Source organism: Pteropus medius, unplaced genomic scaffold, assembly GCF_902729225.1.
Source record: "Pteropus medius unplaced genomic scaffold, Ma_sr-lr_union100, whole genome shotgun sequence".
Taxonomy (NCBI): Eukaryota; Metazoa; Chordata; class Mammalia; order Chiroptera; family Pteropodidae; genus Pteropus; species Pteropus medius.
The window spans coordinates 26,523,889-26,668,067 of record NW_024344378.1 but is presented as its reverse complement, the minus strand read 5'-3'; the positions used below and the strand labels follow the sequence as shown (position 1 = coordinate 26,668,067).

Below are 144,179 nucleotides of genomic sequence, written 5' to 3'. Positions count from 1 at the left end.
TGAACAAGTCACTTCCCCTCTCTTTTATAAAGTTAGGCATTGGAGTCACATGGTCTTCAGAGTCCCTGTTGGATCCAAGTTTATTGTTCTCCATTTTGTGGGAAGAGGGTGTTTTTCACACAAACATCAGCATGAATAGAAAGCCAGAGGAAACAAGAGTAACGAACTCCAACAGCTACAGAGGTCACGCAGATAGTCTACAAGAATGATGCAATGAGTGGGAACTGTGACAACACAAGGCAGGACACTCCGTGAAGGGATGCATGCCTCGTCTAAAGGGGCAACTGCTACTCAACTCCAGGTAGATATTACCATGAAGAAAGATCTTGCAATTTTTCTCGAAAAATAAAGTCTGCTGATCGTTTAATCTTGGCAATATATTCTGTTTAAAAAAGGGGAAAAGGAACAAAAAATCCCTGTGTCAAACAAAACACATCTGCAGCCAGATATAGCCTGCAGGCCTGCAGTTTAAGACTTCTGATGAAGAGGATGTTATACGATGACTTACTCTTCATAACTGGGCTTTTCTGGTAGGTCAGTCACTTATTTCCCCTTAAGATTCAGAAGCTCTTTCTGAAATTTAGGTAAGAACTGAAACTACAGCTTAGGTTCAAAGACCTGCTGCCTCTCACCCCAAGGAACTGAGCCTCTCCCTTTGGTCTGGGGCTGATGCCCACCGGCCCCTCCCTCTGCCCTCTGTGCAGCTCCAAGCTTTGCCTCTCCCTTTGGTCTGGGGCTGATGCCCACCGGCCCCTCCCTCTGCCCTCTGTGCAGCTCCAAGCTTTGCCTCTTGTGCAGCTCCAAGCCTGGTGCTCAAGAGGTAGAAGCCATTCCAGCTCTTCCCACACCATTTCTACCCCTATTTTAAAGCTAAGTGCCCCCCTCTCCCCGCAATAACCTTGACCCAGTTGAGTATGTGTGATGAGCAGTCAGCACAGATGGGGACAGTCTGGGGGCCAGTCGCGGCAGCTCAAGTCACTGCTCCTGAACCCCAGCCCCAGTGATCATCGTAGTAGGAAGTCACCCACAAGATTGTGACCATGTAAATGCCCTCAGGTGAGTCTAATTCCAGATCCAAACTAGCCTCGCTCAGTTGTCCTTAAACGAAATGGGAGAATCTCAGTTCATGGTTTCTTATTTAACTATGGCTTTAACAAAGAAAACACACTTAGATCTCATATCAAACACTTTTATTCTTACAGTGAGACATTCACTACAGATAGCTATAGGAGAGTGAAATATTGACAGTAGAAAAATGTGGGTGCTAGCCAAACTTCAAATACTGTCACAGTAGAGTTATTCCAATAGTACTTTTCCGGCCTGGCAGATCACACATGTTAAAATTAACTGCATTCTCTGAACATCTCTCAATGGACATGCACGTGATAGAGGCAAATACTCCTGTCCTTGAGATCTTACAGAATGAATTTATGCATACCTCAAAACAAATATATTACAACACATTCAAAACAATTCACAGTCATTCTAAAAAATGTATATTTTGACGTCAAAGAAATTGGTAGAAAGACTTAAAACAACAAGATAAATAGAGGCAAGAAATAGATTGCTACTTTTATGTGCAAGGTACTGGATTCTTGAATTGAGAATCAGTGTCAGTCCTCACTTCCAACATCACATCGAAAAAGTGTCGTGAAAAAAATAAGTCGCCTTCAATATGAAGGATGCGAGTTGTGTATACTGACAACACTCTCTAAGATACAGTAGTACTGCAGGAGGAATGCCAGCACACAGGGTGGGCCTTCTCATGAGGCCACTCATGAGTTATCAGACGACCCTTCAAATATTTGGGTTAAGCAACTACAATAGTCTGGTTTAATCAAGGCACTTGCAAAGAGCTATCTTTGACATGACTTAGAGTCCCTACAAGTTGTTAGCCATTGATGATGGCATGGCTTTTTGGTTAAGCGGCATTCTCTGGGAACCCAAGCATGATGTTCTGTTCGCAAAGCATTACAACTGCAAAGCCAGATTTGCTTAAACTTTCCCCAAATCACGGTTTTTGATAAATCATGTTTGAACAGAAAGGCTTCACTTAAAATTTTGATTCTCCAGAGTTATAACTCACCTTTCTCCAGGATCACCCAACACCCCTAAAGTTTGTTTGGTTTTTCTCCAGAGGAATATATAGGTCTTTTTCTCCCCTCTACATATTATTTCCCCAGGAGAGAACTGTAAAGCCAACTTAAAAACACAAAATAACCTTACATTTTCTCACCGACAGTTAAGTATCAGACCTCTCGCTCCTACTCTGACTCAAGCTACAGAGCTTTGTGAACACTTTTCAGACATTCCTCATACCATTAATACAGCTTTCCATCACCATCAACTGTCCCTCTTCGACCTTTCTTTGCCCACCATGAAAGCTAGTCAATTGAGAGGGAAGGAGAAATGGCATTTAAGAAGTATTATTACTTTTATAAAAATGAACTTCCAGGCTGTTACTTAATCCTCCACAGCAAAGTTGGGCAGCATCATTGATATAGGTCCCAACACTAAATTCTCAAGTGGCTACTTTTTTTTCTTTTTTGTAGCCAGGTCCCAAAAGCTCAAACCTAAACCTACTGAAGGAAAGTAGCTAAGACTTCCTAATATTGAGCAATATAGACCTGGGGGATTACATGGGGAATATGACAGGTCAAGACCAGTCACTAGGTTGCTTAATTCATCGATAGGAGGCCAAGTTCTCCATTCTTCCCCAACTCTGCCATTCTGGGAAGAGCCCACTGGCCAGCCTTGGACTGCCAAAGATTGTTGACTCTAACTCAGCCTTGGGGGACCCCCGGTGGAATGCACAGTCCTGGGGTGCCATCTGTGTCTGTACTCCATCAGGTTTCCATTGCACATGGACAATTCTATAATTCTGACCATCGTTGTTGTCCCAGAAGACCTGCCCATTAGCATGGTAAGAAATGCAGAACTCAATTTTTTCCTCAGTTGGAATAACAGAGGGTAAGTCAATGGCAAATGAGAAGGTATCACTATCTGAGCCACCATACACATTTTTCATGTAGACACAGTCCACATTGGTGTAGCTTTTCCAGGTATCGAAAGTAATACGGACCTGAACCTTCTTCTCAAAGCTCACGTTTTTCACTTTCACAGTCCCAGTCACTGTTCGCTCTTGCAGAGAGCAGTTCTCCAGACACACAAAGTTCTTCTGAAAGTGGTTCCGAAAACTTAAGTAATCACTTGAAGGCTGAGGGAAATCTAAAATCAAGTTTTTCTCCTCATGGAGTTTTAAGCCAGAGGACAGATCATTAAGGTCCAAGAGATCAAACTGCAGATCCCACGCTGGTTCTTCTGGGACGTCAGAGAAGACATGGATGGCGGTGAGAGAGAGACCCTTGGAGTCAGCAAACACGACTCGTTTCTTGCCTTGGTTGTGTGAATGCTTCCAGTCGTTCTGTGATTTGGCTTCCTGTTTTATATGGAGACAAGGTTTCAGAGGCTTTAATTTGTTGACAAAATTTCTCCGTTGAAAGTCATCGTAAGGGCCCAGGAAACTCTTCAGAGGTGGCGAATGAGCCAAGCAGAGCCTCATGGCGACATCCACTGGCATGACTGAACTTGTCAAAGGCCGTGGATCTAAAACCTGGATCATTCTGGAATGTAAGAATAGGAGGGGTTGTTATCACCTGCATCTGGAATGCTCTTCCCCTGGTCCCAAGTATATACATACTGTTTTTGTATTGGCTAAATTATAGTTGGCACAGTATCAGGGAGGTGCTATCAAATGCAGTAAAGAAAACAGTATTAGATGATCAGATATGTTTGGTTCTACTCTTTAATAGTCACAAAGCCATGGGTTAACTGCTTAACTGCTTAAAACAGCTAGGAGTCTCAGTTTCTTCGTCTGAGAAATAAAAGGGTTGGATCAGATCATCTTTAATATAGCTTTAAAAACCACTGGTTCTGTTTTGGACCAGTGCTTCTCAAACCTGTCTGGTCACAATAACTTAGGGAGTTGGTTTTCTTTCTCTTTCAAGCAGATTCCTGGGACTTAGAGCCACTGAGGCAAAACTTCTGAGGGTGGGGACAAAGAGGTACATATATTCTTAAAGCTTCCCAGGTGATGGTAATGACCAGATAGGTTCTGGAAGCACAGTTCCAGACCTGGTGCTCCTTCTGGCTACTTCGCTGGTTTTGCTGGTGAACTGATTACACGTCTCTGAAAAGGTAACCCACTTGAAAAAAATAGCAATAAAAATTTTCATGACACAATTTTGAGAGAAGGCTGGAAAGAGTGAAGTCTGGGGTTCTCTTTGCACTTTGACTATCATGCTCTTCCTCATTTTTCACACATAACCAACCGAAATGCAATGCATGCACTTAAAGAAAAACTTTGCATAGCATGTTTCCTATGGAAAGACATCCATGACAAGTCCACGTTTAAGTGGAAAAGTTGATTACCTGAAAATTATATATATGAACTTAGAAATATCGAAAAACTTAACAGGAAATAAACCGAAAAGTTAATTATCTCTGAGTGACAGAATTATAGGTGATCTATTTTTATCTTTGTACTTTTTTGGTATTTTCTAATGTTTTGGCAATGAATATTTATAACTAGAAAGAATAAAACTATTTTAAAATTTAAACATAACCATGCTCAGTAATATTAAATTAAGACGTGTCCATCAAGGTTTTTTTCCTAGCCCTTAGCCCCCAGTACATATTGCCAAGCTTATGGGCTAATTTTCCCTCTCCTCGCCTTATAGATAAGTCCTGTGTGTATACAGTACATGACATTTCTTAGTAACTCTTCACAGCAGCTCTAAGCACATAGGCAAATGGTCCTTATCACAGAATGAATATAAAAGAACATTCACAGAATTTACTTTATTATTCCTGAGATTTTTCTGGAATACATAAAAACTTAGAACAAAATAAATAAAAGCTAAAGCTATATTTCTGGGTCTAATAATAGTTAACATGCAGGATTTTTAGATAAGTCTTCTGCTGTTACTTCTGAGGAAGCTATTTGAAGTAATTTTCTAGGTCTGTTTTGTTTTGTTTTTTACTTTTTGCACTTATAGACGGGTTTAGAATTTAGCAATTCTTCTGGAATTTTAAGTCCTAGCCAACAGTTCAAAAATCATCTTTTGCTCCAACTCTGAGACTGAGTTTGCAAACCGTGATAAGAAGAGTGGAGGAGGAGGAATCATCATCCTGTAGTTTTCCCCCCATTTTAAACTACCCAACCTGCAATGTCAAAGTACTGTTCCCACAAGCTAAGAATCCTTGGGACATCAGTGAGGGACCAAGAGATTACAGTCGCAATTCATAATAGAATAAGAACTAAAGCTGAATCTCCTTAAAATAGTTTCTGATGTAAGGTGCAGATTACCAAAACCAGCTCCGCCTAAGAAGCACAAAGCAAATCTCCACACCTCCGAGGCCTCCCGGATGCCAGATTCAACTCGGCAGTCAGTCAACTTGCCCTCCCGTGGAGTCTCTATTTGAAGAGATGACCGAAGGGAAACGCAGCCCACCTTCCCGTCGGCTGCGCGCACCCCTCTTGTCCCGGGCCGAGAGTCTGCAGTGAACCTACCTGGTGCAGCTCATTAGGCAGAGCCGGGGCAGCAGGCGGAGAGAGCCGACGCTCGCTGCCTGCGCAAGTTCGCACGCCGCTCCCAGCTGTCCCCGCTGGGCAGTAGCTCGGGCAGATTGCGGGTGCGGCTCGGGAAAGGCCCCTTATCTGTCCGGACCACGTGACCCAATCCCTCGGACCAACCAGAGCCCAGCTGGGGCGCGAGCCCTCGCCGGGAGTACGTGACCGCCGTGGTTCCAGACTTCAGGGCTTGGGGTGGGGTTCTCCGGAACACCCCCGCCCGCGGCACTGAGCAAGCCCGGGGCGAGGAGGCGTGGAGGCAGCGCCATACCGCACGTAGCGGGTGCTGGCCTGGGAAGAAAGCCGCAGACCTTACCCAGGCAGGGCGCCAGCTCTGTCCGCTGCCGAGAAGGAGATGCTTTTTGCATCTTGAGGAGTCTGTGCACAGTTAAATCTGAACACAGAAAGCTGCGGCTCGTTCCAAATGTATATATATTTTTTAAATGTTTATATTGTTCATTGCTTGGTCCATCCGCGCATTTTCTCCCCCACCTTAGTCTGAGCTAGCTGCATATTTTTGGGTTGGGTGAATTCACAAATGCACCAAACAGTAGACGAAGGCTGCCAGGAATTAACCATTCCCTAACAAATATTAATAAAGCATGCTAGCCCGATAAAATAGTGATGTGGCATTTAATTAAAAGGCACTTTGTATTTCGACCTATTCTTCAGTTTTTCTCCCCAGAAGAGAAAAACTAAAGCCAAAAATGAAATGGCCTTTTTCGCTCACGTGGTGGGTCAGCCACAGAGCCTGTGGTCAACCCAAATCCCTCGACTCGGTTCTGACGTCCTTGGGCAGTGATGTGGAAACCAAAATGTTAAAATATCACACTGTAAGTTTTGTGACTCTCCGAGCCAATTACTTTCACTGAGGTTTCGTTATTTTGCTTAGTTTGGGGAGTTTTTAGACCATCAGTTACAACCATACAATTAAATTTCTAAGTCGAGTATGAATTATTTTTATAAAACTCACATCCTAGTCCTGGTCTATTAACTTAGATATCCAGGAGTCAATTAAAATATACAATATTCCCTGTGTCTTTTAAGTAACTGTCAAACAGTGAAATTGTAAAGTAGAGTGATTAGAACGAAGAAATTCACGCTGAAAATCACTGGGGAAGATACTTAATGCTTGGGCTTGAGTTTTGAAATGAAAAATCCAACTATCGTAGGTTCACTAGCCCCTCAACCCAACCAAAACTAGCTGAAAGGACATAGTCTTTGAGTTTGACACTTACTAGCTATTTACCCATCAACAATTAGAATGATCGAGGTGGAAGGTGCTTTAGGTATCATTGGCTTCAAAGTAGTTATGTCACAAGTGAGGAATCTAAAACTCAAAGAAGCTGTGCTGCTTGCCAGAGATTGGTTAGGTCAGAGCCACATTTAGAACATTGGGTAGAGTTTTCTCCTCCACTTATGATCACATCTTGAGCATAAAAAGTGGATATTACCAATTAAAGTTACGGAAACATAAAATATTAAGAATGTATTGTGATCCCATTTTGGGGGAAAGATGTGCATGCGTAGAAAATAGAATATACTCTACCAAATGTTGACAGTGCTTATTTTTGGATGGTGAGCTTATGAGTAATTAAAAAATTATTTGTCATTTTGCTTCTTTTTTTTAATTCTTCTACAATGAGCATGGATTTCTGTAATTAAGAACTCACTTTTAAAGGACTTTAAAACTTTCAGATTGAACTAACGTGGATAGCCTACCTACTAGGTGACAAGAACTGTGTTGGCACCACATATTCATGTTATTTACTAGAGTATGCTCTTGTTTCCACTCATACTGTTTCCTCTCCTGCCCCCTGGTGCTGATGCCATAAAATCCACTTTTTCTGAACTCCTTAAAAGAGAAGATCAGCAAAACAGGGTTCTCTCTTAAGAGGAGTCAACACTCAATAAACCTTTAACTGGGTGATCCAGTCCCTCACTTCTTTTTCCCTCCCAGCTTTATTGAGATCTCATTGACATATAACACTGTGTAAGTTTAAGGTGTATAACGCGTTGATTTGATACACTTATGTACTGTAAAGTGACTACCACCAGAGCATTAACTAACATCTCCATCATGTTACATGATTTCCATTTCTTTTTGTCATGAGAACATTTAAGATCTACTCTCTTAGTAACTTTTGAGATATAATACATTATTAAACATGTTGTATGTTAGAACCCCAGAAAGCATGACCTTTCCCCATTGCCCTTACCCACTACCCCCAGCCACTGGTAACTACTATTTTATTCCCTGTCTCCATGAGTTTGGCCATTGTAGATTCTGCATGTAAGAGATATCACACAGAATCTGTCTTTCTCCATCTGATTTATTTCACTTACACAATCAGACCCCTCATTTGTTTCCTTCCCGTCTTTTACTGCCCTTCCTTATGGGATGAGAGGAATTGGGATGAATCGGTGTTTTTAGTTGGGAGTTGCACCAGTGAAGACGTGGATTAGGAATTGTGGGGAGTTTTATTATTATCTGCAGGTTTTCCCTCACTGTAGTTGGCAATCTCCAAACATTGCTTTGTCCTACCCATCTTAACAATAAATCTACTGGTGAGGGCTTATTGATCTGTGCAGAGTTTCCAGCCATGCCAGGGGTTACGAGGACTCAAAAGTCACAGCGCTTTGACCTTACAGATGTGTTACAATCTTTATTATTTTTTTTTTTTAAGTTTATCTTCATGAAATACCCAGGGAACATTTTAAAGAGCTGCTAAGAAGGGGACTGGTGACTGCATGGCTTACACAAGTAGATCTCTCAAAACATGCATCCAACACGGGACCAGAGGTATGACCTTGTGGGAAAAAACACCCTGTAGGAGTCCAAGGTTGCCAATTCATTTTCTGTAACAGGACAAACCTAATAACTGACCTTCAATCCCCACAGCATGGAGTCGGTGAGGTTGAAAACTGCTCATTTTAATTAAAAGGACTGGGATTTCTGTTTTCGAGAGCAGAGAGGAGTCGATTCACATGTGAATAGTAAGCTCTTACACTAATTCCTTCTTCTTTACCCACGTTGGATGGGAACACAAATATTAGGTGAAGGAGTATAATTTGAAAACACACACACAGTGCTTACTTTGGATCAGGCACTGTTTTAAGCACTTTACGAATATTAACTCATGTAATATTTATTAGGTAGAAACCATAATGATTATTCCTACTTTACAGATGAAGAAACTGAGGAGGCCTTGTGAGTTTAAGTAACTTGCACAAGATCACACAGCTAGCAGATGGTAGGACCAGCTTTCAAACCCCTCTAGAGTCCATGGCCCATGCGTGAGTTGCTCAGGAAAAGACAAGCCCACACAGGTACCTACCAAGACCAAAAGGAAGCTCTGCAGAAACCCAGAGAAATTCAGAAAGGGGAGGGCTCTCTGTGGCATATCTGTGGAAGCTTCAAGAAGGAAATGAGACTTAGGAAGGTCAGGAAAATGAAAAGCATTTAAATATGGTGGAGTATCCTCTTTAGGGGATTTAGATGGTAAGAATCCAGCTGTGGGGCTCAATCAATGAGAGAGTAAATGAGACCACAATTGAAATGGCACCAGTAGTCCGCCATTCTTTTCAAGGACATAATCCCAGAAAGCAAGAAAAGAAAATTAAAAGTGTTGCTGAGTAGACCATGTTATTAGCTATTCGGTTTGCTCTGAAGGAATTTTCAAGTGTAATTTTCATCACCTGAAATTTTTTAGTTTTTACCACATTACCCTACTTTTGAAACATCCTTGTAAGAGAGCAAACTAGGCCCAGATGTGAAGGCACAATTGTTGTTACCAACAGTAAGTGGTTAAAGAAAGTACAAGACACCACCTGAGACTTATGAGGTGTCTCCACTGAGGCGAGGAAGGAGAGGGGCGAGGGAACCAAGGATGATCACGTTGCCTCTCTAATAATCCACTGGAAGGAAAGATGTAGAGGTAAAAAGCCGAGTAACCATACAAAGTTGGCTGAATGGCAAATGGGTTGTGTGAATATTATACACATTTGCTACTTATGGGTCAGGACTTCGGTGACAGGAGAGGCCTCCAGGGGCCAGGACAGCCAAAGAAGATCAGTTACGTAGGGTAACTGCAAGGAGGACGATTTGAGTCAAGGGGAAGCCTAGCTGGAATCCTAGCTGAGTATTGGAGAGAAAGGACAAAGGAGAGAGAATCTTAAATGTTAAAATTTATTTTTTTAAAGTCCCTTGGATTATCTCGAACATTAGAAATCTGAGTGACACAAAATGAATGAACAAAGAATGAAATAATCTAACTGTAGAGGAGAAATCATTCTCAAATGTTGATAATTACATCTCTGAGTTGCTGTAGTTTCTCCATATTCATGGAAGGATTGGGGTGAAGAAAAGTATGTTAAAAAGAACCTATGAAGAAACCTTTAAACCACAACTGAAGGGCTTTTTTAAAGGATTTAATATAAAAATTATGGAAGATGTGAAAAGGAATGGGTTGTGCAGGGGATGGAAAAGGAACTAATCCCAACGTACTAAAGTTCATAGAAAACATCAACATAGGAAAAATCAAAATGAGGAGTAGGAATATTCTGAAAAAGAATAATGAGGACATACTAGCCCTATCAGCTTAAAATTTATAGAGTTTTTTAAAAATTGATATTGGTGCATGAATAAGGAATCAGATTAGTGAGATTAAAGAGTCCATAAGTAGACCTACTTACATATAAAAATTTATTGTATGATACATGTGGGCATGTCTAATAAGGGGAGAGGAAGAATGGATTATTCAATAAATGGGCAGAATGTATACAAGAAATTGTATTTAGTTTATGCCTCTGTGGAGGGGGACTAAAGTGCTTTGACCGAGCAACAATGTGCACAAGAAAAAGGCAACTCCGAAGGGAATACTGCAAGGGGACTGCAGGCTGGTACGACTTGCTCTGGGCACTATAATTTTTGTGACCTGGAGAGTTTTCCTTTTAATTCGGGGCTTATGGGAAAGAAAAAGTATTGGGCAATGACTGAATCTGATATTCAGTAAGAGAGAATTGATGTAATGCATACTCTTTATTTCTGTTCTCCTCTATCTCCAGTTCCTCCTCTCTAAGAAGCTGGAGAAGAGACTTCATGGGCATGGCTCGTTGGGTTCATCTGTGCTGAGTGGGTCTCATGCTCTGCACACGTTGTCATTACTTTCTGTAGGCCACAATGCACATCTCTAGTTTCAGTCCCGTATTTTGTTAAATCTTAGCTTTCTGAACTGTTGTGACTTTGCATTCTATTCTCTGCTTGCAAACACAAAAGCCTCTAAAATGCAGCAGCTCTCTGTCTAACCATTATTCAATTTGTGTAGAGACAAGTATTCTTCTGCTTTGTAATTTGGTTTCTGGACTCAGCTATGAACTGTGGCTATTGGAGGAGTTTTAAAGCAGCTTTAGCAGGAGGAATCCGAGCTGAAACGATACATTTCGTTTATAAGGTACCACACTATTTCTTTTTTATGTGACAAAATTAAACTTGTCCACTCCTCCCACCCCCGCCATATATACACAAACAGATCACATCATCCCACCTCCAACTCTGGACATAACTGTTAATAACCACCTGCTCCAATAAGATGTTCAAATGCTCTATTCCCTTTGTTGAGCTACAATGCTGTATTATCTCCCTTAACCACGGACATTAAAACCGGATCTGGCCTAAGCTAGTGTTTTGTGTCTATCAGAGAACTATTTCTGTTTAGCTATTACATACCTAGGAAGTGGTGAAAAGTTCCATCTGGGGGAATCTGGGAAGGGCAAGCAATTTTCCAGATCCTATCAAGTTAACCGTTTTCACTAGGGTTTTAATATTTTGTTTGAAGTGTAGTAAATCCTCTAGAATGTCAGCCAGCGTTAAAGCCAAATTTAAAATACCTTTCAAAGCTAACTTTCTCCAAGCTTTGTTTACTCTTTATTAGGAGGGTGTTAAATTTTTAAAAGTGAACGATGATTAAACTTTTAAGTTACTTGCTAAAATTGGTAATTATTTGAGACAACCAATAGAAAGACAAAATGTTTCAAATTCCCTCACTTCTCCTGTCAAAAAAAACCACCTCCTGTAGTAGGAAATGATAATGTTGGGCAAAAAAAAATTAGGTCTTGCTTTCCTGTATACATTACTGAGCTTTTGTTGTTACAGAGTTTTGGAGCTCAGACAACTAGTGATTAAAACAGGAGTATTTCTTTCTGAGGAAAAGACAGAAGGAAAAAAATTGACACTATTAAGGACAAACCATGTGTCCAGCACTGTTAGGTCCTTTTAGATATTTTATGACATACTCACTGGCTACAATATTGTTACCATATAATGCTTCTTTTAAATTAAATACTATTATATTAAAAAGAAGAACAGAGGACTATTGTTTAAAACAGGATAAAAAGTGATTAGGTACTACTTTCTCTTATCTTGCTTCCATCATGCCCCACCCTCAAATCCAATGTTTTTTGATGCTACTTATGGAATTAATCTTCTCCATGGTTGATATTAGAAGAGGTTCTTATTTTGCAAACCACAGGCTGAAATGCAAGATTTGATTGGTAAAGATCACAGGGGCAGCAGATGAGCAATAACATTTCACATGTGAAATATTAGTCCTTTCAACTTTACAAATGCCTTCACAGTCTTTATTTCGTTTAAACCTCATTAAAATCTTCTGAAGCCACTCATCATTACTCCATCTTACAGATGGAGAAATTGAGACTCAGTAAGGGAATGACTAAAGGAGGATTCAAAACTATTAAGTGATGGAGTTAGGCTTCAATGCCAAGAGCTAACCTCAGGTGGGAACACCTTAATTTAAGTAATTAGCTGGTTCATTTACAGGTATTAAACTAATAACTGAGCATGAGCCCTTTGTTGGACATCTCTTCCTCACTCTCATATTTAATTGGTTCCTGCCTGCTTTTGCCTTCTCAGTTTGTCTCAAAATCCATGTCCTCTTCTCCAATCCCTTGCCACTCAGCACCTCTCACTTGGACTGTTATGTAGCCTTCTAACTGGCCTTTCCCACCCTATATTGTGTCACTCGAATGCATCTTTCTCACAATCGACAAGATGTCTAAAATGTAGCTCTGATCACAAAACCCTGCAACGGCTGCCCAGAATCTAACTCTACCAAAAATAAGCAAACCACTGATATTCACAGCCCTCCATAATCCCTGTCTGTCTCATCAACTTCATCCCCATTTGTCATTCCCAAGCCCTCCCTGTGTTCATACACTGTCCTTCTGTCTGGAGTGCCATCCCTCTGTTCACTTTTGCTTGGCTAATTATTCCTCTTTCGAAGTTCAGCTCAGATGTCATCTCCCCAAGATACCTTCCATGATCTCCTCCCAGCCTGCCTCAGAGATCTTCCAATGTGTTCCCACAAGACCCTGTGACTATCATTTCACTTATCATCTGCTTTTATTAAAATCCATTTTGTTTTTTGACACTATCACTATGGAAAGAGATCTCTCAGTTGTCTTTATTATTTCGACACTTTTATTTTTAAGTAATTATTATTATCCTTAGAATATTAACAATTGCCCACTGTGTGAAATCAAAAAGAGAAAAGAGATTCCATTCTTTTTAAAAAAGAAGTGAAATAACTAAATTGCTCAATTTCTATTTTATTTATCTAAGCTGATAAATGTTACCTATCACACAGAAGTCTTTAGAAAAATAAGAAAAAATGATCTCATGGGAACTCTGACAATTTTGAGCATGAAAAAAAGTACCAGATCTCAAAATTATTTTTTTAAAAAGGAGCAATATTTGCTTAGGGAAGGACATTATGGGAGATTTTTAGAAGATAAAACATTTTGAACCCTCTAGCAAAATATCTTAAAAGGCTGACATAGTTTTTTTTTCTTTTCTTTTTGTTAGTAATTAATTTTCTTCTTTTTTAATTATTTTATTGTGATATAGTTAACATATAATATTGTATAAGTTTAAGTTATACAGTGTGCTGATTTGATACATTTATATCTTGCAACATGATTAGCACTATAGGGTAAGCTTCACATCTGTATCACATCACGTAATCATCATTTTTTTTTGTAGTGGGAACAATTAAGATTTATCTCTTAGTAACATGAAGATCTGTTTTGCATTTGTCTACTCTGCTAGACAGTAGGCTTCTTGAAGGCAAAGATAATATCTTATTCATCTATGTATCTCTAGCACTTGGCACAGTATCTAGTATAAACGACACATACCCCTTGGGTAAATGGGATACATTAATTAAGAAAAATGGTCACTGGCTTCAGAATTTGGCACAAATAGAGAAAATGAGAAGATGACATTGAAACGATGTGAATTGGTGGATCAGTAGGTGACAAGAACATGAATTGTCTAAAGAGCTTTCAGAAACAATCTAGAGAAGAGTGTTGGCAAAAATCCTAAATGAAGCTAGTGTATCATTAAGTTGGCAATCAAGGGGACAAGTTATTTCAAAAGTATCACAGTGCAATGCTAACCAAACCACCCAATGCCCCACTTAGGAGCCTGAGCAAGAGTACACATTGTCCTGGGACACGGCAGGTTTATTTTCGGATCACAAGTCAGACACCAGGACCAGGTAGACTTCGTTTTTTTTAAAGCAATAACTCATAGACCTGAGTTTGTAGATTTGAGTTTCTTAAAAGCAGTAACTCATCAGGAATTCTTTGAATATCTGTTAAACCATTTGTCATCCCTGATTCTCCCTTGCTACTTCTGGCTGTTGTTCGACTTGCCCTTTTCTTTGCTTCCTTTCTCCTCTGCCTTCTAATGCCTCCTTGTTATTGTCCATCACTGCGTGGTTTGTATAAAATCACCACTGACTTTAAAAGCCCCTGGAAAGTTCTGCTGATTATTTTACACCTCTAACTATGGAAAGTATACAGATCATGTAAGCCCATGACAATGTGTCACGTTGCCTGTTTGTTTCTGCCATTCTCTCTGTGTGGAAGACTTTTACCTGGCCAAACCTTACCCATCCTTCAAGGTCCAGCTCAAATATCCAATGTTAAACTTCCCCAGCCCTAGAGACAGAGACAGAATATCCTATTCTCTACTTTGTGCTCCAGACACAAACTTATTTAGACATCAAGAATAGATTTTGTAGCACTATTTGATATTTATTTGTTTATATTACTGTTTCCCCATTAGACTATGAACTCTTGAGAAATACCAAATGTTATTCATCTCTGAATCCCTTGCAGTGATCAATACCTAAAACATTATAGACACTCAAAAAATATTGGTTGAAATATTCTGTAGTCTTATCAGCTCATTAAAGTGTCAAGGTCACACCTAAAGTTAATAAGACCTAATCAAAGCGGGGTGACATACAAGAAGAAATTTGAAGGCTGGACAATGTGGTTATTAAATATTCAATTATTCAACAAATATGTATTTGGCTTCTACTATGGAGGCCGCTGTACTTAGGAATTGGAGATACCGTAAGAAAAAAAAGACCAGCTAGTTCTCACGATCTCAGTCAATCAGACAGGCTATTTTTAAGCAAATAATTGTATAATTAATGATGCAATTTTAATATGAATATCAAAAGATACCTAGATGGTACAGTGAGAGCATGTGATAAAGAGATGTGACTTAAACTGGAATAAGTCAAGGAAGGTTTCTTCCTTAAGTAAGTGATATTCAAGCTGAGAATAGAGTGAAGAGCAGGTATTGCCTAGGTGAAGGGACAGGCATGAGAAAACAGAAGGAAACAGAATATTTGAGATAAAGGTGACTTAGAAAAACCATACAAGGGCCCTCCAGATATATTTGTCACAATCTTGCAACATATTTTGTGCCTAGAGAAGCTTGTCTGTATGGACTATATCAATGGGCCCCCGTGCCCTCTGGCTTCCGGTTGGTTTTGGCCAAGAAGAGGCACTAGCAGGAAAGCAGAGGGTGGAAGGAGAATGAAGTCAAAGTATTTATTCCCCCAACTTCCACCCTGACATGGGTTGAGGTGGGCTTCAACTATCTGCCCACAGCCCTGACTTCTGTCAGACTTCCTCTCCATGGAGCTATTCTATCAGCTCTGAGATCACTCCCCCCACTTGTCCTTCATTCCTCGAGGTGGTAGAGCTTTCTGGAGTTATTATGCCCAGAGGACTGCATTATCCTTTGTTAGTTTGCTCCAGTCCTTCCCACACTCTTGTAAATAGCCTCTTTGTTAGACACTCATCAAATTACTAATTTTATTTATGCTATTTTCCTGCCAGAATGCTGACTGATATAAAGGGCAAATAAGAAGCTAAGTCACACCGAAGGTTTTTAAACATGATAAGGGCTCTAGATTTACCCCACATTCTGGAGTCTCTACTGAATGCCCCAAATGATCAGCAAAAACTCTCCACTCTGGCCTGTGGGAACTCAATGATCCCAGTCCTATTTAAGCTCTAGAACTTTTCCAGACCAGATCTCACCTTTGCCCATACCTCCTAGGGTTTTACTCTACATATTCAAGTCTCTGTATTCAGCAAAGACTCGATCCCCCATGCAGATTTCTGGAGTCATTTTTCTATATAGCTCACTCCTCTTCAGAACTCCATCCTACAATTTCTAGCCATGTTCGACTGCTCAAACTTCAGTCCCTATCTTTTCATCTGAGAGAGTCCACCATGCTTGAGATTCTTCCTCCTGCTCTGTGATCCAGAATGTGCCTCTAGGCAGAAAACCAGGGCAATTACAGAGTCACTTCATTTATTTCCCTTTTCTGAGTCTTGTGATGCTTATTGTTAGTGTCTAAAAATAGTTGATATTTTGTCCAGCTTAAGGTAAGTGGGTAAGTCCTTGATGACCAGAAACAAAAGTCCTTTTAGTTATTTTTAACTTTATAAAGTGAGTATCGAGCTGAAGGTAACCTTTGGGGACTTACATTTGCACGCCATAATTTTATTGCTAAAACTCATCCATATTCTTATGTGTAGCTGTGAGTCATTCTTTCAATGCCATGTAATAGTACATTAAGTGAATAAAACACGTTATTTATCCATTCTCCTGTTGATGGGCATTTGGGTTGTTCCTAGCTTTCCATTATGAATTTTCTTATGTATGTTTTTAAATATATTTTTGTAAGAGTTTCTTTTATACATTCAATAGTTTAATTAAAGTTTGAATTAGAAATGACTACTGATTGTATCAAAACCTTTTCTGGCATTTAACAGTCACATATTTTTTGCTTAAGTTGTTGCTGTAGGGAATTATATTGTTAGATCTCCTAATGGCAAACCTTTCTAACATTCCTAAAATATACTTAGAGTCTATTATTCTTTCAAAACCAGTACTAGACTTACTACATTTTATGAGTCCAGCTTATTGAGGCATAATTTAGAGATGGTAAAATTCCTCCTTTTAAAGTATATAATCTGATGGGTTTTGACAATATATTCAGTCTTGTAACCATGACCATAATCAAGACATAAACACTTCCATCACACCCAAATGTTTCTGCATGCTCTTCTGCAGTCAATCCCCTGTCCTACCCCTGAAAACCACTGGTCTGATTTCACTTTTTCCAGAATGTCCTATTATAAAGTCATACAATGTGTAGGCTTTTGTGAACGGTTTTATCACTCTTCATTATGCTTTCAAAATTCATCCATGTTGTTGCATGTATCAGCAGTTTATTCTCTTTTTTTATTATTGTGGAATAATATTCCATTGTATGAGTGTGCCACAGTCTGTTTGTCCATTCATCAGTAGATAGACTTTCCCATTTATTGGTTTTAGATATAGGCCTTTGTGTGAACAAATGCTTTGATTCCCTTGATTAAATACCTAGGTGTAAGATTGCCGAGTCATATGATAAATGTATGTTTAAGCCTATAAAACTACCAAACTGTTTCCCAAAGTTTCTGTACTATTTTACATTCCCACCAGGAAGGTTTGAGAGCTCCAGTTACTCTATATTTTTGCCAGCATTTGAAATTGTCAATTAGTTGTTTGACTTCTTCTTGAGCTGTAAGAATTGTTTATATATTCTGGATACAGGTCCTTTATTAGATATGTATTTCACAAACATGATTTTTTCCCAGTGTATGCCCTGCTTTTCATTTACTTAACATTGCCTTTCAAAAGACAGAAGACTTATATTCTGACAAAATCCATTTTATCATTTTATTTTCTTTTCTGGTTCATATTTTTTATGTCCGTTTGAGAAATTTTAGTTTAACCCAAGATTAAAAGATTTTCTCCTATGTTTCTGTTTTCTTCTAGAAGTTTTTTAGTTTTAGCTCTTTATGTTTATGTCTATAACCTACTTCAATTTAGTATTTTTATAGGTGTGAGGTAAGGGTCAAGGTTTTATTGTTATCGTTAATTTTGTTACTCTTTTGTTTTTGTTTTCACATTTGGCTTCCAATTGCTCCAGCCCCATTTGTTTAAAAGACTACCTTTTTTCTCCATTGAATTATTTTTTGCACCTTTGTCAAAATTCAATTGATTTATATGTGTTTGGGTCTATTTCTGGAGTCTCTATTCTATCTCACTGTTCTATAAGACTATTCCTTTGCCGTTATCACACTATCTTGATTACTGTGACTTTATGGTATATCTAAAATCAGATAGTGTGAATCCTCAACTTTGTTCTTACTTTTCAAATGACCTTGCTAAAGTTTTATTTAGAATTTTTTATGTGTGTTCATAAGTTGAACCACAGACGTGTTTTGTACTATATTAATCACGGTTTTCTAGAGTCTGAAATAATTTGATTAACATAGAAATTAACTCTTTCTTAAAGGTTAGATGAAATTCAGTTGTAAAGCAATTTAAGTAGGTTTTATTTTTCTTACAGGGAGAATTTAACAATTTTTCTATTTCTTTTATCACTTTTGGCTTTCTAATATTTCTTGCACCAATTGTGTTAATTTATATTTTTCTAGAAAATCATTCATGTTGTTTAGACTTTCGGATTTACTGAAATTTATTAATTTAAAATTTATTAATGAGTTTTGGATTTATAAATGTTTTTATAAACATTGGATACTGAGGTACAGAGTTATCAAATAACAGGTCCAAAATCACGCAGCTAATAAGTGGCGGAGACAGGATTTGAACTCCAGGTGTCCTGGGGCTAGGATCTGAACTCAAGGTGTCCAGGCTCCATAGTCCCTGCAATTACTCACTAGATAGCAGGGAATACTGGTACACAGTGAACTTTAAGTTCCAGAAATCATTTAATAAAGTCTTTCATGGTATCTCTGTGAAGAAGATAAATAAACGTTAGCTACAAAATTTGCTGAACAACCTTACCAAAAAGAGCTCTATCTTTGGCCCTTTTCTTTAAACTCATCAAGAAAGAAAATAAAGGACTTGACACAGAAATACAAAGACGTGCATGAGAACACAACGTGTGGTTCCTGAATTTGCAAATGATGCAAAAGTGTATCTGATAGCTTAATGGCAAAATGGAACTCAAAAGACCTTCACCACTGCAAACTAGTCAATCAAACAAGTGTGAATTGAACAGATTGTAGGCCCCACAAAAGCAAAGCCAAAATACGTTTTATTCATCCATGTACACAAAGCTCCCAGCAGAATCGTAGCTGCTTAGAAAATATTTTTGAACATTTATTGAAAGAAAAATATACATATTACTGAATTTCAACTACTGTACTAGTTTAGGATAACGATAAGCATAGTTAAATATTGAGGCTAGTGGAAAAAAAAAAATTGGTTTGCCACGAGCTCAGTATAAATTAATAGTACAATGGTACAGGATTTGGTGTCAGAAAACTTAAAACTAGATTTGGTTTCGGGATCCATCACTTAAACTCACAGCAAAATAAAGTTAATAATTCATAATTAAAAAGATTATTTTAAGAGTATAATCGTTCATGTGAAAAAAATTTTGTAAACTACAAATGATCATTATTAAACATTATTGTTATTAAATTATAAATCCCTACAATAAGTTAGCAAGCATTTTGAGCTTATCTCAATTTCTCAATTTTTTGTGGTGAAGATTAAGAGAGAGTAAATATGAAGTACCTAGTAGAATACGAGAAGTATATTAGACATTTAATAAATTTTAGCATAAATAGTTTGTCCTTTTACACACAGGATACTGTATATATAACTATATATGTAATCATATATATATATAATCACATATATGGAAGGAAATATGTCAAAATGCAAAGAGATTTTCTCTGGTTATTTCTCCAGTCACTCTTCTAGATACTGAAGATACAATTAAGAATTGGACAAAATATCATTCTCAATTTTTTAATTTTTTTTCTACTTCTCTCTCGTGTACAAGAATCACTATTTTATTATAAAGAAAAATCAAACTATAAAAAGATAGCAGTTGCCAGGGTTGGGGTGGGGGGCGGAGGGGAGAGGGATGAATAATTGGAGAGCAGGGTGTTTTCAGGGCAATAAGGAATCTAAGTTTGATAGCGTGTTTGATGTCAGATAAAATCTATTTATCTCCCAAATTAGATAAGAACAACCTAAGTTGGGAAATAAAGAATAATTGACTAGTTAAAAGCAAATTTCAGCAGTGACTTCTGCAAAACTAAGCTTCAAAGGAAAAGCTGACTTTCTAAGCAATATTCTCTCCTCTTGTATTACCTGAATTTATTTCCATTTTACTTCAAAGTCAATTTCTCATATTCACAGAACATATCTGACAAAAGAGCTTATATCTAGAATATATAAAGAAATACTACATCTCAATAATAAAGACAAACAACCAAATTTTTAATTGGGCATAAGATTTTGAATGGACACTTTAGAAAGATACGTGAAGGGCCAATAAGCACATGAAAAAGTGTTCCATGAGATACTAAATTTTAACTTTAGAATGGCTAATATTAAAAAGACCAACAATACTAAATGTTGATGAAGACACAGAGCAACTGGAACTCTTGTTGGTAGGAGTGTTAAATGGCACAGTCACTTTGGAAAAGGTCTGGCAATTTCTTTTAAAATTCAATATATTCCCTACCTTATTACCCAGCAGTTTCACTCCTAAATATTTGTCGAAGACAAGTGAAATCCTGTGTCCACAAAAATAAAAGAATATATATAGCAGTTTTATACTAAATGTCCCCAAACTGAAAACAGACTAGGTGCTATCAATAGGAAAATGGATAAATAGTCTATAGTGTAATCATACAATGGGACACTTCTCAGCTATAAAAAAGAGTTCAATAGTGATGTGCACACATAGATGAATCTCAAAAACATTATGTTAAGTGAATGAAGCTTTACATTTAACAAAACACACAGTATCATTCCACTTGAATGAAATATGAAGTTCTAAAACAGGCAAAACTAATCCAGTAGTTACCTCTGGGTGGAAGGGCAAGTGGACAGGGATTAACTGGAAAAGAACAGGAGAGAGATTTCTGGAGTGAGGATAATGTTCTATATCTTGAGAGAAATTTAGACTATACTGATGTATACATTTGTCAAAATTCATTCAATTCAATGTCACACTTAAGACTTGTGCATTTCACTGTTTGACAATTTTACCTATAAAATTTAAAAGAAACATTGAACTCAAGTTAATGATATTCATGCTAAAGCATCTAGGGATAAAGTGTGACAATATTTGCAACTTACTTTGAAATTCTGCAAAATAAAAACAAAATGGATTGATGGATAAATGAGGGATGGCTGTGTGACAAAGCTAATATAGCGACATATTAATTTTAGAGTTTAGGTTATACATAAAATCTTTCAACTCTTCTGTATGTTGGAAATTTTTTGTATTAAAATATTGATGGGGAAACCATCAATTTCTCCTATTTGAGTTTACCTCTTCAAGGGCAGGAATTGACTCTTCTTAGCCTATGATAAGTAGTCAATTCATTTCTGATGAATGGATGAATGAATAAATGTAAACCAAAAGAAGCACTGTAAATTAATGATAAACCTCAGAGAAAATATCAGAGTATTATAGAACCTGGCTGGACAGTAAAAGAAACTATTCCACAGTGAACTTTCAGAATTGAGCTGCACATTGTTTAATACTTTTCAGACACATTTCTCTGATGATTAATTTCATTTATTTATTTTAAACTAAGAATAACATCACATGTTTTATTAACAGAAAAGCCCCATCCTCCCAGACATAGTTGCTTATTAATTATAATGAGCCAGTAACTGAAATTTCAACCGGAAGTAAATTGGCCCTAAGAGAAAAGTCAGCCAGTTACCACTCGATGTTTCCCTCTTCTACTAAGTATTTTACAGAGAAATTAAGGCTTAAGTTACATTAATTTGATCTTCGTTCCTCTTTGAAAATAAGCAACTTCTACTTTAAAGGGAGTGAGGTTGTTGTTCTCTATTCAAAGATAACATTGCTAACATTTTGAAGTTTATTATTCCAAGGGGTTTTTTTTACACATAGTATAGAAGCTTTTTCAACTTAAAATAATATTAGATTTTAATTTTATATGCATTTTCCACATACCTTCTGTACTTACTAATATATGGTAGGCATTATTTCTTTTCATTAAGTATTCTTCTAAAACATCATTTTTAATAATATTCCCCCCCGATCCCACCTACATTGAATTTTATCTTTTCTTTTAAACCTTTGCTACTTTAAGGGATTAAAATATATCTCTTTTTAAAATATTAATTACCATAGTGAGGTTGAACTTTTTCATGTTAATTAGTCCTTTGTCTACTATTTTTTTAATCTTTTTTACTCGAGTACTTTTATTGATTTATAAAAGCTATTTCTATATTAGAGTTATCAATGTTTTTGTCATATGTATTACAAACAGAAATACAAAAATATATATATTTGTTCCAGATTTTTAATGTTGTTAATAGAATTTTTATTCACAAAAATTTAATATAAAATTTTTGGTTTTCTATCTATTGTTTGTTTCTTTACCATGCTGTCTTGAAAAGGACTTGGAGAGCTTGTGAGAGGAAAAAAAAAAAACTACTTTGAGTGGAGAAGCTTGAGGAAGAGAAAGAAGTAAAAATATTAAAGCAAGTGTTCCAAGAAGGATCTAATGCACCTAGTTTTAATTCCATCTCAGTCATTAACTAAATACTAATTGGGCAAGTGGTTAAGTCTCTCAGAACCAGTTTCCTCTTTCATGGATTGGAAATAATAATCTTTTCCCCGAAGAGTTGTTGGGAGGACTAGATTTAAAATAATAATAATAATAATAATAATAATAATAATAATAATAATATCTTCTTTGAGAGATGGAGTAGGTACCCAACAAGTAAGTACTACAAAAAGGAAAGATGTCCTAAACCAGTGCTTCTCAAATGTTAATGTATATGAATCAATGAATCACTGAGGCATCTCGTTGAATGTGCCCTCTGATTCAGTACACCTGAGGCACAGTCTGAGCTTCTGCATATCTAACGGGCTCCCAGATGATGCTGATGCAGATTGAGGGTCCTAGAGTCCTTCGACATGGGAATCCTTTACAGGGAATATTTAAGAACCAATTAAGCAACAGATGTCTATTTTCAGAACTGTGACACAGAATTTGCAAGACAGAAGAGATGGATATCCCTTAGAAGATGAAACTTGAATCTAAAATTATCTTAACTAGGTCAATGTTTCACCAGATGAAATTTAATTACAGTCACTGTTGCTAACCAGGGAAACCAAACCTCAGATGGGGAGAAAATTGTGTATAAAGAATAAAGTAAAAGAACCAGTGGTCAAGACCTCTCAATGACCTCCATCCCAAAAGCCCACCCAAAACATCCATCAAAAGGAAACATCCTATGAAAGAATCAAGGCATTTAAAGGAAACTAATTGCAGTGCATCTTTCTCCTGATGTAGCATTTCTCAGGCTCCACCAATCAGAAGCATCACTTGGGCATTTGCTCCCACTCTTAGATCTTCAGAATTCATGGATGTATGTGGGAGAACCCCAAGCCTTAGTATTTCTAAACAGAAATGGCTTGAGAAACACTGCCTTACTGTATTCATCTCCCTTCCTTTCAGTTTAGAAATTATAGCTAAAATTATAGGAAGGAGTTAGCCAAACATAATAGACAAAGGTTCTATTGGGAGAACAGGGTGACATTCATTAGCTGTGTGACCTTGAGTCTGAGTCTTTTTCTCATCTGTGAAGTAAGAAGAATAAAAGCATCCACATAAGCTCACTATAGAGATAGGTAATGTAATGGACATGATTACCACTTTAAACTGAATACAAATGATTTCCATAAATGCATTCATTATGTAAAATCTTCACTGAGGCTTTTTTTAGTGAGATTTTACCCACTGAGCAAGAAGGAGTTGGTAAACTAAAGATCAAGTTGACATAAAAACTGGCTATAATCCCTCTTTGCCTTGTCTTGTTTGAGTTACCTGGGGAAAGATGGCAACCTTCCCATCTGCTATCTCTTGATCTGCTATCTCAGTTGTAAAACATGATAATAGCTCCTTGCTCCCCTTTTAGAGAGGTGGAGATGATTTGTAAATGATGAAAGCTGAAGGTACCTAATAAAACTACAAAATCTATACACGTTGTTGGTGCCTATCTGTGCAAGAGCTGGAAAGGGCAAATCATCCTCAGTAATACCTTACCCTGATCCCACCTAATCCCTGCCCCAAAGGGAAATATCTGATGATGGGAGGGGCCACTTTGAAATCATGAACTTCTATCAGCAGTTCAAGAAATGCAAGAGTACTCAGAGTTTCCAGGACGAAGGTCAGTGCCCTGGGGTGTATTTGAGCTGCTCAGCAAGCAAAGAGGTTGGCCAATTGTTGGGATTGTCTGGCATCTTTGCATGTTCCCAAGAGTTTAGTGATGGACGGTACTACATGTTCCCCCCACTGCTGTGGGCTGAACCTGTCATGCATCAGATTTCAAGAGTAGAACTGTAGAATCTGTGCCTTGGGAGAACTGGGTTCAGATTTCTGTAGCATCAAGCACAGATCTATTAAGGGATTAAAAATGTGGAAAGGTTTTACAGGGCGAAATTGCTTACAAAGATTAAAAGTGGAGAAGTGAAAACAGATATCTGGGAAAATAAAGATCACCACTCGGAGATGGAGACGGGGCTTGAGATGGGAAGCGGACAAGAAGACAAGGCAACCAACAAGGCCAGCACATGGAGCGTGGACCCATCAGCTTTCCCCAGCCCAGACCGCTTTCCTGGAGGAATTCTAGGAAACCAAGAAACAGGGCTCAGCAGTGACATTTGGAAAAGATGAGCTAAGGAGATTCATGCTCCAAACAATAGTGTCCAGCCCCTGATATTTTTCAGGTTTTTTTTTCAAAGTTCTCCTTTTCTTATCAAATTTCACTCACTCAGAAACCAGCAAGAAATGTGGTAATCACATGTATTTACAGTCTAAAGGTAACAATTCTGTATATGTTCCCTTTCATTATATATTAGAATAAACAGGATGTACCTTTAAAAAAAAAACCTGCGTCTCGGGATGAAGATCTATTTGTCATGAAAACTATCACTTTAAACTAAAGGTTCTCAAACTTTAGCTAACACCAGAATCATCTGAACGGCTTGCTAAAACACCAAGTGCTGGGCGGCACCCCAGTTTCTGATTTATTAGGTCTGGGGTGAGGCCTGAGAATTTGTATTTCTGACAAGCTCCCACACGATACTCATGCGGCTGCTTCACAGCCCATATTTTGAGAGCCACTGTCCTAGATAATGAGGGATGTTTGACAGGAGGAGAAATAAAGACTCTCTGGTGGCAAATACATTTCATCATTACCATTCCAACCTTTCAGATTGAAGTTCAGAAATGTCACTCCTCCCGAGCAGATCACTTGACTTCTAGTCAGTGTCTCACTGTGTGACAATAGTCATAGGAACACTAAGGGTAATCTGAAAATGGAATTGTGGAGTGGCTCACGGAACTAAAACCACAGCATGAGGTGGAGGTCACGTGGGTGCTCTTAGGGTGCGGTGACATCAAGTTCTATTCCCATGGGGACAGGTCTGTCAAGGGAAAGGAACACAGAATCATCTCTCTTGGACAACACTTCAGGTTTGGTACTAGACCTTGCTCTCTGAATCCCAGTTAGAGAATTCATCATTCATTTAGTCATTCAGGGAACGATCTCTTTCGGTACTATACAGTATCTCTTCTCTGAGGAGACAGGCTTTATCAGATTTAGGACATTCTAGAGCAGTGCTTCCAATAGAAAAATAATGTATGCTACATATATAATTTTAAATTTAGAAAAACAAAGCAGATGAAATTAATTCTAAATACATTTTATTTAATTCAATACATGCAAAATATTATTTTAACATGTAGGCACTATAAAAAATTAATGATATTTTACATTCTTTTTTGTACTGTCTTCAAAATCTAGTGTGTATGTTATGGCACATCTCAGTTTGGACTGGTCACATTTCCAGTACTTGACAATCACATGTAGCTAGTGACTACCTTATCAAACAACAATTCTAAATACTTTCTTCATAAGATCAAAGGCAAATCTAATTTAGCAGCACCAACTATTTTTAATAATTATTTTCTCCTGTGCCATTAAGCTCCATCAGCTTCCCCCACCACCTCTGACTTCTCCTGAGAGTAGATCTCTGTACCAGAGAATGATAATTACCCCGAAATGTTCATTCTTCCCCTCTTCCATAATAATACTGACTTTAGCTGGACATGTGGCTACCTAGAATAAACACTAAATTTATCCTTGCAATTAGGTGAAGCTGTGAAACGACTTTTTGGTCAATGAGATATAAACAAATTCATGCAGCATCTTCCAGGAACATTCTTTAAGAAACAGCTGGTATCCCCCTTTTCCTGTCTCAACCTCCTTCCTCCTTCCTGTTGGCTGGAAGAAAAACAGATGGCTGGAATTACAGCCACTATCTTGTACCATGAGCTGACCTTGGAAATGGAACCCAATTCCTGGCCAGTTTTGGGGGTTGTCTGGCATCTTTGCATGTTCCCAAGAGTTTAGTGATGGACAGTACTAGAGCAGAGCCAATGTCCTAGGTTTAAAATGAAAGAGAAATTAACTTCTACTGTGTTGAAACCAATGTTGTTTTTCCAGTTGTTACAGCTGAGCTTAACTCATTATAACTAGTTATAACTAGTTATAACTAATTCATGTGCCCATCCTTTCATCCCTGGCTTATAAACATGTCACTGGTGGAGATCCTCAGTTAAAGCTGAGCACAGAAATAGATACATATAACTGCCTCTATGAATTTGCTTACCCGATTCAGAAGAATATTCCTGTCATTGACAAGGAGGAAGTCAAGATCCAGACATGATCATTAAAAAAAAAAAAAAGTAAACAAGGGGGAAAGGTCTCTGGAAAAATCTAAAAAAGGAAGTGGCTCCCACCCCGGAGGAGGGGGTGCCTACCCTGGAAGAGCCTACCACTCTCCCTGAGGGGCTTAACACTGCTGTAACAGCAGCTTCTTCCTGGAGTCTGTGTTGTCCTCCTGGACCAGAGTTGCAGCCAGGGCCCGGAAGATGAAAGCAGTGGAATTCCATTGGAAAAGTCTCCCTAGGACACAGACAGTTGCTGTTTCGTGCTGAACAAACCTGGGTTTCTGAAAAACAAAGGCAAGTGAGCGCATGCTTCTTACTCCCTGCCTGCAATTTTCCAATATGCTGTGCCCCAAAGGTGCTTAGAGGATGTCAATGAAAAGCCTCCAACGAGGTTAGAAAATCAGGAGAAAGAGCACATTTGTGATTGTAAGTAATGGTGGAACAGTTACTGCAATCGGCTCCACCAACAGCTGAACTCCACATCCTCCTGCTTCCTGCTTACAGGTCTCATAGGCTGATGCGTTGAAGATGGTATCCATAGACCCCCAAAGGAGCATGCTTTGGAGTGAGATATGTGGATTGGGATACGGAGAATCTTGTGTTTTTAAAATGGAAAAACATCTCACAAATTACCGTATATTTTAGTAAGATGAAAAAGCCATTCATACTACCAAATGCCTACCCTTTTGAAATAGAAATGACCTCAGCAGCTTCTAAGTGGGAATATCTTCAGCTGAACATTGTGCAGGAATTGGATGAAGAAATAGCAGTAGTTTGCTTCCATGCTGGATTTCCTTCTTTGGAAAACAGACTACCTTAGGCGCTGCTCCCTTCTCATAGTAAATGTAATAATTGATTGCAAATTGTTGAGTATTTTAATCCAAAGAGGAAGCTATTATTCTCTCTCCCTGCCTCCCCAAAATACATGATTCTTAAAATACAAAACGGCATTTTCCAAGTTTTCTTAACAACCCGAGACTTCTATGCTTTGGCTCTGGGCTAAAACACAGGGTACTTTGCCAGTACTGTTTCCACTTGTACTTGTTTTGTATACTTCTGCTGCTTAAAAACATTTCAGGCTGCCTCTAAATTATACATATATAATATGTTGAATTTAAAATGCATTATGTAAAAGAATTCCTCAACCATTGTATGTAGCAGGGTAACATATTCATTGCACGCAAAGTATTGTTAATTAACGTTCTGAATTCAAAGGAGGATTAAGCCAAAAAGCATGATTTTCTTTTGCATGATTCCTTTTAATTTTGTGTACTTCTAAATTTATAGCCCTGGGAGTCTTAGAAAAGATTTGACATTTTTCACTTGTCTTGTGTTTTCATGGCGGTTTCCAACATCGTTTTATTATGAGTGGAGGATTGTCTCCCCCACTGCTCAGCCTCTCAGTGAAGACAAGAAAGTAACGCACTGGAAGGGATGGGAACTGAAGAGTTTATGACCACATATGTAGACTGGTTTGGGCAAGAATCCTCAATGAATGTTTAAGCTAAAGAGGAAGGTTTACTGAGGAGCGGGATATGTGGTCTCAATAGTCTCTCTCTACTGCTGTTCATTAGTACTTAGAATTCTTCAGTGTAATAAATAATAGACACATTTTATTCCTTTAAAAAATGATAGAATTATTTGGGGTCCTGGCTTGTGATCAGGTCACCAACAGAGATCTCTAGGAACTAGACCAGGTGTATTACCCACAAAGTAAAACTAACAGCTAATGACTATTGAGAGTTTACTTTATGTTAAGTACTTACCTCCTTTTAAGCTCCCAACCCCAAAACAATAAGTTTCCTAAGGGTAGAAGTTGTGTTGTCACTATTGAATCACTACTCTCTTATTACCACACCTGGCAAACAGCAGGTCTGCAATAACTCTTTCTTGAATGAAAATGTATCAGATACTTCTTAGTGCCACTTTACCTTCTCTCAACCTCTCCTGTCTCTTGTTCCAGCTGCTGCAGAGACCAGTGCTCTGAGCAACTTCACACAGGCACAAAGGACACTCCTCCCCTGCACTCCATACTTCTTGCTTCTTGCCTTGGGGCTTCCCTTTCAACATAGGTCCAGGCGCCATGTAAACCCTACCATGCATGTGTAACATGGAAGTATGGGGGAGTGAATACCTCATGGAGTATAACTTTGACCAATGGGAGACAGGAATCAATAAACAAATTCTTCTACCTTTCTACTCTCCAATGGACTATTCGGATAGAAATTATTTGGCTTTTTGCAGGACAGTGATAATGGTCCTATGGGATCAAATAATTAGCAGAAACCAACTCAATAACATACTCTTTTATTGGCACTCTCTCTCTCCCTACCTCACTTTCTTCGACTCTCCATCCTGCTCCCTGACCCCACAATCCCTAATTTTAAAAAATAACACATAAACCCTTCTTTCTGGAAAGCCAAGACTAAGACAAAGTAAGTGAATCTATATTTGAATACTTTGTCTAAAAACATGCTGATGAATTATTATACACTGGATCATCTTATTTTAATTGCTAAATTCAATTCAAACAGAACGATGGTTGTCATCTTCCAGAATCACATAACCCTCCACCCTGGATGCCAATGGTAGCTCTTTATTTGAGCTGTGGGAGCAGGGCCCGAAGGCAGCTGGGCCCTATTCTAATTCCTGCAATAGTCTTATTTCTCCACAAGAAACACCATCTCTACAGGATTCTTTGAGGACAGGAAGATGATGTTGTTGTGTCAGGGTTCCTCTCAGAATGCTTAAAACAAACGTTAACAGTAAACAATGGCACAAGGATGCCTGCGGCTACCGTCTAAAAAATTATACCAATCCCTGGAAGTTTATTGATTCTACTAAAAAGCAGCAAAACTAAGAAGACAATAGAGCTAATAACTAGCAGTAATAATAAAATAATTACTTTTTATAACATTTCTTGAAGGTTTGCTCTGTGCCAGGCCAAGATTCATGATATTAGATCTTCACAGAAGCCCTATGATAACATTATTTTTAATTTACAGATATCTGAAGGGTTTATAAGTTATGAACTTACCCAAGTTCTCACCGCTAGGAAGTGGAAGATGCCAGCCAACTTCCAGTCTGTTTTGTTGGGTTTTTTTTTAATGTGAAAGAGAACTAAATCTCTACTTAAGCCAGTGTTGTATTGGTGGTTTCTGTTATGTGTAGCTAAAATTATAACTGTTACACTTACCTAATTATAAGGCATTTCTGATTTTATTTTTGGTTCAAGCCCCAATCCAAAAACTAGGGAAATATAATACCTTGGTAGACATCTTAAATAGCTGTCATTATAAGATATTCTTCACAATGTGCCTCAGAGAAAAAAAATCAATCATCTGATATACGAAAGGTATATCACAGAAAAAAAAAAAAATCCCACAAGACAGTTTCTCAGTGTTCCAAGGCCTTATATAGGTATAATGACTGTATTTTTTTCCTTGCCCTCCAAATGAACACACAGTAAGTGATAAATATTAAAGTATTTACAGAGATTCTCAATGGTACTATAGGGAAAAATTAGAATATTTCGCTCATTTATTCATTAAGCTCAGGGAAGCTACAAAAATGAAAAGGTGAGACCTCCCCTCTAAGAGGCCCCAGTTCTACTGAAAGGTACACACAGAAGACAACCTACCCATTTGAATGTGGGAGTGCTGTGGCCCAGAGAGCACAGACTAGAGTGCCTGATCCAGTGCTGAAGGAGGAAGGAAGGCTTCCTGTAGGAAGTGATCCTCAAATGACTTCTAAAAGTTCGAGGTGTCCCTGGGAAAATAAATCTGGGTAGGGGGTGGCAAGAGGGGCAGGGAGGGAGGCCAGGGCATACAGTGTAGTGTGATGGGGAACATGAGGAAGACACGAGGCCACTCAGTGTGTTCAGGAGCCACATCAAGAGGTTTCCGCATTAAGGTATATAGGTCACCGGGAAACCAATAGGGAACACGGAAGCCTCTTCAAGGAGGAGCACAGTGAGAATTTTTGTAGTTCAGAAAGATCTCTGAGATGCTGTTGCCTGGGTGAGCTCTCTAACCTTTCCTGCTCTAACACTATGAATCAAGTGTTAGATTTGGTGCAATTTTTTTTAATAAAAATAACTTGTTTGAATTTAGGCTGATAGGAGTCTAAAAATAACTCTTGCCCTTATTCGGGAAGCTAACTTGGCTCACTGAACATTCATGCCTGACATGTCTGATTCTGTCCTCTTGGGTCCTGCCTGGTGGACATACCTAAGTCAGGAAAACATGCATCCAATTCGTTTTGGCTGCCAATTCAAGCAGAAGCCAGGAGCAAGCACTGGAGCAGAGAAAAGGTTAAGGCTCAGGAGTCAGGGTTAGGGTTCCGTGATACTATGTTATCTGCTAGATGGCACCAGGGATTGAGGACCCAACAGGTGCCAGCACTCACACCACCAATGCTACCTCTAAGGGAATTTTCTTCATATTGGAACATTATCTGCAGAGTCCAGAGGGATTTCCAGAGGACGGGGCCTGGTTTGGACCCTCATTGGCTCCTGCTGTGATGGAGAAGCCCCTGCACCTTTTTCTTACCACTTCCACACACATTGGCCAAGGTGGTGAGTCTCTCCTCAGCAATTCCATGCCTCCTTTTATGGAGTAAGAGCAATTCTATGCCTCCTTTCACAGGAAGCTAGCTGCCAGGCAGAAACTAAGTCTGCTTTGTTTACAATTGTATCCTCAACACCTAGTCCTGAGCACTTGGTAGGTATTCAAGAAATATATGTGAAATAAACAAATATATCCATCAGTTGGGCCTTTGCATGTGCTATAATAAAAACGGCAAACATATGCCATGTTTACCATCTGTTCTAAGAATTTTGCAAATATTTTATTCTCAAAACATTATAAAGGAAGTACTATTACCATCCCCTTTTACAGATGAGAAAAATTAGGCAAAGAGGTTAAGTGAGTTGCCTAAGGTCACACAGCTATAAGTATAAACTCTATCAACAACAAGAAATTCATATTTGTTAAATGCATATTAGTATTTCTGGTACCTTGAGACCCAGTTATTTTTTCAATTTGAGGTACTCATAGGTTTTGGTTGTTGATAAAGTAGCATTATTAACAGATAAAGATAACATTGCTCATCTTCTGGGTATGAATTGCATTTCAAACACTGGAAGAAGGGAATAAGACTTGAACAGGAGAAATCCTTAAAATCCTCCACTGCGGTCCCACTACTCTTAAAATAAAACCCAAACACCATGCTTGGTCTATCTGATCAGGCCCCAAATCTTGTTCTCTCTGGTAACTGAGGCATCTGTCACATTGGCCAGCTTTCTGCTCTTGGAACAAGCAAACTGTATGCCTTTCTCAGGAGCTATGGCCTTGCTGTTCCCACTGCTGGAAATACTCTTCCCCAGGTTTTCTCCTGACTAGGTATCATCTCACCACCCAGGTTGCAGTTTAAATGTCATTCCTTGTTAAGGCCTTCCTCAAGCACCCAGTTTTAAAGAACTAGACCGCCATTCCCACCTCCACCTCTAGCTGACCAATCATTCTCTCTATCTTATTAACCTCCTTTATTTGCTTCATAGCACTTATTGCTGGCAGAAATAATCATTTTTGTTTGCTTGCTTGTTTCCTTATTTCATCTTCCCACTTGGGAAAATAAAATCCGTGAGATAGATCAGAGATGTTGGCAACATATAGAAGTTCAATTCATATTTGTCGAATGTCAAATAATTCAACAAATTAAAAATCTTTGCCAAGCACTGGCCGACACCAAGTCATATGAGGAGAGGAACCTTGGGTCTCCATGTACCCACCTCTCAGGGCCCAAATCTTGCAGGATAAAATACCTTCTGCATCAAAGGCTCACTGATAACACCCAATTGTCCCTATAGGCTCCCAAACCGCCCCCCCCCCACCTCACAAATCTGAGAGATCAAATTGGGGGCTTTGGGCATGAGGCAGATGACTGTAAAATCAAATCAAGAGAAGGTTTAGCAGAACAAAGGATGCTGGAAATCTGTGGCTCCACTTCCAAGGTTCCCAGGGAAAAAGGGTTGGTACCACCACTAGTAATCAACAGGGAGCGGGGTTGTACTTGTTCCAGTTTTATACACTGGGCTATAGCATAAGATTTCACATGAAAAAAAAATGTTCCTTTTCTAAGAAACATAGTTTGAAAAACATTTTTTTAGAGGATTTCTCTTTATTGTGTGCAGAGTGAAAGGGCTAGAAGAAAGTAAATGTTTTCTATTGAGGTCTTTCTCAATATTCAGAATGAAAATGTTCAATATTGTCCTTCCCAGGTAGATTTCTGAAGACCTCAAGGCCAACTACCCCTCCTGCGGGCCCAGGAGGTTGAACATGTTCACCCTTCCATTCACTCTTCTCTCCTCACCAGGTGCTAAGTAGTACTCATTGCCCACTCCAAGCAAAAAAAAAAAAAAAAAAAAATGGAAATGTAGGGCACTCAAACGTGCTAAGGACATGGGTAATTTTCTTCCTGCAGGAAAAGAAGTTAGGAAAACTATTGCCCTAGAAATAATTAAATCAATGGGCATCTTACGCCTGATCCCACCTCTTCTAGGTAGAGGTAATAGAACACTTGCTAGCAGCTAATGATGCACACCAGTGTCCCAGAAGGCTTTGATAAATTCTGCTCACAGCCATTGGAATGATTCAGAATGTTTAGCTGAAAATAAACTCCTTCCTCTCATTTGCACGTCATGCCTTTAAGCTCCCAAGGTGCCTCTTCCCTTTCTGCTAGGTGGAGAGTGGCAGAGATTTTGCAGCAATGCTCTCCAGCAGCACAGACCCAGAAGCACAGAACAGCCGCCCCCACACCTCTGAGTTGTGACTGCCACCTCACTGCTGCTAGGTAAGAGATAATTGGTGGCACTGGAACACAGCCAAGATTTGGCTGGAGGCAGAGCAGACATCTAAACATAGGGCTTTGGTGCCAGCATTTGAGCTCTGACCGTTGGATAGGTGCCAAGGTCACCATACAGCTCCATGTGACCTCAGGCGTCAGGACATCCAGCCTCCGCCTTGTCTCCCGCTTGCTCAGCTTTCATGCCACTTTCACACCACTCTTCATATATACCAGCTTCTTGCTAGGGTAGCAACGAGGTGTTAGGTGACATTTGAATCCTGTAAGGTATGCAAGTGGTGACTGCACACCACTCGCAAGCTGGATGGTGATAGTCACAACTATATTTAGAAAAGAAGATGAGCATGGTCCTCTGTGGGTACTGCAAGTACTGGCACAAGGGCTCTTTGCATTGTGCCAGGGAGCCTATTAGCAATTTGGAACTTGTTTCATGCCAACTGGAAACACAATCACTTTTAACTTTAGCCAAGGAGAGAACAGCATCTGAGATTTAAAGAGCTTCACCCTGTGGTCAGCCAGACAATTGATTAATTGAATCCGGCAACCTGTGTGTTTGACCCTTTTGTTGGGGGTCACCCCACCACCTCACCCTGAGTCACTAACCTGTTATTATGGAAGCCCAGCTACAGCCCGAGTCCTGAGGCTGAGTGTGTGCCACTAGGAATGGGAAGGGACCTGTCTTTCAAATGGAAGGTTCTAAGTGAAGTAGGGACAGGCATCTCATTTCACAAGAGGTGCCAAGAGACCTTCTGGGCCAGGCCTCACTTCACGAAGGGCCTCTGATTTAGAATTTTGAAATGATCTACAAAAGAAATTATATATAGTCACTGAGATACCCTAACAGAGTGGAAGAAAATAATATTCAAGATAAAACTTTAAATTAGTATCGTCTTACCAGATGGGATGCATTAAAATAATTTAAAGTTTATTATTAAAAAATAATAAACTTTAAATTAGTATCGTCTTACCAGATGGGATGCATTAAAATAATGACTGACATTTATAAAGTGCATACTGTTTTAAGAGTCTAAGTATTCACCTAAGAATTGTATTTAGTCCTCAAAAAAATCCTATAAGGAGGTACTGGGGCACAGAAAAACTAAATAACACATCCCAGATCACACAGCTCATAAGATCACACAGATGTTAAGTGCTGGGTCAGGATTTGAGCTCAGGCTATCTGGGCTCCAGAGTCCCTCTGCTTAACTACTATACTATGAAGTAATTGTCTTTAAAAAGAAATCTTTGGTAACAGCACGATTACATTATCATGTTATGGATTAAAAGCATTCACCTCAGTATAGAAACTTGGCATCTCACCATTTTTTAATATCTCCAGAGTCTCCAAAAAATGGAAGAACTCCAAGCTCTCTGAAAGACCTCAAGTCAGGCTAACGATAGCCTGTCTTCTTCGCGCAGATTGCTCCTACTCTAGAGAAAAGTGATACAAGTTCTGGAGGAGGATGTTGGCGGTCTCACGAATGAGCCTTTCTTTATGCTGCAGAGTTGCCCTTTATTTAGTCATGTCAGTTCTTCAACTCAAATTAAGGATCACATTAAGGATCAAGAGAGCTTCCCTGTCCCTAATAACTGGTGATGCCAAATCCCTTGGGGTTTCTGATTCTGCCCCAGCCCCTCCAAAGAAACAGCAGCATCAGAGGGTGGTGTCAGGCACCCAGCCAAGGTGCCAGGAAGCATAGCCCAATGTGAGCTTAAACATAGGAGTAACAGCAAGGCCCACAAAAGAAAAATGTGGCTCTACAAAGCTGGGAAATCTATCAGAAATAGAGCCCTGCGTATACTAGAGGGAAAACTGTGCACAATTAGTATTTGAGATAAAGACAGCAGGATATATTCACTCAAAACCCATCTGCTAACCCTCCCTGGGAAGGCACTGGGCTAGGCACTGTGGGAGTGGAGATGAATAAGACAGGAGAGCCCAACACAGGTGCAGTGAACGGACAAACAAATCTATGATAGTATGGTTGGTAAAGTAGACTATGGCATGTATGAGTCCAGTGAGAACCCAGAGAGGGCATTTTTCATTCTGTAGAGGGACTTAGTGGAAGGCTTCATTACAGGAGCTGTCATTCACAAGCGGAACCTAAGGATGAGCAGGTGCTGACTTAGCAGAGCAGAGAGAGTTGAGTGAAGGACAGAGAGGTAGCAGGAACATAGGAGTAACAGCAAGGCCTCCAAATGCTAACCAACTTATTTTCTTTCTGCCTTTGAGCAAACTTCCTGTTAATTAGTTAATTTAATGAATATTTATTGAGCACCTACTATGTGACTCATAATGCTTGAAAATTTGGGGGAGCTACCTGAAAATTCTTAATAAATGTTCAAAAAGATAAAAGACTAGGTGTTTCCCAACTAAATTCTTTCTAATGCATGTTTATCTTCAGAAACTAAAGTCAGCAGGAGCCATGAGACAAATGCAGAATTGCGTGCACACACATGCACACACACACACACACACACACACCACCTCCTTGAGAATGGGGACTGGGAAGAGTTTTTAAAGCATTTCTATCTTCATGCTTGATTCCCTTCTTCCTCCGATTCCTTGGATTATGCCTGTTGGGTTGGCATCCTTTTCAGGAACTCTTAGCAACAGATCATACTCCCAGCAGGGAACTGGGACGTGACTGTTCCCCATCAAGGTGGCTACGATCAGAGACAGATGCCTTCATGTGCAAGCACGGTGAGAGTAATGTCATCTTTAGGGATGTTGGCTGCCAATCTGACTCTCTTCTCTATGCCTTTATTGCCCTCAAATACTTTAGAAAACATCTGCTTCCAAGAGGAAGCCAACCATGCCCTACCCACCACCAAATCTTCCAGGCCTGGAACAGGCTGGAGCAGCCAGAAAGAACTTTAAATGAAATGTAGAGTTTTGACTAACCACTATGCCTGGATACTTTTATTACTGAAATGGCATCATGTTTCCAATAGCAAGTAACCGGAAAACCTTTAATTATCCACAGGTGACTAGAAAAGTCAGGGGACCTGCCCTACCTAGGAAGAAGAAGGGAACTAGCTCCACGGAACAGGTGCAAGCAGGAGGTGGGGAAAAGAATTAAGCTGGGTTTTCTATACAATCTTCAGAGTTCTCTCACAATGTAACATTCACCTAATTGCCTCAGGAATTCTCAATATTCTGCTAGCCCAATAGGCTGAAAGACATCATCAGTACAGTAGCTGGCTGGGTTCAAATCTCATTTCTACACTTACAGATTTACAGGTTTGCATAAAATTAGGCAGATGTTTATCCTCTATGTCTTGCTTCACTTATCAGTGAAATGTGAATATACATGGGACCAAGCTCATGGAGCTGTTATGAAGATGCATTATCTGCAAAGCGCTTAGGACAGGGTATGGCACACAGTAAGTGTTCTATCAGTAATAGCCCATATCATCATCCTAATCATCAGAGACCTTGAAATTAAAAGTTTGTTGATTAACCACTAAATAAAAAGAGAAGGAGGTTAGTAAGTATTTGGAGTCTTTCTCCAGCCAGAACAAGGCTGATGCCACTAGGTGTGAGTTCCTTACAGGGCAATAACATCTTTTTTTCAGATTTCTGCCTCCAGGGCCCAGTTCAATGCCTGCTCATAGTCATTGCCAAAAAAAGTCTTTTTGAGCTAATGGATGAAAAAGTGAATGAATGAACGCCTACCCTACCTATTGTTCTGACCACCTTTATCTAGTTGTTCTGGGGTCAGGAAAGTGGTAGGAATCTCTTATCTTTCCTTACTCTCAAGAGGGGAGCCTCTGGAATCCACTGCAGCATGAGTCCCTCACTCCAACCTCTGTCAGCTGAAAGGGGAGTGTCCTAATTAGTGAATCTCAAACTTTAGCATACATTAGAATCACCTGGAGTGCTTTTTAAAATACAGATTGCTGGGCCCACCCCAGAGTTTCTGGTTTACTTGATCTGGGCCAAGAATTTGCATTCTAACAATTTGCAGATGATGCCAATGCTGTTGGTCCTGGGACCACACCTTAAGAAATATTGTTCTAAACCATGACTCTGATTATGTCACCCATAACAGAGTTTTCTTTAAAAGTTCACAAATTAAACCTACTAAATAAAGTCCACACTCCTTCATCTTGGGCCCTTCCAACTTAGCCCCAGTCTAACTTTCTAACCTTATTTCCTACCACTCCCCTTCATTCCCTTGCCACAGTGAGCTACTCTTTATTTTGTGAACATTCCAGTGGCCCTGCCTCTGCACTGTTCCCTCTCTCTGGAATGCCTTTCTCTCCTCTGCTGACAAAATCCAACTCATCCTTGAAGAGTGGATGCAAATGTCAGCTTCCGTGTCACTCTCTGAGTCCCTCCAGGCATGCTGTGTCCCCCTCGTGCATTGTCTTTTAGAGATCTGTTATGTTACAGGACTGTCATTGCCCCTCCATCCATGACCATGTATTACTCTAGTCAATGCTCAAAGCCAAGACAATGTTGACTCGCCAAAAGGAACAGTTTAATACACATAAGACAAATAAGTGAATTCCAGATTGTGGTTGCCCCAGTTGAAATCTGTAGCCTGATCCGCAGATGTTTACTGTATTAATCAGCTATTGTTTTTAGTATGTGTATGTATCACACACATATACACACACGCAATATCTCCAACAACAGCTCTTTATTTTTAGTATGTGTATGTATCACACACATATACACACACGCAATATCTCCAACAACAGCTCTTGATCAGCTAGGGCAGCTCTGATTCAGGAAGCAATTTGGCTGTAGGCTGCAGGTTGAGTTCAAGTTTCCTCTACACATTTCCTCATTCTGGAACCAGGAGGTACATGAGACATGTGTTCTTTTCATGTCAGATCACAGGACAAGGAAGTCAAGCCAAATCATGCAAGCTCATTTACACACTCTGGTCATATCACATATGCTAACATTACATTGGCCAAAGCAAGTCATGTGGCCAAGACCAACATCAATAGAATGGGACGAGTACTCTGTCTTACACAGCGTCAACTGTGGCAAAGTGGATGGAGATATAATTCTAAAGCAGGGTGCCGATTAGGAATTGAGAAGGAAAAATGTACTTTTTCCCATTCTGGGGGCCTCAATCATCTTTATTTATTCTGTTCCTGTGACACCACAGAATTCCAGGCACCCAGCGAGTCTCTGTCGCTAACCCTGGACGTTGGGTGAGCTGTCTCTGGACCTTGACTTCTGTATCCACAAAATGGACTGGGTCAAGCAAGGGCCTGGAAAACCAATAATATTTGGCCTTTTGATTAGAAACAGAAAATTTTCATCCCATATATTTCCATTACCTTTCTTGAGAGAATGATTGCCACTGGTTGTACAAAGTTTGTTTTTTTTTTTTTAATTTGATTTGTGTTTATACTGCTTCTTGTTAAGATGTGGCTTCTTATTTTGAAATCTCTCTTGAACTTCATCCATGCCTGCAGTTGTTCAAGTACTTAAAAAGTCATCTAAAATAATAGATTATCTAATATAAAATGCTATGTTGTGGTTTAAGAATTATTCCAGGTGGTCTAATGGTTTATAGACTGTGGTATATTCAGGCCCAGCTGGAAGTGTCCATTAGGATGACAGAGAGAACTAAGAAATAAAAGGCTTCAGACAAACGCATGTCATTCTCCCCAAAGTCAGGTAGGAAAAACTCTCCTATTAAGGTACTGTACATAGTGCTTGCATCCTCTGAAAATAAGAATATGGTTTTTTACAGAGTGCTGGAGATTTAATCTGGGACAGAGGACACTGTGATCCGCTTTCTGCTGGTAAGTCAGGAGAGACTTACCGACTTCCCAGGGTGATAACTGGAACCAGTAAACTTATTCTTGCCAGACTGCTTTGTCCTTGAACTTTTGTCTGCCATAGGTCTGGGCCGGAAACCCCGGAAGGACTCAGCTGTTGCAGTTTTTTAAATTATCATTTGAAAAGTCATTATATTCTTTAGAGGAAACCCCCATTGTTAGAAAAACACCACTTCATCTTGTCGTGTTTAAAATACAATTTCTTTTACAAAATGTTACCAGCTACGAAATTTCTCTTTATTAGTACAATCCTTCTATTCATATGGTACTTTCTTTGAGCTAGGTCTCATTCACTATGATTTTACCTAATGCTTAATCCAAAGGCTGACAAGCATTCTTGCCTAAACCAGCAGAAGGGGACCCTCAAGACAGTAGCTATGGAGATGGGAGAAAAGGCAGCCATGACCATGCATTATTTCTATTCAATTCTCAAAGCCAGGACAACGCTTGCCAAAAGGAGCCCCTACCCACCCTCTACACATCCACACTCATGTTCTGTTGCTAAAACTTACATCACACTATAGATCTTCTCCAGGACAGTTTGCCAAGTCCCTTCTCTGTGAGCTTTTCAGAGACACGTAGCAGCACGTAGCTAATAAACCTCTCCTCTTCCCACTACTCAGCCTCCCATCAGCTTTTGGAAACGAGCCAAGAAAATATCAGGTATCCATACAAAGTTTCCAAAGCAGAAAAGGCAGATTCTATGTCAAAACAGACAATACTGGAGCATACTCGAAAGATCCCAGGAGTTAGGAGACAGGAGTCTGGCCCTGCTGCTGATTGTTGAAGACCCTGGGCAGGCCCCTTCATCTTGCTGCATGCAGCTCAATCCTCTTCCTGATTTCCCTGAAGAAAAATTCCCCCATTCTTCTCTATTTCATCCCATTGTTTGCCTCTTTCATAACATAATTTGTAATTGTTTTACCTTTTCACTTGCTCTTAGTCTGTGCTCTCCACTAGACTGTAATCTCCTTTTGGTCATCTGAACCTTCACTGTATACCCAGCACAGGGCACACTGTCAGCACTCAATAAATATTCATTTAATTAATTAATGAATAAATGATATCAAATGATCTAGTTTTAATATTCTACGACTTTTCATCTAGTCAAAGCAAAAATAAAAACAAAAATAAATAACAATTATATATAAAAAGGATTACTCCCTTCTGTAGTTTCTGGGGGAAAAGAAAAAGAGATGAATGATTAAGTGAAAATCCCTTTTATCAGCCACTCATGATAACATTTTGTTTAGCATCATAGAAGACAATTTATTGTTATATATATTTGAGTTTTTAGAATACCCTGGGTAATTGTTGTGCACACAGAAATTGGAAAGTCTTTCTTATCTTTCTGATACTTTCTTTCTATCATCGCTCACCTGATCTGATAAATCTCTAATTAACATTTAGGTACATGATCTAGCTTACTAACCAAGTCTAAGCTAGTTTCTCCACTTTTATCATGGATTTGTTCATCAGAATTTTTGCATAATTTCTGCCCAGTGCAGCTACCAACTCCAGAGATCTTAAGAGTAAATCAAAATCCAAAAAGTATAAAAATGATTAAAATAGCCCTACAGACTGGGTGAGTTTAATTTTTCTTGAGTTAGCAGAAACCACCTGGGCAAAGTCACTATACTTGACCGCCATTCACCACTGTTTTTCAATATGATATTTAATTAAGGTAATGCTGATGGTTAGTCAATGATCGTGGTCTCCATCCTTTATCTAGGCCACTCCATTGCAGTTCAGCTTGCACCAAATTGAACCATCCCAAGCTAATGGATAAATTACAGATAATTGCAGCTTATATTCATACACACACACACACACACACACACACATACACTTACACACTCACTCATCTCTTCTTTTATTTGGTGACTTTGGCAAGAGTTTTTATCTGCTATTTGTTTATTTGCTTTCCAAATAGCCAGGATGGTATGTCTAGCTAGTATCTAGATGAGGCTCCTGAGACAGAAATGGAGAGCCTGGTCTTCTTGAAATGTCTCCTCCAGAATGATATAGATTTGTTCTTCTGTGTTGACTTCCAGAGAACTTCTGGCCAGGGCAAATATGGTTGAGAAGACCGTTCCTCATCAGGCAATGAAATGTGTGGGTGCCATGAAGAGGACAAGAGCACACAGCTGGGCTGTCACCCACCTTATTTTCAAGGTGATTTCCTTTTCCCTGTCAAGTCCCTCACAGATGCAGCTTCTTGAAGCCCAGAGCCATAAAGTTTTCCTAGAGCTGCAGGAATCCATGTAAGCAACCTCAACCCCCAGGCTTGGCGAAGACTTGTTTTAGAGTACACTTTTGTGTCTCCCCAAAATTCCTGTGTTGATATCCTAACCCCCAGTATGATGGTATTAGGAGATGGGGCCTTTGGGAGGTAATTAGGTCCTGAGAGTAGAGCCTGTGAATGAGATTAGTGCCCTTAGAAGAAGAGACATGAGACTTTGCTCCTCCCTCTGCTTCTGCCATGTGAGGACATAACAAGGAGATAGCCATCTGCAAACCAGGAAGTGGGCCCTCGCCAGACACCGGATCTGTCAGCACCTTGATTGTGGATCTCCCTGCCTCCAGACTGTGGGAAATACATGTTTGTTGTTTAAACCAGGGGTCCTCAATTCCCAGACCACAGACTGGTACTGGTCCGTGTCCTGTTAGAAACTGGGCCACATAGCAGGAGGTGAGTGGCGGGCAAATGAGCGAAGCTTCATCTGTATTTGCAGCCGCTCCCCAGGGCTAGCATCACCACTTCGGCTGCATCTCAGATCATCAGGCATTAGATTCTCATAGGGCACCAGTCTCTGGTGCCAAAAAGGTTGAGACTGCTGGTTTAAGCCACCCAATCTGCAGTATTTTGTCAGAGCAGAGCAGACTGACTAAGGCAGGGCTGCTTAACGCTCTAGTGGAGGCAGCATTGGTGTGAGAATCAGTGAGTAAATTCTTATGGTGGCCAATCTCCTTTCCCATCAGAAACCCCAAGGTCTAAGCCAGCTCATCCCAGAGAGGATCTGCCAGGCCTTCATGGAACTAAGCAAGGGACAGCCTTGCTCTGGGCCAAGTTGTAGGCCACCAGCCAGGCCCAGACACCTTGAGGCATTCGAATCCTGGAGAAGCCCTGCCCACATCTGTGCCCCCTTCTATACTCTTTGCCAGGGCAGGCTTTTGCGGGGTTATGTTGGCCAGGAGCCTAGCATAGCTTTCACATGTGGGGCTCCTGTAGGAATCAACAATTACCAACTTCTTGGCTCCATTGTTGAGAACACTGAGAAGCTCTGTTCTCAGCCTCCCCAGGGCAAGGGTGGTCCAAAGGCCTATAACAACTTCTAGCTCTTACAGGGATCCAGACAAAGAAAAAGGAAGGGAAGGCTGTGCTTTGACTATAGCAGTGGTATAGGAAAAGAAAGGCTTGACCCAGGACAGGAGTCAATTCTCCTATAAGCCCCTCTACTGCCTTATCAAGTAAACATGATTTGTCCTCAAGACAACTCCTCCTTCAGGCAAAGAGAAGGGACTGACTTAGGTTCTGCTCGTTCTCCTCTCTTCAAGATCCTGGTGCCCCTGGGACATTGATCCTCAAGATATCATCTAGCCCCAAGCCCCTGTTCCTCAAAGCCAGAGGGAAGCTAGCACCCCATAACCTGGGCTTGGGGCTGGAATGACTTGGGCTGCCCAAGAAAGAAACTTGCAAATGGCCAGGCCTAAGAAATCAGGTGACTAACAAAGGAATCAAGGAGACAGGCCATCAATTTAGAGAGTTACCTGTGCTCATAAGTGGAAAACAGAAGATTTACCACCACGAACATTGCAAAAGAAAGCAAAAAACTGTAGGACAATTAGAGTCAGACATGGAGCAGACAGAGGCAGGCTGGCCTGAATGGCTAGTGTGGATGGTTCATGGCAAACTTTACAGAGGTCCAACATCTCTGTGTGAAATTCTGGAATACTTCCATTGGCTCGGGCCAGGGGCAGCTTCTCTTTCGGGCAAACAGCACTTAATTTATAGTACAGATTAAGCACCAATGTATGCTGAGAGCTGCGCCAGGTACTGGGGTACAGCTATGGATAAGATTGACTTATTCCTGTCCTCAGAGAGCTTCCACATAGCAGGAATTATAGATTTCACACTAGTAGTTACAGGTGCAAGGAAGGAATTCTAGTTAGCAAGAAAAAGAACATTTTTTTAATCATTTCTCTACTCAATTCTTTAATAAAGGGAATTTGAAAATAGGTGTCAGGCTTAGGAGCTATCCAATCCTAGTCTCATGATAGTGAATTGTCCCTAAACATTTCCAAAGCTGCTCAATAAATCATTTCAATTTTATCATCCATGAATATCTAAATCCTTCTTGAAATTACTACTTACTACTTAATCCTATTCTACCACTGCTGGTTATGAATACATTCATGGTCTCTCCGTCTTGATCTTTCTGTGCATGAGAATTCTTATCTCCTCAATGTATCTTCTCCTAGAAGTCACTCCCTTCCCTTTATCACTTCTCCTACCCTGGATTTTTTCCAGCTCCATTAGATCATTCTTGAGAGGGGTAGTCAGAAATAGTAGAAAACCCAGTTTTATTGCCAATGTCCTTTGCCAGAATATATGCCCACATATCCCACTGGCCAGGAACAGCCCCTTCCCTGCTTGCCCCTGCAGGCCCAGGAAGGCCACAGCAGACGCCTGCCCCTGCAGGATATAACCCCTCATTAATAATGCCTTTCTTGTGCTCAGATGTCTTAGTTTGTAAAGCTCTTTCATAGGCATTTTCTCATTTGCTACAACTATCTTGAGAGATAGGCAAGGTAGATACTAGCTTCCCCAAGTTATAGGGGAAAAAAAAAACCTAAAGGTTCGAAAGGTTAAATTAATTGCCCGATATCATAAAACTATCAGTGGCAGATGCAGAAACTGAACTTGGTTCTCCTGAGTTGTACCTGCCCCATCCACCCTCATTCTTCAGCCACAAGGCTACATGCCCAACTCCAAATATCTGCCTCAGATCCCCTCATTTTTTTTTGTGCACATGTTGGATTTGGAGCATGTGAAGCTTCAGGTAGGAACTGTTCCCTCCAGCAGCTATGGCCTATGTGACCCACGCATGGGAGGCTGACTCTCGCAATGTCTCTTCTGCCCCTGGTCCCTAGCTATTGTGGATGCTCTAAATAGTGGCATCTCAGTGCAAGTCTCAATTTCTGCCTAGCACTGAGCCATGCCCACAACAACACTCAATATATGTTAGACCACTTGCTAGAAGCTCTGCTATCCGCTTGTTTTCTAATTCACAGTCTCATTTGCCCTCTGGTTCATATGCTCTTTAAGACCTGATTTTAGGCTGAATTTCCAACAAATAATCCCACCCTTTCCAATTTAGAGACCCTGATATGACCTATTTCTTACTACTCTCAGCATTGTTTCCAAAAAGTATTTAGTGTGTGCAAACAATACCAGAGTCGCCCTTTATCCAAACATATGATCAAGGCTTTGATACAGCTAAGGGGACCCACGGTGCTTAACCCAAAAGAGAGTGAGGGTGGAGGGAAAAGGAGATGGTTCAGGTAAGGCTTCCAAGAAAAAAAAAGCAGTGCCTGGGCCAGTCTTTAAAAACGAGTAGCCAGGAAGGCAGAGAGGAGAGAGTGTTCTAGGCAGAGAGTGTGGTACATGTGAAAACACAGAGCGTGAGAGCTTATGGCACTTTGGGAAACTCTGAGAAGGTTAGGATGGCCAGAGGGCAGGTTGGATGGGGCTGTTCGGGGGGATGAGTTGGAGAAGAGCATGGCCAGGTAAGGAAGGACCGTGTATGCCATGCAAAGGTGATTAGGCTCTACACTGAAGAGGATGGGCAGCCCCTGAAGAATTTTAATATAATATGATCGGATTTGTAGAAACACTCTGGATGCTTCAGGAGAATGGATCAGAGGGGATCTAAATCTATTAAAAGGCTGTTGCTTTAATCTGGGTGAGAAATTGTGAATGATGCACAGAATCTTGGAATATTAACACTGAAAGAGATCTTGCAGATGGATCATTTCATCCAAATGCTCTGTTTTAGAGATGAAGCGGGGGTGGAGGAGGAGATGGGCATCACTCTGCTGCCATCAGTGCCTCACTTGAGCCATTTATTAGTCCTTTCTCCCACAAGTGTATTAGTTTGCTAGGGCTGCGGTAACAAAATACCACACACTGGGTGGCTTAAACAACAGAAATTTATTTTCTCACAGTTCTGGAGACTAGAAGTCCAAGATCAATGTGTCAACCAGTTGGTTTCTCCTGAGGCCTCTCTCCTTGGCTTGCAGAGGGCCACTTTCTCACTAGGTCCTCACATGGTCATCCTTCTGTCTATGTTGTCTATGTCCTAATAATCTCTTCTTAGAAGGACACCAGTCATATTGAATTAGGGCCCATGCTAATGACTCCATTTTAATAATTACAGCTTTAAAGTTCTTATCTCCAAATACACTCACATTCTGAGGTACTGGGGGTTAGAGTTTTAATATATAAAGTGAGAGTAGAGGGGGACACAATTCAGCCATAACTATGAGTAACAAGAAAGTGTACAGAGGAAGGAATGTTATGACAGGTGTCTGGTGTTAAAGGATGAATTCACAGCAGAAATAGTGAGAAAGGATAATCCAGATAGAGGGGAAAATGAGCAGTGTCTTTCCTGGAAAGTCAATCATATGACAAAGTCCCTTGGTCACGGAACCCACATCATGAACAGAGTCTTACATCCATGCTAACACTCACTCACTGTGCCACACAGGTACACAGTTCGCCAGAAGCCTCTTCAGTGGATCACCTGTGGCTTGTTATTCATACATCATCCCCATGCAGTAGTAGAAAACCAGAAGTAAGGGCCTCATCCATATGACTGAGGAATGTTAAATTGCCTCATCAGTAAAAGAATCTCAACAGTAAATGAATATTCTGCAACTGTCCCCATGGTGAAATACCATGCAGTTGTTATATTGTGATAATCCCATGACAATAGAGAAAGACTCGCAGTATAGTATTAAGAGACGCAACACAAAATTGCATTATAACTTTCATTCTGAAAAAAAAGTGGAAAACATTTCAAGAAGATGCCAGTAACAATGGTCTATGAAATCAATGGAACTAACATAACTAGTTTCCTAATTTTCTATATAATTATGTAAGAAAATACATTTATGAAAGTTTTAATCCTCCATCCATAATAGAGTCACTTTTTAAAATACCCTTTGTTTCCTAGTACAGTGTAAACAAATACTGTGGGTGTTTAAATCTCTAATGAAATTCACTACCAAGATAAAACATGTCCTCTATTTCATAATTATCAATTTCAAAATAATCAGTTACTGGGTTTTTTAAAATAGAAAACAAAGCAAGTGTTGTAATATGTATTTATATTCACCTATTTACAAAGTCACCTAATCTAACTTTCATAACACTTTGGTGATTTACTTTACTGTGAATAACTGTTGAATGGGATCAAACTGCTTTATAATTTGCTTTTTACTTATCAATATGTCATAGACATTTCCCCATCTATTCATTATTCTGACATATCATTTTTATTACTGCCCACTATACCATTACACAGATATATTTTACTTTACCTAACCAAGTCCCTTTGATGGAAAAGTAGTGTTTTTTTTCCCCTTTCAGTTATAAATTAGACTGTAATGAACTGTGATGGTAAATCAAAGCATATATACATGATTATTTCCATTAAATAAATTCCTAGCAGTAAAAATTCTGAGTCAGACACATTCAAGACATAGGATATACATTGACTAATTACCTTCCAGAAATTTACCCTCAGGGTGCCTATTTTTCTCTCCAGTATTGAATATCATGATTTTAAAAATTCTTTTCTAATTTGAATAGAGCAAAATGGTGTCTCAATACTTTATGTCAAAGGCTTTTTGAATGTTGCCGCGGTCCAGCCACGACAGGATCCAGGGGGCCCCGAAGGTGGGCAAGGCGTCAGCGCGGGAGACAGTCGACTACACAGCTCAGAGGCGGTGTGACACTGTTCCGTTTTATTGTGATTTGAGTACAACTTTTATACTTTTTATTTGGCATTTGATTATACTTTGTTGTTAAGGTAGCAGGGAGTTAAATTTCTGTGGTTAGGCGGAGCAGAAAATCTTATAGAGTATATTATTATTGATGTTCATGATTAACTAGTACATTTTTCTCTCAATCATTAGAACAGAACTACCTGATGGAACAATCTAAACTTTTAATTATTATATCTATTACGTAAGATACAGTTTGATTTAAGTAAAGGTGATAGATAGATATATTCATAACAGCAAGTATTGGCTTGTGGGCAGACATTGTTCTTCTTTCTGCCTGAAGAAATCTTTTAAATGCTATTTGATTTATGCTATATCTAAAGTTCAAGCTGAACCTTTCTCATAGCTGTTCAAAAGTTTCCTTGGTGCAGTAATGAGGAAAATATTTATAAAAATCAGTTTTACAAAGCTGCTTTCATAAGCTAAGTTTCTGTTCCTTTGTTTTTAAGCACCAAGGAGATCCAGACCTAGCCAGCCTTTCTATGAAACTTAAACTACTATAAGGCACATGAATTCTATCTTTATTCACTACATGTATACTATCTTTATTATAAGCTTCTGAATAAGGCAAAGGAAGATCAGGTAATCTTTTCATACTATTAGCCCCCCTAGGTGGATACCAGAGTTTTCTATTTATCCACTAGGCCACAAAAGGAGGCCTTTCTATAGTAGGCACAGGCTTATGAGTAAATTTCTTATCCTTTACTAATTTTTCTACTAACTGCATGGGAACAGGAGTATAAACTGGTTCTAGTAATTCAGCTTGTTATAATTTATTCATAATATCTTTAAGAGGCGCATCAAAAGGAATTTCCCTTAATAATTGTTCAAATAAAGGGTTTACGCATTCTGGACACGTCAAGGTGACTAGAGCTGATTCCATACGCGGGGAATTTACTATGTTTTCCTCAGAGCCAATTTTGAGGAAATCCATTTGTATAGCGTTTACACTTACTAGAATTTGTGCTATCCAAATTCCCCCTCTTAATAGGATCATTTCTAAGAAACCAATTATCCCTAAACACATGCCACGTCCTCGTTCTTGACGATGCATTCCTTGAAGCCTCTGTCCCCATCTCCGGACCTTGTCACGCAGTAGGGTAGAAAGAGGACGCGGCAGAATGTCTAAATATATTTTGTTCATTGGTTTACATATGCTCATTCACAGATTTTCCCCCTCAAAAAGCACATTTCTCCAACATTCAAAACTTGTTTTTTTAGTGTCTATTACATGTAAAGTTCTGTACTAAATACCTTTTCACACTGGGTTATATTTATTTTATGCTTACTGGCCCTATACTTTATCTTTCATTCTACTATATTGCCAAGAATTACAGTGAAAATAACTTACCAGCCTGTTAATTATCATGGCTGTCTCTGAAACTTCCTAAAAGATGTATGTTGCTAATCCACCAGTTAGCTGGTAACCATCAGTAATTTTAAGGTTCATATTTTAGCCAGTGGTTATACAGTTTTACCTCCAGAAACAGCTAGGTGGATGCTATATGCTCAAATGGTTTATTTACATCTAAGTTAACATTTTGTGCATGTATCATCATTTAACATACACCATCCAGCATGACAGCTACCAAAAGTAATTTAAAAGTCCAGCAATTTGTCTGAAGTGCCATTGCTAAAATGTCTCAGAGACACTAGATAATAATAATATATAGGGGAAAATGCCACTAAAGTAAGGAAATTCAAATTTAAGTTAAAAAATTAGTAACGATAATATGGAATATTCCTATAATTCAATACCATTTTCATTTACTAGTCAGGAGTCAATGGACTTAATTCAGTAACGGGAAAGTGTCTTCAGTGTTTAGAGTGTATTAATCAGCATTCTCTCAGGAAAACGGAGCTCATGCTAGATGTTTCCATGGAAATGAGTAAATACAGGAAACCAGTTATAAAGGTGTTGGAAAAGTTGAGAGGCTAAACAAAGGATAATGAGATAACCCAGAGATTCGCAGCAACAGGAAGTTGTTACATCATATTATCAAAACCCAGAAGCCAGTGCGACAGGGCAGAAACTGGAAGCTCGAGATAGCCCCGAAGCAGAGAAAGGAGGGATAAAATATCCTGGCTTTTCCTTTTTCTTTTCTTTGTTTTTTTTCCAACCTCCCTCCTGGGCTCCTCATTGGTGAAATGTAGACAGAAGCCACTTAGTCAAGAAGCTTAGTAAAGGCAGTCTACAGGAGCAGTCCTGCTGGGATTTAGAGCAGAGTAGAGGAGATAGATATGGGATCTCAGATCAAATAAGCAAACGAGTGGCACAGCATACCAGCAAAGAGCTAGAATTTTGTCATTTATTCATGGAAGAGAACCTAGTGCCTCAGTCTCTCCAGATGTTCAAAATTATTGCCCTTAAACCCCAGTCCCCCATGAATAGATCTCCCACACCAGCCCCACATCTACTTGCACTATTAACCTGTTTGCATTTTGGCCAATGGGACTCACATTTCATCATCTTTGTCCATGAAGGCCGATCTAGACTTTGACCAGCTTTGAATTCTGTGTGCCTCTTCAAAGACTCTGGACTTTGGGCCCACATCCAGGCTTCTGACCTCTGCTCAACCCCATGGATCTGTCTGCATTTCCAGTTTTCTTCCCCCAAATCAATGGAACCATAAATAGAGTCTTAAATATATTAAAGTTAGGATAGAAACTAATGTAATGACTGAAGAATTGTGTATATCTATCAATATTGGGAGGAGCAGAAGGGAATGTGTGATGGTGTAAATTAAAGCCTCATCTGATGCTGGAGGTTAATAGATAACATCAAGTTGATAAATCAAGATGGAGTTATAAGAGCATATAAATTAGAGACCTGGAGGCAACCAACAGAATTTAAAAACAGAAACAAAAAGAAATAAGATGGTTGCCTTTGAGCGGTGGAGCTGCAGGGTCAAACAAGAGTCCATTACTTTTCATTATAAACACTTCTATAGTCCTTAAATTTTTTAACCATCATAGATTCCGTACTCATATTTTTCACTTGCCGTTCCCTCTACCTGGAATACACTTTCCCTAGACGTACTCATGGTCGACTCCCTCATTTCTTTCGGGCCTTCTCCGAGCATCTTTTTTAAAATAGCAAATCTTTCCCCATCCTATGCTTTATTTCTCTACACACCACTTATCACCTTTAACATTCTGTACAATTTTTCTTATTCTTTTCTGTCTTCTCCAATTATGATGTAATTGCCATAGAAGCAGAGCCCTTGTTTTGTTCATTGGTAAATGCTAGCACCTGAAACAGTGACTGAGACTGTTGATGACTACATGAACAAATTGTGTGTGTGTGTGTGTGTGTAAAATTAATGACCAATAATTGTTTTAGAAAAATTTTTTGCCTGTTTGTTTTTTGTTTTGTTTTGTTTCACATTGAGCTAGCTCTTGGAAGATTAACTATGCCTGAAGTTTTCCAAATGGGTTACTCGTTTGTGCACTTTGTCCTTCAAAGATTCCTTTGAGTTCAGCCTAATAAAGCATCAGTCTGGTAGAAGTGCAGGGAACCAATGTCGCTAGAAAAAAGGAAAAGAAGTTCCTTGGCAGAACACTTCTTTACCCAAGTGGTCACAGTTTCCCCAGTGTGTCACCCAAGAAAAGAATCTTTAAAATGAGGGCAAGCTCCATTGAGAAATGACATAACTGAACTAATACAACATCTTAGCAAGTGGTAGATGTTGTTTATTTTCTTACGATAAAACTTTTAATTATTTAAATCTAAAAAGCTAGAGAATTAAAGGTTAGACAGGCTTATTAATGTACAGATCTTTTAGATAAGAGAGTCTAAAAACTGCATCTTTCAGAGAATTTCATTATACTCAACGTGCTCTTATCCAATTTCTTCTGAAAAGACAAGTAATTCTTCACAAAGGAATCCGCAGATATTGACAGCACCGAAAATACCCACTCTCTTCAGTCTCTCAAAAGACTTCATCTGCAACTTTACTGGTGAGTCCTCCCACCAATGGGACTAAATCACTGACACAGTTGAGTAAGTAAGACACAGAATGCAGAGTAAGACATCTCAGTCTGAGTTCAAGACCAAGCCCAACGCTTACTATGATGTGACCTTGGAAAGACCTCCCTGCTCTGGGGACTGGTCCCTTCAAGCAGCAATTTCTTCATCTCTATGACATGAATAATGGAACCTACTGCAAAGAGTTGTAAAGATTAGATGGAATAAGGCATGTAAAATGCTTGCCACAGTGCCTACAGCTTAGTAAGCATTCATTAAGAAATGGGAATTTTTATGATTGTTATTTTTATTTGGTAGCTATGACATTTTGTAAAGTTAAGAAATGTCTCTCAAAAACAAATAAATATTAGATTCTAAATTTGATGTTATATCCATCACTTCACCAATACATTCCCTGAAAATTGCCAATCCTTAGAACATTTTTAGTAAACATGTTTAAGCTTTAATTATCTTTCTCTTCCAGAATAGAAGATATACCCTTACCTTTGACTCAAACAATTTTGCCCAGTATTAGTAGACTTGTACTTTGTTGAAAAAACAAGTGTTATGGTCCCTTGTGTTCTACTGCCAGTTCTCATGCTGTATCCTTTACAGTTTAGAATAATTAACAGATCTCCATCCATTGACTACCATTTTCTGGGTAATGATTAGATTCTAAGATGACCAACATCTATGTTTGGATTTCACCAAGCAGGACAAATATTACTCAAGAGCTTGACTTGACCAGAAATATCTAAGAGAAAAAGGCCACCTCTTGCTTTCTCTTTCTGGGGGCAAACAATTCAGGTTACCAGCCAAGTCACTGACTAGACAGAGACTCAGATACCCTAGAATAAGGGTTACCAGATAAAATAAGAATGCCCAGTTAAATCTGAATTTCAGAAAAATAAATAATTTTAGTATAAATATATCCCAAATATTGCATCATTACCTGAAACTCAAATATAATAGGTGTCTTATATTTTTATTTGCTGAATCTGGCAACCATGCCCAGAGTATAGAGACAATCACTAACCTCCCCGCTCTCCATCCCCCATGGTGCTATCTCCCCTACAAAATTTTGAGTTTCTTGAAGTGAGCCCTGCATCTTTTGGTCCCTGTGCCTGGCACAGCATAGTTGCTCAATGACTGTGTCACGAATGAATGAATGATGCATTAAATCTTTGAGGACTCAGTGGTGGGTCAGGCTTTCAGATTGTAATACCTGTACTACTGCCCTGAGCCCAGCAGCAGCTTTACCCCAGCTTTTAATCCTGTATTTGTCCTGACTCCCAGCATCCCTGTGGACCGAACAAGAAAAGGCAGGTGATCTGAATTGTAAAACCAGACACTCCAAAGGTGATAATAAACAACGCGAGAGACTCAATAGGGAATAGAAGGGTCTGGATAGAACTGGAGAAGGGGCCATTGTTGCTTAGTTCCGTCATTGCCAACCAAAAGTATCCATTCTCAACATGGCCAGATAATCCAGCTTTTCAAGTGAAGACAGAAATTTGTGTATTTATGTGAAATCCTCCAGGTTTTAATAACAAATGATTAATTCAAAAATTGTTTTATTAATACTCTATGGCCAAATAAAACACATCTGCAGGCTGGATTTGGCCCCCCAGCTCTCAGTTTATATCTCTGGACTTTGTAACTAAATTTTCTCTCTCTACAGAGTTTCTGCTCAGTTTATAAACTATTTTGATTTAAGTTATTGCTGTACTAAATATGTAACTTGAAGGCATCACACCACTTTTGTGGCTATTTAATCAAACTAATTTTATTTATTTATTTATTTTTGATTAATTTTTTTTTAGAGTGACATTGGTTAACTAAATCCAATAAATTTCAGCTATACACTTTAACAGTAAGGCATATATATGTTTACACTGTGTGTTCACCTCCCATAGTTAGATTTCTTTCTGTTACCACATATTTGACCCCCCTTACCCCGTCTACCTCCCCCCTCCCCTCTCCCCCTCCCATCTGGTAACCACTGGTCTATAGTCCATGTCCATGAGTCTCTGTTTGTCAAACTCGTTTTAAAATAGTGCTAAAGAGATCAAGGACAGAGGAGCAACCATCCTATTTTTAAAACAGAACATTTCACTCTCAGTATTGACCAGTCTTCCCTGAATACTCATGTCGTTGGTTACATAAAGATAAGAAAGGGGAAAAAAAAAAAAGTACGGATGGTGCAACATAAACCATCTCAACTCCTGGAAAGCCCACCCAGAAGATGATCTTTCAATATCATGAAATCATGTGTGTTGTTACCTAGAACATAACGTTTTAAAATATTTAAACTACCCTAATGAACCATTTCAAATCCAAAAGTTCTTTCTCCATACTGTGCTGTCCTTTCATTGTGGTTTTTATTATCTCTATTGCCTATTTTCTAATTGTAAAAATACTTTCATAGTATCCTTCAGCTTGTTGAGCTCAAATATGTGGGTTACCAATTCTATTTTTTAGTCTGTTGACTCTCCCTCATAGAGTAATTCTTCCTTATGAATTGGTGTTTTTCACTGTAAGCATATTTTTAACAGGGATTCTTTTTTGTGGGGAGGGGAGTACCTATGGAAATCCCATGTATCCTGTTAAAGAAGTGTTGCTACAGAGAGATTTCATATTTGTTCCTACAAATTTCACTGAGTTGTTACCTTTTTTATGTCTTTAGATTGAAGATTCTGGGACTACTTGGATAAATACACACTTGAACTCCACCTACACAAGTCACAAGCCTGAGTCTCCGATTTCTCAAGGGCAGAGAAATGTTTTGGATCACTTCCCTAGGTGAGCAGACAAACTCATTTCACTAAAGGTACAGCCCTTTAGGTATTCTCCGTGGAGGGGTCTCAGGGATCTTATGTTACAAGAGTCCAAGGCCATACCTTCTGTCCTCAAATGAACATAAATATTAACTCCCCAGCTACTAGCCCCTTCAGTCTGTTTCCAGACCTGTATCTTCTTGAGCCATTGTGACATAAGATTATGAAGTTACACATCTGGCTTCACATTCACTCATCGGTTTTGGCACCCAGGAAATTCTCTTTCTTTATTTTTAGCTTTGCTATTGCATTTAAATTTTTTATTACAATATTTTGTCCTGCATTTACATGTTCTTGGAGTGAGGAAAGAAGATAACACAGGGTAGGTCAGTAAGCCATATAACGAAAACCCAGGCAAAAAATATTTTTATAAAGTTTCCTATTCTGATAAATTCTTATCAGAAAATTTATGGTATTTTATAAATGATATTTCCATTTCCCAAATCATTTTGGCTCATTTCCTCAGAGGAAATTCCTTTGTTAAAGGTAAGTAGTGAATCCAAAATTAGGCACAATTTGTATATACAATTTTTAAACTGCTCTTTTTGTATATGGTTTTTATCTTGAAACTTTAGACAATTACTACTTCCTATATCATTAAAAATTTATCCAAAAATTAATTTTTAGGACAAGTATATCACTGAAGTGTCTTAATTTATTTAACAATTACTCTAGATTGAACATGGACATATTTTCCAATGTTTTATATAACTAATACTATGATGATTATCATCATACTTAAATATCTGTTTACATTTCTTATTATTTCCTTAAGATACATTCATAGAAATGTCTTTACGAGGGAGTTGTATTAACTCGTTTAAGCCAGTGTACTACATAGGAAAGGATTATTTAAATTGTATCCCTGCCAAGAACCTAACTGGCTACTATGCTAGCAGGAAGAGAATGGTTAGCAACTACCCTCCAGCAAACCACAATTTTGTAAGATTACTGTTTGTTTTACTAAAAATCATCCCTTAATTACGAGTTTAGGAGCCAATGATAATGAAAACCCTACATGGGTTTCACAAGTGAAATTAAATTTTACAAGCTTTGCTTATCCCACCAGAAAAGCCCAATTTAGTTAGGTGATTTCATACATTCTCCCAACCTTGCTTTTCAAAGACTGCCCTTCATTTCCTTCTCTATGTTTCCAAATGTCATCAGTCTGTAAAGATCCAAATCAAATGCCATGTCCTTTAGTATTTCACCTCAATGGAGAAAAATATACCAAATCTTGCCCTTCTCTATTCTTCCATAGCTCTTATTGTAATCTTATATCAAGCACTTTTCACTGTGTCTTACATTAGTTGTGCCCATATTTGATCCCCCATACTCGACTATCTGCTTTGAGAACAGAATCTTTTCTTTACAGCTTCATTGAGAAATAATTGGCATACATCACTGGATAATTTTAAGGTGTACATCATGATGTTTTGATTTACATTTGTTGTGAAATGATTATCATAATAGTTTTAGTTAACATCTATCATCTCATGTAGATACAATAAAAAGAAAAGAAAAAAATTTTCTCATTGTGATGAGAACTCAGGATGTACTCTTTTAACTTCCCTATGTACCATACAGCAGTGTAAACTATCATCATCATGTTGTATGTCACATCCCTAGTGCTCATTTATCTTATAACTGGAGGTTTGTACCTTTTGACCGCTTTCCTCCAACTCCCCCTCCTCCCTTCCCTCCACCCTTGGTAACTACAAATCTGATCTCTTTTTCTATGGGTTTGTTGGGTTTTGTTTTGTTTTGTTTACATTTTACATATAAATTAGATCATACAGTATTTGTCTTTCTCTATCTGACTTATTCCATTTAGCGTAATGTCTTCAAGATCCATCCATGTCTATCCATTTCCTCACTTTTATGGCTAAATAATATTATATATTATTTATTAAACTTATTATATATATTATTTAGCCATAAAATAATATTACATATATATTATTTTTTACATACATATAAAGTTCAATATGTATATATATATATACACACACATACAGACATATATGTATATGTATATAAATATATGTGAATATAGATACATGCGTGCACACGCGCGCGCACACGCACACACACACACACACACACACACATACACACACACACACACACACACACCCCACTACTTCTTTATACATTCTTCCATCGATGGACTTTTAGGTTGTTTCCATGTCTTGGCTATTGTAAATGATGCTACTTTGAATATGGGGGGTTCAGATATCTTTTTGAGTTAGTATTTTTGTTGAGGGCAGAATCTTTGATTCACTTTCACATCTCCCAAACTACCTAGAATTCTAACTTTGTCTAAGGCATAGAAAAGACTCAATAAACAGTTCTTGTGGACTTTAATGCACAAATAGTAACAATCCTAACTACATACAATTTCATTAACAACTAACCAACAATATATAGTTAAATACTATTAAAGAGTGAAAAATTGATTTATATTCAACTATATTGAGGAAGTTTGTTTCTCAGAATATAAGTACTGCCTTGATAAAAGCTACCTAGTACTAGATTTGGAGACATCAAAACCTAAACAAATCAGTGTGATTCAAGAAGAAATAAACTAAAATTAAAAAATTCAGCTAATCTGATTTTTGCATTTGAGTTTAACTAATTTTATCTACATGATAGCTGAGAATAAGCCTAATTATAATGCAAATAGCAAAGTTAATTGATTTTTTTGCCTCTCTTTTGCAAATTTTAGTAATAATTTAAGATTATTTGAGAAATAAATCTGACCACCAAATGACTATTTTGGTTTTTTTCCTGTTAACACTAAGTTTGTAATGGATCGATTAATAGATAGATATGTGATGAGACAAATACTGCAACATTTTAACAATTGTATCACTTAAACTAAAGGTTGAAAAACTTTTTCTGTAAAGTAGGTAGTACTTTAGGTTTTGCAATCTCCATTGTAACTACTCAACTCTGCTGTTGTAGTGCAAAGGCAGCCAGAAACAATACAGGAACTAACAGGCGTAGTTGTGTTCCAATAAAATTTTATTTACAAAAACAGGCAAACAAATGAATTTAGCCCATAGACTGTACTTTGTCAACTCCTGATCAAAATGATGAGTATATGGATGTTTGCTATACAATTCCTTCAATTTTTCTGTGTTTTAAAGTTTCCATAATAAAATGCTAGAAAAAAATATGTCTATGAATAATCCAAAGGTTTTAACTATTATGCAAATATTTAAATATTAAAATCTTATAAATCGTCCCTAAGTTTTTGTTTTTATCTATGCTCTTTGATATAACCTTCAGATGGTAAAAGTTCAATATCAAATTTTCTGAAATGTCCTTAAGTTTGGGCAATGAAATTATCTTGAATAGGAATGATTCATCCAAAATGATTAGTACTTGACACCAGAAAAAAGAAAAATTTCCTCCTACTTTTCTCTCCCAATGCCTCACAGTGACTTTCAGTTCATTGTGACCTTTTCTTTCCTGTCAGGGAAAGAAAGGTGCACGTTTCCATGACACTATTATTTTGTATACAGTGTATGCGCCTTTTTTCAATGCTTTTTTAAACTTTCCATATTTAAAGCTGACATTAGCAGTAACTTTTTAAAGTTATGTTATTTCCCTTTAACTATTTCCACCTGCACGGTGCTTAATGTAATTTGACTTTTTTTTCTTCACGATGTAGATTTTTTAAAACTACTTTTTCAGGCAGTTGTGACACTGGCTACTTTAAAATATTAAAAAGAATCTAAAATTGTAAGCATTTATAATATCAGCCTACTGGACAGAGCAAGATGACAATCAGGCAATAAGATACCCTTTAGGATCTGTATAGCCTTCTTGAATTGCAACAGAAAAAAAAAATCCGTTTTATAGTTGCTGGCTTAATTTGTAATCCAAACCAGACATTAGGAGACAATCATAGTGTTTTTGTCCCTGAAAGAATTTTTCTCTCAGGCCTTTGAAGTCCTTCTGGTCTTAGGGCCAACCGTTCTCCATAGAAAACAAAAAATGAGAGCAGCAAGAAAAACAGTCTATGTTGTAGAATCATGCCAGCCACCACAGTCACAAATGCTTCTCTTGCGACTCCCAGCTCTTCTGGATGCTGAACACTACCTGTCTGCCAAAACTGAGGGGACTGCCCAGCCTTCCTCCTCAGGCTCTTTTCTGGAGACCCTTGATGTGAGACCCAAGGGATCTCCCCAGAGGAACTGGCCCTCTTCCTGTACTGCAGTCACCTGCACTAAGCATTCATAGTCACCCACCTTGTTCTGCAGAGTCATCATTTTAAATGAAAAAACTGAGGCTGAGAGAAGTTAGATTACCACACTGTCTTCCATCCTGCTGCCATGAACCCCCACTTCAGAACTCTGTCCAGTTACCACCATTCCTGACAAGATAGCTATCCTGAAAATGCCTACTTTGTGAAATAGTGCAAAGAATACAAACACTGAAGTCAAGTCGATCAGGATTCAGCTCTCATGACTGCCACTTGTAAGGTATGGATTCTTGTCAAGTTACTTAACCCTGCTGTGGTGGATGGATCATGGCTCCTAAGATATATCTGCATCCTAATACCTGGGACCCGTGAATGTACCTTATTTGGTAAAGTTTTTGCAGGTATGATTAAGGATCTTAAAGTGAAGAGATTATCCTGATTTTCCAAGTGGGCCCTAAATGCCATCATAAGTTTCCTTAGAAGAGATAGACAGATAGAAATTAGCCACCACGCACACAGAGAAGAAAGCATATGAAGATGAAGGTAGAGGCTGGAGTGATACAGCCACAAGCCAAAGAACGCAACAGCCACCAAAAGCTGAAAGAGGCAAGGGATGAATGCTCTCATGAAGCTTCCAAAAGGAAGCCTCCTGCTGACATCTTGATTCTAGGCTCTGGACTTCAGAATTGTGAGAGAATGAATCACTGTTGCTTTGAGCCACCAACTTTGTGATAATTTGTTACAGCAGCCACAAGAAACCAAAACACCTGCTAAGCCTCAGTTTCCTCATCTTTTAAACAGAAATAATAATATATGCCTTTCTGGGCTGTGTTGATAACAAAAATTAACAAATGTAAAATACTAGTTCAATCTCTAGCACATGGTAGGCATACAATACATAGCAGCTATTATTTCTATTATAATTATCTTCATTATTTTTTAATATGGATAAAAGAATATGGGCTGCTTATCCTAAACCCATCACCATTGTTTTAAAAATCAGTCAAATCAAATTCCTAATGGTATTATCTTTGTATAGGAAGAACTGTGTATTTATGTATAGTTTTGTATCAAAGTGCTGCCTTTCATCAAAAAGCTGTCCTCTATACTGTTGATAAACTATGAAGTGCTAAATCTACTAATGCCAATAATTAAATAAGCCATGTTGCATTTTTCCAAGTATTTAATTGTATGGTTTGTCATAAATTACATGTTTAAAATGGAAAATAAACATTTCCAGCTGTTTTGAGGACAGGAAATCTAAATTCAAACTGCTGAATTCCAGAAAAACTACAGATCTTTTAAATATGCCACTATTTTTTTTTAAACCAATGAGAACTCTTGCTTATTCAAAATTTGAACATTCACTGAGGTATAATTAGGGGAGAAGGGGAGTTTTAGGTGATAAGAGGTTGCCCCTCCAAACACAGAATTGTAGTATGTAGGGAGTAATCATTTATTTAACCAATGATTTTTAAGGTGCTGTACCAGGCATTGAAGGATACAAAGGTGAATAAGACAGAGCTTCTACCTTAGACAGACTAATACACAGTGAAGGACATTGAAATATAAGCAGATAAATTAAAATTCAGAATTATAGTGAAGCTAATATTTACCAAGTATCTGCTATGTGCCAGACATTGTATAACACCTTACATATGTCATCACATTTAATCCTTACAATAACCTTATGAAGTGAAGATTTAGCCAGGTTAATTCTCCAAAGTTCACATAGCTAGTTTAAGGAGAGTCTAATCCCTGAACCCTCTCTCTTAACCACTACTGCAGAGGTATAAAGTACATAATATGAGAACACAGAAAAGGAAGAAACTTACTGTGCCTGAGGGAAGTGGATAGGTTTCATCCCAGACATACATTTAAGCTGGATCAAGGATAAATGGTTAGAAGGACTGGTCTTCCTAGGTGGTCTCCCATTCAAGTACTAACCAGGCCCGTCCCTGCTTAGCTTCTGAGATTAGACAAGGACTTTGTTTTTTAAGGTGGGGGAAATGTCAGAAGGCATTCTAGAAGGAGAGAAGAGCCTTTGCAAAGGTCAGGCATCAACAAAGAGCGATATATTCAGGGTGACTGGAGTGCCAGTGAGGCTTAGTGGTCAGCAGTAGTATGCTGTATGCAAAGAAGGGCATCAAATGATTACAGGCTGTGAGGAGAGTCAGGGTCAGAATTGCATTTTAGAAAGAGGCCTAAGGATCCATGTGGAGGATGGGCTACACAAAAAGAAGTCAAGCTCAAGGGCAGGGATTTCTGGTGCAAGATGGGAATCAAAGCACTACCCACCAATTCCCATTGGAATAATCAAGCAAATACAAAAGGAAACATTTTACATTACTGTTGGAAATCAAGATAAGATGCCATCTACATACCAGAAGGCACTATGGCAAAAGACATACCTGATCTCGCTGTTCAGACTCATCTAAAAATGTTTGAAAAATATTGAAGTTCAGCTGACACCCTCCCCCGCTCCCCTACTAAGTTAATAATAGACAAAATAAGAATTTAATGGGAAGATTTTTTTCAAAGAGAAAGATAATATTAGGATATATGGCTAAAAGGGAAAATTTAACCAAGAATATAGTCATGAATGATTATGCACCAGATAACATAGCATCAAAATAGATAAAGCCAAAGCTTCTAGAAATACAGAAAAAAGTTCAAAATTGCAACCATAATAGGAGGCTTTAATATACCTCTTTCTTCTTAATAGATCTAATTAACAAAAGAAAACATGGTTAATGTATTAAAGTATAATTGAAAGCTTGAGTTAAATATCACACTTTGAATCCCATAAACTTTAAATTTATCACATCCTAATCAACAAGAAAATCTCCACACATTCCAAAAGCTAAAAATTGTCCAGCCTATATTTACTAACCTCAGTGCAATTGATAAAAGGGAAAACAAACAAAAAGTAAACTATTTGGAATTATTAAACACTATATGAAATTGTTTGGGCCACAAAAGAATATAAAATTGCAGTTACAGATTCTTCAGGAAATAATTAGAACACTACATATCTAAACTTGTGGAGAAAAGTACTCAGAAGAAAATGTGAAGCCTCAAGTATTTATATTAAACCAACAAAAAAATAAAAATTACTTAAATAAACTTTATTCAAGAAGCTGTAATAGTTACCAAAAAATAAATTTAAGGAAAATATAAGGAAAGATGAAATGCAGCAGCTCACAGAGTAAATTAATTGAATTTAAGAAATGGTTCATTTTTAAAACCAGTAAAACTTATTTCTGACAAGTTTAATCAATGTAAGAAAAATATAAATGTACAACATAAGAAATGAGAAAGGACATACAAACACAAAAAATTTTTCAAATCTCTATTAAACAGACAATTTTCTGAAACTACATTTATATATTAAAAAATTTTTAATGAAAAAATGATAAGCCTAGTAGTATAATAACCAAAGAGGGAAAATTTTTAATGTATAAAAAAATATTCCCCCAAAGATATCATGTCATAGCCCCATGTGGTTTCACAGGTAGTTTCTTGCAAATCTTAAAGATTGTTCTTTAGCATATACATAACATATGCTAAAGAACATAGAAAAAAAGGGGAATGTTTCCCATTTCATTTTACCAAACCTGAAAAAATGCAAAATCACATAATTATCAAACATATAGAGACTTAAAATCCTGAATAAAATATCAAAAATTATAATCCAGAAGTATATTTTTAGAATATCTTAATTTATAATTCAATTAATGTAATTCACCATGTTAAACTAAAAATATAAAGGTATGTGATTATCTCAAAGGACACAGAAAAAGCATTTGACATGCAATTCTCAGCAAACTAGGAATAGAAGGGAACTTTCTCAATACGATGAAAAATACCTATGAAAAACCTAAAACTAATATCAAACTCATTGGTGAAAGTCTGAATGTTTGTCAGCTAAGATCAGGAACGAGACAATAATGTTTACTCTCATCAGTTCTAGTCGCCATTGTATTAGAGAATCTAGCCAGTGAGACAGCCAAGAAAAAGAAATTAAAAGCATCCAAATTGGGAAGGAAAAAGTAAAACTGTTTTTATCTACAGATGGCCTGTTTGTCTATATAAAAATATAACAGAATCTATAAAAATGCTACTAGAACTAATAAGGCAGTTTAGCAACATTGCAGGATACGAGAACAATACGTAAAAAATCTATTGTATTTCTATATATATTAGTAGTGAAAATTAAAATTGAAATTTTAAAAATAATATCATTCAAAATAGCAACAAAAAATTAAATATTTTAGAGAAATATCCTACACAAGATGTGGAAGACCTATCCACTGAAAACTACAAAACAATGAGGAAAAAGTTAAAGAACTAAATGCATTGACAGATATATATATTTCTGGGTTAGAAAACTCAGTGTAGTTAAGATAGCAATTTTTCCCAAACTAATCTGTAGATTCAACACAATCCCAATTGAAATCTCAATAGTTGTATTTATTTACTTATTTATTTTTAAATAAAATAACAAGTTAATTCTAAAATTCATATGGAAATGCAAGAGACCTAAAATAATCAAAACAACTCTGAAAAAGAACAAAGTTGGAAGACTCACACTAACTGATTTGAAGTCTCACTAAAGAGCTACAATAATCAAGACAGTGTAGTATTGACTTAAAGATGAATAAATTGATCAATGAAACAGAACAGAAAATCCAGAAGAAAAAATGCACATACGTGGACAACTTATTTTTGACAAAGGTGCAAAGGGGTAAAAATTCTACAAAAAAAAAAAAAGTTTTTTTGACAAATGATGCTGGAAAACTCGAATATCTCTATATAAAAAAACAGCAACAACTGATCTATACCTTGTACCATATACAAAGATTAACTCAAAGTGGATCATAGACCTAAATGTAAAACCTAAATGTATAAAATTTTTAGAAGAAAACACAGGAGACTATCTTCGTAACCTTGGGTTGAGCATAGATTTCTCAAGTATGACAATGAAGTACAATCTATAAAAGAAAAAAATAGATAAATTGCACTTCATTGACATTAAAAACTTTTCTTCTGCAAAAGACACTTAAGAAATAAAAAGACAAGCTACAGAAAGAAAATATTTTCAAAGCATATACCTAATAAAAGACATATCCAGGATATATAAAGAACTCTCAAAATTCAATAGTAAGAAAACAAAGAACCCAATTTTTTTTAATAGGCAAAAATATTTCAACAGCCACTTCACCAAAAAAGGTATATGGATGGCAAATAAGCACATAAAAAGATGTTCAACATTACTGGTCATTATAAAAATGCAAATTAAAACCATAATGTAATACCACTACAGACTTTTTAGAATAGCTGAAATTCAAAAGACTGACCATAGCAAGTGTTGGCAGGGATATGAAGAAACTGAAACTTTCATACAATGCTGAAGGAAATGTTACATGGTACCACCGTTTTGAAAAATAGGCTGTTTCTTAAAAATAAATACTCTTCTCAGTTTTTCCACCATCGATTGTTTTGCCCATTCTAGAACTTCATCTAAACGGAATTATACAGTATGTATCATTTTGTGGAAAGCTTCTTTTACTCATTAGAATGTGTTTGAAATGGATCTGTGTTTGCTTTCATGATATATTCCAAATCCAAATATTTCTCACCACCTCTACCACTACTATGTTGGTCTAAGTCAGCATTATCTATTGCCTGGGTCACTGCGATAGTCTCCTATGTGGTGTCTCCGCTTTTATCCTTGCCTCCTACAACCTATTTTCCAAAGAACAGCTGAAGTTACCTTTTCAAAAATGCAAACCTCATCATATTACTGCTTTCCTCAGAAACTTCCAATGTCTTTAAATAAAATAAAGTACAAATTCCTTACCATAATATGCAAGCCCTTTCATGATCTGACTTCCAGCTACCTCGTCAACATCCATGTCCTCTACTTTCCTGCTTACTCATTCTGCTCAGCATTGCTGGCCTCCTTGGTGTTATTCAAATGTGCCAAAATGTTCCTCATCAGGGCCTTTCTCTTTGCTGTTCCCTCTGCATGGAACATTCTTCCTCCAGATACTTTCCCCCTCATTTGTTCAGCACCCTATCAGAGGCAACTTCCTCGAAAACTGTGTCTAAAATAACATGCTGCCCATCATTTTCTACCTGTTGCCTTCCCTTACTTCACTGTACACATTACTACTTGACTTCATATTTAATATATATTGGTTTGTTTCTTTATTGTCTCTCCAATATACTCATTCACACACATATTCACATACACATACACTATTTTATTTATCACTACATCCCCAGCACCTCAAAAAGTGCCTGGCATATAGTAGAAGCTCAATAATTTGTTGAATTCGTAAACTTCCTGTAGACTTCTGCCTAAACTTGAGTTATACTAATTTACCATTCTTTACTATTTCTTCTGCTTTTCCTAAGTTAATAGTTATGGCAGACATTGTTCATTGTCTACCCGTCACTTAAACTTCACACCCCACTTCCATAGCAATAAAACTTTGATTAGTTCAGATAACCATAGAGCTATCAGTCTATCCCAGTCCCAAGCAAAGAATCATGATTCATCTAAACCAGTCATGGTAATGCTATTCTACTTTGCCACAGGTTGTTATACAGTTAACATGTGTTCTGATTTTGTCAAAAGAAAAGTTAACCAAAAGATTTATCTTCTCAAATAAAAAGACAGAGTTTTGGAAGTCACTAGTCTTTAGTACCTGTCTCTTCCTTCTTTCTTGGGATATGGGTGTGAAGATATAATATTTAGGGCTGTGGCAGCTATCTTATAACCATGAAATGACATGCATGAAGACTGAAAGTCAACTCAATGAGGACAGCAGAATGGAAAGGTAGAAAGACAGTAGGTCCTTGATGACATCACTGCACCAGTGATTAAACCTAGAGCTGCCCTTTTCTAATGTTCCTATTAAATAAACAGTAAATGTTCTTATGGTTTAAGCTATTGTTAGTTAGGTTTTCCTTTATTAATAGTCAAATGAAATTCTAATTAATTCAATTATTTTATTTGTGAATGTGTTTTGAAGACAAATGTCTTGTCCTTTATGTAGAACATCCTGAATATAGAACAAGGGGAAGGAAGGAGGGAGAGAAGGAAAGGAGAAACAACTCAACTAACTTGTGGATGAAATAATCCTAGAAGTTGGCTGAATTACAAGAAGGATCAGAAAGCAAAGAATATATACATATTTAATATCTTTCTCACTCATCACTTAGTCTCAACCCCCTCCCCTCTGTCTTTGTCTCATTCCTTCTACTAACATAGAAGGATCATAAATGAAGCCACTGCTTTCATAAATCTATCACCAAACTGTAAAACCTTTAATGGCTTCTTATAATCTATCAGATTATGTTGACCTTGTTAGCTTTCAAAGATTGTAAATCTAGTCACACCAATCCAATGGATTTACCTCTCACTATTTTCTTCTAATCTAAACCTTCCTGCTCAAATAAATAAAAACAAACTCTCCTTATTGTCCTCTTACTCTTTATTACATCTAAGCTATCAATCTCACGATCCCTAGTTGCTGGATGATATAATAGACAAAGTAAGTAGATATTTAAAACCCTAGCAAAAAGAGCAAGAGAAGGCACTTCAACTATAATGGACATACCCAGAATTCAGAATTTTCCAACCAGAATATCTGGAATAAACTGTTTTAATTTTATCATATATGCAAATTTTATGCTTTACAATTTTAGAATTGTTTTATTCTGAATTACATATGATAAATGTACATAATATATTTTCTTCTAAAGGTTAAATTAAGCACTGGCCTTTTATTTATTTATTTGTTAAGTTTATTGGGATAACATTGGTTAATACAATTATGTAATTTTCGAGTACACATTATAATTTGACATCTATATATTCTATTGTGTGATTACCATCCAGAGTTTAGTTTCCTTCAGTTACCATATATTTGATCCCCTTTACCCTCTTTACCCTCCCCAAAACTCCCTATATTTGACCCCCTTTACCCAGTAGAGGGATTGCTGGCCTTTTAAAACCCATCTCTCCTATCTAAATCCTTTACCATCCCTTGAGCCCATGTCAAAATCTCATCTTCTTCAAGTAACCTTTTCAGACCATGTAGGGTCTTTTTTTAAATTAAATTAAATTTTTACAGTTTTTAAACTCAAGTTTTCACTTAAATATATATATTCACTTAAATATGTATATATATATACATATATATATACACATGTATATATATATATATATGTACACACATACATACGGTATATATAACAGTATTATAAACTGTTCTATGTGAGTTATAGCTTATTCCCCTTATTAGACTCAAAATTGCCTACTCACAAATAAATTCTCTAGAATACATTGTACTTTTTTTTTTTACTCTTCCACATTGCAACTAGAATGGTAAGTATGCAATGAATTCATGTTGAATGGAAAAATACAGAAGCCCTGTCCTGCCAGTTTACGTGACCAACATGCAAGTAATATTTAAATATAAATGTTTTATGTTTCAAGAGTTATCAACAAGGTATTAGGCTAAAGATAAATCCTGGATTAAGTTGTAAGGCAGGATATTATAGCAGCATCAATAAATGAAGAACCAAATCCTCCTTTAGGAAATTCTGCAATTTTAACCAAATGCTCCTTGGAAAGTCTTTCCTAACAGGAAAGGGAGGAACCACACAATAACTCGTTAACCATTCTCACCCAGTTGTCATCCTCCACCTTCACTCAGAACCACTACTACCTCCAATACCAAATCAAAAATAGGTGTTTTAAATCAGAATATAGATTGGCAACCAATAGCATTTATGCCATACCAAAATTGAATACCAACACATGCCCACCACCCTGCTGCCCTCTGACAGTTTGCTACCTGGCTCAGTGACAAAAATTGATAGCCAGCATGCTTCTTCCTCCACTCCAGTGTTAGTGGGCTGTCTTGCTCCATCTCTGTTTGGAAATTAGGCCAAAGAGGCTCTCCATGAGCCGTCTCAACATGCCAAAGGGAAGGGAGGAGGAATTTTGGCACCCTGATTTTAAAAGGGTGCCAGACTATGATATAAAAGGAAAACAAAATTCTTCTCCAAATGTGGACACTGCCTGTTTTCTTTATTGTAGTCATTAGCTGATGTCTTTGGCAGACAACACATCAAATAACCTTTTCCAGGATGGGCTGATAGTCTTAGAAATATATTATCCAAAACAAAAACCTAAACTTCTAATTGTTTCTCAGTCTGCACCCCCACATTCACCAAGACACCTCACTTTTAAAAATATCTTGTTAACAAAGCAAGAGCCAAATTTATACTCCTGCTGTCCCCTTACCAATGGCAAGTAATTCAGATTTTTACTGTTCTTTTTGGTCTATTTTCTTAACCCCTCTAATGTAAAGAAACACTTTTTGTCACCACTTAACTACTGTATTTTCCATTTTCTGTTTCCTGGCCTCATTTTTCCTGTCCTCTACCTAAACAAAGGAAAATTTTAAAACTAAACTGAATTGTGGGTAATCTGTAATTGAGATTTTAAGGTGAGTTTGTTAAAATTGCATATAAATAGGATTTGACTCAATAGATCATTTATTTCTTTATAAATCTGAATATAGATGTGTTTAGTGTTTATTATAAAGTGTTTTTAAGGAGAAATGTAAAACATTTTCTCAGGAAACTTATATTTTGAAAGGTTGCACACTCAAATTATGCCAATGTCACATTATGATAAGGTAACAAAATTGAACTACTATAAACTTTTTTCTACTGGATTTAATAACAGTAATTTAATAGGCAATCCAAAGCTCCAACTTCAACTTTAATCAGTTCCAATGTCAAATCTCTGATTATTATATGCTCTACTTAATGAGTAACTAGCTGGAGAGGAAGATCTCAGTTTGATTGCAGCATGATATGTACAAACCAGACCACTGGTTTTTCTATTTTTAACACAGTTAAAGAGTAAAAAATATGTTTTAAAAGGCCATGGAAAAATATCACACAGTTAGGAGAATTGAAAAAATAAATGCTTCTAATTACAGGCTAAATTGCTCTCATATTCTGGGCTTGATTTTTCCTTAGGGTCTCAAAAAGATATAATATGACATTGAGCTACAGGAACAATAAATAACTTCCACCACCCTCTATATTATTTAAGCTTTGGTTATTTAATATGCGGACTAAGCCAAACAGATTCAAGCAAATCCATGTTTTGTTATTAACCTTTTCCTAAGAATTAATCAATATTTGAGTCTCAATTCTACTGTCATGAGCTATGTGACATTAAAAATACGATTAGCTTTTCTGGGTCTCAGTTTTCTCATTTGTAAAATAGAAATAATAACCCACCTCACAAGGCTGTTGTGAGGATTAAATGAGAGAATATATATGAAATACCTAGTTCAGTGCCTAGAATCTAGGGAACTTCCTTCAAACCCCTCCCCATCTCTAAACTTCCATTCTTACTATTATGAGCCAATAGGGATATATGTGAGCATCCCTTTTATCCCTCTGTAGAAATTAGTTAAATGAGTATCTTTTCATTTATAGATGTACTTGCAAAAATATCATGTGCATGTAATTCTAATTTGCATTAATAGCATTATAGATTTCATTATTTTTCTTAGTCTTTTTGAGGGGGGGTTGAGGCTTGGAGTTCTTTATTGTTTATTATTGTGGTTTGGGAAAAATATAAAATCTGGTATAGTTCTTCATAGCCCCTTTTCAAAAGCAAATTCAAAAGTGAGATTTTTTAAGTCAGGTATGCCCAGACTTGCTTGGAACAACTTTATCTGAAGAGATTAGATGTACATGAAAAGCAAATACATGATGAAAGAGTGCAGGGGTTTGTTTGTTTGTTTTTATATATAGAGACCTTTTTTTTTCCTTTTCTTTTTTGGCAGAGGTAAGTGGGTGGGGTGGATGCCCCAAGTGCCCAGGGTTGAGTTAATCGTATTCTTCACTTCACGGCCCATTATCATTGTTGTTCTGTGCAAGGCCTCACCCTTATTTTATGTATTTATTCCCGTTAGTTTCTATTTCTCATGCCTTTCTCCTTCATCCCCCCATAGGCAACCATGCTAATGAGTGGAATGGGTATCTTTTGGCTTGTTATTGGACTTATAAAACATGTTGTTTTATGTAAAGATAATTTTAATTTCTTTAAATGGTATTATGCTATATCTTTCCATTTCTTATGTTTTCATTCTACACTAATGCTTTTAGTTCATCTATATTGCCACTGTAAATCTACTTAGCTATTTCTAATTCTTGCTTTGTTCTCATGTATTCAACCACATTTTACCCAACCACTTTCCCAGTAATAGACACTCAAGAGAGCATCCAACCACCTATCTTATATATAATGCTGAAATGAAAATTCTTATACGAGTTCCCACATTTACCTGTGTGAAATTTCTTTGGCATACATATCCAGGAGCAATTTTGCTACATATATATATATAGCAAAGGTATATATACCTTTAATTTTATCGAGTACTGCTGAATTACACTTGCTACCAGTACCAGAGAGTTCCTATAACTTTAAACTTGCCCTAATATAGCTTTCTAATAAATGGAAAGTGGTATCTCATTGTTTTAACTTGCATTTCTCTAATTATTGATGCAGCTGAATGTCTCTTAATTTGCTTATTGGAGTTTCCTGTACTGTAGATTAGGCAATTCATGTTCCTATCCTTTGCACATTTTCCTATTAGAATTGTCTTTTTTTGTTGTTGACTTGTACGAGTTTCTTGGATATATTAGATATTAATTTTTTGTCAATTTTAAATTTTGAAAATGTATTCTCATTATATCATCTACTATTTTTGTCCATAGTTTCCTTTGCAGAAATCCTTAATTTTGACGTAATATCATTGTCTTATACTTTATGCTTTTGGAGTTTTGTTGTCTTCCCTTGCCCCTGGCTCGCAAAAAAAAAAAAATTATCCTAAGTTTTCTTCTACTAGTTTTATAATTTACCTTTCTCATTTTGGTCTTTCAACCATCTGGAATCCTACTCTTAGGTAGGGATTCAGTTTTATTTTTCTTCATATTTGGAGCCAGTTTTCCCAACAACATTGCTAATAAAACGATCATCTTCATTGCATATTAAATTCTGGTGTCACCTTCATTGCATATTAAATTCTCAGTATACAGGGTCTGTCTCTGAGCTTTTAGTTATATTCCTTAGATCTGTCTATTCTTGTACCAATACCACACTGTTTTTATTATTATGGTTTATAATGTGTCTTAATATCTCAAAGGATGAGTCCTCTTTTTTTTTTACTTTTCTTTTTGATTATTGTCTTTTTTAGTTTCTGCATCAAGAGGGAAGCTAAGAGCTGCTCTCTGAAAAACCAATCTACAAAATACCTGTGTAATTGCAAAAAAAAGAATAATTATGATGTATATTACAGCCAAAAAGCTATGAAGAAAGGTATATATACACAAGATGTTGATATGAGACTGACTCAGCCATTAGCAAACCTAGGAATCTAGAGTGGCTAGGTAATTGATATGGTTAGGGAAATGAGCTTAGAGATCACAATCTTTGTGTTTGTTTGTTTTTAAATGTAAGATTTAAAATGGTACTTTAAAAAAAATTGACTGCATCATAGTAAAATGGTGTTTAGAAAGGGTTCATCTACCTGTTTTAATAAAGTTATGTTTTTTAAAGCAAAACTACTATATCAAAAGCCATTTCTGATGCAAAATTAACAAGCTGAAATTTGGTGATTTAACATAAAAGCTCTTAAAAATTAATTTTTGTGAAGTAAAATTTACCCTCCGAAAACTACTAATGCTGTTTTATATTTTTACTATATACAGCTTGCCCATAGTGGAAAGGAAATTCATTTTTTTAAACAAACATGGAGCAAATTATCTTTAAACCTCATTCCTAAATAAAGAAGATTCTATTAAAATTCATGCTATTATAAAAACAACTGAGAAATTGTGTGTTATTAAAAATAACTATTCCTTAGATACTCCCACAGGTACATATGCTGACTCCATTTAAATTACGTTTATCCTTGAGAGTGAACATTTTAGTGCTAACCTATATAGCTATGTAAATATATACTTTTGTTATAAAATATACACGTATATATCCTAAAAACTAAAATTAGTTCCAACAACAATCAGGCTATATCTAGGAATAAAGCAATTAATAGATCAAAATATTGTATTTGTATAACCAGGATGTCTTATAATTCAAAAATTAATGCACACACACAAAATGAATGTACAAACAAATATAAATGCAACATTTAAAAATATTTTAAATATATTTTTATTTAAATATATGCTATTACATATTCACAAGAAAGGCTAAAATAAAAAAAAACTGACTGTATCAAGTGTTAGAGAGGATGCAGAGCAACTAGAATTCTTATACACTGCTGGTTGGGAATGTATAATAGTGCAACCACTTTGAAAAACTGGCAGTTTCTAATAACATTTATCATATACATCCTATGACGCAGCAATTCCACTTTTAAGCATCTAACCAAGAAAAACTAAAATACAAATCCACTCAAAGACTTGTGCACGTCTTCAAAGCAGTTTTATTCATAACAGCAAAAATATTGGAAACAGCCTACATGTCCATCAATGAGAAGATAAACAAATTGTGGTATGTACCGTGGAATACCACCCCACAATAAGAAGAAATGAACTACTGATGCTCCCAACAACATGGGTGATCTACAGACATTATGCTGAGTAAAAGAAGCAAGACACAATAATCTAAGATGGTTACCGTGGTTGCAGCTGAGGCAGAGGTAAGGGGAAGAATAACTGAGAAGGGCTATGAGGGAACTTTCTAGGAGAATGAAAATGTTCTAGGTCTTGATTTGAGTGGTGTTCACAAAAGTACACATGGGTAGAGTCATTGAGCTGTATACTTAAAATTTATGTATTTTATTATATGTAAGTTTACCTCAATAAATGACTGAAAAAATGTAAACACACATGCATGACTGTGCACACACACGCATACACACACACACACACCTCAATTCTTAGAAGTTCCTTTCTAATGATTGCTATAATTGTTTTAAATTACTCTCACTTCTCCCATAAAAGTGAGTATTTAGGTTTCTAATACCACCTATGTTGTCTAATCCTTCTCAGAGAAAAACAATTGAATTGCTTCAAGGGACACATCTCAATGTCAATGATTCCCATTCGGTGTTTTCCAGTTGTCTTCAAAAACCAACACTGTTTATGTTCCTTTTCTCCAAAAACAATGAATTACTGGAATCTGTGATAGCAGTTTTCAAACTGGCACCCAAGGGGCAGTTTGGCAGTTTCAGAGGGAAAAAACAGTGAAAGTATTTTGTTCACACAATAAATTTGAAGTTTAGATTATATTTTTCACAGTGAGCCAACTCTAGTCTTAAAAATTGTGCTATTCTTAAAAGTTTCATATGCTTTAAGGATGGCATGTGTTAATACATCTCAGATAAAATTCAGTAAATGGGGTAAAGTTCATCTGAACTTACTTTTTTTCATCATTTGGCATCAATTTTCATGTTGGTAAAATTTGTAATTTTTTACTATTATGTTGAGTTATATCTATGATTCAAAATATATATCTGTCAATAAAATTGCAATAAAGCTGGAAATATATATGTACATACGTATATAACAAAGCTCAATAGTGGTTCATTAAGGAATATGAATAGTGATAAAAATTATAACAGAAATGTTATCATTAAGAATTATATCACAAGTCTACAGGGTGAATACAGAATTTGAGATGGTTTAGGGACATCTCTGAATATGATTATTCCGTACAAAAACTGCAAAAGAAAAGTGCAACTAAGTATGATGACTGATATCTGAATATAAGATTTTTAAAAACTGACAACCCATTTTCTCTCAGTGTCCAGAGCATTATCTGTTATGGAAATTTGTCAGATACTTCATGCCATTAAAACACTAGGGTTATTTTTAATTAAAGTACCATGATCTCTCCAGTAGGCCAAATATACACAAAATAATGCTTTCCATTCTTAAAGTGAGGAATTTTGGTTGCTAAAGGCAAAAAAAAAAAAAAAAAGTTAACATTACAGAGGCATTACTCAAAGTTCCATTCCTTGTAGTAAAAGCAGAAGTTGGAGTGTAATAAGAGCCAAAATCAATAAAATTGATGCCTTTCTCTTAGAAAGAAAGCATAATGAGCTACTAAGCAAACTCCTTTATCAAATAACACATTGAATTTTGAATATCTGGAATATAGCTATGGAAGGCAATTATGGTCATATATCCAGGCTGAAAGATACTTCACTGAATAGTTGCTCAAAACCATTGAAATTATGAATCAATTCAACATTATTTTAGATGATTATATACATAATTAAATACATTATACATTATATATATATTACCTACATCTCTATTCAATGATAGAGATGCACCTAATGGCTTTATAGGTTTATCATTGAAAATGCATGCTATAAAGAAGAGACTATGGTTAACAATTATTTTGTGAGTTCATGATGTTAACTGGAAAATGTATGGTGGATTTAGTAGTAATGGAATACCACTATATATTAGAGCAAGGGATGTGCTGCTAAGCAAATAAAGGCTGTGGCACCTAACCGCCAATCCACAGGCTGCTGTTGTCAGTTACAGAGCACAGTAGGCTATCTCCATATAGCACCTGGTCCTCACTCAATGTGAAAGACTAGCAACACTTGTGACAATGATCAATGTTAAATATTTTAAATTTGCAAGGAGAAGTAATTTCAAAAAGAGTAAAACTGTATTTTTTCATGCTGAAGTGTGCCAGGTGATCGCACGAGTGTGTAAAATGAAGACTGAGAAGAAAATGTTGTTCCATCTATTCTGAATAGGGTGATCGATTCTGCTCATGATGTAAAGACCATTTTAAAATTTTCAAATGGCTTCCTTGAGCTGCTTATCTCAGATGTATACCTAGTATCTTGACTAGCCAGAACCTCTTGTTTAAGGTACAAATATCATGATGTTTATAATGCTGAAATTGAAGTACTAAGATTTCATAAAAAAACTGAATTGTAGTAAAAGCGGTTCAATAGTCAAGATATCACTCTGACAACACTTGATCTCATTACTCTTTTTAAAAAAGAACCAGATGCTCCAACAGAATATCAAGAAATATTTCTTAGAGCCACACACCACCAAAGAGTGTGTCATTAGACATTCAAACGTTTGAAATATTTGAAACATTAGCATCTGACCGAGAAGAGAACCAAATGTGCTGTTCAGAGAAAAATCTTTCTGACATTTTTGGATCTGTATTCAATCCAAACATCCAAAACTATCTGACAAAGTCTGCAAACATTCATTCTCACTTCTGATGACTTGTAATTGTGAATTAGCATTTTCTAATTTAGAAGACAATAAAGAGTAAGGAAAGAAAACATTTGCATAAAGTCTGACATACAGTTCAGGTCATCCATGATCAAACCTGTCAGGAATTATTATTAATAATTTTAACATGCTTTATTTTTTTTAATGCCAATAGAATTTTAAACCTAAAACTGGTGATTTGCATATGCTCTAAAAATCCATTAAGTGGTCCATGGACATCAAAAGTTAGAGAAACACAGATTGATGATAAGTGTGATGACAAGGTATTTTTCTCCGTGCTTCTGGGTAACACTGATTCACAAGTAGCATCCAAGGTTTTAGGTACGAAGTAAAAGAAAAGAGTCATTCTCTTCTTAGATGAGTCAAGGGAATGGGTATTATTACCATATTATACTATTTTTATAAACAAAAAAAAACTGTCATTTGGGTAAGTAAAATGAACAGTCATATAAACTGTACACACCAGAAGCAGACCTAACTCAGATCTTCTCACCCCTAATTCAGACCCTAATCCACCATTCTTTCTCAGAATTGGAGCCTTTTGGGTGCACTTGGTATAGTACAATGCTTTAATTATTTAAACCATCAATTTAGAGAAATACTTATCCTGGAATTCTAACTGGATTGATGGCTACTAACTGAACTTCCTATATCACACCTAGGTGCTAGATGTTCAGCTGTCACTGAGAAACTTCCTTATACCCCACAATATTGTCTTCTTCCTGCTGCCTTGAGAGAGCGTTCAATGTAGCTCAAAGCAATGCCTATTTGAGTCCAGAGCTCTCTTATTCTAATGGCACTCTATTCCCTGGACTGCGTACAAAGCACCAGTTTTTCTCACTACCCCACAACGTGCCCCTTCTCCCTCCCCCATTTTACTTCCAGACCTTGACATAAGATAAAGAAGTATCTAAACACTGGGTACTTTTTAAAAAATAGTTCTTTTAAAGACTTAAACCAGCATTGCAGTTTGCGGTTGAGCTGCAGGTTCGTACTCAATTTGGCAGTCTCTAAAAATCAGAACTATTTCCACTAGATGGCTGTCTTTACCAAGAACTATGTTCTTGTACAGAACTACGTTCTGTAAGAACTATGCCAGCTGGTGGTAATTTGCAAGTTTTAAAGCCTGTCTTTTACAGAAGTAAGTAAGTATATATGCGGCCATTTAGTAGACTTACACAAGTTTCTATCATTTCATTTTTTAGGTCCCACTTTAGAAAAAGTCAATAAATATTAAAAGTGTAATGGGCTTTTAAAAAATAGAAGGGAAATTTTGTTTCTGGTTGAAATTCTTTTTTTTTTTTCTTTTTTAATTAAAATATATTTGACCTTTCACATTGTGTAAATTGAAGTATAAAACGTTTATTTCTTACATTTATATATTGTAATGTGATTGCCATTGTAGTGATAATTAGCACTTCTATCACATTACATAATTATCATTTATTTTTAGTAACTGGAATAATTAAGTTCTAGCCTCTTAGCAAGTTTGATGATTATAATACAATGTTGTTTATATTCACAATACTGTGCATTAGATTTCTAGGACTTATTTACTATTCGTTGCAAGTTTATAGGCTTAAACAACATCTGAAAAATTTCTTAAAGAAATAAGGACGTTCACCCAGAAAAAAGTCTGAAAGACATATATAAAAATTATTTCTTTGTAATTATTGTTCATATTCTCAGGTCAAAAAGTACTTGTTGATTATAAAAATTAAGTGTTCAATATTTGGGGAAAGAAATTGGCTATTTCTATTTAGTGCTGGCATTTGTTTTGCATCTTTTCTTCAGGAGATAAAGGTATTTTTAAGTTAAAATATAATCTATTGAGTAGAATTTATCATATCCAACAATTCCTACTCTGATCATCAATGAAATTTTTTTCTCCCCTCGCATGCTTGGTTATTTATTAGTTTTCACTGTGACTCGTTATTTGAGTTATGACTTATTTAGAGTTATGTTACTTTATTTCCTAACATTTTAGGCTTTTCTAGTTAACAGTTTTTATTTATTTATTTATTTTTTAGGCGAGGCATCCCTTGGTTGACTTCACAGATTGCAAGGACCTTGTCAGCTTACAATCCTTTATTTATTTACTTATTTATTTTATGCCTACAGCACCTGGTCTTCTTAGGTGTCTCTCATCCAAGTACTAACCAGGCCCGGCCCTGCTTAGCTTCCGAGATCAGAGGGGATCCAGCTTGTTCAGGTAGTATGGCTGTAGACTAGTTAACAGTTTTTGATTTCTAACTGGATTCATGATGGTCAGAGAACACATTCTGTATGATTTCAAGCCTTTGAAAATTTGATGAGGTATGCATTATGACCCAGCATATGGTCAATTCTGATAAATGTTCCACATGTACTTGAAGTGAATGCGCATTCTGTTGGTGTGTGTTATGATCTATGTATGTCAGTTAGGTTGTTTTATTAATTATATTGTCCAGTTCTTCTTTATATTTACTGATATTTTGTCTGCTTGCTCTATCAGCTATTGACAGAGCCATGTTAAAATGTCCCACGATGACAGCAGATTTCCCTATTTCTCCTTTTAGTTCTGTCAAATTTTGCTTCAAATATTTTGAAGCCATCTTATTAGGTGTAAATAGGTATTAAATTGTTATATCTTCCTGAAGGATTCACCTCTTTAAAATTATTAAATATTTCTTTTTATTCCTAGTAATTTTTTGCCTTAAAGTGTTCTTATCTGATACTGATATAGATGCATCAGTTTTCTTTTGATTAGCATTTGCACAATATACTTTTTAATTCTTTTACTTTCAAATGTTCTATGTTCTTATATAAAGGCATGTTTCTTATAAGCAGTATATAGTAGGGTTTTGTTGTATCCAATCTGATGCTTTTTAATTGGAATATTTCATCCATTTACATGTAGTGTAATTAAGTGTACATTTAATGTAATGATTAATATATAATGATAATGTCTACTATCTTATTACTTGTTTTATATCGCACCCAGATGGTTTTTATCTTTTATTTTTTATCTTTCTTGAGGTTAATTAAATAATGCTATATTATTCTTGTTTCCTATCTACTATTTATACTTTTTTAGCTATTCTTTTAGAAGTTAACCTAATACTATAATTTATTACAGTCTGTAAATTTTTTAGGGCTGCCATAAAAAGTACTACAAACTAGGTGGCTTAAAGCTACAGAAATGTATTCTGTCATAGTTCTGGAGGCTAGAAGTCCTAATATCAAGTATCAGCAAGGTCGGTTCTTTCTGAGGGCTTCGAGGAAGAACTATTATATGCCTCTCTCATAGCTTCTAGTGATAGCCAGCAATTCTTGGCATCCCTCGGCTTATAAATGTATCATTCAATCTCTATCTACATCTTCATATGGCATTCTCTCTATGTTTCTGTGTCCTCACAAGGTCATTTTCTTATTGGATTATGGTCCCATCCTATGCCAGTATGACTTCATCTCTACTTCACCAACTCCATCTGCAATGACCGTATTTCCAAATAAGGTCACATTCTGATTGTAGGGGGTTAGAATTTCAACATATACTTCTGGAGAAACACAACTTAACACACAACACAGCCTAGAATTAATGATTACTTTTACTATTTCCCTGACAATGTTGAGAATTTAAAACACTAACTGTATTTACCTTTTCCTGCCATTTGTGGTATTGTTCTTGTGCATTTAATTTTACATATTTTAAATTGTAAAGAACATTACTGTTCTTTTATACAATCAAAGTCCATTCATATTTACCCATATGTTTATCTTTTTAATTGACCTTTACTTTTTCTGCATTTTCTTTTTCAAAACATCTTGCAGCATTTGCTCCTTTTTCTCCTTATCTGCTGGAAATTTTATTAAATGTATGTTAGACCTATTGGCTATGTCCCATTTGTCTCTGGTGAAATTTTGTTTTTCTTAATCTATTTTCTCCTTTTTCTCTATTTTCTTGAATATATTTGACATAATTATATTTAAAAATTTGACTGATATTTATATTTCTGAATCACTTCCTATATTTTTGATCATTTTATCCTATTTCTTGATATGCCTGATACTCTTTGATTGACATTTAGATATTCTATTGAAAATTGTAGAAGCTCTGAATGATGAAGGAATCCCCAGAGAGGGTTCACCATTTCCTGTGCTAGGCAAGTAGAGTTAGATCACCTTAATCCAATTGAGGACTGAGCTGACTCAAGATTAGGGTGCAGTTTTCCTAAAGCTCTTTCTGCCTCTTCAGAACTCATACATACACCACACAACATAGCCTGCAGAGTTCCAACTAAAAGCCTGAGTAGTTCCCTAGTCCCCCTTTCCATGACTTATCTTGAACTCTAATCCTTGACTCCTCAGTAGCCTGGGACAGCCAGAAACTCCACTCTGCTTTTCGGAAACTTTCTGCCTAGCTGCTTAGCTTCCCGCCCTTCACAGCTTCAGAATTCAGCAAAATGGTTCAGAAAGAAACCTGACCACTAGGTTCAGTTTTCTTCTGCATCTCCAGCCTTCAATTTGTGTCTCTTTAGACCCACAGGATTGCCAAATGCTCTGATAGTTTCTCTGCCTTCCAGCAGCAGCCCTGTACTCAAGACTTTAATTGGGTTTTCAGCCACATTCCTTGAGCACAGAATTGTGAAATTCCCTATGGAAAACCATGGCTGCAGAATGCTAGTTCAGCTCTTTATGGTTTTCCCCTCTCCAGAATCTTGATGTCTCAAATTTGAAGTTGCCAAAAATGATTAAAGATATTTTTTAATCCAACTTCTGTAGTTATTCTTAAAGTGTGCATTTTTCTGCCCTAAGTTACCCTATCATGCTAAAAGTAGAAGTCCTAACCACAGAGTTTTAGAGCTTCCTCTTCAGTGAAACTATTGGTTTTGCTTCGAGAAGTTAGATTGCTGAATAGGAGAGTTTCTCATTTTTTAAATCAGGAATATAATGGTCTCTAAATCTCAACTGTATAGTAATTAGTGCACCCAATGGCAAAATGTGAATTAAATTAATGAAGAGAACTTGTCATAGAGCTATTTTGTAAGAAAACAAATTAGAAAAATATACAAAATTTAAAAACAAATATACAATTAATAAAGCATATTGAAAATAAGTTTTATTTAAGATTGAAGCGAAAAATCTTGGTAAGCTTTTCATAAAGACAGAAATGTTCTTATTATGTAAATGTATGGTCCATTAACCTAATAAAATAATTTGCAATTTAAAAAATTGAAGCAAAATGTTAAATTTATTTCATTTATTTCACATTGGTATAGATAACCTAACTAGAATATTTACAAAATAAAAATATAATTCTTTCAAAAGATGTTATACCTGTGAATTATTAGCAGAAGCTTCTTTTTTCACCTCAGGTGTACAGAATTGAATTGAGAATATTAATTTGATGGCAAGTTATTATCATCCATCCAGGTTAAGCCCCACCAAAAAAAATTTTTAATGTATTTATTGTCTTTCTTTTCTTAATCTCTATCCCCAGGCCCCAATTCCATTTTCTTTCTGCATCCCATCAAAAGCTTTCTCTCTCATGTTTTTAATGTATGTTCTTTCATTTACCTTTCATACATACATTTGTCCTTGAAAATATGTGGTACTATTTTGTGTACTTCTTAATTTGCATACAGGAAACTGTGCTATCAATTGCATTCTTTTTTTTTCTGTAAAATCTTATTTATAAGCTCTATTCATATTGCTCTATGAAAATCCAGCTCATCTACTGCCATGCCACCCTGAACAAGTACAATCCTGTCTTGATCTCGGAAGCTAAGCAGGGTCAGGCCTGGTTAGGTACTTGGATGGGAGACCACCTAGGAAAACCAGGTGCTATAGGTGTAAAAAATAAGGGATCGTAAGCTGACAAGGTACTTGCAATCTGTGAAGTCGACCAAGGGTTGCCTCGCCTAAAAAATAAAATAATCCAGCTCATTTCTTCTAATCATTGCACCATATTTAATCATATGCTTATACATTTTCCTTATTCATTCTTTTATGAAGGACGTGTAAGTTGTCTCCAACTCTTGGTTACCATAAGCAACTGCAATAAACATCTTGTGCATGTCTCCTTGTGCATCCGTGCCGAGTTTCTCTGGGGTAAAAATTCCTGAGAGGAAAAATAACAAACATTTTGTGAAAAGAAAAAATATAAAAGTTCTTTTTTTACAAAATAAGATGAGAATGTAATTCTATCAGCTTTAGCAATAACAAAACATGCCAAATTTTCTGTCATAAACATAAAATAGCTTAAAGTACAATAGAAATTGAAAAGCCAAAATACCATCCTTATTTATGTAAATTCAAAGGGATACAAAAGATGAACTGTAAATGGGCATATGGCCAGTTCCCATTAGGTAGCAAGTTAAACACTGAGCCAAAGCTTCCTCACTATATCATTTTGCAGTTGTTGTCTCATTCTCAAGCTCCTGCACCATCACACTTGAGAAAAGGCCACTTAGTAACTCTTTTTTATTCTGTATTCCCTCATCACTTGTTAATTTAATCTGCTTGCCCAGTCTGCCATGTTCTCGTGAGCTTTCAATCCTACACATACTTATGTTTGACAAGCATTTCTCACAATTATTAAGGGGCTCTGTGTATTAATTTCCTAGTGCTGCTGTAACTAAGTGCCACAAAGTGGGTGGCTTAAAATAACAGAAATTTATTCTCTCACAATTCTGGAAGCCAGAAGTCTGAAGTCAAAGTGTCAGAAAAGCCACGCTTTTTCTGAAACATTCTATGGAGGATCTTTCCTTGCCTCTTCTAGCTACTGGTGGTTGCCAGTGATCCTCACAGGACCTATTTTCCTATGTGTCTGTATCTGTGTCTGTATGTCCTTCCTTATCTTTTCTTGTGAAGACTCCAGTGATTATGTTTAGGGCCCACTGTAATCTAATATGACCTCGACTTAATTACATGAGCAAAGACCGTATTGTCAAATAAGGTCACATTCTGAGGCTCAAACTGGACATGATTTTAAGAGGGGACAATATTCAACTCAGTACAGTCTGCCTTCTGGCTCCCCCAAACTCATATCCATTCCATGCACAGAAGACATCCCATCCCCAGAACCCCCAAAAAAAAGCTTAACTCATTCCAGCATTAAATCTAAACCAAAACATTATCAACTCAAAAAAAGTTCCAAATCCTATCATTTAAATCAGAAATTCTAGGTATGGTCCATCATGAGGCAAAATTCTCTGGGATTATCTTTCTAAAGCAAGTTCACAACTCAGCAGGGCAAATTCTATTAGATTTCAAGGCTTAGTAGGAATCCTTTGTGGCTTTACTACTATGTCCTCTCTGTCCTCTGAGATGGCAGCACTACCCTCTCTGGCTTCTGCATCGATGGCTCTGCCCTTAGAGTCATTCTTGCTTCATTTCATTCTGTCTCTGTCTCCTTCAGTCCAGGGCAGCTGTGTTTTTGCTGGTATAAAATTCTTAAAAACTTTGTTAATCTTCTGTCAAGATTGATATAATAGAATTATAATCGCAATAAAACTAGAATATGAAAGACCTATATAAACTACAAAACTTTATTGAAATTCATTAAAGAAGACCCAAATAGAGAAATATGCCATGTTCAAGGATAGGAGAACTCAATATTCTTAATATGGCAATTCTCTATATTACATATAGATATAGATATAACAATTGAGCTATAAATTCAGTGCAAGTCTCATCAAAATCTCAATGGGGTTTTCAAGGAATTTGAAATTCTGATTCCAAAATTTATATGGGAGAGCAAAATCTTGAAAAAAGCAAAGAAAAATAAGGTTTGAGATTTGCCTTACTAGCTATCAAAAATTATCACAAAATTGTACTTAGATAGAACTGAAGGATGTACTAAGACGTATTGGAGGAAGAATATATAAATCAATCAATGGAATGACACAGAGTTCAGAAACAGACCCATGAATACATAGAAGCTTGAAGTGGCACTGAAAGAAAGGAGTTCTCAATAAACAGTGATGGGACAATTTGTTATCTATATGGAAAAAAAGAAAAAGAAAAGAGAGTGAACACTTATCTCATACCGTACTCTAAAATCAAGTCCAGAAAAATTAAGGACTTAAGTGTAAAAGACAAAAATTTTAACTTTTAGAAGAAAATAAGAATATCTTTACCACTTTAGGGTTAGGGAGAATTTCTTAAACACACACAGAGACATAAATTCTAGATAAAAATACTTATAAATTTAACTATATTAAAACTGAAACATCTTTTCATTGGGAAAGTAAAACAGCAAACTATAATCTTGGAGAAGATATTTTCAACACATATAACAAACAAAGGATTAGTATCTAGAATATATAAAGAATGCCCACAAACAACTCAGAAGCAAAAGGCAAATAACCCAATAGAAAAATGGGAAAAAGACATAAGTAGGCATGTTATTGAAGAGGAAATACAAAGAGACCATAAACATATGAAAAGATACTCAACTTTATTTGCACTTTTTATACCATCTTAACCATTTTTACAGTAGTGTTAAGTATATTCACGTTGTTGTGCAACAGACCTCCAGAACTCTTTCATCTTGCAAAACTGAACATCTATACCCATTCAACAACAAACTCCCCATTTCTTTTTCTCCTCAGCCCCTGGTAACCATCATTCTGCCTTCTCTTTCTATCTATCTACATTAGATGCCTAAAGTATGAACTGAATTGTATCTCCTACCCCCAAAGTCGTATAGATCGATTGCTGTATATATAATATAGAGAATTGCTATCTTAAGGATATTGAGTTCTCCTATCCTTGTACCTCTGAATTGACTATATTTAGAGATAATGCCTTTAAAGAGGAAATTAAGGTTAAATGAGGCCATAGAGTGGGCCCTAATCCAATCTGTCTCATGTCCTTTTATAAGAAGAAGAAATTTGGACACATAGACACCAGGGATGCATACAAAGAGGGGAACGGCCATGTGAAGACAATGAGAAGATGGCTATCTACAAGTCACTGAGAGAGGCCTCGGGAGAAATCAAACCTGCCAATACCCCCATCTTGGAATTTATTGCCTTAAAAACTGTAGGAAATTAATTTTTGTTGTTTAAGCCACCCATTCTGTGATATCTTATTATGGCAGCCTTAACAAACTAATACACTTCATAGAAGGGGAATCATATACTATCTGTCTTTTTTGGGACTACTTATTTCACTTAGCATAGTGTCCTCAAGGTTCATCCATGTTGTAGCATATGATGGGATTGTCTTCCTTCTAAAGCTGAATAATGTTCTGTTGTATGTATATACCACATTTTGTTTATCCAATCATCTATTCATGGACATTTGGGTTGCTTCCATCTCTTGGCTATTGTGAATAATGCTGCTATGCACATGAGTGTGCAAATATCTCTTCAAAACCCTGCTTCCAATTCTTTTGTGTATATGCCCAGAAGTGGGACTACTGGACCATATAGTAGTTCTATTTTAAATTTTTTGAGTAAATACCATACCGTTTTCCACAGCTGTTGCACCATTTTACAGTCCCACCAGCAGTGCACAAAGGTTCTAATTTCTCCACAACCTCACCAACACTTAATGTTTTCTGCTTGTTTGATAGTAGTCATCCTAATAGATGTGTGGTAATGTCTCATTGTGGTTTTGATCTGCATTTCTCTAAGGATCATTTGGTATTTTTAAAAATTCAGACCAAGACCTCTTTAAGATACCATAGAGACCCACTATATTGGAAAAATTAATCTGCTAATACTAAGGATTGATAGAGGCTAAGATTAAAAAAAAAAATTACATGCTGCTATTGAGCATGTACATTATTAACAAACTCTTTGAAAAACAATTTGTCATTTCCTTGTAAAATGACCGTTCACATTCCTTATGACTCAGCTATTCCAATCCTAGGTAGTCCATTCTTGCAGTGTTTTCCAAACTGGGTTCACCACTCATTTGTGAGTTCTGTCATCCATTTACCTAGAGTCGCAATTAGCATTTTTTTAAACATTGGAGAGGTGAATATTGTTTTATTATTTCATGAAACTTTTGTTTTATATATATGAGTGTGTTTACCAGTTGAAGACGCCAATTGCATTTCTTAACACTAATAGTAGTCACACGTTTACCTGTTGAGAAGGGCTCCAGGTGGTTAACTGGACTCAAATTTATACACAGAGCCTAGCAGCCATTGCTAAACAAGGGCCTCTCATGCAAGCCCTGCTTCAAGCCGTGCTTACTTTCCACATAACTGCCTGCCTGCACTGTGTTCCTGCCATCCGAGCCAACCCTTATAGGGGAATTCCTGGAATCGCATTTCAACCAATAGGGTTGACTTTCCCTGTCTAATCAGAGCAACTCCATTGCAATCAATCAAGACAGTGCTTTTTGGACTAATCAAACTGTGAGGATTTAGAGACCTCATTTGCATGAGGATGGATCGATTTAGGGACCAGGAATGGGCACTTCTGTACACATCAGCTCCCCTCTGGTTCAAAAAGCACACTTTCCCTTTCTTTCCTCTAAAGACTGAACTTCCTAGATGGAGGTGAAATATCCAAGACCAGAGCAAAGTAGTGCAGGGCAGAGCAGAGTGAACTGGAGTGGACCAGAGTGAACAAGAGCCAGTTAGTGGTGCAGACAAGGGCAGAGCAGACCAGAGCTGTCTAGATAGACAGGGGTCTTGCCCCAGGGCCATCTTGTTGCCCCAGGGCCACCTCACAACCATACTGTTCTATACTCATGCTGCTTCATAATTGAACTGTAACACTATTGAGCTGTTCCACAGCCATGCTGTATCACGAATGAGCTGTTTGCACTGAATAGTTTCTTTCTTCACAGCACCCCAAGTTGGGGATTCCCTTTGGTGTTATTTGGTGTCGCCAACCACGGATTGACTCTCACATTAAATGTTTGCACATTGGGATCAGGAAAATGCATAAAAATGTTCATAGTAATGCAGGAAAGAGGCATGAGAACTAAATGCGAAATCAAGCTGTATTCAGAGCTTGCAATGTGCTGCCAAGAACCTACAGAATAAAGGAAGATTCCTGCTTGGGATTGCTAACAAACCATTTACCTATACCAATACAGAAAAACAGAGTCTTCAAGTCTTTAAGTCATACTCTACACAAAATAAATCCAACCATTCATTCTCTGTGGCCAGACCGTAGGGAACCTATAGATGAAAGGCTGGGATTGATAGCATGCCTTCAACGCTGCATACCCATGCCTTTCATGCCACATGCCCATACCTCTCTCTCTGTTGGCCCCTCTCACTGTCCTTCTCAGTCCTCCTCAGCTCTCATTCCCTGTCTCTCAGAGGGGACCACGCTCTGTCTATGGAGCATTTTCCTTTCTCTAATAAATTTTCCTTTTGTCTCTAACTCTGGTGTGAGCTTGAATTATTTCCTGTGCGCACTATTGTTCCCAACAACAAAAAAATTGAAAACAAATCAAATGGCCAGTAGAATTGTAAATTTATAATATATTTATGGTAATGTGGCAACTCTATAAACCAATGAAAACAAATGCATAAGTCTTACAAACATCTGAAGTAAAAAAAGATCACAAAGACCAATATTTTTATAAAACACAAAAACAAAACTTGTTAAGGGATACACACATGGAAAGGAATTAAAGTACAAATTAGTAAGCAGGGAATAATAAATTTGAGAATACATTTGGCAACTGGATGAAAGAGGGAAGAAAAAGATGCAATAGCATTGGTTCTAGTTCTTAGGTACGTTCACGGACATTCATTTTATTAACATGCCGCATAATTTAAATTTATGCTAAATATACTATTATGTACATATATTCATAATTTACATATTTATTAAAATGCTCCCAAAAGTGGACTTCCTCTGCCTTTTAGCAAAGTAGTGAGTCAACATTTCCAAACAAAAACTGATTTTCCTGAAAGACAGGTTAAGAAGTTTAGGCAACGGGGAAAACGCTTGTCAGCTTGCCAAAGGTCAGCATGTATCATTTTAATCAGTTTCTTGAGGTCAGGGAGTGGAGTAAGGAATGTTCATAAACAGCTACATCACTACCTTAAATGTGAGAATTTTGTTTTTCTTACATCACTGGTCAAAACTCATTAAACTTTGTCTCATGTAGCCACACCTCAACCAAGTCAGTAAAATATTGATTTACGCATAGGCCCTTTAGTTAGCCCCGGACTCATAACTTAACTATGGAAAGTGTAATTAATCAGAACCATTCCTCTCAATTTTTGAGAATTGGAACAAACTTTCATGTCTTTCCTAATTTCCTTTCAATGATCTTAGAGCAGTTCATCCAAACTTCCCGTTCATCCAAATTTTCATTCATTTCCGAGAAGTAGCTTACAAGAAACAAAATAATCATTGTGGGGGAAGGGAAGAGAGTAGAGATGACAGAAATCGCCCAAGAGAAAGGGATTGTGCAAGCTGAAAATATGGAAAATTTCCACACTAAAAATTTCAAAATAATATGCAAGATCGGGGAAAACTTTCAAGGGCTCTTTTCGGTTTAATAACAGTAAAGAAGTTCAGCTCCAGAAATCTTTTTTAAAAGACGATAAACAGCCCCCTCCCCTCCGCCCCCGCCCCGACTTCAGCAAAACCCACCATAAAGATGGCGGTGGGACGAAGCCCATTCTCCAGCAGTCCAATGCTCTCGCTTCACATTTCCCACAAACCCCTCCGCACGGCCACGCTCGTGGAAACCCGCCCGCGGGTCTCCGTCCACCGCGCACGCGCGGCGCGTCGTCACGTGTGCTCCCAGGTCTCCGCGGAACTGGCAGGAGGGGCCTTGCCAGCTTCCGCCGCCGCGTCGCTTCGGGGCTCGAACGGCGGGTTCGCGCTGCCTCTGCCGCCGCGGGGCAGCTGGGGGTCGCGGAGCCGAGGGAGGAGCGCGCGGCGGCGCGGCCATGGGACTACGACGAGCCCGGTGACAGCAGGGAGCCGAGCGGCCCGGGCCCTGAGCTCGTCTCCTCCCGGGGGCCTCGCCCTCCTGCTCGCGGGGCCGGGGCTCCTACTGCCGTTGCTGGCGCTGCTGCTGGCGGCGGCGGCCAGGATCATGTCGGGCCGCCGCTGCGCCGGCGGGGGCGCGGGCGCGGCGGCCGAGGCAGTGGAACCGGCCGCCCGCGAGCTGTTCGAGGCGTGCCGCAACGGGGACGTGGAGCGAGTCAAGAGGCTGGTGACGCCTGAGAAGGTGAACAGCCGCGACACAGCGGGCAGGAAATCCACCCCGCTCCACTTCGCCGCAGGTAACTGGGACAGCGGGTATCAGCTCGCGCCAGACCCCACCTGCGCACCCGGGCTCGTAGGCTAGAAACCAAACATAGTGCTCCTCTGCTCCGGCCTTTTCCCCTGGGACTCCTGTCCTGGTCTTCTCGCTTTCGTCAAGTGGGTAATTGAGATTAGGGTAGAGGCTAAGAGGCGGCATGCCACACTCACTAGAAGGTCTTTTTGCGGGGGAGGGAGGGAGGAGCTTTGTTTTGTATCAACAATACCTGTATCAACTTCCGGTCTTGCTACCCTACGAGGCCTCTACACAGAAAAAAAGTAGGGAATGTAGTGTGATGTGAAAGGCCAGTCATCTCCAAAATCTGTCGTTCTTACAGGTTCCACTGTAACTCATAAATCCTTTGAATTAAGGTTTTAAGGCCTTTGTAAAATGTAAAGGCCTTTGACACATTTGCGTTAAATTGTTTAGGTGGTAGTCATTAGCAAGTTCTGGAGAGACTAGAACTGGAAATTGTCAATTTTAGGAGAACAGATCTGAGTTAAGCTAGATGCGGGTTTGTAGTCTCTGGCACACACAAGTTGGGGTGGAAAGTAGTAGGAAGAGAGATAAAATAGTACAAACACTTCAACTTGGATCTAGAATTTAAATTGAGACTAATCTCGCCTCATTCTGAGATTTAGATCGTTTGGATTACTTTTAAAAAAATATATGCTGTTTTTTTATGATATAAGCATATTAAATTTTATTCAAGAATTTAAAAGAACTAGAAATGAGGCTCAGCTTATTTCTATAAAGCATATACTTTTCTCTTTGAAGGAAGATCATGACTATCCTCAAGTTTGCCTTGCATGACTGAAAATGGGAGTAGGTTCTCATACTTCGGATAATCATGGTTTTTTATTTAGTGTATTACATGATTGTTTATTTTTTGAAAAAGCAGAAGGATGTTTTTAAAGCACTTTATTCCTTTGGAGTAAAAATGATGAGCAGACAAGGAGCTGTAAGAAAGATTTCCTTGTTCACATACATTGCTTTTACACTTCCTACCAACGGGAAATGTGTTTGCTTTATTTAACCTGTCTCTTTTTAAATGTAATTACTATTAAATATGCTTTCTTGATCAATTATAGCTTTGTTGGATTCCCATTGGGTGCCTTTTTAAAGGGACCTTTGGTGGACAAATTGGAAACCTCCTACGGGCAGCAGAAAAGGGAGAATATTGAAGTCAAATCTCACCTGTTTAGTAGCCATTTTGCCTAAAATTTTGATGTTTGGTGCTGCCTTTCTTCAGCTAATTTTGATTGTCCTATTTAACCATGTCGTCAACATTTAATTGATTTGGCAAACTGTCATAACCAACTGATACATAATCCAAAGGGTAGTGTTACTTAGATTCTGTTCACTTGATCTGTGGGATAAAAATAACCAAAGAAGATCTTAGTTGCTACCCTACCTTTGAAGAATCTGGTGTATTAATGAGTTCATATCTGAAAATAGTAATTTTTAGAAGTTTAAAGTTATGGAATTAGCATCTTATTGATTTTGTTCCCCCATCATACCACCCTCAGTTCTGTCCCAACATTTCAAAGTACCTTCTACATAGATTACATGTGGTTCATTCAGACTGAAACGGACAGCTTATTTTAGGAACAAACACACCCTTCACAATTTACCTGTATTTTTCAAGTAAAGGTTATAAGATTAAGGTATAAAATGAGTAATAAAATAAAAATTACTAATGGTCTGTATTTAAAGTCCTGCGTTTAAACCTAGGCATGTAACTTTTATAAGTTATATAAATGTCTAATCACTGTGTTGTACATCTAAAACTAATGTCAGCTGTTACTGACATTTTTTAATTTAATTTTTAAGTCACAAAGACTAAAATTATATAGAAGTTGCAAATGCCAAATCATAAAAAAAACCTTATTTTTAATTAGCTTTGTAAATTCTATCTAAAGTGTTAATTAGATTAACAAGAGAACTTGTTCTCTTAAATTTTTTTATTAGCTAAAGTCCATACTTTATTGAGATTTTCTTCATTTTTTAAAATTTATTTATATGGTGACATTGATTAACGAAATCCAGTAAGTTTTAGCTGTACATTTTTATAGTAAGCATATATACATTTACATTGTGTGTTCACCTCCCATAGATTTCTTTCTGTCACCACCCTTAATTTTTAAATAAATGTATCCTCCTGCATTTTCTCTTAGTATATGGAGAATACGTTTTATAATATCTTTTGTAGATGGTGAGTCATGTTCATGTGCATGTAAACATGCCATTGGAAGCCCAGCATAAGTGGTGGGACTCTGCAGCTGCCTGACCTAGCAGTTTCTTGTGTTTGTATACTGTAGAATAAGCTATGGTGGCAAAACATTTTTAAGCCAATTAAAGTTTGGAGGTTTTATTGGAGAAGGGGGCATGTTTTTGTCTTTTTGTTTTGATTTCTAAGGAACAGAAATGAGAGATCTGTGTAGACCAAGGAAAGTGGATTATGATACAACACTTTAGAAAAAATTTTTTCTGTCTTTTCATCTAAAATATTTAGTTCAATTAAAAGAATGGTCATTCAGTTGCCAGTCCCAAAGGAGTTCTCTTGTTAATGAAGAAAAGTAACCAACATAAACTGGAACTTCTATTAGGTGCTTATTATTTAACTAGATTACATTTCTTCTAGATAGGTAGGTATGCTTTAAAGAAGTCATTTCTTTTGAGAAAAATTGTTCCCTCTTTAATCCCCCCCACTGCCAGCTCTCCATTTCCCCTTACCTTCCTCCCCACACAGGATATGAATGATTTTTTTGTGACACATCACAAAACTTGTAGAGGCAAGTTGGTGGTAGGGAGGCTGCAACTCTGATTTCGCTGAAAGCAATAGCATCTAAAATTCTTGACAGTATAATCCCCTAGAAAACAGCAGATTTCAGTAAAGGAGATTGCTTCTCTGAACTTGTTTCTGAAAAATAAAGATGAGGGACAGAAACTTTGGGAGAAAGTCATCTTATTGTCCATCATAGCCAAAGAAAAATACATAGCGTTCTCTAGAATCTTAGAACTGGGGTGGGGGTGTGGAATAGGATTCCATGGCTTGAGAATCTTAAATATTGTGAGGTAGGGGAGTGTCAGAGAGATCATTCAGTAGAGAAGTATGTAAAGTCATTTATTAGGTTCAAGGAATTCAGATACAGAGATAGTGGAAAGAGATGGCTGATCTATGTGTGTGTATATATATGTATATATGTTATTGAAGAATGACAAGTTGAGAAGAGCTTGTAGAGTTCTAGCTAAACGAGATAACACTTGTTTTGTATTTGTAGTGTGTTATGTTACTGTTCTGTATTTGTAGTGTGCTACTCAGCCATGTACATTGATTGGACCGGTCAGAGTGAACTTTGATTATTATATTCAATTGTGTGAATTGCATGTAAGAGAGATTTTCTTTTATTCAGAGAGAGGAAGTGGGATTAGATCTTCTGGAATTTATTATACAAGTAACATATGAAAACTAGAGTTACTTATTCTAGAGATGAAAGAAGACTAAAGTTAAACATTGTTATTGTCTTCACTTACATAGATCACAGTCCAGTCGAAAAGAGAGTGGATATAACTTGTGTGGCTTCAGTAGTCAAAACTAGTTAGTGCCAGTAAATGGAAGGTTACAGGGAATCAGACTACCTTTAACCATCTATTCAGCTGTGGAATTGGCTGGAAGTATCCAAGCAGTGGCTGGATTGGCATCTTTCAGAGATGTTGTAGAAAAGATTTCTGCATAGGATGGGCATTTGGACCAACAGGTCAAAATCTGACTGTATAAAAAGTGGAATGATTCCTCTAGTTGAAGGTTTTAACAACTCAGCTACTTAAGATATAATAGCTTTTGTGATTTCCATTCTCCCCTTTCCCAAAATGCTATTTTAAAGACCTCCAGTAATGTTTCAATAACATTTTCTTCTTTTGGTTATAGGCCAACATCATAATTATAGGAGATGCACAAAATGTATTCACATTCCTTACCTAGGCCTAGAACTATAGGTTATTGTTTCCAGGATTGATATTTGCTGTGAGGGTGATTAAATTCTACATCAGAAAACCCCAATATCAAACAAACAGTATATTTAAGAGTTCAGAATCTTTCTTGATGTAGCATATCAAAACTTGAGCTACACTCTTGCTGAACTTAGAGGTAGGGAGATCAACTTCAGTAACAAGTAGTTTGTAGTTCTTGTTTCCATACTTCCTCATTCAGATTGTCAGAATTTCATCACCCCAAATGTCATGGCACCCTTTTCCAAGTTTCTCCTAGTCTGACCAAATAATGTATCTGTCCCAGCTTGAATTGAGTGAAATCTTTCCTTTGTATTCCTCATTCTAAAGAAGTATATGTGGGAAATACCTTTTCTGGATCTTTGTTAACTAAGTTACTGGTAAGTGAGAAGTTTTAAATGGCATCCCTCAGAAAAATCTGACAGTCCTGGCTACATAAATCAAAGCTAAAGGCTGTTTGATTATACATCCCATCTCCCAGACTATAGGAGCCTTCTCTGTTTCATGGCATTTATTGAATTTTTTTTTGTTTCTGAAAGTTTTCTTCTGACAAAACGCATGACACCAGCTTACCTTTAGTTTGACAAGACATCACTGTCATTTCATACTGGACCAGTTGTATCATCAACGGCCCAGCCCACCTTTGGACTGTAAAAAAGGGGATGTGGTGAAACTTCCTAAGAGTCTAAGTTGGTTTCTCTGTAGTGACTTGCAGTGCCTCATAGCTTTTTGGAAGCCATTCAGGTGAAAGGATATTTCCAATAATAGCAGCTAAATTTGATACTGTTAACAATAGTCATGGGTGGGAAGACAGTCCCTAGAACTGCTGAAAGTGATGGCACCTAGGTAGTAATGAAACTTGACAGGAGAGAAATCAACTAGACTGCTTTTTGTAGTGGTCACAAATAATTAACTCCATATTCTATGTGAGGGTCATATGCTTCCTATTTCAACAAAGTATTAGATATGCACTAAACAAATGTTTATTAAGTCCTATATGCTAGATCCTGGCCTTGGCCAGTGAACAGGAATAAACACAATGGCAGGACACAATACCTGTCATTTGTTTATTGATAAGCAAATTTACTTTCCAAATAAGCCTACTTTGTTTCACTTTATAGTGAGTGTTTTATAGGGTACTCAAACTCTGTGTTAGGTTTCAGACAGATTTTCACACATAGAGCAGTGTTTGAAGATATGTGCTCTTCTATAATTATACAGTAAACCACAATATATCCTCAGCAGCCATGACTACTAACTCTAGGCTTCTGATTCCTTTGTAAAGAGATCCTTAGGACATGGAGATTGGCATTGACTCTCCGGATAGGCCTATTTATGTTCTACCTGGCCAGTGAGAACATGATCAGAATATACTCTGCAAAGCTATTTTTCTATTCAAGAATGAGTACTTAACAGATGCTTTGAACTATTCTTTAGACCATAAGAATTGGAATTTCATCGGAGATTAGCCCTCAGAGTCTGGGAAGCATCTCGAATCTAAAGGTTTCACCAAGCTGCTAACAGAAGATTTTTAGATTTTAAATAGCTACGTACTGACCCCCCTCTAAATAATTTCCTTTTATGCCAAGAGTTGGCTTCAAACATTCAAAATCTCAGACTCTTCATCTCTTCTCTCAGGATGGCAATATGACCTTTGCTCATATGTTGTAGTCCTTACAATGTGACTGTGAAAACTGATTTCTGCTGTCAGTTTCCAGACAGGTTTCAGACATCTTAATGGCTAGGGAATCATGTTAATACAAAGTCAGAATAGATGTTAGCTGTGTCTTGGACTTTCGGTATATCTAATATAGATATAATCTCTTCACTCTTCTACCCATATCTCCTCCCCAGCTTAAACTTTAATTTCAGTATTTAGTCATACACTGAGTATGTATTGAGTCTCTTTCTTTAACTTTGGTTTTACACAACTCTATTCTCTTCCCATGACATTTTGACAAAAAGACTACTTGACCTTTCTTTGTCTAGATTGCCAATCTTTTGGAATAGATAGCTTCCTAATTGACGATATCTCTTGTAACAACTAAATGTTCTACTACAGCTGTTTCTGTGCCCACTTCACTCTCCTTTTTTGAGAAGTTAGCCTGTGAGTCACCATTTTGTTTACTTCAGATGTATTGATCACCACTGAAGATCCTTCTTAATAAAAGTGCTTGGGTACATCAAGTAACTTTCCAAAGGAAGAAGTACTTTTACTAATGTTTTTCTCTTTGTTCTGATTCCTTTCTTCTTACTCTCCAATTTAAGAAGTTTTTTCTAAAAGCATTTCCTCCAGATAAGTGCTGAACAGCTGGGTTAGCAGAACCGTTGATTGGGGCAACAATAGATGGCTTACTTAGGGACAACAATGTGATCAACAATGCCCAGGCAGTGAAAAGAAAGACTCAAGTCAGAGAGCATGGTGGCAACAGATTTGGCCTTTCCCTCCTTGAAATTTTCTTTCTTTGCTTCTGCAGTGCCATTCTTTTTCAATTTTACTTCTTAGTCTCCTTTTCTCATACCATGATGTATTTGTTCAGGAAATATCAACAAGGACATTGGAGAAGTAATGATGAACGAAGGTAGAAATATAAGTGCCAGAGGATACTGCTTTGAACAGTGAAGACTTTAATCTCTGTTCTCCTGGGACTTGCATTCTAGTGGAGAAGAGAGGAAAACAATAAATAGAATGTTAAGACAGGAAATAATGTGGGTGGGCAGAATAGCTGCTTTAGATAGGATAATCAGGAATGGCTGTCTTGATCAGGTGACTAGGTGATAACATTTAAACAGGTTAGACAATGAGTAGAAGTGAGAGATGCAAAGAACAAGATAGGAGCTGTCCAGGCAGAAGGGCAACATGTACCAAAGTAGGGTGGTCATACTTGATGAACGAAAAGAAAGCTGGATCATAGTTCAGAATGGGGAGAGTGGTAGGAAATGCAGTTACAGAAGTAGGTAAGGACCACTCCATGCAGTGAGCCTTGTAGGCCATAGTAGACTGAATGAATTTTATTCTAAGAGCATCAGTGGGAGGCCAACGAATTTTTTAAAATGGGTATGATATATGATTGTTTTTAAAAGGTCACTGGGGACAAGTGGAAATGAGAGGTCCAGTTTGGAGACTGTTGCAAATAGTTCAGGCTGGAGACAATGATGGTAGAGTTAGTGAAATGTCAGTGAAAATGTAAAGAAGTTGGGGAAACATGTTGAATTTGAGGTGGCTTTCAAATACTCAGGTGGAGATATATCCATTAAACAGTCTAGAATTCAGTTGAAAAATCTAGACTTCAATTTGTAGGTTGTATATCTAGATGGTATTTAAAGCCATAGGAGTACATGAGATCATCTAAGAAGGGAAAAGAGAATAGTGAACTGAGTCTTGAGGAATTCCGGCATTTTGAAATTGGATGGAGGAAACAGGAAACCCTCAGAGAGATAGGACATGTCCAAAACTTGAACTCCTCACCTTCTGTCACAAACCTCTTTTTTTCTGCAGCCTTCCCTATCTGAATTGATGCCAACTCCACCCCTCCATTTCTCAGTCCAAAAACTTTGGAATCATCCATGACTCCTCTCTCACTCTTGCCCTCTCTCATCTTCTTACCCTTACCCTCACTCCACATTCAGTCTATGAGGAAACTATGCTGGATCTACCTTCAGAGTTATCTAGAATCTGCCACTTATTATTCTGACAAGTATCACCAGATTATGGTCCAGACCATCATAATTTGTCATCTATTTTACTTTTAACCCCTTAAGTCTAGTCTCAACACAACAGCCAGATGTAAGTCATGTCATGTAATTTCTCAGTGCAAAACCCTGCAGTGACTCTCCATTTTCCTCAGAGTAAAAAAGCCAAGAGTCTTACAGTGGTCCTCAGTCTTCTCTATCTGGCCCTCGTCACTTATAACCTCATTTTCTACTATGCTCCCTCTTTCTCACTCAGCTCCAGTCACTCTGGCCTCCTCACTGTTGCCATTAAGGCTAATTCCCACTCTTTTAAATCTTTGATCAAATGTCTCTGTCAACAAGGTCTATAGTGACCTCCCTGTTCAACTTTACAGTGCTGCCTGTATGTATACACTGATCACTCCTTATTCTGCTCTTTTTTCTAATTACCTTCTGACATATTTTTTGCACATATTGCTCATCTCCCCCACCTCCATAGAAGTTCCTCAGAGGCAGGGATTTGGTTATCTTGTTCGTTAGTATGTCCTAGGCAAGCACCCAGAAAAGTGTCACATAGTAAATATTCCCCAATCATTTGTTAAATGAATGGATGAGACAAAGAAAACTAGGAGTATGTGATGTCATGGAAACTTTGGAGAGGATGTTTCAAGAAAGAGGAATGAGTTAGTTGTTGAATGTTGCTGAGCGATCTAGTCAAATGAGGACAGGCATGTGTCCTTTGGATTTGTCAACATGAAGATTGTAAGTGACCTCAATTAAAGCAGTTGTAGGGAAGAAACAGACACCAGATTGAATTTGGAAGAAGAATGAATAGGAGATAAAAAATTGCCGACAACCCTTAGAGATTTCGTTATGCAGGGGAGCAGAGAAATAAAAGTGAATTCAGGAATATTTTTTATAAAATGGAAGATACAGGGCATGTTTACATATGGTTAGGAACAGTCTGGTAGAGAGGAGGGAGATTGATGGGGTTGTGAAAAGGACAAAGACCTTGAAAGTGAGAAAGAACTACAGTGTAAAGTGAGAAGGGATTGCTCTTTGATAGAAAGTACGCTTCCTTCAACAAAACAAATAGAAAACTAGTGCTCTCTAGACAGATTTATTCATTTTCACACATGGCTTTAAATACCATCTTTATGGTCACAACTCTGAAATGTCAGCCTCTGCCTCATACTGGTTTCCTGAGTTCAAGATCCACAGAACCTGCTACTTGGCATTTGTTCCACAAGCACCTTAAACTAAGCATTTTCAAAAACAAATCACCTTATCCCACAAAACTTCTGTTTTATTTTGTATCTCAGAAATCTGATAGTCATTCCCATTCCTTTTCTCCTTTCTCCAAATTCATTAAGCTACCAGATGCTTTCAGTTTTCTCTCTTTAGTTAGTCCTGGCAACATTGTGAGCAGTGGCAAAAGATTAGAAACAACCTTAGTATCCATGGGAAAAAAAACTAGTTAAATTGTGATACTTCCAACAAATAAAAGTTGTATGATAGGAGTTGATTTCTAGGATACTTACTATTAGATTTTTAAAAAGGGAGTTGTAGGACAGTGTGTGTTTGTTTTTAATATTAGATATTTGCTTGCACTTTAATGACCACTGACATGTTGTAGCAGTATTTTCTATACTGTTTCTAAGAGATGCCTCAGGAATACAAGGATAATTTCCTTTTGGTCTTCGTGAGGGGGAAAAAGGGGAATTCAAATTGAATAGTTTCATTAAGTTGAATTCATTTAATTTGCAACTTTATGAGTGCCAACCATGTACCAGGTATTGGATATTTTTGCAGTGAACATGATGACATATATTGGGATTTTATATAAGATTTCATTAGGAAATGCTAAGTTGAGAAGATATCTGCACCTCCACGTTTATTGCAGCATTATCTAAAATAGCCAGGACATGGAAGCAATCTAAGTGTCCATCGATGAATGAATGGGTAAAGAAAATGTAATACATATACACAAGGGAATATTCAGCCATAAAAAAGAATGAAATCTTGCCATTTGCGACAACATGGATGGACCCTGAGGGCATTATGCTAAATGAAGTAAGTCAGAGAAAGACAAGTACTGTATGATCTCCCTTATATGTACAATCTTAAAAAAAAAAAAAAAAGAAATCTGAACTAATAGATACAGAGAACATCTGGCATCTGCCTTCTTGGGCATTCTGTGTCCTGGCTCTCATGAAAGATTTGCTTTTTCATGTTTCTGTGCCTGTGTACATTTTGTTTTTTTCTGCTTTGATTCCAGTACTCATCCCATGCTCTGCTCCTTCTCACCCACTTTTCCTCTCATTCTCTATGATCCGTTTATTTTTCTGTAAGCTTTCAGCTCAGATGTCATCGCCGAAATGTCCTCTGGAATAGGCCTTCCTATTCTCTGCTTTCCTCCAATTTAGGTGTTCTCTTCTTTGAGCACTAATAGCATTTTATATATATCCCTATTATGGCAAGTTATACTGTTTTGAAATTATTGGTTCTTATTGCTTCTCCCTATCTTAAACTGAGCTGTTTGAAAATAGGGAGAATCAAACATACAAAGATCCTGTGTTTGTGACATAGAGCCTAGCAATATTAAAACTAATAAATCAGTTAATCTCTTCAACCATCTAACTCCACAAGGTGGGAAATAATTGAACTTTAGGCTTTCAGTGACTTATTTCATAACCTTTCTCCAAAGACATTGGAGAGACCCTTTGGCTTTCTCATCGAGATAAATTAGTGATCTATTTCAGACCACCTTTTTTCAGTGAATTTTTGATTTGTTGAATCTCTTATTTTCCATTCAGAAACATTTTAGCATGGCTTCTACATACTGATTTTAATTGAGGTATTTGGAGGACTTAAATGTGAATAATTTGTTTTCTTCTAGGTTTTGGGCGGAAAGATGTAGTTGAATATTTGCTTCAAAATGGTGCAAATGTCCAAGCACGTGATGATGGGGGCCTGATTCCTCTTCATAATGCATGCTCTTTTGGTCATGCTGAAGTAGTCAATCTCCTTTTGCGACATGGTGCAGACCCAAATGCTCGTGATAATTGGAATTACACTCCTCTCCATGAAGCTGCAATTAAAGGAAAGATTGATGTTTGCATTGGTAAGACTGTTTACTTTGCATCATTTTCTGAAATGGTTTGTAACTATTCTGAAACTGAATCGACTTCATTTGTTAATATGATCAAATTCTGCCAGGCTGAATTTAAATAGTGCTTAAGAACACTTCCTGTTTAACCGCTATTTACTGAGTATCTTTTTGTGTATTGTTCTGGGCTTAAGTTCTTTAGAGAATACAGTACAAAATTCCTGTTGTCTAGAAATTTGTATTCTCTTGGGAGCTAGGACACACAAAGAACCAGATAAAAGCATGAAAGAAGTGAACAGCTATGTTAGAGGATAATGAGCACAATGAGTTAACTGGAGTCAAGTCACTCCTTCCAGGAGTCTTTCCAGGAAGTAGTGGGAGAAAAGTTTTTGTAAAGGTTGCCAGGGACTTTCTTATAAAGAGCTTTGAATTCCAGGTTAAGAAGCTTGATACTGTTATGTAAGTCATGTGGAATTATTGAAGACTTTTAAGGATATATTTTAGAGAGAGTGATCTGGTAGGAGGCTGGTGGAATGGATGGCATCAGGGAGATTAACTAGGAAACTGTAGAATAACCCAGATGAGAACTGATGAGGGCAGGAACTAGGGTTGTTGTTGAAGAATAGAAATGGCAGGATAAGTAAAGAATCATTTGAAGGAAAAAATATCAACCATTTAGAATACTATAATGAATGTGATAGGATTTGCCTGACAGATTGATCATTGACAGAAAATTTTATGTGAGAAAGCTACTTATCTGAGAGTTTTCATTAACCTGGTACTGACTTTTCTGAGCCTCACATAGAGATTTTGGACTCTGCTACCTTAGTTTCATTTCCTAATGCAAAACAGGGACAGTTGAAGTCCTTGAGGCAGAAAGAAAGCCAGTTTTATGTACTAGGAAAAGTCCAAGGGCTTTATGCTGGACTTATATTGTTTTCCCTTGCCTCGAAAACCCCAAATCACTATTTATACCAAAGTCACCATCTTAGTTTAAATCAGGTAATTTATAAAGATGTAAAATACATTACCTAGTAACCTCTGCCCAATTCTCCTTTCCTATATGTGTTATTTTGTTACTGCTTTCCGCTCATAATCTTTTTCTGCTTTCTGAGCTTCAGATATATAAATAATTAGCTTTAATAATGAAGGGTTTTCCAAATATAGTTATAGATCTGCACTATCCAGTATGATAGCTGATGATTTGTAATGTGGCTAGTCCAAACTGAGGTGTACTGTAAGGAGAAAATACACGAAATTTCAAAGACTTAATATGAAAACAAGAAATGCAAAATATCTAATTTTATATAGGTTAAAATGTAAATATTAAAATGGTAATATTTTGGATATATTGGGTTAAATAAAATGTGTTAAAATTAATTTAACTTGTTCTTATTTTTTTCATGTGGCTACAAGAAAATTTTAAATTACATATGTGGGTCACATTAATGTTTCATTTTTACTTCTTTTGGATTGTGTTGATACAGTTTAGAAGTAGAGTAAAATGAACATTAACCCTGTCAAAGAACAGGAGCTGGGCCTCACTTTCTGCATGTATTTGCCCATCTTTCCCCATCTCCTTATTTAGAGAGTATGATGGAATATCTTTATATATAACAAATAGCAGTACAGAGTATAGCACAGGTTTTTTCCTTTTATATGCTTTGGATTATAATGTAGCAGTTTTGGGATTTGTTAACGCTACAGAGAGTATTTTTCTTTTTTTTTTTTTAAAGACTTTACCTGCATCATTTTTTTTTTTTAATTCCACAGATCCCTATTCCTGGGCTATCCACAGCTTTAGAAATTTCATTTCTGTTATGATAGAACGATCTTTCTAATGTTGGCAATATTCATTTGGAATGAGAAAATAAGCTTTCAAGCAAACTTTCCTTTTATTCCCTTATACACTTTTATCTGTCCTTAGTCACTTGTCTGGCAAAAGAAAATCTGACCTTGACCTTTTATTAAATAAAAGAGGACTTTTATTTAATGTGTAAATATGTTAAATAACGGAATGTTATATATATTTTTATAATTAAAATATATTTATTATACTATCAGGATATGAAAGTTCTTAAATAGCCTTGAGACTTCTGAAATGGAATTTTTGAGAACATTATTTACTAAAATCAATCTGTCATGATTACCATCTTAAAAAAGGTAATGTTGCTATTTTTCAGTGCTGTTACAGCATGGAGCCGAGCCAACCATCCGAAATACGGATGGAAGGACAGCATTGGATTTAGCAGACCCATCTGCCAAAGCAGTACTGACTGGTAAGTCTATGTACTCTCTAGGTATTCCTGGAAGAATATAAAGAATGAGCTTGCTAGATAGTCAGCTTCCTGCAGTTAATGACTTTAAACTAGATATCTTAAATAGTGTTAGTTCAGTCGATATTTTTTTCTACATCTGGACAGTTGGCATTTGATTCTTATCTAAAAAAGGTAAAGCTTTTGTTTTTTCTTTTTAAATTGGTGTTCCTCCTTCACTATTTCATGCTTTTTCCTGCTTTTATCTTTTCAAAAAATCTTGGGAGCTCAAAGAAGCCTTACAGTAGCAGTCAGTACACAATTCATATTGTGGGCAGCAGTTTGGATTTCATTTCAGCAAATCAAACAGTACCCGTATGTTGTATTATGTTAATTTAAATTGTATTAATTTTAAAGGGGTTTTTTTGGTATTCATTGTAAATATAAAAGCTACAGGCTTAAAAAGTTTATATTTAATCATTTTTATTTGTATATAGTGTTGTCCCTTGATATCTAAGGTTCCAGGATCCACATGGAGTGAAAAAATATTTGAATGCTCAAGTTCCTCATATACAATGGCCATAGAACAATGCATACAGTCAGCCCACCACATCTACATATTCCCAACTGTAGACTGAAAATACTGTTTTCAGTCTGAGGTTGGTTGAATTCGTGGATGCAAAGACTGTAGATATGGAGGACTATATTTAAAATAACATTATAATAAAAACAATTTTAATGTTGAAAAAATATAGATTCACAGGAATATTAATGATTATGTTTAATTGGTGATGCTATAGATTATCTTTTGTCATTTCTGAATGTTGGTATATTGGATTTTGTTTTTTCTTTGGCTTTTGAATGAAGTTATGGATACATTTTGTGTGTTAAGCAAATAACATAGTGATTTTAGAAAATTTAAGGAGTAAAAGGGAAAGGCTCACCCATAACTACCACCTAAGACAAACTTTATTCAAATTTTGGTATATTTCCTTCTTGGCTTTCTTTTTTCTATGCATATTGTTTTTGTATAATTGTCACACTTCAATATATAACATTGAAATTTTTTTTTCACTTTTATAACAGGTAATTTGTTATGTAAATATTTTTAAAAAGCATAATATTCTATTGATTAACCATTTTCCATTTACTGGGAATTTATTTCCAAATTTATCTACTTAAATATATTTCAGTAAGCATCTTTATGCATAAATTTGTCATTACTTTTGTAATTAAATTTTTTAAATTTCTGCCTTTTTTTTCCTAATTCACAGGTGAATATAAGAAAGATGAACTCTTGGAAAGTGCCAGGTGTGTTATAAATATGTACCATAAATACTTCACTATTTAGATGGTTTTTTTTACAATAAGCAAACTTTAAAAGAGAATGAATTTTTTTAATGTTCACATAAATGTCTTCAGATAGGATCTGATAAAGAATAGAAATTGCTAATACATTTTTTGCGTATTTATTAGGAGTGGCAATGAGGAAAAAATGATGGCTCTGCTCACACCTTTAAATGTCAACTGCCATGCAAGTGATGGTAGAAAGGTATTTCTTTTTGCAACTAAGTTTGTATTCATCTCTTGGTAACGTGAAAATACATTTATCTTATTGTAAATTAAAACATTTAATGAGAATGCTGATATTTTCTTTTGGATAAAGTGAAACAGTAAAACTTTATTGATAATAAACATTTAGTTGTTTGCTTCCTATTTCCAATAATGAACTTATAAACTTTTATACTATGCCTTGAGTGTATATGCTGGATTTTATAAAACTAAATTGGTAACTATTTAGACAGTGAAATTATGAAGTATTTTCTGGATTTCTAGTTTTATATTTGGGATTGTTGCTTTCTGCACTTTTTTTTAGCCAGTATTTGAATTTCATTCATCTTTACGATTAATATTTCAGTCAACTCCATTGCATTTGGCAGCAGGATACAATAGGGTAAAGATTGTACAGCTGTTATTGCAACATGGAGCTGATGTCCATGCTAAAGATAAAGGGTAAGTATCTGAACAAAAATGAGAGTTTCCTAAATGTTACTGTCTTTGTAATTCTATAACCTTATAAAATTCATATTTTTTACTAAACAGCATAAACATTTATCAAGCTTTTACAATATGCAGATTGCTTCAAGGATATGGCGCATTAAAAAACATTACGGCAACACTCTTAGAGCTTACGCTGCTCTTTAGGGAGCATGAAGAGATACCTAACAAATACAAGTTCTCTGCTAAGTGTGTGGTGATAGAGAGGGATACATACTACTATAGGAGTTCCCACGGGAGAATTCTCAGTGATGGCTGTAGTGACTGGGAAATCCTTCAGAAGGAGATGCTACTTGACCTGAACTCAGTTCAAGAAAGAGAGTTTAGAAAACATCACTACTTTGTGCAAGAGAATTGGTGTGAAGAGGTGCTAAAGCAGATATTATAACATATTTAAGAAAACAATGACTAGATCAGCTTGGCTGAAATAGATTTTCACACAGAAGAGAAATGAAGGTTGGGGTTGGAGAAATAGGTAAGAATCAGGTTTTAGAGGACTTGATATTTTACACTAAGTAATTCAGACTTCATTCTGTGAGCCACTATAGCCATTGAAGGACCTTAAGCAAAAAGGATGATGATTCTAAAAGGAGTTTTAGGAGGTATTTTCTCGCAGCAATGTGTAGGGTAGATTGAAGGTGGAGACTAGAAACAAAAAGAGCAGTTAGGAAAGTGAGTTTTGTAGGGGTTCAGGCATAATGAGGATCTGTTGTGGTGGCAGAGGAAACGGAATTGAAAAGACAATGCAAGAGATATTACAGCGTAAGAATGAATAAGATTTGTTGAATGTCTGGATGTGATGAGAGAATAAAGGAATGAAAAGATAACTACATTTCAAATTTTGAAGCTAAATGAGTGAGAGCCAACGATTCACATACTAAAATCCAGGGCGGAGGAATTCTTTTAGGGGAAAACATTGAGTTCACTTTTAGAACTCTTGGTTTTATGAGATGATGGTGGGAACTCAGGTGGAGGTAGCTAGTAAATAGTTGGAAATGAAATTAGTACTCTCAGGTAAGTAAGAAATCATAAAACCAGAAATGGTAAGGAAAGTCATGAGCCTTTAAAGAGAGGACAAATAGAACTAAAGAGTAAGTGATGGATGGCCATCACTCACCAGGGGCCATCATAATGTTGTATGTGGTAACTAATTGTGCATGGTCCCCAAGAAGGAACAGCTTAAAAGATATGTCAAGATTTTAAGGTTCTACTATACCTTCTTATATAGAAAGTTTTTCTTCCATTGCCATTCTGAAGGAATTGGGTTTCAGTTTTATTAAGAATAAAGCACTTTACCTCACAGAATCTCAAAAAAAGTTTCAAAGAAGAGCCAATGTTTGAGCTCTGAGTTTGGAAAAGATGTATAGAAGTAAGCCAGGAGGGAGGGAAATCTTTCCTAAACCCAGGAGATAGTGAACTGCATTCAGGGAACTGCATTCAGGGAACTGCAGATGGTTTGTCATACTATTATTGAGACTAGAGAGGCTCAGATCATTATATGCCAGGTTAAGCAATAGACACTGTCTTTCAAAAGCAAGGAAGAACCAGGGAAGGACATTAAAACAAAGAGTAACCAGACCAGATTCTCTTTTTGAAAAACTGGGCCACAGCTTGGAGGACAAATTGAAGTGAGGGGTTATTTCAGTAGTACAGGGAGAAATAGTAGAGGCCCAAACTAAGACAATGGTAGAAATAGTAAGGGGGGGCGGGGAAAGATAGATTTGAAAGAGACCTTGGGAGTTAGAATTGTTGGGACTTAGAGTTCAAATAGATGTTATTAAATTTTATGCATTTTTATTAGAAAGTCACATAAGCCACTTGCTATTTAAATCTAACTGTAAGTTTAAATTAATTAAAATTCAATAATCAAGCCTAGGGAGTCTATAATAACAGACTTTCTCCCCTCCCCCGCTTTATATTGTAGTGATCTGGTGCCCTTACACAATGCCTGTTCTTATGGTCATTATGAAGTAACTGAACTTCTGGTCAAGGTTAGTTCTCTTGTACTTTTTTTATAATTATATAAATTATTTAAATACATAGTATATCTGTTTTCTATGTTTTTAGTGCTTAGTGGATAGAAGAGTATATATAATTATTATAAAATGTAGATGATTGATTATAGATCAGCATCTGACTGCTTGAGATTTTTGAGATACCATAAGATTTTGAATGTAAAGTAGCCCTACCATCTTACGAATAGCAGATTAAGTGATTCTGTAATTTGTGGCTAAAGGTGAAGTTTAAAAACTTGAAAATATTAGAAAGCAATTTTTAGTGAATCATATATTAAAACCACCAGATACATTTGCAAGACTTATCCAGTTGTACTTTGAGTTGGAACAGGCTCACTCGGTAAGCTTTACATCTTCTAGTATGCTAGGTGGCTCTTGTTTAACAAGCAGGTTCCCAGCAAGAAATTCCTTGTTTGGCTCACTATTGGATGAGAATAGAATACATATGTTCACCTTAGAGTGGATTCAAGAATATTACCCATCCCCATTTCCTTTTGTCCCCTAGTCTCTATTTATGTATGTGATCATACTTTTAGATTTCTCTTACTCTGCACCCATTCTGTCTTTTTAATATTTTTCCTCCTTCTATAAGCAGCTGTCATGGGAAAAGAAAGAGTACATTTATTTCCAATGCTCCTATGCTTCCTGTGGAGCATGTGCTACCACAGAATACATTTTCCCACAGAAACAACTTTGTTATGATTAAGTACTCTGAGTAGCCCATAAGCCTTTTTAAATTTATAATATAGGTGTAATGTTATACATTTATAATAGTAATGCTTTTGCTTGTTATAAAAGTGAATCTTGAATTCAGCAGACTATTTGAAATGTTATGTAAATGAGAGTGAAACATCAGACAGGTTGCAGTGGTACTTTTACAGACAACTGAATGGTGTTTTCCTAAGACCTAGTGTTTTACTAAATGAGAGTGGAACACTGACTAGAGGTCATATACAGAGAGAAAGTTAGCAAAGGTGAGGGTGCAAACAGGTACCAGAGTAGTCAAGTTCAGGAGTGTCAGGAGAAAGCAAGTAGATAGAGAAGGGAATACAGGCAGACGTCCTGGGCAATGCTGAGTCTGTTGGCAACCTTTGCTAAAGGGTCTGGCTAGCAGAAGCTGGCATTTACCAGCAAAAATGCAGCAGCTTCTTTTCATGACCAGGATACAATATAGATTGTGATGTGACTGCTTGTAAAGCTAACATAATTTTATGCCAGTAGTAGAAGTATGGTGTCAGGAGCAAATGTAATAACAGATGCATTATACTTTCACAGTCAAATCACATTGAAAATCTATTGTTATTCTAGGCACTCAGTATTTTTTAATGAATTTTTGAAATAAGCGTATTTAGTTGAGGTCCACTAGGGTGATAGGAAGTCTACAAAGCATTTGACAAGAAAAGTGACTGAAAAAGCTAAAAGTATTTAGACTGGAAAAGAAAAACATAAGAGTTGCCTTCAAATACTGCAACGAAGAATATTGATCTTTTTTGCTCCAGAGAAGACCAGTAGGTCAAAGTTTAAAGTACATATTTAACTTAATGAAACAGTTATCAACAGTTATCTAGTAAAGATAAAAAGTTAGGTTAGTTGAGAATTAGTTTTCCCATCACTGAAAGTACTAAGAGAGTTAGTCGCAGGTTTCACCTTCTCCAGGAATACTGTGGAAGGGATTTCGTGTTTGATGCGAGGCTGAACTAGAAGGACTTTTGTGGTCCATCCAACTCCAATACTTGGAAATGGCTAAAATTAAAAAGACGGATGATAAGTATTAGCAAGGCAGTGGAGCACTGAACTCAAACATTTATGGAAGCAATGCAAAAATAATACAGCCATTTTAGAAAAGTGTTTGGCAGTTTCTAATAAAACTAAACATATATCTACCATATGACCCAGCAATTCCACTCCTAGTGATATATGCAAATGACAGCATGTGTCCATAAAGAGACTTGTACGTTAATGTTCATAACAGCTTATTCGTAATAGTTAAAAACTAGGAATGCTCCAAATACCCATCAACAGGATGACGAATAAGTAAATTATGGTATTTCTTATACAATGGAATGCTGCTCAGCAATAAAAATGAATTATTGATACAACAACATGAATGACTTGTAAACATATGTGAAAGAAGGTAGTACATACTGTGTTCTTCCATTTTTATGAAATTCAAGAACAGGTAGATCTAATTTATGGTGCTAACATCAGAATGGGGGCAGAATTGTCTATAAAAAGGAGCATGAGGGAACATTCTGGGGTAATGAAAAGTGTCCTATATCTTGAATTGGGTGATAGTATCATGAATATGTACATTTGTCAAAACTCAGCAAACTACAGTAGTCCCCACCCACCACCCACGGTTTTACTTTCTGCACTTACAGTTACCCACAGTCAACTGTGGTCCAAAATGGAAAATTCCACATAAACAGTTGATAAGTTTTAAATTGTTTGCCATTCTGAGTAGTGTGATTAAATCTTGCCCTGTCCCACTTGGAACATGAATCATGTATCCATGCTGTAAATGCTACCTGCAAGTTAGTAATTTTTTAACTATCTGTTACCAGCTTGCTGTGCCGATATTATGGTGATTGTATTTAACCATTATTTTACTTAGTAAAGAGCAAAAGTAGTGATGCTGGCAATTCGGACATGCCAAAGAGAAGCCATAAAGTGCTTCTTTTAAGTGAAAAGATGAGTACAGTACAGTAAATTTTTTTCTCCCCTTTAATTCCACACCCCTCCCCCACTTCCACCCTTGATCCATGTATGTTGTCGTTTCCCCTTAAGAACTGGATCTCTGAAGGCGGGGTGTCCCCACCCACATGCTTGTGGCGTGCACCCAGGGCCTGGCACACCTGGGGCATGGTCTGTGGCTCCGCCTGGGGCGCGAACCCAGGACCTTCTGTGTGCAAAGCAGACGTACTAACCACTGTGGAGCTACCCCACAGTAAGATATTTTGAGAGACCACATTCACATAACATTTATTACAGTATATTGTTATAATGAATCTATTTTATTATTATTGTTTCTCTCTTACTGTGCCTAATTTATAAATTAAACTTTATCACATGTATGTATGTATAAGAAAAACATAGTGTGGTTTGGTACTATCCACGGTTTCAGGCATCCACAGGGGGTTGGAACATATCCCCATGGATGAGTGTGGACTGTATATACTTAAGAACTGCATTTTACCACATGTAAATTATTCCTCAAAAAAGGAAAAGATGCATTTTAAATCTAAAGCTTCATACTTAACTGTTTTTAACAATAAAAGAGTTAAATAGGCCTTTGTGGGTAGACCTAGCAACCAGCTACTGTTTCTTTTATGGAGAAAAAGTCTTTCTGAAATAATTGGTTTAAAAAGTGAACTTTGGAAACATAACCTGTTTAAGCTTGCTTAATGTTAAATTACAGAGTACTAATAATTCTAAATTCTCTTAAAAATTAAACTAAATATATGCTTTCCTCCCCCAGCATGGTGCCTGTGTAAATGCAATGGACTTGTGGCAATTCACGCCTCTTCATGAGGCAGCTTCTAAGAACAGGGTTGAAGTGTGTTCTCTTCTCTTAAGTTATGGTGCAGATCCAACACTGCTGAATTGTCACAATAAAAGTGCTATAGACTTGGCTCCCACACCACAGTTAAAGGAAAGATTAGCATGTGAGTATGAAATGATGAAAGTTTAGCTAGGATATTATGATAATCAATAAACTAAAAATTTTTTCTTTCTTGTTTGTAGAAATTTTTAAATAAAAAATATTTTCCTTAGCCATGAGTATCTGCTGTTGCTCAGATAGTGTATTTAATCATTTGGAAGTTCACTCATTCTGCTCTTCAGATGCTATGAAAAATGCTTCTTTGTATGTATCGGTCTTATTGATGATATGCTTTTGGGGAAAAAAACAATTGGGGTTTTGTTCCTATCTTTGATGAGACCCTCTAGTTAATCTGCCATTGAAGTTAGTGTTATTTATAGGATTACCATATTGCAAACCTATTTCTCAGATTTACCATTTAATATTCTTTGGTATTTGGACAATTCTATGGTTTCTTGTTTGTAGCTGAAGTAGATGTACTGAGAAATAGTCACCTAGTTCAGATATAGTATTGTTGTACATAAATAGGAAACTTGTATTATTCTGTAATAATAAAGGTTAATGGATCATTTCACAAATCTGATGAATAAAAGAGAGGAATCTTGAGAAAATACCCTCTTTCATTTGTTCATCAGTAGGTGCCTCTTGAAAATTTCCAACTTGTCTAGTCCTCAGTTCTCTGATGTGTGAGCACAACTACCTGTTTCCATAGTGTCAGTATAGGGACTATGATCATCTTTTATTTCTTTACTGAGGAAAGTGCTTTGGAAAATTCTCAGAACTCTCGTCTGGGAATATATTGCAGAACTCCAGACTAAAATAGACCTTGAGTTGGCCATGGGCTAAATGCATATATAAAGTTGAGGATGAATTGGGTCATAACTGAGGAGAACTAGAATACCACTGTCTCCCTTTTCAGGGGTTAAATTTGAAGAATATCTTCAGAGCCTCAATTTGGCTATTTTAGTAGATAATTCTGAAAATAATTTCAAGGAAAATAGTGTTTTTTACTGACTAAATCCCATCCATTCAATAATTCTCATGCAGATATAAATGCTTGTTCTTTATCTAGATGAATTTAAAGGCCATTCTTTGCTGCAAGCTGCACGGGAAGCTGATGTTACACGAATCAAAAAACATCTCTCTCTGGAAATGGTGAATTTTAAGCATCCTCAAACACATGAAACAGCATTGGTAATGTTTCAGACTTAAGTTTTTAAAATGCAATAACCAAAAAATAAAAAAATAAAATAACCAAAAACATGCTTAACTAATCATAATGTCCTACTTCCTTCGATGATACAGGGTAACTACTTTCTGTCCTACTTTCAATAATAGCATTATTTTAAAATGTGCTTTTTAAAAATTAATGCCTGTACATAAAGAAAAAATGTCAAACAATCTAGAAAAGTAGGCAGTCTCACCCCGCAAAAGGCAATACTGTTATTCATATGAGTATCCGTCCATAAAAAAGATTTATTTATATACCGGCATATATTATATGTAATTTTTACTATCACACATGGTATATATTATAAATGTTTCTGACTGAAATCTTGGAACCCAGTGAAAATAATGAAAAAGAAGAATTCTGCCATCAAGATAAAAATTACTTGGTTTTCCTTCTAGTATTATAATATTTTTCAAAATTAGGTCTAAAATCTATGTGTCTCCCCTCTATGTTGTGTGAATAAAGTGTGTAAGCGGAGACTACTTCCCTAATAGAGGTAATGACAGCTCTGTGGAACTGTAACAAACTAAATGAGAGCCAGGCAGTCTGTGGAGAAACAGAAAAGAATGGGAGCTAGTAAGGGTAAACTGATTATACCCTTTCCTAGTAAGATAGGAAAAAGAATGATATAATCAGAGGCTACCTTAGGAGTAGAAATGTAAAAGGAACAAAGTCCCGCTATATGAATTATTGAATGTACTTTGGGTAAGGGAAGATGACTCTAAGTAAATTAATGTGTTTAGGGGCAAATTTAACTTTCTTTATGCCATGATGTAAACTATGCAAAAGTCATGTAGAAACCTATCCATAAAACATTTTAGACCTTTTTGCTACTTAACTTATAAAAAGTATCCAAGTTAAAAAAAATTGCAAAGATGCAGACTAATAAATGCTAATGCAAAATTAAAAGTACAGAGAAACTTGGAAAGACTGGCATGGAAAAATTTCTGGCCTGAAGAGTTACTACTACGTGTTGTTTTCCCTGAAATATCCTGCTATTAAACAACTTATTTTTGTTTTTAACCTTAAAACATACTAGAGCTAAGTATTGGATAGTTGTGGTCCAGGGGAAATATCTTCCAGGTTTCCAGAGATCGCAGGCCCTGTCCCAGGATGGAGCAGAGGAATAAGGGTGCAATTTGAAATGGATGTGATCAAGAATTCTTAGAAATAGTTTATTTCCATCCTAGTAGATATCCTGGGATGATTACTCATAACATACCAAAGGAGTTATGTTCACCAATTAGAAATGGTTTTATTGAGGGCAAAGGGATTATTTTAGTGACAACATTAAAGAATGAATGAAGCAAAGTCACGAAGATCATACAAGCTTTATTTTTAGCAGGAGGTCAAAATCAGAACAAATTTCATGTTTACTATATATTTAGATGTATAGAACAATTTAACTTAACAATTATTCAGAACTTTTATTCCATGAATTTTTAGGTTTACACCAACATCAATTTAGTCATTCAGCCATTCAGACATTTATTAAACACTTATTTATGATATCATCCTGGACGTTGAGGATGCAAAGATTTCGGACCTGAGCATGAAACATTTAATTAGATTTATAACTAGCAAATCCCTACCTCCTGTCTCCCTTCCTCCTTGATAAATCCAACTCAAAGTATATCATATTCTACCACTCATTGTTGCCAAACAAGTAATCTAAGCTCCTTTTTCTGCTACAGCAACTAGTTGAAAGAGAAATACATACTACTCATCTTGTCAGCTATTCCATTAGTGCTATTACCAAGCAGCACCCAGAGCTGATGAGTGCTGTGTTACTTCACATAAGGAAACCCCAAACTTTGAGGCATTTTATTAATTAACCTTTAAAAAAATAACATAAACACCATCTATTTTTTTAAAGGAGTATTGATCACATTAAATTTTTCGTCACATCAGTAGTGGCTTTTTCGAAGATGTAAGACAACTGTAAAGCTTGATCAGAATATTTAGTAACAGACACCATCTGGTAAATAAGATTTTCAGGCCTTGCTAGAATTTAGTAATCATTGCACATTCTATCCAGTAGAAAGTCTTTGAGTAGCAAAGTTAAAATCAAAATAAAACAAGGAAGTGAAATAACTTCTTGATTAGTAACACAAATGTTCTTAAAAATCAATCATGTATCATCCTTGTTTAATGCTGCAATTTAAATTATCTAGCATTGTGCTGCTGCATCTCCATATCCCAAAAGAAAGCAAATATGTGAACTGTTGCTAAGAAAAGGAGCTAACATCAATGAAAAGACTAAAGAGTAAGTATACTTTTAATAATTAAAAATTCTTGACATTTTATTATTTGGAAAATACATTCATTGTATGGCTGACTTTTTCTCTTTAAGATTCTTGACCCCTCTACACGTGGCATCTGAGAAAGCACATAACGATGTTGTTGAAGTAGTGGTGAAACATGAAGCAAAGGTATACTTCTTTTTTGCATTATTTTCTGTTTAGCAGATGAAATGCCTGAGTTCCTAAACTATTTACTTTCTGATAGGTATTAATTTTTTTCTCTTAATCTATACTTAATAGTCCTGCAGATAGTTTATCTGATTTTTGCTGGAAAGCTTATGGAAAATATCCCCAACTAGAGATATACTGATTCTGGCCTATCTTACTTTTGTTCCTTGGTTACTGTGGTAACTCCTATTGTTTACCTCAGTCACATCCTTTCTTATTTTCTTACCCTTTGTTATTTCTATGACTGAGCCAAAAAACTTGGAACAGAAGGAAATTATTTCAATAACTTAACTAAAAAACTACCTCCTCATATTGGGAAGTCACTGTTTTTCAGTTGACATTTGTACACAAAGCATTTTATTCATGGAATAATTATGTTTTCATCAAGGCTAAAAGTCATCATTTCTTACCCAGGAATTTAAAAAATTAATAGTCAGTGAAAGATAGACATAGCATCCCAGATTAGGAGATGAAAGTCACCTAATTCAGCAGTTTCAGATCCTTGCTACAGATCCTTGCCTTCTTAAACAAAATATTTAATAGAAATTCGTTATGAAACAAAGAATGGTGTTGTTCTGAGTGAAGAGAGAAGAAAAATACAAATCCTTTCCCCCTGGGTGACCCCAAGGCTCTTCTCTAAATGCGCTTTGCAGAATAGTTTTCTGATCTGTCCTTCTTGGGTTTCCACTCGAGGAACACTTAGAATTCTACAATTTCTTTTTCTGTTGCCTCTCAGTATCTTAATTTTTCTTTGATTTGGAGGATTTTCTTGATAATGTATAATCTGAATCTTTTCTATTGTAAATTATTGAATAAAATAAAGTTATTTCTGCATGACTGCTTGGCATATCTCATTTGTCTTTTCTACAACTTTCCACTGATTGCTTATTTTATATATGTGATACGTTACTAGAAGAATATTGGGATGCATATTACATTTGAGTTGTGAAACTTAATGAAACCGTCCTGACTAAGGTGACCAATCATTCAGGTTTGTCCAGGACTGAGAGATTTCCAGAAACACAGGACTTTCACTGCTAAAACTGGGAAGTCCCAGGCAAACCAGGACAAGTTGGTCACCTTAATCTTAAAACAGAGTGGTACCCAAATAAAGTTTATAAGTGGATATGTCTCCAGATATGTTTCATATTTCATCGATTTTGGTATGTGAATAAATAGATTAATTACCTTGAGCATTTTAAATCTTCTCAGATTCTATAAGCCTGGAGATTTAGCTATTTGTAGTTTTAGATTCATTGAGAAAGTCAACTATATTTCTGTTTATTCTCCAATTCCATGAATATGAATTGGACAGTGTCTCAAAACACACTAGTAGCCACAGGATTGTTTACTGAGGAACTTAATTTCTCAATTATGTTCTGAATTATTTCTGGTGCAGAGGGATTGGGGTTAGGGATGAGATGGGGGAGTATTAATAGGCGATTTTTTAAATTATGATGAACATTTTCAAAAATACAACCAATTTGAAAGAATTTCATAGATAATAACTATGTACCCACCACCTAGATTTGAAAGAATTTCATAGATAATAACTATGTACCCACCACCTAGATTCTATTACTGACATTTTACTGTATTTTATTAGGTATCATTTTTTTCCTCTATCAACATATCTTATTTTCTTGACACATTTCAGATTTAATTTGCAAATTATCGTGTACTTCTCCCTAAATATTTCCACATAGACATCAGCTAGAGGTTATTATTCATTTAAAGGGGTTTTTTGGATGTAAAATTTACATGCAATGAAATGCACAAATCTTAAATGTACATTTACTGAGTTTTGACCAGTACATACACCTGTGTAACCAAAACTTGCCAAAAAACAGAACGTTATTTCATGGCACAGACAGGGCCCCATTCAAAGTAATCTCCACCCCTAGAGGCAATAACCATTTTGATTTTTTCCTGCATAGATTGTATTTGCCTGTTCCAGGCTTTCATGTCTATGGAATCATACAATATATAGTCTTGTGTAAGGTTTTTTCTTCGGTATAATGTTTCGATGATCCATCCACATATCCATTGTTTGTTCTTTTTTATTGCTTATGAGTATTCCGTAGTGTGAATATACCGTATTTATTCATACAGGTTATATTGTACATGATAAAAAAATGTAGAAGATTCAGCTAATAGAAATAAGTGTTTCTAATTTAGTCTCTGGCTTTGTTATTGACTATTGTCTATCTTGATGTTAGCCTCCACATTTCTGGACCTCAGAGATCCATAAAAATACATGGATTGGGCTTTCTTAGGCAGTGTCTAGCTCTGAATGCAGTGAATCGATTAATACTGTAATGCCAAACACAACTGTTAATCAGCATTGCACACATTTAGCCCAAATTCGAGTCTTCCTTCTAATGTCAGCTTTCATGAATTGGTGAATTTACTCTTTAGATTTGAGTAGAAATACTTGCTTTGGCACTGGATAATAGGCTTCATAAAAAAATAATTGAAAATTTTAAATTAGTAGCAGGTGTTAAATACATGCTTGGATGGTTTTAGATTTTGCATTGAAGGCTAATTTCATTGTTTTCTCCATTGTTAAGGTTAATGCTCTGGATAATCTTGGTCAGACTTCTCTGCACAGAGCTGCACACTGTGGTCATCTACAAACCTGTCGCCTACTTCTGAGCTACGGCTGTGACCCCAACATCATATCCCTTCAGGGCTTTACTGCCTTACAGATGGGAAATGAAAACGTGCAGCAGCTTCTTCAAGGTATTAGGTGCTTTCATGAAATTAATTTTTTTATTTAATCTTTAAATTTTTTTCACATATGTGGGAGTTGGAGGTAAAAAGAAAACATTTTTTTTAATTTTGGCAGGCTGTTTTTTCTCCCTAATTTATTATTCTCAATGCCCAAATGTCATTAAATCTTAATTATCATTTTGTTCCAGTAGCATTTTCTGTCCAATTTCTCTAAAAGAAAGCTTTTAAGAGTAAGATATAATAGTTACTATTTCTTTTTAAAGAAGGGAAAACTTTAAGGTATGTGTCTCTTAGTAGAGCAACCATAGCGATAAATCATGGTCTAAAGATTGGCTCTATTTCTTCACTCCTCTTTTAGATTTTTTGTATGAAAGGCATATAGATTTTGTTATCCAACCATTTGATGTATTAAAACATTTAACTATTAAATTCACTCATATTCATTACATTTAAAAATATATCTACACATAGGTTAAACATTTCAGTCTAGAAATCAGGTTACCTGAAATTAAAATCCTTTGCCTACGTTGCTACATTTTACTAAAATTTTGTGTGCCTTTGACGTCCTCAAAACTCAAATGAGAAGAAATGTAACACATCAAGCCTTTTGTATCTTTAACAGTCACCCTCGATGATCCTTACATCTGAGGCCTAGAAACTACATTTTGAGAAAAACACTACTTGAATAGATAAAGGCAGGTTGATAAAACCTCCTGGAAACTGCTAAAACTGAACTAACTACAAGACTGCTTTCAAGATTACCTGTATTTTCCCATACACCACACATTTGTTCTATCAATCTTGAGGGTATAACACTAGTCCTATTCAGTTGCCTAATGACAGACATTTACAGTCTTGATGGTTTTATGCTAGGTGCTATTACTTACCTTTCTAGCTACTTTCTTAGAATAAATGATCCAAGTACAATTTCTAAGTCAAAGGTTAGCTTATAATTGTCAGTTCACCTTCTAGAAAAGTGGTTATGTACCATTTTACACTCTACAACTAACAGTGTGTGACAGGACCAGTTTTCCTTGTCAGCACTAGGCATTATGATTCTCAGTCTTTTTTTTAGATAAATTTTGAATGTGTGTATAAATTACAGAAGTAATCGATGCTTTTAAAATGCAGATTATAGGAAAACTGTCATGTAGTTCTCCCATTTCCTCTTTGCCCACTAATGGTTGGTGGGGGAATGTTATTTTGCTTTCTAAGATGTATGTTGCAATGTTCTATTTTTCTCTTTGCCTTATAACTTCATTTAACGCCTGGCAGATATTTTTTCTAAACCAGTTTTGGTTCTGCTTTTTTCTACTCTAAGACACTTTTCTACTGCAAGATAAAAAATATTCACCTATATATTCTTCTATTATATTTAAGTTTTAATTTTTATACTTAAGTCTTTAATCCATCTGGAGTTTATTTTGTTCTAAGATACAAGGTACATGTTTTGTTCCTTTCCTTTGAGATTTATATGAGTTATAAAACAGAATTTCAAACCTGAAAATGACTTCAGATATCTTCTAGTACAACTTGTCTCTCTTTAGAACTGGAAAAATTTGAGAGACCCAGTAAGTTCAAACAACTTGCCCCAGTCAGATAGCTAGCTAGTTAATGGCAGAACCATGGTTAGATCTCTGGCCATTGCTCTCCTAATTTAATATTTTTCTGCCATTCAACAGGCTTGGTTTTGAGCAGGCCATCTTTTTTCATCTATTTTATGTTCCTTTACATTGTTTAAATCACATAGTGATTATTCACATTTACATATATATATATATTTATATATTTAAGTTCGAAGAAATTATTACTGGTTTTTCTTTACTGCCATAGGGATTTTCTGCATAATTTACCAAACTGTAAAAGAATTCTACTTTTAGATAAACTGCCTCCTTTAAAGCTTGGTTCTACCTCTGAAGTAGGAGTTAATCACTCTTTCATTCTCTCTCTTTTTAGAGGGTATCCCATTAGGTAATTCTGAGGCAGACAGACAGTTGCTGGAGGCTGCAAAGGCTGGAGATGTAGAAACTGTAAAAGTAAGATATGATCTTATGTTTTTTGTTAACTTTGGATTTTTATTTTGACATTGCTTACTTAATGAATCTGTAATGTTAAAATGAAGAGCCTAGTTATATGTCCTTTATTTTAAAAGGTAAATGATACTAATTTAGTTTTCTGCAAATTAGGGTTATTGAGTCATAAAAGAAGCCTTTTAGTTTCATATGCTTCTCTGTAAATACATCATAGTCACAGGTTTAAATAAACTGCATGTTTATGGAAATGAATTTTGTTTAAAGAACCTATACATTTGTCCCTTTAAAAAAAATAAGGTATATCAAATTATTGTCCATTGAACCTATACATTTGTCCCTTTAAAAAAAATAAGGTATATCAAATTATTGTCCATATGCCACATAAAACAAGAAATGAGGAAAAAAGCTAAACATTGTGTCACTCTGTCTCTACATTTCTTCTGGTTTCTTCATTTCTTTGCCTAGTATTTAAATATAATAATAATACAGTGCATTGCCACTTTTAAGAGCCACTGTGTCCTAATAATCTTCAATTCATCTAAACTGACATTTTTTGAAGAGCTAACTGCAGCTCTTACATGGCCCATCTCCTATAATAGTCTTTCCTAGAATAACCCTTCCTCAGATTTTCCTTTACTTTTTCAAGTAGAATTGTATGTAATGTAATACCTATACCAGATATTTGTGTTACCGACAGATACTGTATATCTAGGTAAATATGTAATTCAAAAGCCTAACATTTTGAAAGAGCAAGAATGGTTTTTAGTTCAACTAATATAAATTAAAATCAACTCAGCATGTATGTTTTCTGAGTTAAATAATTTTTTTAATAATGCAGTAATGTTTTTTTTCTCAGTTTGGAAAACTTTTTCTGGCAATTATGTTATTTTAATTTCTAAAACTAGTAGGAGAAAACAACTTTGTTGTGTTCCCTCCCCCGATCCCAGACTTTTTCACAACAATACTGGTCATATTTGAAGCATCATTGACAGGTAATAAGTTTTATAAAAATCTAAATGTATTGATTTGATTTGTAGAAGTAGCTGTTTCATTGAGCAATATCACTATATTTCCATATGGTGTTCTCACTCCAGAACATACTCGCCCCACAAAGTCAATTTTCTGAGATTTACTGAGAACAAAATATAAATGTTGGTCTCATCTGAGCTTGAGTGCTAAGGAAACTTATTCACTGTTTTTTTAAATAGAAAGATTTCCGGAAGTTAATTTAAAAGTCCATGTGATCCTTTCCTACTGCTTTATCTACATAGATAGTACAGTTATTTCCAAATAACTTAAGATTTTATTTTTAAAATAATATCATTTTTCAAAGAAAAAATGCTATTAAAATGCAGTTTTATTATTTGACATGTTTCATATTTATTCCCTTAAGTAGGAGGCTAGTAGGATGTGGAAAGGAGGATTTTGTTTCTGTTACTGACTACTGACTTATAGGAAAACAAATCACTTGAGTTAAAAGTGGTGAGCTGATTTTTTTTTCTGCAGATGTGAAAAAAAATTAAGTTAAAGGCAATGAGTTAAAGGGCAACTAGCTGATTTTTTTATTGGTTGTGGAAGCGATTAAAAATTTTAAATGCTCATCCACTGACATATAAAAGAGCATAAAATTATATTTAGCGTACATACTATTAAAGACTAGACTTTGTTTTCATAAAGATAGAAGGAGGAAGAAATAGATAAAGAGATGAGATGATGAGATTGGGGCCAGGAATTGGACTTAGAAAACGGAATAATGACATCGGTTGAGAAAGACCTTCCTCTTTCCCTTAGTCTGAGAATAGTCATCAGGCTGTCTTCCTTCACCTTGGCTTTTAAAATCACTTGAAGGAAATTTATCTTCATTAACATTTCTATTCCTTATCTCTAGACTGGTGGCATGATGTGAATCACTGGGTCAGTAACATCTGCATATTACCCAATGCACACTTAATTATGTGCTCATTTGTATTTGTTTAGTAGTGATCCATAGGCTGGATAATTCCTATTAGAAAACCTGGCTCAAAGTGGACAAAATTGGAACTGACAGGTAGGGTGTCGAGTGGCTGGTGATAACTACCAAACCTAGCAGCACCTGGCACATCTCTTCCTAGAGCCTTCAGACCCATAAAATGCCAGCTCTCAGTTGGGACCCTGAATCTATATTATCTGACAACCTTTTGTTTGAATAGCATAGAAGAGCTTTATCAGTTCTGTAATTAAACCCCTTGAGGTTAAACCCACTGATAGTTGGATTCTTTTGTTTATTAGGCTTAGGTTATTACTGCTTTTTGGGTAGGATAATAGAGTAAGGGTTTTTACTAATATTGATGTTCTTAACTTTGAGCACCACGATTTATCATTTGTGTTGCTTTTCTTCCCCAAACTCTTTCATGTACGATACTCTGATTATTTTGAGTGTTACCATCGTAGCCTTTCTCAGCTAAGCTTCCTCATCTAAACCAAAGAACACAAGAAATTATTCGATTAACTATTTTCTTAATTCTCCCAAGGGTGCGATACATAAGCAATAGCATTCATTAGCGAATTCATTCCATATTAATGCAATATAATTCTCTAAATGCAGTTCCTTGACTACTAGCATCAGCATCACCTAGGAACTTGTTAGAAATGCAAAATCTCAGACCCTGCCCCAGACACAGTGAATTAGAAAATCTGGAGGGAGGGACCCAGTGCACACGAAAATTTGAGAACCACTAGTCTAGAGCACAACTTTTCAAATTTTAATGTGCTTACAGATCACCTTTGAATCTTGTTAAAATGAGGTTCTGACTCAGTAGATGGGGTTCTGATATTCTGAATTTTTAATAAGCCTCAGGTGATGCTGCTATGATGCTGTGTACTTCTACATATATTTGCCAAAAATGAGACTTAACACTTGCTGATAGTTGATACTTAGATTATCTTTATGTAAATAGTAGCAGTGGTAATGAAAAAATTTACCTACTAGCTTTGGCAAATAAAAGATGATACAGGCATAGATGAGAGGACCAGAGGTTTTTCCAGTAAATGACAAAATGAAGTAAGAATAGCAAATAGTTGTTGAGGATGCTGATTTGATGAGACAATAAAATAAAATCAGACTTTTGAAATTTCTACTAAATGAATGAAAACAAGCCAAAATATGTATACTATGTATGCATCATGTGTATATTATGTTCCATCCTATAGAAATTGTGTACTGTTCAGAGTGTCAACTGCAGAGACATCGAAGGGCGTCAGTCTACACCACTCCATTTTGCAGCTGGATATAATAGGGTGTCTGTGGTGGAATATCTGCTGCAACACGGAGCTGATGTGCATGCTAAAGATAAAGGGCAAGTACCAGCAATTGCCATGGCCTCTCTCCTTTATCTGACGTTTCTAAGAAAATCTGAAAATATTTTTATGGTAGTTGGTAGCTTTTTTATTTTCAGGGAAGTCTGTTTCCTAACATGGCTTAAATATAGCTTCTTAATTTCAGTTAAAATTTCATGATAGTTATCATTTATGTATAGACTTATTTGCATAATGCCTTATAATTTTATCATGGCCAAGGAGATTACAATATTAGTATGATACTGACTTTTAATATAGTAAATTTTTCAGTTTGCATTGAGGATATTTGAATTCTTTCAGTTTATCTTTAAATTACTTTTCTTTAAAATTATATAGTTCTCAATTATAGATACTAAGTAGATAGATGTCTGTGATAGTCTCTGCAATTTTAAGTATTTCCTCCCTGCTTCCCCCCAAAAATTTCCATCTATGCTTTCAGTAAATATTTAGGTTCTGTAAAATATAATCAGTATAATCCCTTGTGCAGGTCAAGAAATTTATCAGCTGTATGTAATTACCTCAATTAAAACCTATCTTTGTGTTGCATTGCTTACTTTTCATTTCAGAGGCCTCGTACCATTGCATAATGCATGTTCTTATGGACATTATGAAGTTGCTGAACTACTTGTTAAGCACGGAGCGGTAGTTAATGTAGCTGATTTATGGAAATTTACACCTTTACATGAAGCTGCAGCAAAAGGAAAATATGAAATTTGCAAACTTCTGCTCCAGGTATATATAAGTACTACAGACAGAGTGTATTTCATAGAATATGTTTGATATTTCTAATAATGCTAATATAAACTTTAGTAAGGAGATAGGAAGCAAAGTTACCTAATTCTCTACCTTGATTTCAGAGTAAATGTCATAAACAGTATTTTAATCTATGAGTATATTTACCACACATAGATTTACTATTGTATAAAGTCAGCTCTCATGTAACAGTTCTATAATTTTTCTTTAGTACTTTAACTTCAAAATATTTGATGGATTATGTAATTTATAAGCCAGATTTATTTAGCACTCATAAAATTGATAATACTGGTTTAATACAGGTACCAGTATAGATATTTTACAGTAAAAACAAGACTAAAATTTAAATTTATAATTTATTTCAGTGTTTGTGAAAACTAAAAATAGCATACATGAAAGTTAATTTTTAATGAAATACCTTATTTTGAATGTAGTTTAACATTTTGATTATATTATTGCATTACAAGAGTCCAATAACATTTAACTGCCTCTATAATATTTTTATTATAATTTTCTGTGTATTAAACATTAAAAACAACCATGTTAACCTTTAAGGTAGAGTCTCAGTATAAAATAGTTTTCTTTGGTGTAGTTACATTGTCTATTTTTTCATTGACCTAGGACAAACTTAAGCCAATTCCTCCCTTTCTCTTTTTCACATGCCCAGCATGGTGCAGATCCTACAAAGAAAAACAGGGATGGAAATACTCCTTTGGACCTTGTGAAAGATGGAGATACAGATATTCAGGATCTACTTAGGGGAGATGCAGCTCTGTTAGATGCTGCCAAGAAGGGTTGTTTAGCCAGAGTAAAGAAGTTGTCTTCTGCTGATAATGTCAATTGTCGTGATACCCAGGGCCGACATTCAACACCTTTACATTTAGCAGGTAAGTGAATGAAGTTTCACAGAGTTAGTCTGGCAACACCTAAGATATTGTCTGAGTAAAATATTTAACCTGAGTAAAATATTTTCTGTAAGTAAACTTAAACGATTCAGTTCAAATATCTTCTAATACCACCATTATACTCTAGTGTATTTATACAAGGCAACTGTACTTCATGTTCACTTTAGTACTAGTATGTGGCATTCAGTAAGAACAATTGAAAGCAGCTCTGCCAGCCACTGTGTACTTTGGAACCTTTGTTCCAGGTTACCGTATTGTTTGAATCATCTTTGGTGAGTGAGAAAAATATGCTGCTTGAGCCAGCCTTCCTCTTGAGAAGCTAAAGTTTGCCATTCTTCTGATGATAGTTGTTAAGCACAAGCAGAAAAGAAATCTTAAAAGATTTTCAGAAGTTACATAAACCAACCCTGGACCATAGACTAATACCAATCCATGGCCTGTTAGGAACTGGGCCGCACAGCAGGAGGTTAGCAGTGGGCGAGCAAGTGAAGCTTCATCTGTATTTGCAGCTGCTCCCCAACACTAGCATCACCACCTCAGTTCCACCTCAGATCGTCAGTCATTAGATTCTCATAGGAGCACCAGTCCCTGGTGCCAAAGAGGTAGGGCACTACTGGCTTAAACAACAGAAATTTATTTTCTCCCGGTTCTGGTGATCAAGGTGTTGGCATGATTGGTTTCTCCTGAGGCCTCTCTCCTTGGCTGGCAGGTGGCCACCTTCTGCTGTATCCTCACACGGTTTTTTCTCTGTTGTGAACACGTCCCTAGTGTCTCTCTATGTCCTAGTCTCCTCTTATAAGGACACCAGTCAGATTGGATTAGGGCCTACCCTAAATTACCTCGTTTTAACTTAATTACCTCTTTAGAGGACCTGTTTACAAATAATAGTCACATTCTAAGGCACCTTTTTGGCACCAGGGACTGGTGCTCCTATGAGAGTCTAATCCCTGATGATCTGAGGTGGAGCTGAGGTGATGTTGCTAGTGCTGGGGAGCGACTACAAATACAGGTGAAGCTTTGCTTGCTAACCTGCTGCTCACCTCCTGCTGTGCGGCCCAGTTCCTAACAGGACACAAACCGGTACCAATCCATGGCCCAGGAGTTGTTAACCCCTGTTCTAAGGTACTGGTGGTTAAAACTTCAACATAGGAACTTTGGGCGAACCCAGTTGAGTACATATATTTGTTGTAAATTTTCACTCATAAAATTGGCACAGTGCACCTTTGTTTTTAGTGCAGCTACACTGAAGGTGATAGAGAATGGGCCATTAAAATCACTGAGCTAGTACTTCCGTGGATTTGCATCATAGGCACATTTGACTCATACAGTGTATCTAACCACACATGGTTTAAAAAGAGAAAAGAGTAATGCAGGTGTTTCTGCCACTTTGATATGAGAGAAATCTACTCTCAGTTCATTTCCTTCTCACAGTGTAACTCAGTGTGTTCCTAGTGTTTAAAGGATAATTCTGGTTTTATGAGATTTTTACCTTTAAATTCTCACCTCCTATAAATTGGGACTCCACTGCCCAAGGAAAAGAATTTTTCCATCGATGTTGTCTTTTAGAGAATTTTAGAGGTGATAAGGTACAGATGCTATCACTTTTTCTCATATGGTGAGAAAATCAGGAGTTTCTAGTTTATGCAAGAGAAGATGTGACCTGATTTGATTTGAAGTGTGCTGTGCATATTTATTTATGTTAGCTTTTTATATCTTTATGGTAGCTTATTTAGAACATTTAACATTGCTATTTAAATCGATGTTGCCTTTGTAAGTGGCAAATATGTTATATACACAAAATATTTCTGCCCACTTGGGCAGTGTTATACCTTAAGACCTGGAAGGACTTTTGGATTCACTGTAATACTTAGCTTATGAAAGTTATGTGGTTTTGTTTTTCTCTATCTTACTAAAATGTTTTACTTTAGATCCTTCAGCAAAAGGATAAAAACTACAATAAAAATAAGTGTGAATAAAATGTTTTGAACTATTTTAAAGTTTCAAGTTATAATCTAGTTTTATGTTGGCAAAGTTAAGGTCCAGATTTGGATTCAATCTATGATTATGTGGCAAATAAAGGATACCTTTACCACAAGAGTGTGCACTAAGAAAGCTGACAGTTCCCAAGATGACAGATGATAGGTTATGGCATTATTTATAAAATACTTAGTTTTACTTCATAGCATTAGCACCAAACATAGATCCTGCTGCCAGACTTGTAAAGATGTGTACCTCTAAGTTCTCTCTAGCAAAAAGCATGTCCCTGTGGCCATCTGGGTAAATGGGGTCCTGAGACCCATGGTGGGTGCTGTCTCCTACTTTGCCAGCCACTTATGTTCCTAACTTGGCTTTTATATGATTGACTGCCTTTAATTTGCAGCCCTTTAGACCATGTAACTGAGTTCAGGAACTTGTACATAACAACCAGGAGGGCAGGGACTTTGGTAAGAAGGTTTTAAAAGGAAAGATACAAGCAAATCACTTTGAGAGTCTAAAATGAATGGGTATCATTACTAAAAGCTTCCAACTTGAGGCCAGTGGATAGTTTTTTTCCATATGATAAATTTTTAATAGACTCCAATCAAGAATTTCAGATTTTTCTAAAGTTTGTTTTTAAAATAATGTTTATGCTTTATATATAGGTATATAGAGATATAAGTAACTTTTTTATATTGACAGTTGAAAGTAATTTTACTTCTTTTCTAAATCAGCTGGTTATAATAATTTAGAAGTTGCAGAGTATTTGTTACAACATGGAGCTGATGTGAATGCCCAAGACAAAGGAGGACTTATTCCTTTACATAATGCAGCGTCTTATGGGGTAAGTTCTTTCATTTTACCTTTAAAAATCTCTGAGATTTTCAAAGTGAAAATCAGTATTGCAGTTCAAAGGGACTCTCTCATTTTATAGAGGAGTAAATATGAGGGCTAAAGAGGTTAAATAACTTCCAAGTTTCAATTCTGGATCTATTGCAAGCACATTTTACCATTCATTTTATTACTTTCCTTGGCAGCTGTCTCTTTTCATAGAGATGTTGATTTTATTTATTTGTGCCTAGGAAACCCATTGGGATTCATAGGACTCTGTAGAGATTCAGATGCATTTCTCCTGACTTTTACAGCCCTAAATGTTACAACCAAGATTTACCATCTTCAGTAGTATAGTTTGAATAATTGAGGAAGGCTGCTGGTTTATAAATCGATGTTCAGCAGCTTTAACACTTGAAAAAATGAGAAATTGTTAAAGTCATATTAGTTCTCTCCCTTATAGAATTCTTCACACTATCTAGATCATTTCTCAAGTTATTGAAATGTCTACTATAATTTTAAGTTAACTAGCCATAAATTATAATGTTGGGGAGAAACACAGCTTTTCTTTTCATTTTCAGACTAAGAATGAAAACATGAAACAACAGATACATGACTAGATTCTTTTTAGGAACTAAAGTGTGATAAAATTTCAGACTGTAACAGGAGTATTTTCTTTTACAGCATGTAGATGTAGCAGCTTTGCTAATAAAGTATAATGCATGTGTCAATGCCACGGACAAATGGGCTTTCACACCTTTGCATGAAGCAGCCCAAAAGGGACGAACACAGCTTTGTGCTTTATTGTTGGCCCATGGAGCTGATCCTACTCTTAAAAATCAGGAAGGACAAACACCTTTAGATTTAGTTTCAGTAAGTGATGGGCTCTTTGAAAAATCTCAATGCTTTTCTCACTTTTTAAAATTCACTTGGTATAGATAAAATGTCTTCATGGTGAATGTGGCAAAATCTGGTTTTTAGCCCAATTTAAATGTAGAACTTCTTTGGTATTAAAATGTAATAACTAAATAATAGAATTATCAATCAGTTATTTTGTCCCGAGAACTTTGGGAAATGAGAAAAGGTATAGCTGCTTATGTTAGTTGGGAAACAAAACAGGCACAGGCCCTCATGAACACTACAGTGCATGCAGTGCAGGGTAGTACAGGACATGGGTCTTGATGAACTTCCACATCTGGGAACTGTGCCCTCAAGGCACAGACGCAAACCCTGCTTCTAGTAGAGATTTCTTTCCCTCCCACACTACTTCATCCCAAAGTTCCTATTCCTTACCCCACCAGAACTATTCATGGAACAAGCTTGTTCTTCCAGTTTTCTATGGAAGTCCTTTTTTTCTTTCCTCTCCAAGCAACTTGTGTAGAAGTCTTTCTCCCCTCTGCCTCTGCTTTGGCCACTGTGACACAGGTGCCTCTCTTGCCTCCGCCACTGGGGAAATTGACCAGAGCAGTGGGGAGAAAGGGAGAAGAAATTCTTGAGGTAGGTAGGAAGAAGTCTCTTCTGCAGACTGCTTTCTACTGAGAGAGATTTAGTTGTTCCAAGTTACATTGAGAAGCTGATTTAGTTCAGCTGCTCTGGGGGTTAAATAGATTTTTCTCAGGTTGACAACCCAAACATATCTGTAAGATTTTTTCAGGGGAATATCTTTACCATTCCAAATTACCTTAGAAGTGAACTTTTCTAATTCAGTCAACCCATTTGTTAGTTCACTAGATATAACTGACAATGAAACCAAGTTCTTCAGAAAATATACATGGGCTTTAGAGTCAAACAGACCTGCCATAGAATTCCAACCCTACCATTTATACTAGTCCAGTCTTGCAAGTTGCCTAACCTCTGAGCCTCAGTTACCTCATCTATAAATGGGGATAAAATATATCTGGCTATTATGAGAATTAGTAATGTACTTAAAGTCCTTGGCATGGTATCAGGTACATAAAAAGCACCCAATAAATGGTGCTAATATTATTTTAGAATGTTATATACAAACTATGAGTGCCATAGGAGTCCTCAGATTTGGGGGGGAAGAAAAAGGTGAGGATTGGAATGGATGATATAAATGACTAACCATGAAAACAAGTACTGATTTACTTCTTGCTAAACATTAATTACTCAGTATCATAACTGAGCATTGTGAAAGAATGGTGTATGTCACTAATTAAACAAATTAATGTACCAGTAAATTTGGGGATTTTTTTCATTCTAGCAGATTTGATTAAAATGATTATCTTTGTTACCCCCCCCAAAAAATATGTTCAGTTTTGAGGAAAAAATATATCGTTGAATAGTTTCCAAGAAATATAAACAATCATTATGTTTGCTGAAGATCCATGTAGGTTAGATTAACTTCTTTCAGAGTAATTGTGATAATGTTAAAAGCTCTTCCTTTTTTAAACTGATATTTCTATAATTCATTTCAGTGCTTTTTCATAGTATGAAAGTTATTTTTTTTTTCATGCTTTGCCACATTTAACAATTTTATTTTCAGTGTCTCGGAAGAGATGTTCTGAATTACGTTTTATATTTAATAATAGTTTAGCTAACTATCACTTATTTGCTTCACTTTTTTATTTAAAAATTATCTTACAATTTTTATATAAAAAACAAGTCTAGTGCAAATCTGCTGGGTTTTTGTCATGTTTTAAAATGCATTCTGTTGGATATAGTAGAATTTTAAAACCTGCTAATCATAGATTTCCTCTCTCTCTGAAATGTACCTTAGGCAGATGATGTTAGTGCTCTCCTGACAGCAGCCATGCCCCCTTCTGCTCTGCCTTCATGTTATAAACCTCAAGTGCTCAATGGCGTGAGAAGCCCAGGAGCCACTGCAGATGCTCTGTCTTCAGGTCCATCTAGCCCATCAAGCCTTTCCGCAGCCAGTAGTCTTGATAACTTATCTGGGAGTTTTTCTGAACTGTCTTCAGTGGTTAGCTCAAGTGGAACAGAGGGTTCTTCCAGTTTGGAGAAAAAGGATGGTGAGACATTCTACAAAAATAACTTTCTAACTCGTAGCCACATATTTAGTATTTGGAATGCTAAAAAGTTGTTTTTTAACCTTAAATATAACTTTTAGTATCAGATTAATTAACATAGTCTAAAAAATTTATCATTGTATTATTTTCCTTACATTATTACTAGAATTTCTAATGTAACTTTCTCCTTCCAAGTTGAACTTGATCCTTCTAACCTATTCTTCAGATGTAAATATGTTTTTTGAAAGGTTTAGAAGTCCTTTTAGTTGAGTAGTTATGCCTTTATTTGCCTCTTCCAGTGTATTATTGCAAAGTTATGAAATACTTTTTACACCATGTCAAAATACTGAATTTTGAAGATTATTTTTTAAAAAGAAGAGGAAAAGGCACACATATATGTGCAGCCTCTGTAAAGCTGCTCTCTCTTTAGCTTTTACCTGTCAAAATTTATCTTACCCTAAGCAACACTGTGGAACTTGTTTTCATATGCATTTTTGTGAAGTAGCTTACATCCTCAAAGAAAGAAACTTTCTTTTTTTTTTTTTTAGTGAAGGTAAAATTAACATTAATTTCAGCTGTATGAAACTTATGTTAAAGGTACAGTTAAAAATAAATTTTTAATGAAAAGTTTTTTTTAACCTGAAAGTGCCTCACCATTGGTTAACTGTTTCGTGATGATATTTTATAGCTTTCTCTTTGCAGTTTTTGATGTTATGTTCAGTATTATATCCCAAGTGGCTATTAATATTTTGCTTCATTTTTATTTTCTTCATGTATATAGTAATAGCACAAAGCTTCATTGTTATAATTTTGATATAATTCTGATGTGAAATTTTGTTCTGGATTTTTTATTTTCTAGTTCCAGGGGTGGATTTTAGCATAACTCAGTTTGTAAGGAATCTTGGGCTCGAGCATCTAATGGATATATTTGAGAGAGAACAGGTGAGTAGATGGATTGTTTTGCTTGGTTTGGTGTTCTGTGAAATCTTAGGGAAAAAAGTAGAAATACTTGAAATTCACTGAATCATTGAACTTGTTTGAGGAGTTAGGGGATGGTTTTTTAAGAGACTGAAAATCAGTTACTCTTCTAATTTGGCTTGTTCTTCGCATTCCTGTTTAGTTTATTAGCACATAAAAATTGATTATTGGGTAGTAATAGTAAAAGAGCTTTCTTGAATGGAAAGTTTAGCTTATTCAACCCTTATGTTAGCCTTGATACCTATTTGTTTAGTTCTGTTGGTCTATCACTGTAAGCCTGACATTTTGATAGCCACTAGAGAAAAGTATATAGATATGACAACTAATATCTGGGCTTTTTTAGAACAGTCCCAATTTACAGTACTCTGTTAGAATACAATTATTGATTTTTTGGTTCAGAACATATACTTACTTTTGTACCCTAAGGAACTTTTGTCCTAGTTATGGAGCTATAACAAGAACATGAAGAGTTAAGTATTTGGCATAGATTTTAGATATTCAAAGAAAGAAAAGATTACCGCAAGCTGGAGTATTCAGGGAAAACTTCATGGAAGATGTGTAAATAAAACAGGAATTTAAAGAATGTCTTTAGTTCCACGAAGTGAGAATAATATATTTGAAATGAAAAGGTTAGTTTGAACAGTGATGCAGAAGGGCCAGTTAGCATAACCTGGATCCTGTAGAAACCATAGAAGATGTTATATAAATAGGTTGGATGGTGGAAAAGATAAACTAGTGTACCTGAATGTAGTTAATTTGAAAGTGTATTTTTGTTTGGCACTTTAGTTCTTCTCAAGTCTTATGATAAATGAAAATGACGATAATTTTGACAGTTTGTGACTCCGCTTTTTGTAATTAGTTAGCTAATTACCTGCAATATTTTTGTTTTCAATTTTAGTTTCACAACTGGTTTATTTTTATTCATAAGCTGTTTGAAATAACTTGAAATAAATGTATGAATCTAATATATTGTCAGATCACCAATATATTAATGTTCACTAAATGAGTAAGTCTTCTAAACAGTTTTATCCTCTTTTGTAAGATCACTTTGGATGTATTAGTTGAGATGGGGCACAAGGAGCTGAAGGAGATTGGAATCAATGCTTATGGACATAGACATAAACTAATTAAAGGAGTTGAGAGACTTATCTCTGGACAACAAGGTATTTCATTTTAAATCATTGCTATCATCGGTTTAACAGTTTACATAAAGGCATTCTTCAGTTTACTAAATGATAATAATATGTAAGAGAGAGTCTATTTAATAGGAAGAGCACTAATTGAGATTTGGGAAACCTGGAATCAGGTCTTAACTCTGCAGCTTTTAAGCTTCCTGAGCTGCTACTGTTTTCTGTATGAACCTAAGTAAAATTTCTGAGTCATTTAGAAATTTGAGGATTGCTTTAACTCTGAACTTTTTTTCTGTTATTTCTATTCAGTTATTTCTGAAGTTATTCTGCCTCTAAAATTTTGATTCTAAAAGATCTGAAACTTGGATATCGTATCTCATGTTAATATAGTAGGTAATGACTAGGTGTTCAGGCCTTCCCATAAAATAGTTTATAAATCTGTCTTTTGTTGTAAATAGCTAAATTCTAAAAGCAGTGAAAATGCTAAGAAACAATAATGGTGTAACTGAAGAAATTTAACAAAGTCGAATAATATTTTTATTTCTCCTGAATGCTGATACATAAGGAAAATGCAAATCGTATTGATACAACAAATGTTAACACTCTATGTACTAAAATGTGAATTAATTTAAGTGTCAAAACCACATTTTCACTTTATTGTTAAACTGAGGAAATGATTTACCCTGGGATCAGAGCATCCTATAATTGAAGTCCTGGCTGTATAATTAGGGTTGAAGATAAAACTCCACTAGCAAAATTAAGGAATTTTCAGGGAAAAATGTATGCTAGCCAGGATAGGGTTCATGTCTCAAGAAAAAAAGCACCTCTAAAAATTAGATGATTCAAGCTTAGGAATGCTTTAAACTGGAATTTTGGAGTAGGATCAATAAAGGTAGGTGAGGTGGCAGCAGGGAAGTAGATAGGGTAAAGGGGGTCAAATATTTGGCAGGAGAAGGAAATTTAACTTTGGGTGTATGCACAGTGCAATATATATATGATATATTGTCGAATTGTATACTTGAAACCGATTCGATTTTGTTAACCAATGTTACCCCAATAATTTTAATATAAAAAATTTTTTTTAAAGGTAGATGAACTTGTTTGGTAGAGACTAAGGCAAAATGTTTAAAATATGAGATAGTCTTGGATATTTCCAGTATACATGACAAAATTTTATAAGATAAAGACGAGGGAAAAGCCATGGCTTCATGGGATGTTACTACACGATATGAATAGCATCGTAAATGAAAAACTAGAGCCCTTAGTTGTAAACTGTTATTGTGACACCACTAGAATAATACTGATCTGGTAGGGTAGTAATTGTGCTAGAGTACTGGAATAAGAAGGGTCATTTAGGGAAGTGGCAGGTTAAAAAAGGAAAGCAGGCAGTCTTTGTACATTAAACACATCAATATCTGGCACACAGTTATTAAGACTGCATTGAAAGGCCCAGGAAACAGTGATGGAAACAAAGACACTGCCTCCAAGTGGCAGAGATAAGTACCTACATGCTACCTGTGGTGCTGGAGTCATTCTGAAACATCTAGCTACAATTGGATAATAATGTTCATTCCTACATGAAGGAAAAACATGCTCATGACACAGAATGTTGCCTAATCTAGCACATCAGGGTCACTTGCCTCATAAAGTTATCATCCTCCTCATCTTCATTTGAAGCCAGGATTCTATACCTACCGTATACCTAATTTGCAAAGTGGAATCTATGGCAGTCTTGTGACAGTCTCTCATCTTGCTGTCATTCAAAAGCCTTAGCTGTCATTCAGTGTATCAAGTCAATAGATTGCTTGTCCTGATCTTTCTGTACTAATAAGAATCTTTCTTTGGGGCAGTCTGAAGATATCTTAGTCAAGCATGTGTGACAGTCTTTATTCTGTTTAGTCTTTATTCTATAAAATTTTCACCTCTTTCTAGTTTCCATGCTTATAGACATTGTAATTCAGCCATACCATTAAGTCTTCATCAGATTTTGGCATGTTGGTGGTAGTCTGGTTATTCAGACCAGAACTCAGAACAAGAATAGTACTCTTAATCTCCAGAGGCAAATTGCCATGCATTGATCCAGCAGTAAAGGATTTGATCCCTACCTGGGGAAACAGTGGAGCTTTGGCAATCTTATTGTAGAGATTAAAAGAGGATTGTGTTACAGATACACCAAAAGAAGTAGAAAATAAGATTTTTGTTTAAAAAGCTTTTGTGAAAGTAAGGATACAAAAAAGCATATGGTTGTCATGATTATTAACATTCAGAAAATATGACAAATTCATTGCCAAATTAAAATTTTTATTATGGGTTAAACTGAGCATTCTGTAGTTAATAAATTCTGTGGACTTCTCATTCTAAGACAATTTTAAATTACCTTAGGCCATGCAAGTTTCATAATTCTTGTAGTTATAAAAAACAAAGGGACTGATTGCTGAAAGGGTTGCACATTTAGTAAAGGAAATAATTTTAGGAAGAAAATGTGTGGCAAACTCATTATGAATTGGAAAAAAGAAAAAGATTTTGTGAACTATTCCCACAAAACCCTATGCCTTGTCAGGTCAAAAATTAGTAGTTTAAATGCAGTGTGGTGTTCCAGTTTGGATTCTGGAACAGAAAAAGGTCATTAGTGGGAAAAAAACTGGTGAAATCTAGAAAGTTTTTTTAAATCGGTAGTAAGCATCAGATAAATCAGATGGTTATTTTTGGTTGGTGTTAATTTTTTTTGGCAATTTTTTTTTTACTTTCAAATTTTACTTGATAGGTCTTAACCCATACTTAACTCTGAACACTTCTGGAAGTGGAACAATTCTCATAGATCTGTCTCCTGATGATAAAGAGTTTCAGTCTGTGGAGGAAGAGGTATGTTCATATACCTTAAATAAATGTTGGTTCAATAGCTAAGTTTCCTGAGGTTTCCAAGTCTACTTGAAAAAGTAGTAGAGTTTTTAAATTATTTCTAACTCTTTATACCATCTGGAAAACTTTCAAAATCATTTAAGATACACTCCCTCAGTAAACCTTAAGTCCAGCAACTTGACTCAGCACTACAGAAGTCCGTTGGAGAAGAAGTTGCTGTCATTGGGGTGGGGGAAGGGAGGGAATACTAATGTTCTCTTCCTTCACAAAGGCAGTTGCAAAGCCCGAAACTCAGACAAGACCCAGAACATGTGGATGCTACATATCCAGAAATTATTTCTTCTAGCTTTTCCCCCACAAAACTCTTGTATTCGCTGAAATCTAATAGTGCCTTACACGTTGAAGAATGTATACCCTATATGTTTGAGTTGAGCTCAGAAGATATAAAATTGAGACTTAGTTCTAAAACTCAAGAAACTCCAACTCTTAATGAAATGCAAATTGCGCTTTATTAGAGCAAAACAAATAGGAACAAATATGTTTTATTTTTTAGTATGTCAAGCTGTTAGTTTTGATTAGCTCACCTATGTATCCGGTTGTTTCTTTTTCTTCCTTTAGTTTGCATTATATGGTTTTCACCTATAAATACTGTTTTCAAGTTGAGCGTACTAACATCTATTGCTAAAAAATAGTACTTGTGAACTTATAGAACTCGTTCTTTAAACAACAAAGTTATAAAAACCCATATTTTATACTCTCAAAAATAGAATTCTATGAGTTAAGAACTATGTTCCCCAAATTAAAAAAGACATAAAAGCTAATGGACATATATTTGAAATATTTTTCCATCAGATGCAAAGTACAGTCCGAGAGCACAGAGATGGAGGTCATGCAGGTGGAATCTTCAACAGATACAATATTCTCAAGGTAATGTTAGTAAAGATAAGTTTGCTGAGACTATAGTTTTCAAAGCCCAAAGTTATAATTAACTTTCATAAGAACGTGATGATCTGTTCAGCCCAATAAGTGTTTGACAAGGCATCAGTGGGTATTTTGGGAAAGAGTACATCCTTGGAAGGTTAAGATTCTCAAAACTGGTACTATTTTTATAACCAGTAATTTAGTTCAGCACTTTTTGAACATACTCAAATTTAGGGGTTATGCTTTATCTTGGGGTAATGAAAACTCCTGTAGGTTTAGGATTTCATATAAACTATTAAGGTCCTCTGTTGTAACAAAGGTGAATTTTTTTTTGTGACTCATGAAAAGACCCCCGTCTTTATAGTTATATAATGCTTTTTTTGTTTGTCCTAACTATGACTACTCCTGGTTTTGATGAGTCACCATACATATCCCATTTATAATTTTAACTGTACACTCAACTTGAGATACATAATGATTTTATAATTACATTTATATATTCTTAATCATCATAAAAATAAGGTCATCAATATTAAAATGCAGATATCTAATACCTAAATTTTAAACTCAAAAGTGAATCGTATCATCTTTCAGCTATTGTATTACCATTTCACAATAGTATATTATTATGAGTATAATATTAGATGTCATATTTTAGAGTTAGTGAATACTAAAATTATTAGTTGAAATGCTATATTTATACTATTAGAAATTAGATGATTTAAAACAAACACATTCAGGTAAAGTTTCATACTTCTGGGAGTTCCTTTTGATTAGTTTATATCATAGTATGACATATGAATAACATCTTAATATTTCCATTCACGGACATATATAATCATTTTTAACAAGATAAATAATTATGCCTATTACAGGCAAGTTTTCAGTCAAGTCCACTTTGTAACAGTAACAACGTGTAGAAGTTTGTTAAGGGCGACGGCAAGTGTTTGATTTCCAGAATGCAAGCCTACCTCTCTTTATTGCGCTTCGCTTTATTGAGCTTCACAGATACTGCATTTTTTACAAATTGAAGGCAAGACCCTCCACGAACAAAAAGATTACAACTCGCTTTATTGCGATACTCGCTTTATTGCGATACTCGCTTTATTGCAGTGGTCTGGAACCGAACCCACAATATCTCTGAGGTATGCCTGTAGTTGGATTTGAGAAAGTATTCCGTTTTCTTCCTCTATAATGGTATTTTAATGCAATATTTAATCAGAATTTTTTTCAGTAAGACTTTTATTTTTGTTCCCTTTTTTTTTTTTTTAACATAAATGAGATTTGTTTATGTTAGTTGTTTTCCTTGATATTGTCTGTGGCAATATTTTGAATTATTTTGAGCCAAAACTAGAACCATCAGACCCCAATGTGCTTAGGACCAACAGGGGGCTGTAGCAATGTTAAACACAGCTTAATAAATGGCTCTAGAATTATGAAATTTGATCCTAGAAATACTCCAAATGAAACCAGCATTCATCTTTAACTCTTCTCCAGACAAAAACTTAAAGAATTGGAGGGGTAGGGAAAGCTAGAGGAAAAAGTAGGGTTATGTGTGTATGTGTTTTAAGAATGTGTTTTGGTGTGACTATTTCAAGTATTTTTAATCAAAAGCAGGTAGAGATAGTACTTTGAGCCTGATAAAGCAGCGAGGGAATACTATTTACTCTTTTTAATACTTATATACAGAACTCAACATGTCTGATTTGGAGATGTGTTAGTAAGAACTAAATTAATGAAATGGAAGTATTTTAATGAATGGTATTATTAACTTTCACATATGGCCATATGTAGCTTTTTTCCTTTTGAAATTTTCTATTTCCAAAATGTAGCTATATTTCCATATTTGTGGTTGGAACAGAGTATTTTTAGTTTACTAAAATAACACAGTTTACATTTCAGAGAAAAGTTTTGTCTCTTCTGGCTATGTGGCCCATTTTTTGGTTAAGAGGAACAAGTAAGTAAGTATTATGACCTAAAGATGTGTTTTTTTTGGTTTCTTTTTTATAGATTCAGAAAGTTTGTAATAAGAAGCTGTGGGAAAGATATACTCACAGACGAAAAGAAGTTTCTGAAGAAAACCACAACCATGCAAATGAAAGAATGCTATTTCATGGTAAGACTCCTCTTCCCCCACCCTTCCACCTTGCTTCTCCACATTAGGGTAGTTTTTGGTCAGGTATGAAATAATAATCTGTATATTCCTCGTATCATTTTTAAAAAATAAACATTTCTGTAAATTTTACGTTTATATTAGTATTATCAACCTCTTTTGAATTTGTATATTTTACAATGGATAGTTTATAAATAGGATTACTTAATGGAATTAAAAATAGAAATGGGAATATTGACTATTCCTATTTTCCTTTTTTCTTTAAATAGTAGATTTTGCTTATTGTGATCACTAAGAAATTGTTTTACTTTTAACTAGTCGACTAAATTAAAATAAGATCTGTGAATCACCTCAGAAGAATGTATGCACTCTGTCAAAACTACATTTAACTTCATTGTTAAAAGAACTAAATTAATGAAACTAAATTAATGAAACATCATTGAACCTGTGATGTTTTCTGAGTACTTTTGTTGAATTGAGAATACCATTACTTACATTCTTGACATTTCTTGTATTTTTTTATGTTGCAAGTTGGCAGGTGTTGGTCTTTCAAATTTATAGATATAAATATAGATATTAATGTAGTATTTATCAAGTCTTCAAGCACATTACCCATAGTAGCCACAGTCTTTTTTTTTTCCACTGGGCTTCGACTACAGAAAATTTATTTAGAGACCTGTAAAGTTCTATAATACACAGCATGTAAGTTTCACAATCCCTGGAGACTCTGTAGCAGTCTGAATTTGTGTGTAATATCTAAATGGTACTTCTCATTCTAAACTCCTAAAAATCATGATAACCTCTTGGCACAGAGCATAATATTTATTTATGTATTGACTTTGTGGTTATACTGAATGATTTTTCTGTTTTATAATATGAATGGTTTTGGCTTTTCCAAATTAATTCAAATAAATGATTGTATTCAGTATTTCTGTAAATTAGAATTGTGTATTTTCTCTTTGTGAATAGGGACACTCATTTTGATGAAGCAGTTAGCTGTATTATATTGGCTGCTCTTAGTTCCCACCCTCACAATACTCCCTGGCCTGGTTACCATGCTCAGTATCTCCTCCCCTTTGGCTAAACTTCCCGTCTTGGCACATGTGCAAGGAAGGAAGGAACACACCACATTTTAGGTGGAATCTAATATAGCAGGTGATGAAAGGCAGAGAAGTGGAAGAATAAGAGAAAAGAGGTATAAAGAAGAGAATGAACATGAAAAGACAGAGTACATAGACATGCGTGTCATTGTAAGACCTAATTGTAACCAGTTTTATTTCAGATGAGTTATAAGACCCTTGGTTCTAGATTTGTATGGATTTGGGGTCTGGAATTTGATAACTCTAGCATTGATGTTTGAAGTGATCTGGTATTCTAATTGAATCTGTATGTGTCCTTATTTTTGGTATCTGAACCACCACCCTATTAGAAACATTGACATTAGCAATTCCTCTAAAATAGTTATTTAAACTAGTGAACCAGCTGGCCATTAACTTGCTACCCTTGTTTTCTGATTTTGCTTTGTCGTAGTGGTGGTGTATGTATGCTTAAGAATTTAACTTCTTAGAGTCTTTATGTTTTTTTTTCTTTTTCTAAGATTATTTTAAATTATTATCCATCTATATGTATTTTAGGGTCTCCCTTTGTGAATGCAATTATACACAAAGGCTTTGACGAAAGGCATGCCTACATAGGTGGCATGTTTGGAGCTGGAATTTATTTTGCTGAGAATTCTTCCAAAAGCAATCAGTATGTATATGGAATTGGAGGAGGTACCGGGTGTCCAGTTCACAAAGACAGATCTTGTTACATTTGCCACAGGTAAGAGATCACTTGTTCTCATTTTTTTTATAAGAATCCAATTAGAACTGATTTCATATTTGAAATTTTTGAGAAGCAAGACATTATCTTGGACAGTTCTACGAATCCAAGCTAGGTGTGTTGCAGGTTGCTTTTGGCTCTCACCAGTTATAATAATAGCATATATTTATTAAAAGAACTTTATGGCCCAAGAACAGTTCCATGCATTTGATCTATTTAACTCATTTAATTATTAGACCATCTGGTGCTTTAAAGAAATACTGAGTATGAAAGATTTTTGTGGCTCTTGAATATTTTAGGACTGTGGACTCATTAAAAATATAGTATTCACATTCTAAGATGGTATTACTTGCCAAGCCTAATCATTTCGTGAGACTTCATGAGCGAATCTCTCTTCCATTATGATATCCTAAGCCTGAATTTATGATATTACTACCTGAAAAGTTATAATAAAATGCATCAATCCTTTAGGAAGCATATTATTATCAAATAACTACTTTGCACGTTTTCCTCCCACTTTTTGTGACCCTGATCTAATTCAATTGTTAAAATCATTCAAATAACTTGGCTCTAGTTGATAAATTCCTCATAGATAAAGAAATTACCTTTTGCCATTTGAAAAATCAAGTAAGATTAATTATTGAGATTTATCCTAGTTAGGGCACTGTTTATAAAGATCTAGAGCAGTAATTATCAAATATTAGCTAGTTCCAGAATCACCTAGAGAGCTAGTTAAATGCAGATTCCTAGGCCTTGCTTCTTGAGTTGCAGTTTTTAGTAGGTCTGGGATAGGAGCCCCTGGGAATTTCTACCAAGTTCCCAGGTGATACTGACACTTAATGATCACTGATCTAGAAACATCCCTAGAGCAATAGTTCTCAGCTTTGGCAGCACATTGGAATCACTCAGCAATCTTTAAAAACTACTAATGCCTGTGTCCCACCCTCAGAGGTTCTCATTTAATTAGTCTGGGGTATGGTCTGGACATTAGGATTTTTAAAGACTTCCCAGCTGATTTTGAAAGGCTGCCAAAGTAAGAACTATAGTCCTGGAGAGAAACAGCGTCTGTCGATTTTGTTTTGTTCTTGTTCTTACTGTTTTCCCCCAAAATTTAGACTTATATAGATGTCTATTAAAGTCTGCCTTGCTGGGTTTGACCTCCCACCCACTTCTATTTTAGATCATAAATTGGACTGGTTAGGAGACTTAAAATTTCTTGAGATTTTGTAAATTGAACACTGCTATTTTTATTTGTCATGTTATCTGGAGGCTAAATATTTCCGATTATTAGTAATAAGCAGTGTTCTAAACTGTCTTTGGAGCAGAATGCTTGGTTGTTTGGAAATTAAGACTTCTGTATTCTGTATTATCTAGGGGCTGATTGTGACTATAATAGAAAATCTATTAGAAATGCTAAGAAGGTTTCCAAAGGGCATATTTAGAATAAAAGTATAGATAGCCTCTCTTTGGAGAACAGAATCATCAACTGGTCCACCAAAATCTCCTATTCTCTCCCCTAAAAAGAAAAGAAAACAAAAGATAGAAACAGTAAAGTAACTAAAAAAAAAAGAGAGAGAGAGTGGTATTGGTACTAAAGAAGGCCAATCATATGCCTGAGGGGAATAAGAGAATAATCTACTTAAACTTCTGGTAAGGGAAGACCTATTCAAAGAAATATTTCAGCTGAAACCTGAAAAATGAGTGTTAGCCAAAAAGGAAAAAAAAAATAAGTGTTAGCCAGTTGAAGAGTGGTAGAATAGATACCATTCTAGATGGTAGAGGAAACAGTATATAGCATGTGTGATGGCCATGGGGTAAAAATAAGAAAGTTTGACCCATGTGAAGAAAGAAAATTAATGGGTCTGGGACATAATGAATACAAGGTAAGATTAGAAAATTTGGAGCCATTGTAAGAAATTTGGATTTTCTTCTAAGTACAGTGAGCAGCCTCTAAAAGGTTTTAAGCAGAAAAGTGATCTGATTAATATTTTTTGTTGTTTTTTCCCTTAAATCACTGGTTGCTTGGATGGAAAATAGTTTAGAAAGGAATTAGAATAGAAGCAGGAAGACTCGTTCAGAAGCCATTGCAATAAGCAGTGTTCTAAACTGTCTTTGGAGCAGAATGCTTGGTTGTTTGGAAATTAAGACATGTTGTAGTCCAGGTGAAAATTTTGGTGATTTAGACTTAATGGTCGTAGTAGAATTAAAAGAAGAGAATGGATTTCAAATTTTTATGTATAAATACATTAAAAAGCTCATGCAGTGCACACAAATAAAATTGTCACATACTACCTTATCTTCAGGGAGATCTTTTCCTTTTCACATTATAGGCAACTGCTCTTTTGCCGGGTAACCTTGGGAAAGTCTTTCCTGCAGTTCAGTGCAATGAAAATGGCACATTCTCCTCCAGGACATCATTCAGTCACTGGTCGACCCAGCGTAAATGGCCTAGCATTAGCTGAATATGTTATTTACAGAGGAGAACAGGTAATTAAATTTTATTTGTTCATCTTGAAAAATGCTTTGGAGCCATTCTTTAACCTCTTCTTACTAATTTCTTAAATTGACAAGATATCTTGCCTTAAGAACTGGCTTTCTTTTTAACTTTGAAAATAATGTTATACTTAGAGAAAAGTTGCAAAAATAGTAAAGAGAAATGCCTTTATGCCCTTTACCCAGATTTTCCAATTGTTAATATTTTAATAGTGTCTCGTTTATCATTCTCTCCTTCCCAAGTGTGTGTATGAGTTTTTTTCCCAAGTGTGTGTATGAGCTGCTGAAATGCAATTCCTTTACTCTTAAATACATGCTTTGGTGTATATTTCCTAAATACAAGGACATTTCTTAAAATTATCAAAATCAAGAAAATACCATTGATATATCTAACCTACAGACCTTATTCAGATTTTGCCCACTTACCCTGGATTTTTTTTTAGCTTCTCTAAAATATAATCAGAATCCTATATTTAATAGTTACCCTATGTATAGCAAAGAAATGTATAATTCCTTCTTGCTCTTAGTGACATAAATCCAGTCAAAGACATCTCTAGAATGGTGTTCTGAACTGAGGATATGTATCAGAATCACCTAACTTAATAAAAACAGACAAACACATACTTAGTACTTGTCATAGACCCGCCGATTCAGAATCTAAGGGATTGGACTCAAGGTAAGGATGTTTTGAGAAAATGTTCTTATATGATTCTGATCCACAGCACTAAGTTAGAACCTCTTCCCTAAAGATTAAGAATCCTTATGGTAAGTCTCCTTTCAAAAAATTTGTTGACCAATATTTCAATTCATCTTTCTTTTCCAGGCTTATCCTGAATATTTAATTACTTACCAGATTGTGAGGCCTGAAGGTATGGTTGATGGATAATTGCTTTAGGAAACTAACTCCACTGAACCTAAAATCATCTAAGCAGCTGGTGGCCTCTTAAATTTTTACTCCTTTGTCGAGAAAAATCATCTTGTTCACAAGCCTGTGGCAAAAAGGATAAAAAATGTGAAAGAAGTTTAACATTCTGACTCGATAAAGCTTTAATGATGTACAGTGTTTTCTAAATATTTCCTGTTTTTCAGCACTTTAACAGATGCCATTCCAGGTTAAACTGGGTTTGTCTGTACTAAATTATAAACAGTTAACTTGAATCTTTTATATGTTATGCATTGATTCTAACAGAAACTGTAATCCCCTCAACAGAACTCATTTTACTAATACAGTACTGTGTTCTTTAAAACACAGCATTTACACTGAATACAGATTCATTTGTAAAACTGTAAATAAGAGCTTTTGTACTAGCCCAATATTTATTTACATGGCTTTGTAATATAAATCTACTGTTTCGGAACTGCAGCGGTTTACAATTTTTTTTTTGATATGTACCGCTCATCTGTATTTCATTTTGCATCATCATGATTGAGTGATCTTTACATTTGATTTCAGAGGCTATGCTTGTCAGTTGGGGAAGATTGCTGTATCACATTTAATTAGCTGTTGAAAGCATTTATCTCTTTAGAAATCTTTCCCATTTAAGAACCTGTTTCATGAATACTCTGGGGATTTAACTTGTGCTACCTTTGTATGTATAAGATACATTCCAAAGAACTCTAACTATGATAGTTCTGATTATTAAAGACGCTTCTTTACTGGCCTCAAACTCTGGGTTTCACATTGGAAAAATTGCTCATTATTTTGTGAAAATTAGAGCAAGTGCTTTTTTTCTTTAGAGAGGTTAGATCCTGCCACTGAACAATTGTGGTGTTCTTTTCATGAAATATAAATAGGAAGTTAAAATTCAGAGGTGGGAAGGGTAATCCTGAATAATTTTCCAATATGTTCTAATTACTGCAAATCTAAGTGGAAAAAATAACAAATAGGAGTGCGTGATTTTTTTGTCCTAAGTATTTTTTTCTTGTTCTTTTTCCTTGGCCTTACTGTTATAGCCAATCTATACACCATAGGTAAGTTTAACTCAGAACATGAAATGCAGATGTCCCAGTTCTCTCCTGGCCTCCTGAATGGGCAGGTGAGACAGGTGCTTCTGCTTTGGGTTGCTTCATGACATTACACCCAATTGGAAATGTACTTTGTGCATCACATGGTGACCAGGCTTGTTTGGCAGCTTTGCGGGGAATGCTATCCCATAAAATGCCACTCCTATTTTCTAATGTAGACTATCTTTTTCATGAAATATGCTAAAGTATCTTGGTACAGAAACGAGTTAAAGCTTGGCAGTCTATTGACTCTAGCTGCCTGGAAAGTCAAGGCAAGATTTTCACTCACTTAAGTCTTTGTAAATGAGGACATTTTCATTCACTCTGTAACAGTTTACCTTTGTTTTTCATTTTACTCAGTCTCTAAATAACTGGCCCTTTCCAGTAACTTGTACATAAAGTGCTAGAAATCATGTTTTATGTCTTGCGTAAGAGTTAATCAGAGTAAATGCATATCTGGAGTTTCTATGATGTAAATTGTGATTATTATTTAAGAGGTCAATTGCTGACTTTGAAGTGTTTTTATACAGCTCTCTAATAATTGCAAACATGATCCTAAAGTCATTTCTTGGAACTCAAATGGAGTATGCCAAATTTTATATAATTTTTCAGGTTCTGGAAGCTTCCAAGTTTTATAATTAGAAGATAATGAGATGAGTTAATGGAGTTTATATTTACACACCTTATCTCTCAACCTTTATCCCATAATCCTTACCCTGGAATTACTTATCATGTAAAATTATCATGGTCTATGAATTTATGATATTGCAGCCTGTGTTGTTTCATCTAATCCATTGCTTAATTAGTGTGTTGTTTTTCTGTGGATGATTATATTGTGGTTAATATGCTAGCATGGCAGTATTTTCAGATAGCTTTTGTTTGTTGTGGGGGATTGGGAGGTTACGGGATTTTTTTGGAGTTTTTGCATGAAATATTTTACTTTATAATGATGGAATTGCTTTTTCTTTTGTGAATTTTTTTTGAAGTGAAATTTAACTTTTTGTGTGAGTAGTACTATTATACCCATCTTGAGTGTCTTACTTGTACTATATCACATTCCATACCCTCATTTAATTCTTAATAAACTGTCCACCTGTTTTTCTGGGTAGCATGGTAATTACTGGAATAGTATAAATGTGTTGAATGGTCTTGAGAAAATGGATTAAGATTACAATAAACCACAATTCAGGAAAATCATGTATTTGAGTCTGATAGTGATAGAGTGCAGTTTAAAGGGTGAAATATTGACTGTTGTGATCATACCTGCTCAGATGCTCTAAGATGAAAGTAGCTATAAGATGCTTTTAGACATTTACTCTATCCAACACAACTTTTGGCAGACCTTAAAGCTCACTCCTGGGAAATCTGTCTTAGCATAAAAAGAGGAATATGTTTTTGTTTTCCATGTCATCTAAAAAATCTTTTATAAGTTTTCAAATCTGTTTTTTCAAATCTTAAAGTTAGTGGTACTTATTACTTTTAAAAGAAACTATAGTAATGTAAGTATTTTAGATTTCAGTAAGCTAAGTGTCTCTGTGTTTGATCAATTCTCTGCTTTCCATAATAAGAGAATAATGATGCAAATAACCCATAAGTCATGGCTTTGAAATATTTGTCAGCAGGTTTATATTTCTGCTTCGGTTAGAATAATAGTAAACTATTCACTTGCTAGTTCCTAAGCATGCATTCCAG

At 36.2% G+C, this 144,179-nt stretch overlaps 2 protein-coding genes and 1 pseudogene across 5 annotated transcripts; 1 reads left to right on the top strand and 2 right to left on the bottom strand.

Annotated features, from left to right (window-relative positions):
• Nucleotides 1–1,173: 1,173 nt before the first annotated feature.
• Nucleotides 1,174–5,725, bottom strand: PPP1R3C (protein phosphatase 1 regulatory subunit 3C). Of its 2 annotated transcripts, XM_039871743.1 has the most exons (3): nt 5,573–5,716; nt 5,369–5,476; nt 1,174–3,623 (listed from the first exon to the last, which is right to left on the bottom strand). In XM_039871743.1, exon 3 carries the CDS (start codon nt 3,620–3,622, stop codon nt 2,684–2,686), a length of 939 nt encoding a protein of 312 aa, XP_039727677.1. In that variant the 5' UTR covers nt 3,623; nt 5,369–5,476; nt 5,573–5,716; the 3' UTR covers nt 1,174–2,683. The 2 variants fall into 2 exon arrangements, with proteins under 2 accessions (XP_039727677.1, XP_039727676.1); XM_039871742.1 differs by lacking the exon at nt 5,369–5,476 and having other exon boundaries at nt 5,573–5,725.
• Nucleotides 5,726–77,072: 71,347 nt separating this feature from the next.
• On the bottom strand, nt 77,073–77,189 carry LOC120610132 (uncharacterized; annotated as a pseudogene).
• Nucleotides 77,190–87,607: 10,418 nt separating this feature from the next.
• On the top strand, nt 87,608–143,681 carry TNKS2 (tankyrase 2). 3 transcript variants are annotated; one of them, XM_039871740.1, is made up of 27 exons: nt 87,608–88,167; nt 98,770–98,994; nt 101,163–101,258; nt 102,509–102,545; nt 102,711–102,786; nt 103,153–103,247; nt 105,217–105,283; nt 108,786–108,972; nt 109,981–110,102; nt 112,314–112,405; nt 112,493–112,571; nt 115,181–115,352; nt 117,300–117,379; nt 120,566–120,711; nt 121,279–121,444; nt 122,133–122,352; nt 125,082–125,191; nt 125,863–126,051; nt 127,919–128,171; nt 129,028–129,110; nt 130,189–130,309; nt 133,041–133,138; nt 133,988–134,062; nt 136,067–136,172; nt 137,804–137,990; nt 140,321–140,477; nt 141,307–143,681. In XM_039871740.1, exons 1-27 carry the CDS (start codon nt 87,978–87,980, stop codon nt 141,367–141,369), a joined length of 3,492 nt encoding a protein of 1,163 aa, XP_039727674.1. In that variant the 5' UTR covers nt 87,608–87,977; the 3' UTR covers nt 141,370–143,681. The 3 variants fall into 3 exon arrangements, 2 of the variants coding, with proteins under 2 accessions (XP_039727674.1, XP_039727675.1); XM_039871741.1 differs by lacking the exon at nt 125,863–126,051 and having other exon boundaries at nt 87,739–88,167; XR_005654732.1 differs by lacking the exons at nt 137,804–137,990; nt 140,321–140,477; nt 141,307–143,681 and adding an exon at nt 134,932–135,201 and having other exon boundaries at nt 87,739–88,167.
• Nucleotides 143,682–144,179: the final 498 nt, after the last annotated feature.

Excerpts from the sequence above, each read along its gene's own strand:
- TNKS2 (XM_039871740.1), top strand. The coding sequence starts at position 87,978 with ATGTCGGGCCGCCGCTGCGCCGGCGGGGGCGCGGGCGCGGCGGCCGAG. Across the intron at positions 125,192-125,862 it reads ATAATGCAGCGTCTTATGGG|CATGTAGATGTAGCAGCTTT; the intron begins GTAAGTTCTTTC and ends TTTCTTTTACAG. Across the intron at positions 130,310-133,040 it reads ACTTATCTCTGGACAACAAG|GTCTTAACCCATACTTAACT; the intron begins GTATTTCATTTT and ends TTTACTTGATAG.